General features: G+C 38.2%; 17 protein-coding genes and 1 long non-coding RNA gene across 24 annotated transcripts; 9 read left to right on the top strand and 9 right to left on the bottom strand.

Moving 5' to 3' along the window:
* Positions 1-27,824: 27,824 nt before the first annotated feature.
* LOC112199306 lies at positions 27,825-28,828 on the bottom strand. The gene is made up of 2 exons (XM_040518753.1): positions 27,988-28,828; positions 27,825-27,856 (listed from the first exon to the last, which is right to left on the bottom strand). The coding sequence occupies exons 1-2, from the start codon at positions 28,826-28,828 to the stop codon at positions 27,825-27,827; spliced, it is 873 nt and encodes a 290-aa protein (XP_040374687.1).
* A 5,597-nt stretch (positions 28,829-34,425) lies between these two features.
* On the bottom strand, positions 34,426-39,319 carry LOC112197847 (uncharacterized N-acetyltransferase p20-like). Its single transcript, XM_040519358.1, has 2 exons — positions 38,997-39,319; positions 34,426-34,610 (listed from the first exon to the last, which is right to left on the bottom strand). The coding sequence occupies exons 1-2, from the start codon at positions 39,271-39,273 to the stop codon at positions 34,426-34,428; spliced, it is 462 nt and encodes a 153-aa protein (XP_040375292.1). The 5' UTR covers positions 39,274-39,319.
* LOC112197848 lies at positions 35,157-36,784 on the bottom strand. Of its 2 annotated transcripts, none has more exons than XR_005810548.1 (2): positions 36,474-36,784; positions 35,157-35,530 (listed from the first exon to the last, which is right to left on the bottom strand). It is a non-coding gene; the product is annotated as an uncharacterized LOC112197848 (long non-coding RNA). The 2 variants fall into 2 exon arrangements; XR_002935771.2 differs by lacking the exon at positions 36,474-36,784 and adding an exon at positions 35,926-36,467.
* A 559-nt stretch (positions 39,320-39,878) lies between the features above and the next one.
* On the bottom strand, positions 39,879-40,409 carry LOC112199305 (uncharacterized N-acetyltransferase p20). Its single transcript, XM_024340340.1, has one exon. It carries the CDS (start codon positions 40,407-40,409, stop codon positions 39,879-39,881), a length of 531 nt encoding a protein of 176 aa, XP_024196108.1.
* Positions 40,410-41,146: 737 nt separating this feature from the next.
* On the top strand, positions 41,147-41,871 carry LOC112197844 (uncharacterized N-acetyltransferase p20). The gene has a single exon (XM_024338741.2). The coding sequence runs from the start codon at positions 41,245-41,247 to the stop codon at positions 41,782-41,784; it is 540 nt and encodes a 179-aa protein (XP_024194509.1). The 5' UTR covers positions 41,147-41,244; the 3' UTR covers positions 41,785-41,871.
* Positions 41,872-54,049: 12,178 nt separating this feature from the next.
* On the bottom strand, positions 54,050-55,492 carry LOC112197846 (uncharacterized N-acetyltransferase p20). Its single transcript, XM_024338744.2, has 2 exons — positions 55,363-55,492; positions 54,050-54,856 (listed from the first exon to the last, which is right to left on the bottom strand). The coding sequence occupies exon 2, from the start codon at positions 54,714-54,716 to the stop codon at positions 54,201-54,203; it is 516 nt and encodes a 171-aa protein (XP_024194512.1). The 5' UTR covers positions 54,717-54,856; positions 55,363-55,492; the 3' UTR covers positions 54,050-54,200.
* LOC112197845 (uncharacterized N-acetyltransferase p20) lies at positions 54,811-55,930 on the bottom strand. The gene is made up of 2 exons (XM_024338742.2): positions 55,415-55,930; positions 54,811-54,851 (listed from the first exon to the last, which is right to left on the bottom strand). Exons 1-2 carry the CDS (start codon positions 55,857-55,859, stop codon positions 54,826-54,828), a joined length of 471 nt encoding a protein of 156 aa, XP_024194510.2. The 5' UTR covers positions 55,860-55,930; the 3' UTR covers positions 54,811-54,825.
* Positions 55,931-56,652: 722 nt separating this feature from the next.
* Positions 56,653-57,401, top strand: LOC112198364 (uncharacterized N-acetyltransferase p20). The gene has a single exon (XM_024339473.2). It carries the CDS (start codon positions 56,752-56,754, stop codon positions 57,289-57,291), a length of 540 nt encoding a protein of 179 aa, XP_024195241.1. The 5' UTR covers positions 56,653-56,751; the 3' UTR covers positions 57,292-57,401.
* A 1,077-nt stretch (positions 57,402-58,478) lies between these two features.
* LOC112197989 (uncharacterized N-acetyltransferase p20) lies at positions 58,479-59,278 on the top strand. The gene has a single exon (XM_024338971.2). The coding sequence runs from the start codon at positions 58,646-58,648 to the stop codon at positions 59,201-59,203; it is 558 nt and encodes a 185-aa protein (XP_024194739.1). The 5' UTR covers positions 58,479-58,645; the 3' UTR covers positions 59,204-59,278.
* Positions 59,279-63,519: 4,241 nt separating this feature from the next.
* On the top strand, positions 63,520-64,274 carry LOC112199304 (zinc finger BED domain-containing protein DAYSLEEPER-like). Its single transcript, XM_024340339.1, has 2 exons — positions 63,520-64,072; positions 64,183-64,274. Exons 1-2 carry the CDS (start codon positions 63,520-63,522, stop codon positions 64,272-64,274), a joined length of 645 nt encoding a protein of 214 aa, XP_024196107.1.
* A 3,517-nt stretch (positions 64,275-67,791) lies between these two features.
* On the top strand, positions 67,792-71,759 carry LOC112196790 (protein CDC73 homolog). Of its 4 annotated transcripts, XR_005809790.1 has the most exons (6): positions 67,792-68,943; positions 69,067-69,149; positions 69,268-69,759; positions 70,093-70,249; positions 70,553-70,742; positions 70,894-71,759. XR_005809790.1 is itself a non-coding variant. In XM_024337230.2 (3 exons), exons 1-3 carry the CDS (start codon positions 67,887-67,889, stop codon positions 69,358-69,360), a joined length of 1,233 nt encoding a protein of 410 aa, XP_024192998.1. In that variant the 5' UTR covers positions 67,792-67,886; the 3' UTR covers positions 69,361-69,811. The 4 variants fall into 4 exon arrangements, 1 of the variants encoding a protein (XP_024192998.1); XR_005809791.1 differs by lacking the exon at positions 70,553-70,742 and having other exon boundaries at positions 69,268-69,635; XR_005809789.1 differs by lacking the exon at positions 70,553-70,742.
* LOC112196793 (non-specific lipid transfer protein GPI-anchored 5-like) lies at positions 70,601-71,359 on the bottom strand. Its single transcript, XM_024337233.2, has 3 exons — positions 71,006-71,359; positions 70,852-70,914; positions 70,601-70,763 (listed from the first exon to the last, which is right to left on the bottom strand). Exons 1-3 carry the CDS (start codon positions 71,319-71,321, stop codon positions 70,639-70,641), a joined length of 504 nt encoding a protein of 167 aa, XP_024193001.1. The 5' UTR covers positions 71,322-71,359; the 3' UTR covers positions 70,601-70,638.
* On the top strand, positions 71,431-73,734 carry LOC112196792 (non-specific lipid transfer protein GPI-anchored 20). 2 transcript variants are annotated; one of them, XM_024337231.2, is made up of 4 exons: positions 71,431-72,865; positions 72,960-72,986; positions 73,184-73,243; positions 73,346-73,734. In XM_024337231.2, the coding sequence occupies exons 1-4, from the start codon at positions 72,523-72,525 to the stop codon at positions 73,546-73,548; spliced, it is 633 nt and encodes a 210-aa protein (XP_024192999.1). In that variant the 5' UTR covers positions 71,431-72,522; the 3' UTR covers positions 73,549-73,734. The 2 variants fall into 2 exon arrangements, with proteins under 2 accessions (XP_024192999.1, XP_024193000.1); XM_024337232.2 differs by lacking the exon at positions 72,960-72,986.
* A 15,360-nt stretch (positions 73,735-89,094) lies between these two features.
* LOC112199303 (BAHD acyltransferase At5g47980) lies at positions 89,095-90,639 on the top strand. Its single transcript, XM_024340338.2, has one exon. It carries the CDS (start codon positions 89,096-89,098, stop codon positions 90,428-90,430), a length of 1,335 nt encoding a protein of 444 aa, XP_024196106.2. The 5' UTR covers position 89,095; the 3' UTR covers positions 90,431-90,639.
* Positions 90,640-101,596: 10,957 nt separating this feature from the next.
* LOC112199301 (BAHD acyltransferase At5g47980) lies at positions 101,597-102,934 on the top strand. Its single transcript, XM_024340337.2, has one exon. The coding sequence runs from the start codon at positions 101,597-101,599 to the stop codon at positions 102,932-102,934; it is 1,338 nt and encodes a 445-aa protein (XP_024196105.2).
* A 672-nt stretch (positions 102,935-103,606) lies between these two features.
* Positions 103,607-104,517, top strand: LOC112197704 (non-specific lipid transfer protein GPI-anchored 25). The gene is made up of 3 exons (XM_024338494.2): positions 103,607-103,997; positions 104,107-104,172; positions 104,264-104,517. Exons 1-3 carry the CDS (start codon positions 103,607-103,609, stop codon positions 104,458-104,460), a joined length of 654 nt encoding a protein of 217 aa, XP_024194262.1. The 3' UTR covers positions 104,461-104,517.
* Positions 104,518-104,641: 124 nt separating this feature from the next.
* Positions 104,642-109,247, bottom strand: LOC112197703 (probable RNA helicase SDE3). 2 transcript variants are annotated; one of them, XM_040518175.1, is made up of 6 exons: positions 109,095-109,247; positions 108,757-108,886; positions 107,458-108,281; positions 107,196-107,369; positions 105,294-106,751; positions 104,642-105,180 (listed from the first exon to the last, which is right to left on the bottom strand). In XM_040518175.1, the coding sequence occupies exons 3-6, from the start codon at positions 108,253-108,255 to the stop codon at positions 104,887-104,889; spliced, it is 2,724 nt and encodes a 907-aa protein (XP_040374109.1). In that variant the 5' UTR covers positions 108,256-108,281; positions 108,757-108,886; positions 109,095-109,247; the 3' UTR covers positions 104,642-104,886. The 2 variants fall into 2 exon arrangements, with proteins under 2 accessions (XP_040374109.1, XP_024194260.1); XM_024338492.2 differs by having other exon boundaries at positions 107,458-108,264.
* An 11,566-nt stretch (positions 109,248-120,813) lies between these two features.
* LOC112200813 (proteasome subunit beta type-2-A) lies at positions 120,814-124,001 on the bottom strand. The gene is made up of 3 exons (XM_024341822.2): positions 123,731-124,001; positions 123,494-123,617; positions 120,814-121,307 (listed from the first exon to the last, which is right to left on the bottom strand). The coding sequence occupies exons 1-3, from the start codon at positions 123,886-123,888 to the stop codon at positions 120,975-120,977; spliced, it is 615 nt and encodes a 204-aa protein (XP_024197590.1). The 5' UTR covers positions 123,889-124,001; the 3' UTR covers positions 120,814-120,974.
* Positions 124,002-141,880: the final 17,879 nt, after the last annotated feature.

The raw sequence follows: 141,880 nt of genomic DNA, 5'->3' as shown, positions 1-141,880 counted from the left end.
GATGTATTCATATATCCAAGATATATTTGACGGTTTTATAACTTCTTTCAATATGTTTCAACCAATTTGGTTTTATACGTATGATCTTAAAGAGACATCGATTGTATTATGAAGACGAGGAGAAAATTTAACCTGTAAGAAAATCTTTAATTAATATTTTGATATATAAAACATTTAATTCTTATTTTATTTTTGTGGACTCTTCTTTATTTTTGTTTTTATTTATTTATTAATGAGGGGTATAGATGGACGTTTGATGATAAAAAAAATATAGGGGGTGTGCATTAGATAATTGGGGATGTGTATATATAACTTTTTGCTCATCATTATAGAATAAAAGCTTATATATGTATCTGCTACAAAAAAAATTAGCTAATCAAATAAAAAATTCGTTTAATCATTCAACTCTATTTTTGAATGGAATAATTATCTTTATTGAAAGAAGCCTTAAGTCGGCTGATTACAATCTGATTGTAAAACGTCCAGAATGCATTCTGGAACCTTATCAATCCAAATTGATGTATAGTTTTCATCAAAAGCTATGCTAGCTAGCCTATGAGCTACTGCATTACAAGTTCTAGGAGCAAAACAAATCTGCACTCCTGGGAAGGACGCCATAGTCATCCTTATATCATCAATAATTGCAGAACAATCAATCAGATCGTACCTTTAGTTTCCTATGTCCAAAGTAGCTTCCAGGCAATCAGACTCTATCACCACAGATTGCACCTTCAAAGATTGTAATAGTTGCAAACCTTCTTTGATTGCTAGGAGCTCTACTTGTTTGGCATTATCCACATGTTGTACTGGTTGTGTAAATGTAGCTTTGATAAAAAAAAAAATTCATTCAACTCTATTAAATAAATAATCTTTTTTTTAATGATTTGATTATGATAATCAACCTTTTATTTATTTGACCTAGTTTATGTTTTCATATTTTTTTTGCCAACATTTTCATCAAAAAATAGTTTAACTATGAATGATTTCAATCATAATACAACATTACAACATTACAAAATGAGGAAAATAGCAGAAAAAATTCTAAAGAGAATATGGGAGAGAAAAATCACTATCGTTCTTTCTTGTGACTCCAACAAGTTGCAACAACTTTGATTTCACAAAGGCTTTAATTTCAAATAAATTAATAAAAGGTAATCATATATCTTAGTTAAAATACAGGTTGGACGCGTTTTCCAATTACATCATTTTGTTGGAGATGCTCGGGCTCCGGCTCGTATATGTGAACATATTCTCGTATAGTGCAAGTACTTGCAGTTGATGAGTATGGGCCATATTTGAACCTGAAAAAAAAATAAAATGCATGCAATTGTACCTTTGGTCAAATTGTGATATTGTATGATCCAATGATGGAGTTGGTTCCTGCATTAGCTTATTTGCGTGCATAAATATGGCTAACCCTAGAGTCTAATAGAAAAAGACAGATACCTTTCACCTAAAAACCCAGAAATCAATTCAGTAAACGTACTTGGTGGGCACAACTTGAATGCCACATGGAAATGGAAAAGGACCAAATTGGGCGGGGGGGCCTTTCGGGATGTCCCTTTACTTTTCATGGGGGAATTAATAAGCGGTGGAGGTCCCGCCTTCTCCACTAACTACAGTGCATGTCCTTTCCGAATGTCCCACTTCACTGAGGTTTTGATGAGTTTTCCAGCAATTATTGTCCATGGATGATTGAAGATTGAAAAGTATAATCTCTTCTGTACAAATAGTCGAGTTGAAAGGAATGATGGGAGAGAGCGAAAGCTTTTCTTCCTTTTTGAAATCCGAAACCCTAACGCCACTGCTGATAGGTGTCTTTTTTGGAGGTCTCTTCTAGTGTCCGCACAATCGTACGAGCTTTACTCACTATGGCTGCAAGTCGCTCATAATTCGACAAAACAATCTTCCGACGACGGGGAGTGATATAATAGGCTCGGTGTTCTTTACGCTATGGCTTTGGGTCTGGGGCTTTCTGATGTTGTGGGATCTCGATGGTATTTTGATCGATGCGCTGGATGCTCTGGGTGATGCTAAAGTCGACAAGCGGTCAACAAGCGAGATGCTTTGGAAGATGCTAAAGTCGATATTAATTGGTACCGGCACGATGTGGATTCAGCATTCACTTAGATCTAGTTCAAGCAACGACATCGATATCAAGCTAGGCTGGATTCTGGTTTCTTTAACGGTGGCAGTTGAGCTTTCATTTGGTGGCTGTTCTTGTTTCGATCATTGTCTGGATTGGAGGAGAGGCCGGAGATGTCGGGTCTGCTAGCGCGAGATCTGATGGTGCGACTTTTGTTCCAGTGGTGGGGATGGTTGCAAACGATGACGGGGGGGGGGGGGGGGCACTTTAGTGCCCTGCATTGGGTGCCCAACTGCCCACAGTAATCTAGGTTACCCAGATGGGCTGGTGTTGGGCCTACACCACACATATGTTGGCCCAAACTTTTCCATAGGTCTGGATTTGGGATCCGGCTGACATTTTGCCCGACTCTATATTACTTTGGACTATCCCTCTTGGTGTGCCGCGTTTATTTTCAAGTGGATTGAGCCTTTCTAGAGTCTATAAAAAGTCTCGATATAGTCACGCTGCGAGTACTGCAATTGCGTGCATTGGCGAGTAGTGTCCCTTATGCGGGGTCGAGTTTAGTTTTGATTGGTCTGTTGATCTTCTGCATACCCGGTTCGCAAATTCTAGTTGTTAGGTCTACCATTCTCTGGTCATGACCATGGTTCCATTGTTGGTAATTATCTTGAGGATGATGAGACTTTACCTTTAGAATTTGCTAGTTCTTCTAGAAAAGCTTGATAGCAAAGTTTTATTGTACAAGAACAACTGGTTGATGTAGTATATCTTCTAGCATGCTCTACTTTAGCTCTAAGACCTAAGCGTTTGCTCCCCATTGGAATGCCCTCTTGAGCGATTTCAATTGCTAATTCAATGAAGCTTTCATTTAAAAATAAATAAATAAATAAAAGTGATAAATTATTTCCAACAAGATTCATTTATTAGGTCTACCAGTGCCATCAAACTAAAAATGTCATCAATCATATTCTTAGTACTAAATATCTTGCAATATTTTTGGTTTGTTTTGAAATTTGAATCATTTTCCAATGGTATTTTGCCTGTCTAAAATAAAATACATTTCAATAGTTTAGTTCCAACTACTAATTTTTTTTTATAGAAATTGTTTTTTTTTTTTGGTTAAATACTGTTTACTCCCTGAACTTTTACCTAAAGAACACTTCAGTCCATGTCCTTCTAATTTCACACGTTTACTCCTTGTACTCTCAATTTTGGACCAATAGGTCTATTCCGTTACCTCCATCCAAAATTTCCGTTAAGTCACAGCAAAATGTCTGTTCTGCCCTCACTTCCTTTTATTTTTGTTTTTGTTTTTTTGTTTTTTCTTCATATCTTCTTCTTCTTCCAACTCTCTCTTATTCTTCACCTCCTCAATCTTCTTCACTTCTTCTTCCGACGAACCCCTCTCCTCACACCAATTTGGCAATGTTAATTGAAAATACCATAAACTACACCACAAGAACAACAATTTCTGAAAACCAATCAGCAACTGAGATTAGCAATCTCATATATGAGCTGCAATTCAGTTAATCAAACACTAAAGCTATTATACCACACAAATCAAAAGCTAATTCATTTCCAGAATCAAATTGAGCCAAATCACTACACAAATTTGGTCATGCAATCATGGTGATGACTGGGTGGATACTTGAGCAAGAATTGAGAAGATGAAGCAGCTTTTCCATTTGAACTAGACAATTGCAAAAACCCAAGTAATTTGAGTATTCAACTTTCTCAACAAAATCAAAAAGCACTGAACTTTTGCAGGTTCTTAATACACAGGGATGAGAGAAAGGGGTAAAGAATTGAACTTGGACCTAGACGATGACGTTTGAGCCAAACGTAAAAGAAGAATCAGAAAGTCCGTGGATGAAGACAAGTTTGTCGGAGAACTCCTACTCAATCCGCCGCTGGAGGTAGTCGAAGCACATTCTGAGCTTCTTCTTCAGTTCTTCAATTTCAAGATTTCAATTTTTTGGGTTTCTTGATTTTCTTCTTTTCCTTGCTGGCAAACCCACTACACTCCTTGCTCAATTCATCGAAAGCCAATAGAAATAAAAAAACCCTAAGTTTGAATCACCACAAACTCAGGTTCAGAGTCCTCCTAAATTGAATTGCACAGCCGAGCCAATGCAAACCCAGAATTGCACCGCCGCACCTCCCTCATGCTTTGGGACTCGCGACCTCCACCTAAACCTGACTTGCTTCGCCTTCGTCCCAGATCTCAATCTCTCTCTCCGCCTCGGAACCCAGATCATCCAATCGTCGATGATTGAGTCGACTCGGTATCGACCTGCTTCGCCTCCGTTCCCGACCTGGATCTCTCCATCCGCCTTGAAACCTAGATCGTCCCATTTAAGAGAAGAAGAAGTGAGAGTTACCTGAAGAAGAAGCTATTAGAGATGAAGAAGATCCGAAGCCGTAAGGCGGGTCTGGTTTGTCCTTGGAGGTGTCGGTGTCAGTCTCATGGATATTGCAGCAGAGAGCGAGAGGAGTTCGTTCTCGTCGAGCAAAGGAAAAAAAGAGATGAACAGAAGGAAAGAAAGAGAAAAAAAGAAAAAAAAGAAAAAAAGAGAGAGGGTAAAAAAGATATTTTGATGCAGAAGAATTGCCACGTCATCGACTTAACAGAAATTTTGGACGGAGTGTAACGGAATGGACCGATTGGTCCAAAATTGAGAGTACAAGGAGTAAACATGTGAAATTAGAAGGACAGAGACTGAAGTGTTTTTTGAGTAAAAGTTCAGGGAGTAAACAGTATTTAACCTTTTTTTTTTACCGCAAATTTATTGATGTTGGGAATATACTTTCATCGAAAATGACTACATTTATCAGTACCTACAAGATAATTATACACAATTTAAGAATAAATTTATGAATCAAACTCTTCATATAATAGTGAAACCTTATTGCTTTTTCATGAGCATGGCAATTGCCCCTTAGCAGGAAGGCTGGTGGCGAAACCGGTTGATAGGATGACCTTGGAGAACATAATGGAGCTACCTAGTTCATTTACCGGGTTTTCCAATGGCAGCTTTACAGGAGGAGCTTTAGGTTTCAAGGGATCCAAACACCAATTCTGCCTCCCATTGCATGAAATTTGTTTGGTTCCAGAAACTCACCTAAATTGAGGAAACCATGGTCACTCGCAATACTGACTTGAAAACGAACAATGAAGTGGATGGAAAATTAGCTTTGGTTCTAGTAAAAAAATGCATAGGAAATAGTGAAGCGAGGTCATCTTGGGTCTCCTTTCTCTTCTCCAAAGAAGCTCATAATGGATGGGAAGCTAGGGTTACCTCTCCACCAAAGAAGGTCAAAGTGCTTAAAGCACAAGTCAAATTTTCAGCAAAGTCTTTGGGTTTGATTGAAACGCCAGGAGGTCTCATTGTTCCGGATGAAGGCATGCTGCCTAGAGGGAATGCCCAAGCTGAACCTACTACAAAGAAAAAGAGAGGCAGATCATTAGGGTCGAAAAACAAAAACTCTCCCAAATCTAGCAAAGTATCTGCTGAGAAAGTGTTGACCTTTCTGCACTCGAGGAAGCCTACTAGCCCTAGCTTGAAGGCAAGAAACTATTTAGGTTTTGTTTTAATTTGCCTATTACTATGCTCTTTTTCATAGTTGAATAGGCTCGTTTTCAATAAGTGAGCATGACATTTCAAATGAATGGTCTTATCCGATGTATCGCTGTGATGCTTTCTTCATCACAACTTCTTGTCTATATGTAGTGAAAGGATATTTAATGGTCATTCTGGCCTTACCTCTATATTATTGAAAATTCCTATGGTCGTCTTTATTAAAAAAAATACAGTATGTAAGAAGCTCGACTAACATCATTACCTGTAGTTTGGAGCCCACCACAGTTGGGGAACTTGAAGATGAATTTCGATGGTGCATTGGATCCAATCAATGGTATCTATGGTTTGGGGATGGTGTTTAGGGACCATTTTGGAGTCTTAAAAGGGGCCATGGCAGTCCCCTAGATTGGTTATTTATCTCCAAGACCAGTTGAGGCTCTTGCATTGCTTCATGGACTTCGTTTCGCTGCTCATGTGGGATTTGGAAGACTGAAAATTGAAGGTGATACTCTGTCTATTATTAATTCTTTACAAGTTGAGTGTGATGATTTAAGTCTGGAAGGACATCTTCTAGATGAAGTTAAAATTTTAGTCAATTCTTTTGAGTTTTGTAGTAGCCATTTTGTCAAGCGAGAAGGCAACCATATCTCTCACCGTTTAGCAAAAGAGGCTTTGAAAGTTAGTCAACCGTTTCTTTGTTTAGAGTCTGGGCCTCCTTGGCTCATCCATTGTGTCAGTATAGACTTTGTGTTTGAAGTCTAAGTGAGCAAAATTCAATCATCCTTGTAGGATCTTGTACCCTATCTCATTGTACTGAAGTTCATTATGAATGAAGTTCTTTTTCGATAAAAAAAAAAAAACATCATTACTGAATGATGCAATGTATGTACATATGTATGAACATTCCCCCCCCTCTCTAATTTGTGAGCGGATGACAAAGTAATAAGTGAACACTTACTCTTTTCAGTGATAGTACAGAAAGAAAAACCATGTGAATAATTTGGAACCAAAAATAAAGCAAGAACTTAGGACCCTTATTCAACTGTAACGTACGATTGCTTTGAAGTAAAAACTGAAATCAGAAACCTCACAAATTCTCTATCTTCCTTCTCAAACCTCAGTTGACCAAGCTCCTGTTTCCTGTTTCCCTTTTTTTTATTTAGTTCAAATTTTTTTTTTTTTAAAATCATCATTGAGCCAAAAAAAATGACATCTAGCTTGAAAACAGTAAGAGAAATTTTAATTTTAGGATTAATCTAATGGCAAATTTATTTACCTGGAATGAAAAAAATCATGAATTGGAGACAATTAGAATGAGAGAAGGAATGAATCAATATAGGAATATTTCATTTCCATTAAAAGGTTTACTTACCATATGGAATCGGAATAGGAATACAACTTATTACAATTGATGTTGTTTACTAATGTTCATGAATTGGAATTAAAACTTATTTGATTACTAAAATATCCCCCACAAAAATAAATTTTCTTAAGAGATGTTTATATATTTCTAAGGTTATGGTAAACTGGGGTTATTGAAAATACGTAAAAAAAAAGCATTTCTGAGGCTTTGATTCCTAAACCCATACCCCCCCTTTGGATATGAAACTCCTAGTTATTCAGGAATCAATTTCTGACAATGAGGTGGGACCCACACTCATTCCAATACCTATATAAGTTAGTACATAAGAAAATTCATACATTAGAATTGTTCTTTTCATTTTCATTTTCATTCTAAGTAAATAAAAGTGTCAAGTGCGAAAAAAACCCTAGTCTGGAGAACGCGCCTACACACGCCTAAAAACCTTAACTTCTTCCTTCTTCCGTCCAGTGGCGCGTACCTTGGATGTTGTTGTCGGATGTTGTTGTCGTCAGTTTGTTACTCTCTTAGTCTGGTGTGGTGTTCGAGATTTGATTGATAGGTTCATGGATCTAAACTGGATGTTGTGGGTTTCATGGGTGGCATGGCATAGCTGTATCGATCCGCAGTTAACTCACCACAATGGTGGTTGTGGGCATGCTTTGGTGGTTGCATCAGATCAGTTCGAGGTGGGGGGGAGGGAGTCTAGGATCAGACCAGGTGTTCCGATGGTTGCGAGGTGTAGACCGCGTTGCACTCGCGTTACTTTTGCTTAGGCCGCTGGAATTGGATCTGGTCTCCGACTTGATCTGGTATAGAGATTGTAATGCTATGGCTAAAGTTCTGGTTTCTGATTCACCAGTGGCTATGGTTGGAGTGGGACGCTGCATATCTGATTGGGTGGGCAGTGCTGTTGGTGGTACACCAGAGGTGGTTCTCCAACAACGGTGTGGGTGTTTTGTGGTGGTGATGGCAGCAAGGTGGGCTAGGCCAACAGGCTGTTCCCTCCTCACTCTTTTGGTTAGGAGGGAGTCTGGCATCAGACCGGGTGTTCCGATGGTTGCGAGGTGTAGGCATGAAGGAGATAGGGCAGCGCGACCGCGTTGCACTCGCGTTAGTTTTGCTTAGGCCGCTGGAATTGGATCTAGTCTCCGACTTGATCTGGTATAGAGATTGTAATGCTATGGCTACGATTCTGGTTTCTGATTCGCCAGTGGCTATGGTTCGAGTGGGGAGCTACATATCTGATTGGGTGGGCAGTGCTGTTGGTGGTACACCGAAGGTGGTTGTCCAACAATGGTGTGGGTGTTTTGCGGTGGTGATGGCAGCAAGGTGGGCTAGGCCAACGGGCTGTTCCCTCCTCACTCTTTTGGTTAGATTGTGGACCTGGAGTCAGATTTTGGGCCCAAATTAGGTTGCTGGTTGTTTACTGTTTTTGATGTATTTTGGTTTTTACTTTTAGTAGAATGTGGTTTTAAGCCGGCAATAAGTCCCTACCCTATTGTGGTAGGGCGATGCGGGCTTTGTCCCAGACTACGCACCTTGTGTGTCTTGTCTGCTTTAGTTAGGCGGCGAGTTCTTTGCATTGTCATCAAATGGTCGCAACCTCCCAGTGGCAGGATGAAACTAACTGCTACCGGAATTTTTTTTCCCGGTGGCAACATAGTGGGAAAGCTAATAGTATTAGTAAATTATGGCTCTGCGTGAACATTATCTTTCCGATATGTGGCCACAATTGTAAAGCGAATAGAGTAGCCAGTAGTGCACTCTTCACTAATTGGCGCTTGATAGAATACATATGTTTAGTTGAGACTCCTGTTATTATCTCAGTATGTTCTCTTGATGCTTATTGTATTTTAGAGTTTAGGCACAATGTCCCCCTCAACCCCCCCCCAATGTATTCTGCAGTTTCATTAATGATCAAGACTTAAGGGTAGTCATATTGGCCCTATTTTTTTTTTAAAAAAAGTGAAAGTGTCATAAATGTAGGCATATGGGTCGGTTAAAGATTTGCAATTCTCAAGTCCGTATGTGATCCACATTAAAGATATCCCTTCTTACAAAAGAAATTTACAATTCATTAATGTATTAATACCATAGGATCATACATAAATGTGAGCTCTTTATGGTTAACTAAGTTCATATAATGTTACAGCAGTAGTAGATTGATCATTGATCCACCACTACCTAAAGTTAGTCTATTACTGTTGCATTATTATCTTGATTTAAAAGTTAGTTATTAGATTTTTGAATGTAACATGACACTAGTTTGGATAGTCATATTTAGTGCTCAACTAATTTCTTATTCAATTATGCTCAGCTACCATTAAAATTAAATTCAATGGCGGAGAATATTGAAGCAGACAAACTTGATCTAATGGTTATTTTCCACAATTTGAATTTACTTTAAGCTGCTTGTCCTGATTGAGAATTATAGGAGTCCTTTTAATATTTTTTTGTTTTCAAAATTGTCTAGAACAACTGAACAAGTAACCATGTGTCCTTGTGTTTAGCAAAGACCTTATGTTGGCATTGAGTATGATACTGAAGAAAAGGACATTATCATGGCCCTTGTGTCGTCAAACCCATCAAAGAAATAAAGAAAAGTAAGATCAAGGCTAACCGTTGATGATCCACGAAGCCATTAAACAGCTAGAACCAAGTTTTAATGAATGAATAATGGAGTTTGGGTTTATGCCCTCAACGCTTCCAACTTCTTCAATCTTGGATTTGTGCCTTGAAGGATTCCAACTTCTTTTAACGATGTTTGTGATGGCTATGTAAAGCTTGATATATAGAGGAAAATTAATCTAGATAAAAAAGCAGAAGGGGGATGGGAAGATGCTCCTACTTATGAAAAAGAGATGTTGGAAAAGATTAAGAGAAAAACAAAAAGGAAAAAGAAATTTTTAGACAAAGTTTTGATAGGGACTTAAAAGATGACTTTGAACAATATATGGGCATCTTCGAATGCCATGTGACCATGTCCGTGGAGATGTAGATGATGTTAGGTCTTAAAACATGGTATGGAGTTGAGCACTCATACAATGGATTCAAAATGACTTACCATAAAATGTGAAATATAATATATTATCGTTTGTTTGTCTATATGAATCATTAATGAATATCATATATTTTTTTGTTGAAGTTTTATTTAACAAAAACACATTTCATTTATTGGCTATATTTATAAAACATTGATGTCATTGTGTCATATGACCAACGAATGAACTTAATGAAAGATAAAGTTTGTAACATGATTAATCGATCAAATAAATATGATACATATAACATTACTCCGAATTCAATAACAATAACACATTACATTCACATGCGAAATTGGGACATCCTTTATGTGCCAACATCATATCAAAAACTATCTATTATGGCCTTCCCCAATGGGGCAATCAGTCTCTTGGCTTAAGTTGCGGGCAACTATCACCATCAGGATTCAAGACTAATATCACAAATGAAGGGAAGCCAAAAATTGATGGTCCAAAGCCCAAGGCTTTTAATATCAGTATCTTCATATGTATCGGTATTTTGAAAAAAGGAGATATCGGAAATATCGGGGATACAGGGTAACAAAATGTCATTTTTGAAAAAAGTCAATTTATTAGAAATTTAGAACTACATATAAGTACATATGAATGTCAACTTCATTTACATCCAAAAAGAGAATCTAGGCGGTTGAAAAGCCGCTCGCTGGTCTACGAAAATGCAATAATCAGACTAAGACATATGACCCATATAGTGCGAATTGTAGTGATGAACATAATAGTTATAGATCTTTTTAGAGCTGCCGACTGTTTCCCCTATAAGGGGATAATAAGGATGAACCCAACTGGATAACTGATCATATACTTTTCCATATTGATTATATCCATAAGCATCATAACCAAATTGATTGTTGCCTTCATGAGATTCATTTGAGATCCCACTGCGCTCTGTGCCTAAACTGATAGAGTCAAAACTTAAGACAATTGAAGAAACATCAGATGGGGTACTTTGATCATCAGTTGCACCTCTAGTCCTCCTCCCATATCGGGTCTTCTCTTGAGCACCATGACCAGCTGTTCTCATTCTGTGGTCTTCATCTTGGGTGGTATGATCAAAATTACCTTCATAGGTAAATTGGAATCCTCCATCCACAGAAGATTGTCCATATTCATATCTTTCACCTCCATCACCTGTTCCGCTTCCCACCCTCTCCACAATCATCAGAACTATCTGGAGTTGCTGTACCACCCCACACATCATCACTATCTGAATTATCTTTTGGGTTTTTAACAACTTCTTTAGATAAGACTCTCTCTACATTGATTCCAGCATTGGTTGCAGTTTCTACAACTTGTGAAAGAGGTCTTCCAGCTTCATCATCGAGGTGTGTAGGCATAATCCAATCATGAAGTGGATCAATGCCATTATCAAGCGGCTCGCTTGCAACATGAAGTAGATCTATATAGTTGTTTTCATTGACCACATTATTCTTTGCCTGTTTATCTCACAGCCGCAGCTTCATGTTGTAGTAGCAGTATACAAGCTTTTCCAACTTCTGATATGCCAAACAGTTCCTTTGCTTGGTATGAATAATAGCAAATGTACTCAAATTTCTCTCACACGCAGAAGAAGAAGCTGTTTGTGCCAAAATAAGCATTGCAATTTTCTACATGTTTGGTGTAGAATACCCACATTGTGCCCACCAATTAGCTGTAAAGCTACTACAATGAGTTACTGTTATAGTAGATCAACATTTTCTATTAAAGAAATTATATGTGTGTGTGTGTGTGTTTTAATGTATACATTTACCACAAACCAGTTTTTTTTTTTTACCTCAAATTTTACAGATATTTCTTCACTTTATCGGGGATATATCGCAAATATCTAATATATCGGGGATATTTGACGATGTCGGAATAATTTCGTAGAAATGGTAAAAGATAAGATATTTAACCCCCTAGAAATATCGGTAGGTCGAAAAAAAGAGATATCAGAAATATCGCAGTATTTAAAACCTTGAGTGGTACTGCCACGCATTTGTAGGATACTCATATATACCTAATTTAGTTCAATCAGTTGAGCTAGACTTCATTTTACCATCCCATCGATGTTGTTATTATTCTCACAGTTCATACCGTATGTTATTGGGCTTGAAAATAATTGATATGGTATCAAATACTAGTTTAAGTAGGAGTTTACATTTATTTTCCCAACTCTAGGTTTAAGTGAGATTGCTCTTTTTCTTATCTTTAAACAACGAGTCATTATGTATACTTTCGCTCATATTGTTAATTTATTTTGACATTTTTTATTCAACAAAAAAAAAAAATTCATGTTAACGGAAACATGAGGCTAAAAAATTAGCTCAATTTGTCTTGTGTCTTCTATAAACCATTTTTGATTATTTGACATAAGGTGCACTAGGAAAACGATGATCTCTTTTATTGCTTCTATGAAGAGGGGGGGAATGGGAGTTGTGATTCATGACCATGGTGGCACGTTCAAGGCAGCTGCAATGAAGCAACGTGATCAATGGTTTCTTCTTTTCATACTGAACTTATAGCACTTTATGAAGGTATAAAATTGGTTCAAACGCAGCTTGATAATTAGGTAAAATTCGAAATAGATTGTCTATTACTTGTGCATGCATTGAAACAAGAAGATACATACAAATTTCTCTAATTTGGGCTTCATGTTTGAAGAAGTGAAAGAGTTGATGAGAGGACATGTTAATTACATGATCAGCTATGCTCCTAGAGATGCTAATATGGTAGCACATAGAATAGCTAGCCATTCTTTGTGTAATAGTGATAGCCAGACATGGTTTGTAACTGCTTATGAGTTTATAAGAGATGTCAGGCAATTTCAACATGACCCGATAACATGACTGAAACAAAACGGGTTGAACCCGCATGATTAAAAAGAGGGTCGGTTGTGGTTCAACCCGCCATGACCCAGTTAATAAATGGGTCGGCGGCCCAATACGAAGTGAACCTATATAATCCATTAACTATGGACTATGCTATATATCTTCTTGAAATTTTGGAAGTTTGGAGTATTTGATCTTAGAATTGGGCAACTTGAAATATTTTTCTTATTCATTATTAGATTTAATTAGTCATGAATTATGTATAATTATTTATATTATTTGTCTTGTGAAGTTTTTAGTGAATTTAATCAATTTATGCATTTTTTAATTTAAATGGACTGCAATGTTAATTTTTAAATGAGTCATTTTGTCCAACATGGCACAACCTATTTATTAAATGGGTTAAGTAGGTTGGAAACGGGTAACCTGTTTAATAAATAGGTTGAGTTTGAATTTAAATTTTCGATACGATTTAATAGTTTGGATTTGTCTCCTGTGACTAGAGAAATACTATGACTCAACGCAAACCTGACACAACATGACCCATTGATAACCCTAATTCTAAGCGAGTATATTGGTTATGTTTCAATGAAAGTCCTATTTGAAAAAGAAAAAAAAAATGATGATCTAAAAGATTCTTGCCTATTTTAATTTTCATTTTACAATTTTTGTCCATTTGTTATATCATCAAGAAAGACGCAAGAGATTGTGTAGTCACCAACAAGGAGATGGGTGTGCTAGGGTTTCTCCCTGGCTATCAACTTCTCTATACCTACCTCCATCTCAAATGGAGATCTACTCTGACACTTTTGATGTCGCACAACTTGAGTACGGGTGTCTCCTCCTCCTCTATTTCTTTGATATGCTCCAAGTAGTCATGGCTGCCGCATCTTATTGCAACAATCCTTAGACGCTTTCATTTTAGTCTTCTCAAGCTCGTGGCCCCTCAATCTTGGTTGGCTCCGGTTAAGGATTCACTATTGATCTCAACATGACAAATCTGATATGAGGTGCCTATATCACAACTTGGATATGGGATCCAGGCCGCTTGAATTTTGCTTTAGTTGGTACTGGCCTCGATAGCGGGTTGGTGGTGGAGAACGATGAAACTAGGCAAGGATATGCAGGTGGTCTTGCTACTCTATATTGGATGCCTCGAGCTGGTAGGCTGTACCGAACCATTCCGGCCCTTTAGAAAAGAATGTTTAGAAGCTCTAATTTCAACTCAAGTTTTTTCTTCTTTTATTGATATTGAAGTTTAAAATTTCTTTAAAAGTAATCCTATTGTTACACGTATTATGAATTTGATTTTTCTATTATCGGGTTTTCATAATGCGATCTGGGATCTCTCACATGATTGTGTTAAAAGAGTTTGAATAAATAGATATATTTGGGTGATCTCTTACTTAGGCATGTTTGTGGCCTTGTGACATGGGTGTTGGATGACCCCTTCGGAGCAATAACTCATATTTATGGTGTCCATAATTGAGAAGTTGTTGTAGGTATAGGAATGAACTACAAGGTACCTCCTAAAATTGTAGTTTAAAAGGTGAAATTGATTAACTGTAAAATGGAGTTAGCGGTAGCTGGTGTGCCATAGGCTTTAATTTACTATAGTGTTGTAAAACTTATTACCCTGATGCTAGTAGCATGGCAGCGTGAATGGAAAGATGGTTTTGTTCTAGAAAAGGAATTCATAATCTCATGGCTGGAATGCCCTTATGTAAGCTAAAATTCTTATGATTTTGGTGTTATATGTTTCATGTTTGTGTAGCTGAAGAAATGGGACAACTCTCTTGTTGTTGGTCATAGAAAGGAAGATTGATAATGGTAGGAAATGAATGAAAATTTTGAAAGCACTAATGGATTCCCATTCTCTTCACATTGGGCTTTGGGTTTGTGTTGTATTTTCTCTTCAATTATGCATGTCAAAGTTTAGACCATTGGGCTTGAATTTTGGCCCCCACCCCAAATAACGAGTAGCGTAAATTTAATTATGATCTTATGCATATTTGTTAGTTGTTAACTTTTACACCACATTCATTCTTCTAAACCCCAAAAACATGAATTTTTGACCAAAAGAGAGAGAGAGAGAGAGAGAGAGAGAGAGAGAGAGAGAGAGAGAGAGAGAGGAGAGTATAACTTTAGCTTAGGTCCACAAGTACGACATAACAACTTAGTGTGACAATAGTTTGTTTTCAAATATCCTGACACACATACAGTTTGAAACAAATGTTTGTAGGGTCATCTAATGATTTATTTATTTATTTCAACACTAATTGTTTTGATTCACTTTACTAAAATAATACAGCGGACACGACTTGTAGGCAAATGAAAATTTATACTGCTCATTTTATAATTCATACTCTATGTTTCATTTTTTAGTATCTTACATCACATATTTTACAATCCACACTACAAAAAAACAAAACTGGATAATAAAAAAGAAACATGGAGTATGGATTGTAAAATGACTTTTGTATTATCATGTTTGATTTACCTCATTAGAACTAGAAAATGCCAACACACCTGAGGAGTGTGAGAGTTATGGGTGGTTGTATTATAGAGCAAGTAGTTTTAAGCAACTTTTAGACTACATCTTATTTAGTTAATTATTTTATTTTGTTTTTGACAATTTTATCTATATTGATTAAAATGTTATCCATAGTTTTTTGTTTTATTATTCTTTGAGGATTATAATGGTAAAAAGAATCGGTTATGTAGTTGTCAACAACAGTTCTCTTACATATTGCATAGATGATAGAGTGGACGTGACCATCTTATATTACCACTACTATTGTTGTTGTATTTTCATGTTTGTGAGGGTGGTGGTTTTCAGTATTTTTTTACTGAAGTTTTTATTTGGTTAATTTTTTTTAAGATTAATTTCAGTTTACCTACTCCAACTTTAGGGCAATCTTCATGTTAGTCTATATTCTTTTAATTTCATCAAGATTACCCCTGCACTCTCAATTTTAATCAGCCGTCACTACTACAAAAAGTTAATCACACAACACTAATCACACAACGGAACAGAAATCATCTGTTGTGTGTTTAAGTAAGCTTTATTGCACAACGGTACTTGTTATATTCTGTTGTGTGAATGCCAATAAAGTGAAAACTTTTTTATCAGAACTACATTGCACAATGGAAACGAAGTAATTCTGTCGTCTGAGTCTTAAAAAATTTAGCGGCAGATTTCCCTCCACTTTGGAGTCTTGGTTGGCTCTTGAAACACTGAAATTTGGGCTACTAGGACAACGGGTTTTACTATTTCCGTTGTGTGATTGAAAAACTAAGCATCAAAGTTTGAGGAAGCTTGCTTGAATGTCTTCCCCTAGATAGGCCTAGTGCAAGCTGTTGTAATTGTACAACAGATTTAAGATTTTCTGTTGTGTGAAGATGGAACTGGGCGGCAACATTTTGAGCCAAAATGCTGAAGGCGCCATGTTTCCCTCCATGATTTCACATTTTGATTTTTAGTGATGCACTCAGAAGACAGTTAGTGAGATTTCTGTTGTGTGAATAACTTGGAGAATTTTTAGCTAGGTTTAATTGCACATCGTGTCCAAAAGAAAGAATGAAAAAGGAAAAAACACAGCCCTTCTCTCGACACTCGAACCCATCTCTGCTCTCTCTCAACCTTATACCTAGAAACCTATCTCCGCTCTCTCTCGACCTTGAACCTAGAAACCCATCTAGATCTCAGGCAGTACTACCTTTCGAACCCTTTTCCGGTGAATGGCTTCGATTTCATATGAGCCTCTTCCTTCCCCTTCCTCACCTTCACCCTCTTCTCCCTCGCTGTGACCGTCCTCAACAGCTTCCTCCAGGTTTTGGTTTTTCTCCGCTTCCCTTCCGCCTCCCGCTCTATCTCTCTCTGTCTCTCTCTGTCTCTCTCTCTCTCTCTCGCGGCTCGCTTCCGTAAGCCTTTCTCGCATTCCGGCTAATGGATTCTGATTCTGCTGTGAAGTTAATTTCTTCATTTTGGGTTAGATAGGCTGAGCTTACTTTAGTTGGAAACGGTGAGAATCTAATTCAGATTGTTGTGGGTTTGATTGTTTTGGTTACCTTATTTCTCAGATTGGAAGAGAAGCAACAAATAAAAGGGTTTTGCCCGTCGTTTTTTCAGCTCATCTGCTAATTTCTTCCTCCTATAATCTATGATCTTTCAATTTCTTTCTAATTTCTGGAATTTCAGGCAACTTCGTGTACGAATCGGAGCACAGTTCAAGAAGCAACGAAGTTAGTGAACTGGAAAATCACAATCTGCCGATCTAGATTTTGATAATATGAGAGCTTTGGACACTAGCAACAAATTCAAAGCTTTGGCACTGAATCTTGGTTGTGATTCAGGTACGATTCCATTTCTTTGGCATATTTATGAATGTATTATCACTATTTCCTTGTTTTTGCATGATTTATGAATGTCTTAGCATCTCCTTGTCTTCGCTAGACATCATCATTGTTTCTCCTTTATTGTTTTAGGGTAGGGCATTGTAGGGAACAAAGATGGGAATTTTTAATTGAGAAGAAGTGTGTTAATACTTCTTTGTGGGGACTGGTACATGTAATCTTCAGTTTTGTTGAAAGCACAAAAATAATGTTGCAGTCAATGTTTCAAATAGAAAATTTTCAGTACACTTGGTATGAAGACTTCGTGTGAGCTCATAAGTTTGGTTGATTTGTTTCTTAGGCATAATGCATAGCTGAAAGCTAACATATTTTGGCTGCAATGTGTGAAACCTATGTGTTTCAAGAACCCTAGTGGAATGAAAATCAGAGTGGATAGATACATGCTACCACTAATGGATCATGTCCCGTAAAAAAAAACTAACAAAATTGGTTTTCTGCCCTTGGTGAAGAATTTTCAGTACATTTTGTTTGTCCTTTTATTTCTGACAGACTCAAGCATTACTTTTGGTTTGCATTGCTTTGTGCTTGAACTAATTGTTTTCTTTTCAGGCAAGTTCTCTTTTTCTAGAACTTAATTAGTATCAGAAATTTGGCCATATTCTGTGAATTTCATGGATACCTCTTTAATCTTTTGATTGCATGGTGTTTGATGTACACTGCATGCCATTAATGGATGTAGTAAAACTTCCCTGACATCATTTTAGAAAAGTACTCTTGCTTATTGTCAATTGAAGTCTCATTTGCATTTTCATATTGTCTTCAACTTAATTTCTGTTGTCTTCCTATATTTGTGGAAAATTTTTCCGTCATGAAGTTTAATTCAATGGGCATGGATATTTATTCGTTTATTTGGGTATGGATTCCTAATTGACTCATTGTTTTGCTCTTTGTCATGTATTCTTTTAAAAAAGTGATTACTGAATAAGTAATCCACTATGCTAATTTTGTATATACTTTGCACAGTAAGTAATGTTTATGGCCTCTTTTTATGCTTTTAGGAAGACCTAAAATTTTCTTCTTTCATGTAATTATTAGGTATGGCCACCTAATGGCTTTGGATTAGTGGATGATCGACTAAGCGTAAAGAAGCTTATATTGTTAAAGGTATATCTCTAATTGAATTATCTTTCCATTGAATTTTGTTCGTATCCCTGCAATGCTTTTGTTCGTGTCATTGAATTATCTTCCAAGAATGTCACAAAATAGCTTCTCAATTCATACCGTAAATCCTTCGATTTAGTTCTTCTTGTTAATATATTTTCCATTAGTACTTTGCTGAAAGAACTAGTGAACTTCACTATAAAGGTTTAGAGGGGTGACCGTCATCTTGTGCATTATTCATGACCATTGAACTTCTCGTTGTCTATTCTGTCTCGTATTCCAGAGAAGCAATCATGTCATATGTGTTTACCTTATGATATATGCAGGGAGCACTTAGAGTTTCCATGACAAGTCCAGGATTTATCTACGAGCCTTATGCACCTCGTGAAAAAGTTCAATTTTTCTGGAGGTTAGTAATTTCTTTTGTTACTCTTCGAAATTGTTGTAATTAGAACAAGCCTTCATATTAATGGAACTCTACTGTGAGTTAGTTGCAATTTTATATATGCATTTTCAGTTTTCACTAGGTCGGAGATAGAATCTCTTTTATTTAGTAACCATCAAAATTTAGTTATACTACCAGAACTTGTTGTATGCTATCTTCCTCCTGTGCTTATTTAGGTAATGGAAACCAGTTTTGGTTATCTTAAGATGGCTTATTTCTTTATGCTGTATGTATACTCATGCGCGCGCACACACTTTTGTTGTCCAATTTGCTTTATGTTCTTTTGATTTACTGTTAAGCTTTCTGTTTGAAATTTTATTATACTATCTGCTGTTTCACTGCTTTCTTGATGTAAAATTTCTGAGACATTATCTATATCTTTCCATTTTCAGGAACTAAAGAATGAAATAAAACAGAGATAATCCATATGGAGCGAGGTTTATTGGGAAAAGGTTGAGCCAATTGTAAAAATACGCACCTTGCGAGCACGATGGCAAGTTTCTGTCAAACTTATTATATTTTTGATTCTATCGAAGCACTTAAAGTTTAATAAAACAAAAAGGAAGATTCAAAATGCTTGGATGGCTTACTTATCTACATGTGTATTGTTAGCATCTAGATATACTCTATAAATCTTCCAAAATGAATGAATTCTTAATGCTGACTTCTAGAGTATGAACTTGAGTTATGTTCCTTATGGTTGCAGTTTTGTTGGCCTTCTCTGCATTCCCAGCTAACTTCTTTGCCTTATCCCTTCTCTCCTCATTACAGATTGGTGTTGATCCAAAAGATCTCGAAAAGGTATTTATACAACTTACACTTGAGTTTCTGTCAGAGCAGGTAAACGAATGAGGTGCGCTATATTCCTAGAAACTTAGTTTTGGATTCATTTTTGGTAGGCAGTAGCTTCCCCTGTTTCATCTCATTGGTTTTGCTATCTAGTATGCTAATGCTTACAAGTACTTCTGAACTTTATAATTGTCCAGGAGAAATTTAATGTTTGATTATTTGTGAGGTCATTGAACATTGAGGTCATTGTCATCTGTGAGGGTACCCTTGGCCTGCAGTTATTTGGTTGCTAGTGCATTTGAATTATTAATCAATGACTCAGTTTATGTTTTACTACCTTGAATTTGTGATATGAGTTCATGCCTAGCCTGGTTTGATTTGTTTAGTCTGTATTGCTCTAGCCCTGTATACATTTGTCTAGGACTTATTTCGGGTGTTATAGAGTTGGTTTGTCTTGCAGGCATTGCTCTTTGCCATCGTTAAATGATAGAGTAAAAACGTACTGCATTGATAGATTCATTTATCGTTTCTTAACTACACTATTGTCCTTTCTTTGTCTTATCGTCTCTGCACTTAAATGACAGCATCTTAAATACTAATGAGCTATTCAAATGGCATAAATGACAGCAACCAAAATGATTATGCATCACCACTTAACTCTCTTTCATTCTGCATTAGTTATTGCTGCATATATTGTCATGTAACATTTCATTTAATTTTTTGGTCCTTTTTCATGGTCATTTATGTTGCTTATGTCTTTGTTAACGTTTTTTTGGTTTTCAACAGTCTTCAATTATAACAGTGAGGACTGGGAAGGAAGACATTAGAGCCATAACAAGGATGCCCACAATGTGGTAATGATCTAAAGCTCGAGAAGCAACGTAAATGAGTTTTGGAGTGGGATCTTAGAGCTTGAGAAGCAAGTGATATGGATTACCTCCTTTCAGCATATGAGCTACCAAGTTTGATTCATGGGTCTAGCTAGCAACTAGGAATAATGCTTTTGATTCATGTGTAGGAAGTAGCTAGGAAGGCTTTCTTGTTTGATACATTATCTAAAAACTTGAATGTTTGGAAGTTTGAAAATTTATATGATATGGATTAATGTGGTTTTATGTGGTAATATGGAGCATTATTTATAAAAAGATATTCCAGGTACGGAATACGTAATGAACGAACAACAGCTCAAAACAATGTTGTGAGAAGCAAGCTCAGACAACAAACCTAATGTTACTCACACAATGGTTGATAAAAAGAATTTGTTGTGTGAACTAACAACCAACAATAAAAGAAAACAAAATTATGTTGTGTGAGATTCATAACACACAACGGAAATAAAATCATCTATGTTGTCTGAGTAATCAACAGACAAGGGTGATCATTTCACTTCGGTTCTGTGTTACTTATCTCAGACAACAAAGAACGAGTTATATCTGTTGTCTGTTATTAATCTCAGACAACAAAGAATAAGTTATAACTGTTATGTGTTATGAATCTCAGACAACGGCAAATTCCTTCTTCTGTTGTCTGAATGTGTCGACACATTCCTGCGCATGCCATGCCAGGCACATGCCTGCGCAGAATTCACACAACAGAAACATGTATTATGTTGAGCAAAGTATTGTCACACAACGTGAAATCACCGTTGTGTGATTTTTCAATCACACAACACTCCTTTAGACCACAGTGAGGCTGGTCATCAGACAACTCCAAATATCTGTCGTCTGATTAACTTATTGTAGTAGTGCATGTCAATTCTCGAAGCTCCATCCAAATCTTCCGTCAAGTGATGACATGGTAAGAGACAAAATTGCTAAATTCCTATAATGCTCTTTGTCAAACCAAAATGAAAAAAAAAACTAATCTTTTTCTTCAATTTTCTCACTTCTTCACCATTTCTTCAATTCTTCAGTTCTCTATGACTTTTTAGCTCTCTTAGCTTGGAAAAGTACTGGGTTTTCGACTTGGTCTCTCAGAATCAATCCCAATCTGTTTACATGACTGGGTTTTCCTCCTTTCCATTTCTGCTGTTGAAAATGAAATTGAGAAATCAGCGAGCTTCCACCTAGTGAAATTGGTTGCTTCACCTTCTTCAAAACGCCGTAAATCTTCAACGCCTAGGATTTCGTCTTCATGAACCCGTTTTCTTGCATCGGCTTTTTATGGGTTTCTGGTTGAGTCAATAAGACACTGGTCCGGATGGGTTTGGGCCTCGCGGGTTGTAGCACGAAGACGACGACCTCGATCTCGACCTGTACATGAAGTATGACTCCGAAGAAGAGCTAGAGCTCGAATTCAAGAAATCTCCTGGGTTTTGTCCATTTTCAATTGTGTTTGTTTTGTTATCAAGTTTCATGCTTTGTGAGTTTGAATATGAGATTTTGGAAATTGGGTTTTGTCTCTATTAAATCTATCTAGGTTCAAGGAAGTTTTGGATATTTGATAATTTAGAGTTAGTTGGTTAGATTCATTATAGGGTTTGCTGTGGAAGCTGTGACCAATTATGTCTTCTTTTGCATTTGGTTCACTAGATCTATCACTACTGTTAACAACAGAAAAGAAGCAAGCCCAGCTCACAGCTTTGCTTTCATTTTTCAGTCTCATTCCTTCAACGCAGCTACCTATTGGCTTAAAGCAGCTTGTTTTGTGAACTGGGTTTCTTTCATATACTCTTAGGCTTTAGATTTTCTCTCTGCACTACACTTTCAGGTGAGCTTTTAGTTTTGGAGGTCCTAGTCGTGAAAAGCTATCATCTTTTACTTTGTTCTTTGTTGGTTTGGTTTGTAGGAATAATGACCTTATTATGAAATTTGAATTGAGTTTGTGTTTATTCTTTGCTAACGATAATATTTAAAGCAAGCAATAAACTTAATGTGAGGATTGATATCAGATTCTTTTCTTTTTGTTCCTTGTCTTGGGTTTTTGATTTTAGAGTTGCTAATTTGCTTTAGAGAAGAGGCTCTTATTAATCATACTTGACTTGATTCTAGTGATGGAATACATTATCTGATTCTTGTTTACTTCTTCACAAATATGTAGATGATGATCAATACTTTCCTTTCTAGGAACGACACATCACAATACCTATTTTATAGATGGAAATTACAATCATGCTATGAACTGCTCTGCTTTCTCTGTTTTCTTTTCTTTTTGCTAGTCTCTGTATACTAAGCAAGGTTTGAAAAATCACTAGGCGCTAGTCGGGCGATGGCCAGATGACAAGCGCCCACGCAGTTTTATATTTTTTAGACTTTATTTTATTTTTATAACATTTAATTATATAACTAAGGATATATAAAACATATTCAAGCATATTGCATTATTATTTTACTTCTTTATAAAACTCCATTACCCAACTTATCTAACTCTAGCTTAAACCGAGGTTATTATATATAATGGTTGATTATATATTGGATTAATTGATGACTGTTGGACTAGCTTAAGTTGAATAATAATGACAGTTTCATAAAATTAACCATTCAATGGATAACTCTAGCTTAAGTCATTTCCAACCACCAACCATTTTTATTTTACTCTTTGTTAATACCAAATGCGAGCTAGCTTTCAATGCTTCTCCAAAAAAAAAAAAAAAAAATGAGAAGCAACAAATGCCAGCTAGCTGTCACTGACCACTTCGACGAAAAAGAAGAAGAAGCAAACGACTTTCCAAGATCAAGTCTTTCAAGCAGGAGTTCAAGTTTATGAGCGTCATGAACAATCAAAGAACATCATTGGAAAACCCAGATCGAGTTTCAGTTATCATAGAACTTTCTATGGAAAATACTTGGATCGAGTTCCAAGCTAGTTATCATTGAACAACATTGAATTATACCCAGATCGAGTTGCCAAAATCCACTACCCAAATTGAGTCTTGATCAATTTCAGATCACAAATCCTCTCTAGCTCTCTCTTTCCCTATCAATCTTACAATTGATTTAGTCTCATCGATCTCTTTTCTCAATCTATCAATCTCTATCTGATTTCCAGATCACCTCGATCTCTTCCTCCCGCTAATATGAGAGAGAGGCAGAAACTCGCCTAGATAGGCCTCCTAGGCCTCTTAGCGGGCCGCCCAACCTGCCGATTTGGCATTACTCGAGTCGGAGAGCTGCCGCCCAGAGCCTAGGCGGCAGAGTTTTAGAACACTGATACTAAGATGTTTAATACTTATACTTGCAAAATGGCCTATGCAAGATTAGGCCAGTGGTTAAGTCTGAATAGATCAATGGATAGCTAGCATCAGAGGAGGGCTGTTATCATCTGGGCTCAGGGTGAGAGATTGCATGTCTAAGATGTTGGAGGTTGTATGCTGATTCAAAATTGCTGAAATTTTTTATCTTTCAAGCCTGTGTTATTGATATTGGGCAGAGAACAAGTGAAGAGAGTATAAATATATTCATTTATGTATTATATTTTTTTTTGGTTAAAAAAAGGGGGCCGTGACCACTTACCCAATTTCAGCTTAAAAATTACCCACTTGCTCCACTAAGAGTTTTCTAACCCCATTTACCCAATTCAACATCTACTGACAGTTTTGCCCCTATTAATCAAATTGAAACTCACAGATATCTCTCCTCTCAGACTCTCTCTCCTCCCGGACTCTCTCTCTCTCTCTCTCTCTAGCCGGCAGTGGCGACCACGCCTTAAAAAACTTCTTCGTCGACATCGAGCCCGGCGCCAGCTAGCACATCCCAAGCCCCCATCTTCGTCGACCTCAAGCCCACCGTCAATCGTCGAACACCGTTCTGGTGCCAATCACCGATCTGAAGCTCCCATCCCGCTGCGGTGCCGGAACCTTACCAAATTGAGACCGGTCGGAGATGGGCTGCAGGTGAGCGACTGGAGAAGACGAAGGCGGTCCAGTCGGAATCGTGCCGGAACAGGGCTGGAGAAGCATGCGTGTCCACAAGGGAAGCGTGGGTGGCCGGATAAAAATTATGATGGTTTTTTTTTTTTTTTTTTTTTTTTTTTCTGATTTCAATGGTTTTTTTTTTTTTTTTTTTTCCGGCAATTTTCCTCAGTGGCTTCTCGTTCGCCATTGCAAACTTTCTCTCTCTTCTTCTTCTTCTATGAAATTCTCTCAAGTTCTTTTTTTTTTTTTTTGGTAAATTTGGGAGAAGGATTATAAAGAAAGAAGAAACAAGAATGAAAAAAAAAAGTTTTATTGAGTAGTTATTGACAAGACCCGCCCCGAATTCCACCCTGGAATCCGAAGTGGCCCTGCGGGACCCACCTTTAAAGGAGATTTACCAAAAATTTCGGCATAACCTCCCTTAAAAATGGATAACCCATAATCCTGCGGAAAACCAATAATTCACTTCTAATAATCCAACCATAACTCCTGGAGCCACCCTGCTCCCAAATTCATCCAAACCCATCTCAAAGTTAAAAACATTAAACATAATCTCCAAAGGGTATAAGTCACTACAATCACCAAAGTTAGGTCATAGACCCCAAATATAATACATATAAGTTGGGTCACATATCCCTTAGTAATCAGAGCATTCTAGGAATATAAATAGACAAGGAATACAGTAGGTTAAACAGGTAACCTACAGAAGGTGATGGCGGAAGCAGGTGCGGTCACTATGGCTCACACTCGTACACCGAGCAACAGTACTGCAATCTGGGCATTTGAAACCGAAGGGCCCAGGGAAAAGTATATAAAAACGTTAGCGTGAGTGGACAAAAATAAATAATTGAAAGAAAAAGGGTTTTATACTTTTCCACAATTATCCCAATAAAACTCCCGATGCATGCAATGATTAACAAAATAAAAATAAGAGGAGTTTCGCTCTTGAAGGCCGACTAGCCCCGCTAGTCACATACGAAAAACAAAAAAAGTGGAAACTCCGATACTCAAAGAAATAGAACCAGCCCCGCTGGCTAAAACAAATCGGACTAGCCCCGCTAGTCGAAAATAGTATAATGAGTAGGGGAAGACGATAGCCATACGAGTGAGCCTCCCAGGCTCGGGTGATAGCCTCCCAGGCTAAAGTACTCTCATTACTCCCGTAATATACCCTTACGCCACTATGTGTAGCGATAGGGTACTGGGCTTCAGAATTACTGTCACAAAGACAGTAACCAGCGCCACAAAGGCGGAGGGCTTCGGTGATCCCATCACCTCGCCACAAAGGCGGAAGATCAAAGCTAGCAATGATAAGTCGCCCAAAGTATGGCAAAACAAAATCCGAAAACCACAGTAAAATCACAAATACATAAGGCTTCCCCATATCTCGTAAAAGAATTTCCCATGACGTGACCCACACGCCAAGATAATCTCATCATCAAAAAATAAATAGGATATAAATGAGTATAAGGATTAACTTCATCGAATCTCAAATTGTCGAATATAAGTATAATATAAATAGTATAAATCCGGGAATCACACCGGAAATAAATAAATAAAAGAAGATAAGCGTAATCCAATGACGTGACCCCGCACGCCATAAAATCTCCAAGTAAATCAATTAACCAAAACCGTCTCCGAAAATAACCGTTTGCTCAAGGAAGTAAATTGATAAATAATTCAACTTCGGAACTGTTTAAATAAATGCATGCATCATTCTTTAAAAAAATAAAAGTCCACTCACGATATACGGCTAACGTGGTATCCAAGCGTAAGGATCCTCGTCGAGCGATAGGTCGGTATCACGTCCTGTACACAATTATAATCCGTAAACAACAAATTGCTAAATATTTACGATAATCAATAATTAAATCTCAAAACCCAAAACCTCAACTTCTCCAATCCTCTTCCACACCCAATCAAACTTCACCATTAATATCCATCCGTCGATTGATGTATTCCATATCGGAACAAGGGAAATCCGAAGGTCGGATTCCCACAATTCAACAACCGAAACTCCCAAACTTCGGAAATTCACAAACAATTCCAAACTCCTCCAAAATTCACCAAACTTCACATACAAGCTCTATGATAATTATAGAATTTAACTAGCCAGAAATTGAAATTAAAAAGCTACCCTAGCCGCCGTTACAGCAGCCCACAGTGGCGGCGCCGCCGCCACTGTCACCAACTCCAATGGACACCAAAATTTGACAGTAGCACCTTCTCAACACACTGATTCAACTTCTCAACTACAACATTCCCAAATAACAATTAAAAACGGCTGAAATCGATCAATGAACAAAAACCCAGAAATCCTCAAGAACCCTAGAATTTCAATTCGTCAATTCGGCATCTACACAACAAATCGTGATACAAGGCCATAGGGGAAATAATCAGTGATGAAAACCGAACCTTCGACGGCGAGATGGGGACCGGAGGTGGCCGGAATCGCCGGATATCGGCAAAAACTTCAAACTGCAGCCGGGGGGAATTTGGCTTCGATCCGAGCTTTTCCAGTCAAATCGTCGAAAACCAAGGTTACTAGGGTGATGGGAGGGAGGAGGCGCTCCTCTGATGACCGGTTGCACGCCGGTTGGTGGCCGGAAAGCGGTAAATCGAAGGGAGAAAGAAAAAGGGCCGAACGGAGAAGAGAGAGGTCGGGGGAGAGGAGAGAGAAAGAGGAAGGGGTGGGTTTCCGGAAATGGAAACCTACCTCGGTAATTTTCTATTTTTATCAAAATTTTACCATGAACAGTAACTTCCTTATTTCGCTCATAACTTTCGCATACGAACTCCGATTTTTACGCACTACATATGCACGCGCTCGGTTTAACGTCCCCAACAACTTTCATGAAGGAAATTTTCTCAAATTTTGGCCCGAACAAAAAGTCGACTTTTAGGGCCACTAAACGTACTGAAACGATAGTAAAAGTGAAAATAAAAGTCGTTTACCGTCCAAATGACTAGTAAACGGGTAATTGAGATACGGGACGTTACAATCTCCCCTCCTTATAAAAATTTCGTCCTCGAAATTTACACGAACGACTAAAGGCTTAACTAAACCAACTCTATTGAATACCATCCCCCGGTGAAACAATATAAGAGAAATAAATAACTCAAGATTAGGAATGTCGTACCGTCGGTAGTACCTAGAGGAACGTGATCCTCTCGCTGAACCATGGCATGAAGTCTTGTTTGTGTCGCTGGACGTCCACGACGACCACTACTCCGTTGAGTGCCGCCCCCGGCAGAACTGGTGGAAGTGTCGCCCTTGGTTGAATTAGTGTGAGTGCCGCTAGATAACCCTCCTGATGCATGACTAGAACCTTGACCGACGTTTGGAGTAGCGTCCTGAGTCAATGTAGGGCAATCCCTTCTATAATGACCCTGCTGTCCGCACTGATAGCACGTCACATCTCTCGTTTGATGCTGGGAACGATCCCTCCAAGTATGGAATCCCTCTGAGGTACCACCGTACTGACCTGTGCTGTCACTGAACTGCCACTCAGACTGTCCACCTCCCACATTAAGTCCTCCAAAATCCGGTAAGGTGGTCGAGTCTGAACTGACAAATCTACTACCTCCAGAAGATCCTGAACCAGAAGTGGAAGCAGCCCTCTTAGATGGACCCTGGCTAGGGCCGCCAGAATCCCTAGGGTGAAATCCAGCAGGTGAGTCTGACTCAATGTCCATGGCATAAGATACTGCCTCAGCAAAGCTACGGTACGGTGTGCCTAACATCTTATCCTTAAACTTTCCTCCAAGTCCCAAGACAAATCTACGAATCTTACTTTGCTCAGTATGAACCAAATCCGGCACATGATGGGCCAAAGAGAGAAACTCCTGCTCAAAATCCAACACTGACTGCTCATCCCTCTTCACCAAGCTCAAGAACTGGTCTTGCATCCGATTAAGGTGGGCATCACTAAAGTACCGTCCACAGAAATGGGCCTTGAACATATCCCACGTCATCGGGCCAGCATTTGCAGGGTCATTGACAACACCAGTCCACCAATGCCAGGCGGTATCCTCCAGGAACTGCACCGCCAAATTAACCTTCCTGTCCTCTGGGAGCTCCATCTGGGAGAACACTCTCTCCATCCTATCAAGCCACCGCTGAGCCTCTACAGGAGATGTGGCGGAAGCAAAAGTCTGAGCCCCGTTTCTCCTAGCACGCTCCACAGTATAGTCAGTGCGTGAACCGGGGAGTACGGCAGCAAACTGCTGAAAGAACTGTCCAAACGCATCTGCAAGATTCTGCGGTGTATCTCCCCCATCATCAACATGAGGGGTTTCCTCACGTCTTCGGCGTCTAGGAGGCATAGCACCTGATGAAGAGAAGGAAAACAAGGCTCAAGGATTAGGATATTAACCTATCTACTTTACATGCATAATGAGCACACTAGCACCGAAGAGTATACGATGGGGATCCGCCGCGGTCGGGCCATCACTCGGGAGGTACTAGGCGCCACTAAGCATATAAGGTAGTAGGAAATAAGGAAGTCTACAGAACCTAACAACCTAATGCTCTGATACCAACTGACAAGACCCGCCCCGAATTCCACCCTGGAATCCGAAGTGGCCCTGCGGGACCCACCTTTAAAGGAGATTTACCAAAAATTTCGGCATAACCTCCCTTAAAAATGGATAACCCATAATCCTGCGGAAAACCAATAATTCACTTCTAATAATCCAACCATAACTCCTGGAGCCACCCTGCTCCCAAATTCATCCAAACCCATCTCAAAGTTAAAAACATTAAACATAATCTCCAAAGGGTATAAGTCACTACAATCACCAAAGTTAGGTCATAGACCCCAAATATAATACATATAAGTTGGGTCACATATCCCTTAGTAATCAGAGCATTCTAGGAATATAAATAGACAAGGAATACAGTAGGTTAAACAGGTAACCTACAGAAGGTGATGGCGGAAGCAGGTGCGGTCACTATGGCTCACACTCGTACACCGAGCAACAGTACTGCAATCTGGGCATTTGAAACCGAAGGGCCCAGGGAAAAGTATATAAAAACGTTAGCGTGAGTGGACAAAAATAAATAATTGAAAGAAAAAGGGTTTTATACTTTTCCACAATTATCCCAATAAAACTCCCGATGCATGCAATGATTAACAAAATAAAAATAAGAGGAGTTTCGCTCTTGAAGGCCGACTAGCCCCGCTAGTCACATACGAAAAACAAAAAAAGTGGAAACTCCGATACTCAAAGAAATAGAACCAGCCCCGCTGGCTAAAACAAATCGGACTAGCCCCGCTAGTCGAAAATAGTATAATGAGTAGGGGAAGACGATAGCCATACGAGTGAGCCTCCCAGGCTCGGGTGATAGCCTCCCAGGCTAAAGTACTCCCATTACTCCCGTAATATACCCTTACGCCACTATGTGTAGCGATAGGATACTGGGCTTCAGAATTACTGTCACAAAGACAGTAACCAGCGCCACAAAGGCGGAGGGCTTCGGTGATCCCATCACCTCGCCACAAAGGCGGAAGATCAAAGCTAGCAATGATAAGTCACCCAAAGTATGGCAAAACAAAATCCGAAAACCACAGTAAAATCACAAATACATAAGGCTTCCCCATATCTCGTAAAAGAATTTCCCATGACGTGACCCACACGCCAAGATAATCTCATCATCAAAAAATAAATAGGATATAAATGAGTATAAGGATTAACTTCATCGAATCTCAAATTGTCGAATATAAGTATAATATAAATAGTATAAATCCGGGAATCACACCGGAAATAAATAAATAAAAGAAGATAAGCGTAATCCAATGACGTGACCCCGCACGCCATAAAATCTCCAAGTAAATCAATTAACCAAAACCGTCTCCGAAAATAACCGTTTGCTCAAGGAAGTAAATTGATAAATAATTCAACTTCGGAACTGTTTAAATAAATGCATGCATCATTCTTTAAAAAAATAAAAGTCCACTCACGATATACGGCTAACGTGGTATCCAAGCGTAAGGATCCTCGTCGAGCGATAGGTCGGTATCACGTCCTGTACACAATTATAATCCGTAAACAACAAATTGCTAAATATTTACGATAATCAATAATTAAATCTCAAAACCCAAAACCTCAACTTCTCCAATCCTCTTCCACACCCAATCAAACTTCACCATTAATATCCATCCGTCGATTGATGTATTCCATATCGGAACAAGGGAAATCCGAAGGTCGGATTCCCACAATTCAACAACCGAAACTCCCAAACTTCGGAAATTCACAAACAATTCCAAACTCCTCCAAAATTCACCAAACTTCACATACAAGCTCTATGATAATTATAGAATTTAACTAGCCAGAAATTGAAATTAAAAAGCTACCCTAGCCGCCGTTACAGCAGCCCACAGTGGCGGCGCCGCCGCCACTGTCACCAACTCCAATGGACACCAAAATTTGACAGTAGCACCTTCTCAACACACTGATTCAACTTCTCAACTACAACATTCCCAAATAACAATTAAAAACGGCCGAAATCGATCAATGAACAAAAACCCAGAAATCCTCAAGAACCCTAGAATTTCAATTCGTCAATTCGGCATCTACACAACAAATCGTGATACAAGGCCATAGGGGAAATGATCAGTGATGAAAACCGAACCTTCGACGGCGAGATGGGGACCGGAGGTGGCCGGAATCGCCGGATATCGGCAAAAACTTCAAACTGCAGCCGGGGGGAATTTGGCTTCGATCCGAGCTTTTCCAGTCAAATCGTCGAAAACCAAGGTTACTAGGGTGATGGGAGGGAGGAGGCGCTCCTCTGATGACCGGTTGCACGCCGGTTGGTGGCCGGAAAGCGGTAAATCGAAGGGAGAAAGAAAAAGGGCCGAACGGAGAAGAGAGAGGTCGGGGGAGAGGAGAGAGAAAGAGGAAGGGGTGGGTTTCCGGAAATGGAAACCTACCTCGGTAATTTTCTATTTTTATCAAAATTTTACCATGAACAGTAACTTCCTTATTTCGCTCATAACTTTCGCATACGAACTCCGATTTTTACACACTACATATGCACGCGCTCGGTTTAACGTCCCCAACAACTTTCATGAAGGAAATTTTCTCAAATTTTGGCCCGAACAAAAAGTCGACTTTTAGGGCCACTAAACGTACTGAAACGATAGTAAAAGTGAAAATAAAAGTCGTTTACCGTCCAAATGACTAGTAAACGGGTAATTGAGATACGGGACGTTACAGTTATACATGTCTATTGCGGGGCAATAATATGATTATTGGGAGGCAATAATACGAGTATTGGGGGGCAATAATATGCATATAAATTGATCAATTGTGCCTGTAGTGTATTCATTTTGGTTTTGGGAGTTTATACAATTCACTGGACGACAATAATATGATTTTGGGAGGCAATAATATGAGTATTGGGGGGCAATAATTTGCATATAAATTGATCAATTGTGCCTGTAGTGTATTCATTTTAGTTTTGGGAGTTTATACAATTCACTGGACGGCAATAATATGATTTTGGAGGGCAATAATATGATTATTGGGAGGCAATAATATGAGTATTGGGGGGCAATAATATGATTATTGGGGGTAATAATCTGGTTACTGGGTATTAATAAATTTAGACGCCGGAATCCGGTCACCAGTCCAATAGTCGGATTCCGGATTCCTGTCATCGGTCGCAGGAGTCCGGTCACCGGTCGCCGGAGTCGGCGCCCGGCCACTGGTCACCAGAGCACAGCAAGGTGAAGGATGACTTCTCTCTCTAAGTGAGAAAGAAGGAGAGGGCAAAAAAGTCTCAAAAATAAATAAAAAGAATAAAAAAAAAATTAATTGGGTATTAGGGAAATAATCCCTTAGAGTGTTTTGGGTAAATGGGGTTAAAAAACTGTTAGTGGAGCAAGTGGGCAATTTTTAAGCTAAAATTGGGTAAATGATCATTTCCCCTAAAAAAAAAATGGAAAAACATTCACAAGGGTAGTATTGGAATTAATCCATTCTGTCTCCTGCCATGTCATCACTTGACAGAAATTTTGGATGGAATTTGAAGAATTAGACACGGCTGATTAAAATTGGGAGTTCAGGGGTAATCTTGATGAAATCGAAACTTTAGGGACTAACATGAAGAATGACAAAAAGTTCAAGTAGGTAAACAGGAATCTTGACATTTTTTCCGTTATGATTAAAATAATAACAAATTACATATAAGTTATTGACAAAAGAAATAATTCATTAATCTTTAAGAGTGCTTCTATTCATATCTCCTATATTAGCATCTGGACCTCATCTTATTTTTGAATATTTACAAATCTTATTTTGCCCCTCTTCAGATAAAAAAAAAAAGATTAAAATCTTATTTTGCGTCTCTCATATCCAGTTTCATTCATCCATGCGTCTGGTCTAGTTTCTCTACATCCCCAGATCGTCTCTACCCTCCTCTCTCTCTATCTAACCTCTCTTTCTTTTGATTCACTAACATCAAAAGCAAAACAGAAGAAGGAAAAAAAACACATATACACAAACAAACAATATATTCAATCAAATACTAGACATTACATTGCAATAAGCCTTTATGCACAACACCCAATTTCTAAAGGGCCACCCAAACAACTTTAGGAGGCTCCACCGCTCCAGCAATCATATGAAAAAGATCAATTGAGCAAGCCATTTTAAGCAACTTAGTCTTCAATATTATCCCATTCGTCTCAACTAGTGTTATCCTTTGTTGCAAAATCTTGGTTGCAAAATCCTTAACGACCCCATATTTATCTTTGTCAAGTTGATGTCTTTCTGCAACTATTTGAAATTGGGCATCATCTTCTTTGTTTGCTACTAAATCATTTTCACAAATGAGAGGAGGTGTAGAGAGAAAGATAGAGGGGCAAAATTGGATGTTTGATGGTAAAAAGTATCCAAAGAGGTTCAAATACTATTATGGGAGGAATGAATAGAACCACCCAATCTTTAAGGGTTATATGATTAAAAAAAAAAAAATCAATTATAATTGACAATATCACTTCTCATAAATATAACTAGACTCCAAACACACCCTATGGGTGTGGATAATTAATGTGGAGAAAATTGCGGCATATATTTTGTTTTTGATTTTTTTTTATTAAATTTCTTTTGTTTTTATTTTATTTGTGAATTGACTATTTTGTCTTTCTCAAATATTTCAATTCAAATGTTTTTTAATATTTGAGAGATATTTTGGTAAAATTTTTCTGTTTTGGCTGACAAACTCTTTTCTCTTAATAATAATATAGATATATAAATAATAGAGTCAACACGAGCTTCTTGTACCATCACTAGTATTGTTGTCGATCATGATGCTCGTCCTAGCCTAGCGATCAAGCTCATATTCAAGGTTGACAACATATTTTCATCCTCATGTGTGTCAAGATGTTTGACAACATTTGTTATGGTAAATGTATTCTTGGAGTCTAGAGGTAGCCATCAAAACTACATCACTAACCCTCTTTGACTTATTCTCCCAAACCCTGGTGTTCCTTTCTTTCCACACACCCCATAATAAGAACATCAACAGATCAAAATGAAAAGGAGCTAACTTGCTGGAGCAAAACTGAATCCATTCCAACACTCCCATATCGTTTGACTCACTGGTAGAGCACACTTGAGCTAAAGCAATACATGAACTAAGGACTGCCCTAGTGAAAGGGCAATTGCAACACAGATGTGTAGTAGATTCGATCCTCCCAATGCATATTTTATTATATTGTTAGATTATTGTTTTTCAATGTCACATTTCCTCATAAACATAATTGCTAAAAATCATGTAAAAAGGAGAAAGAGAATCATATGTGTTGAAATATGACACTAGTTAAAGTTCAAATGCATCGACCAAAACACCAAGAACCATAAGTCACATAATCCTATCTGTGGATAAGAAACTATACATAATCATATCTCTAATCTCACCTTTGCAATGCCCATACTTCCTTCAACCCTTCTTTCACAAACCCAACCTTCTCTAAAACCCTTTGAGATCCCTTATTCTCAACCTCAACCAAAGCCTCAATCCTCACCAGAAATAGGAACTCTTTGAAGACCCTAGAGATGGCCATCTTCAATGCCAATGTGACAATCCCTTTCCCCCAAACACTATGCCAAAAAGTTAATCAGATGACAGATAATATATGTCGTCTGATTGCATGATTTTCTGTCGTCTGAGGCGCTGCCGTCTCTTGTGCAATCAGACGATGTAGAAACTCTGTCATCTGATTGCACTCAGATGACAGACATGTTTTTGGTCTTCTGTTGTCTGATTGATTCCTCACATGTACATGTGTGTGTTACGAAGATTTCAGACGACAGAAATGTGTTGGCAAACGTGAAGACTAACAACAGAGTTCTTTAACTTTTGTGGTTTAATTCCCATTTCAATCACAGTACTAAGAATTATGTGTTGTTTGTATTGGTTCTCAACTACAGTTTATTGTTGTTGTAAACAAATTTCAATTACAATCATCTGTCATTTTAACTCATAACATAAGACAGTTATTTATGGTTAAACTTGCGTTTAAGATACAATTTTATGTTGTCTGAATGTATATAGAACAATAGATTTGTTTTTTTATTCTATTGTTTTTCTGTTGCTCAAACAACATATTGTTTTTCAAGTTAGTTGTTGCCTTGTATTTCAGATGACACATATAAGTTTGTTCCTGCCATTCATTGATGTTCTCATTCATTCTGAAAACCTCAAAAGTCATTTCACTCATTAAAAATACATATATTCTGTTATTACAGCCACCAAAATACATTTACAATAGTCATTAATTGTTCCATGAAATCTAACTATTGAAGCTGGATAGCAAATAATTTCAATGTACTCTAGGGCACTTGGACATTTGTTTTTCCTCCTGTGGCTTGGCCTTCTTAGTCTGCTAGAATGCTAAACTTTTGCTGCTTACCTGTTCTCTCTCTTTATGTATATTTCTGCCTTTTGCCCAATATAGAACATAACACTTCTGCTGCATTACCGGTTCTCTTATATTCAGCAGGTCTCAAGTGAGGAATCTGCAGATAGCAGAAAGAATAAGACAAAAGGCAGGTATGCCAAATCATAGGGAATACAACTTTGTGTAGTGTTTCTTATGACATGATATTGCTAGACCAAGACATAAATGGTACAACAGCCACAAAATGAGATCTTATAATTAGTAAGTGCTGCATATAATCTTAAATAAGCACAAAGCGAAGCAAATGGAACACAAACTTACAATGCAGGATTAAAATGCAACTACAAGAACGAACACATTGTAACCGAAAAGAAAACTACTTTCTACAAAGTGAGTGCATTTCAATCTAATGCACTCAAGCAGTTAACTGCAACCAATTAACGACATTTGTCCTATTTATAGTAGCAAGTAGAATAAATTGGTAGAGAAGAGTTTGAAAGGATGGGTTCGTACCAATTTCAGACTCAACACCAATTGCCCGCTCGAGAGTTTGAAGAATCAGCATATATTAAAAACAATTAAATGAAATCAACAAAGATAAAGCTAGAGCCTCCTTGCACAATTTTATCATTTAAAACCACAACACATGAGACATAAAGGAACAACATAAGGATGTTTACCGCAATCTGAACTGAGAGACAACTCAGCAATAGAGAAGAGACTTTCTGAACCACTGACTATACTGAGATAAAATAATTCAATGTAGAACTATGCTAGTAATTACAGCTGAATGCAGGGGTGGAGAAGAATATAAGATATTATAGCATAAATTGTTATGGTGAATTACTTCCTGTTCATTTTGACTCTTATTATACTTAGAAGTTACAACTCCATTGTTTTACCAAGGGATAAAACAATCCAATGTTTGAGGATCAAGAGTTACAACACAAACATATATGAACATAGTTAGCAATCCCTGCACGTGATTATGTTACCAATTTGATAACGGAGTCATGAAAAATGCAATATTTCTAACTCATGTGAATGCATAGAATACATACAGCTGTGACGATTTCATCAGGAACCAACTTGCCATTATGCATGAACCCTTTGGCTTTGTTTCCAATTTCAGTCCCAGATGACACTTCAGCTCTTAGAAGGTCCGTTGTTGATATGTGCACCAATCCAAACTAAATGATGCATATATCAATCCTAGCAAAGAAAATGTAAACTACTCAGTTCCTTAGTCTCCAATTTCAATCCCTATGAAAATGGTTACCTTCTTGACAATCAATTCACACTGAGTTCCTTTCCCAGAAGTCGGTGCACCGGAAATCATAACCTTCAAAGGCGGTTCCTTTAAAGAACAACTCAACTTTAGTCCCTGCCATGATCAAAATAGAAAATACACACTTACTAATTAAATAACCAAATAACAATAAAACACAAAGATGAATATCTGTTTTCTTCTTTTTCACAAACATTGGATTTGTGGGCGATCCTCAAACGGTCATTGCTATATACAGGGATTTGTGGCGTGCACCTAGACTCTTATTATACTTATCATTTTCTCCGATAATGACAAACTTAGACTATGTTAAACAAAGACGTCTTAGAGAAGCATATATTTATGATTCATTCATTTTATAAGTATGTAGTTATAGCGTAAGCGGACAGAATAACTAGATTATCTTGGAATGTGTCAACATTTTGTTAGGGATGATAGCCAGCAATGTGTCAAGCTAGCATTTGAACTTTCACCTTCTTTAAGCATGTATATATATATAATACTGCTGAAGAGAACTTACCTATGATCTTAGCAACTCTTGTGAGACCTGTATGAAAACAGAGTCAAGGAAGAAGTGATTTAGGTTCAAGAATGGTAATCAATAGCTACAACATAACACTCATGTTTGGGTGAATCAAAAGTAATTCAGAAAAACAGAACGGAGTACTAAAAGTGGTGCCAGTAAAACTTACTACGTTTCAAGTACTCACGGAAACCTGCAAAATGCATTAGTCTAGTGTTAATAAGAGATTCAGAACAACAGAAATCACCACTCTCAAAACGAATAGAGAATTGACAGAACCCAATATCAACGTACCCATATCGATTAACCCATCCCTCGTGTGTATATACTTCACTGAACTAACCCTACCGTGGAATCGTAATAGCACAGATTTCTCAAAGCCTGACATACATTATGAACCAGAAACTAACAGAAATTCAGAATTGAAGCCATGAGATGAAGCAGAAACGAATTCTAGATATTGAAATCGAAACCCTAAAAAAGGATGCACACTAGTCGCGAGCATCTATAAGAAGAATCCATCATACCTCGCAAAGCAAAATAAAATCACAATCCGAAATCAAAAACCCGGCACAGTTAACCTAGGATGAGCAAGAAGAAAGGTACTGACCACTTGAAATCGACGCCATGGAGGTCAAGCTATACACGAATCGCTGCGAGTGAGATACAAGATTCGACGATGCTCAATTGAGGAAGAAAATGCTTGAATCGGACGCCAATCATTCACAGACGGAGAGAGGTTTCGGAGAGAACAGAGGTCGCCGGAAAAAGAGAGAGGCGGTGAGGGAGTGAACGGTGAACCACACTGAGTCAGCGAGTCGGAGTCTATGGAGTCTAAGATGAAATCAATTATAGATCTCGTAAGAATTTCATAGTCAGCATCTTCCTTTTCTTTTTTGCTTAATATACTTCGATCCCAAAACAGGAAAGAGGAAGAGTGGATCTGAACAGAGGGTTGAATGGGAAGAGGAAGAGGCACTGTATAGATGAGGTCGTCGAGATCTTTGCCGGGGTGGTCGGAGGTTTTGTAGAGGGAGGAGAGCTCAATGTCGGGATTGACTGCGAGAATTTTGAGAGAGAGAGAGATTGAGAAACTCTTAATGGAGTCGGGCTTAGACAAATGAAAGGTAGAAGGCAATTTTGCCTTGGACAAAAAAACCCAAAAATTAAATGAGTTGACTCCCACATGTAATCAGACAACACAATTATGTCAAATTAGTTGTCTGATGCTTACCACTCTTTGACTCAACTAGGGTTTTGACCAATTTTTAGAGGGAAATACCTTAATCGATTGGGAGGGAAATTTCTAAAATTTAAGTCCAACTCATTCAGACGACAGAATTTTCTTATCACTGTTGTTTGAATAAGTCGAGTTTTGAGGCTTCAGAGGAATGAAATTCTCTACCTTTCAGTCCAACTCATTCAGACGACAGAATACTGTTGTTTGAATAAGTCAAGCTTTGAGGCTTCAGAGGAATGAAATTCTCTACCTGGAGCCAACAACATAAAAATGTTGTTTCAATAAGAGCCTTCAGAGGAATGAAATTATAGGTACATCTCTATCTGCAAGTAACAACATTAAAATGTTGTCTGAATGTCACCCATTTACTCAAAATGAAAAAACTGTGTTTCAGTGGGTATTCAAACAACAGAGTTAGGTTTGTCTGTTGTCTGAAAATTTCAGACAACAGAAAATTAGCTTTCTGTTGTCTGACGTCTGTTGTATGATTGAGTTATTGGCATAGTGATGATTGAGTTATTGGCATAGTGAAAAGTCTGTAGACAAAGCATAGCTAACATGTGCCCTGCACGAATCATAGCCCCGTTCGGGCTTGACAGAAACATATCCTATGCAATGGTCATCCAAACATATGGACTGACGCCTTGGGTGAGGAATACAAACCTTCTCAATATATGTCAAGGCTTCTTCTCCAGAAGTTATGGTGTTCCATCTCAGATAGCGTGTTACTCTGTCATCACTTGCCCATTTCAGGAAGTCATCAGCATCGGAGAGTTTGAAAGGACGAAGTGAAATTCTGGATGAATCCATGGATGAAGGAAATTTGAGATGGTTCCAGGCTCAAATGGAATAAGTATCGGCACTTTGTAATGCAATGAATTTTAAGAATTAAGTTGACTAACATGGAGGACCAGTCATATTATGATGGTGGTTGCCAGAACTTTCCTATAGTACTAGAAGACAATGGGTCATTACCATCACAAGCTGTGACATTTACCCACTAGTGATGGGGCGTGTAACTTGCTCGGCAATGTGAGAGCCACACCATCATACTGTTAATCTAAAACTATAGCAGCGGAGCTACGAACATTTGATAAAGCAGGAAGAATAGAAGTCACAATTTTATTTGAAGAGGTTTAAATTCTTTGTCTTAAAAGATGCTAGCTAAAAGGAAATCATCCAACATATTAATTTTGACTCCCACTTAGAAGTAGTCTCTGCCACTTCTAAGAAGACAATCCGAGTGAGATTGATTGACAGTCTAGCAAGTTGACATAACACATGTAGAAAACTTTTAAGAACATTCAGGGGATAGCTTGACAAAATGACATGGTTATCATGTAAGAGAACATTTCAAACGTTCTGCTACTATCAATCGTTTCAAATTCAAACTTAACATTAAGCACTTTGTCATTTCAAGGCATGGGATCAGTGGACAGAAGACTATACATGAAAATATCACTAGCTGTGCCTTTATGAATCGTATACTTCCTCAACAGACCTTCTTTGTGAAACCCAAGTTTTTCCAACGCTCGCTGGGAACCCTTGTTCTCTACCAAAACCATAGCTTGAAGTCTAACCAAATCGGTGAATTCTTTGAACACATCAATGATGGCCATCTTCACAGCTCTGGTTGCTATGCCTTGTCCCCAATACTCGGCAGCTAACGCATACCCAACCTCTGCTCTGCACTTTTCATTATCTACGTGTGGCTTGATGAAGACAAATCTAATCGAACGGTCATTGATGCAGATGGATTTGCAGTAAGAATGAGCAATGCAGAAGTCCTTAATGTAGGTGAGTGCTTGTTCTTTAGAAGTGAATGTGTTCCAACGAGTGAATTGTGTCACCCTTTCATCACCAGCATACATCAAGAAATCCTCAGCATCTGAGAGTCTGTAAGGACGGAGTGTGATCGCCAATGAATTGTTATCGGTGTTATCCATTTCCTCTGTGATTGGTATGGTTCTGATTGTGAATTGAGGTTTACACTAGTTACTAGTTAGTTTAGAATCAAGTTACACATAAGATGATAAAAGATACAAAAAGGACAATTGCATTATTTTCAAAAAAAAAAAAAAATATATATATATATATAAAGGCTAGGAGAATTGCATTTTTCGTGGTGGTTTGAGTGAGTCCGTGTTTTTGAAATCTTGCAATTTTGATTTTGCATGTAATAATGTCAGCAATTTACACTTGTTGACATTACAGAAAATAAGACTTGATTCTCACACAATTGTCTATTTTGTATATTATTTCAATTCATGTGTCTCAAATAAAACATATGAACCAAATTGAAGATTTTGTTAATAAAATTATCCACACACCGTGTGTATAAGAAAAGAAAATTTGTTTTTTTAAATTTTGTAGTAAATTAATAATAGGCTTTGGTATTAGATGGTGACTGAAAAACTATAAAATAAGTACCGATTGTGGTTAGCACCATAAAATTTGGTAGGTTTTTATTTCATTATTTGTAAATGCATGTCTCTTTCAAAAGAGAACCAATGACCATGAGGAACCTGCCTAGTGTTGCACCGGTAAAACAAGGCGGCCATAATTTTTTCTTGCTTACTAGCCCAAGTAATTGACCAAGTCAATGACACCAAGCTGACTCGACTCCATCACTTTCAAACACCTTATTTTTTGGCAGTTTCTTATGGTCTCCCTCTTTTTTATCTGCATACATAAACACAAATTCGATCTCTTGCAGCTTTCTCAAATTGTTTACCAGTCAGAAAGGCTTAGCATTCTAACTAATCATTCTGATAATCACACATGGAGGGAAGTTCTAGCAGTGATGAGTTGTCCAAGATCAGCCTGAGGCCATTGGCTCTTTCGGACATCGATGATTTCATGGTCTGGGCCACTGATGAAAAAGTGACTCGCTTCTGCACTTGGGAGCCTTACACCAGCAAAGAAGATGGCATTAAATTCATCAAGGAACAGGTTCTCCCACACCCCTGGTTCAGGGCAATCTGCCTAGACAACAAGCCAATTGGTGCCATTTCGGTGTCCTCAAAATCGGGGAATGATCGTTGTAGAGGTGAACTCGGCTATGTTTTGGGGTCCAAGTACTGGGGGAAAGGGATTGCAACACAAGCTGTGAAAATGGTGGCTGATACTATATTTAAAGAATGGACTCATTTGGAGAGACTTGAAGCTCTTGTTGATGTGAACAATGTGCGATCACAGAGGGTTCTGGAGAAGGCCGGGTTCCTGAAGGAAGGTGTTCTCAGAAAATATGAAGTTTTGAAGGGAAGAACTTGGGATATAGTGATGTATAGTCTTCTTTCTACAGATCGATATCGAACTTGATGTATTTGCTGTAAACTTATGTGTTTTGAAGATCATGCATGTGGATACTAGGGTATTCCAATAACATTATTTTGTTGCCATACATAATTGAAAATGAATCTGATACAGTACTAGGGAAGAGAAATGAAAATGAAATAAAGGAAAACATAAACATTGAACTAGAGCAGCGTTAACCAAATTATAGATCCTCAAACATTAATAGTTTTTCACTCATTTATTTTATCAAGGATATACATTAATTCAGGCCTCCGAGCATCTCGGAGTGACCTTGTGACTTGATACACATTTACACAAGCGTACGTATCATTGTCAAGATAGGGAAATATTTTGCTCAAAGTTATCGTACCACAGGGATTAGTAGCTAACCTACAATCCTTAGATAATAGGAAATAAAGACAGTTAGCAAACAAAAGAAAATAAATAAAAATACTACTCTAAGGCACCAAGTCTTAGCAATGCTCGGTTTTGGTTCGCACCGAAGCCTAATCAAAGCTATTAGCCTTGTGATGACTATTTACAATGAAGTAGAAAGTGTCACCAAAAATGTAATTTGTATTTCTAATAACTAAAGTGCAATAATTTAAATGAAAACTTTAACTAACTACTAAATTAAATAAAGGAAAGAAAAGTAAGAAATTTATATATATAGGGGATTGGTAGTTAGGGATGAATCCCAACCTAATTCAATGCTCTAGATGCTAATTTAATTAACGTGCAATTTATTAAAGATGGTAGAAGCAGTACCCAAGGCTTTTCAAGGCTCAAGGGCCGAAATTTCCTTTTATGGTATTCCTACTCTGGTTCAAGGGCCGTAGGAACTCACTTGGCATGAATTAGAGATCGTTCAAGGGTCACTAATTCACATCAAGAGGCTTAGAGATTAAGGAATTAAGCAACCAAGCTTACCATAATTGCGATCAAGCTAATCATGTAATGAACCATGCTTGTACTACCCACGAATATTAAATTGGGGTTCTAGCTCTAAAATCTAAGGATGTTATCCCTAAATTTTAATCTGGACTTATTAAAACACATACCTAAGAGTTGACAATTCCCAAGCATGCATTCTAATCAATTATCACAAAACACAAGCATCCAATAATTAACAAATTCCATATATAAATTAAATTAAGCATCCATTACATCAAATTTGGGATAGGGCACACAACTCTAACCCCGAACAAGGAAATTACTCATAACCCATAATTATGAACATCAAAAATATAAAATTTAAAGAGAAAATAGTATAGAAGTGTAGGAGAAAACAAAGATAATCATAATTAGCTAGGAAGCTAGCATGACTACCCTTGAATTACAACTTCTACAAATACCGAAATCTTGAATGTAGTAGAGGTTGAAGTCTTTAATGAATCTTTGAAGTTTTGGGTGAGTAAATCCTTTAAATCTCCAAAAGAAAATATAAAGGGAAGAGGAAAATTGGTGGGGAAGGAGAGGAAAGAGAGCAACCCAAAGGGCTGCCTCTGTTTTTTTGGTGGTGCGGCTGTGTCTGAGTTTCCTTTCGGTGTAAGAGGGGAGAGTATATATATAGAGAGAATCTTGCGTAGGACACCCGCACGGACACGTGGTGGGGAGGGCCAATCACTGCCCAACAGGGGAGGTGTTTTGGGTATTGCACTTCAGGAAGCAAGGGCAATTTTGAAAAAGATGGAAAATTTCCTCTCTTCTGATTGGGGTGCCGTAAAGACACGTGGTGGGGAAACCCCCACCTAAAAATTTCTCATATATATATGGGTATGGAATTCATGGATGATCGTGGGTTGTGCGGAAGTTAAAAGAGAAAAGAGATAGGCTGCCATGTGGCAGCACAAGAGAGGGTGAGAGGAAAGAAAAGAAAAAAATAAGAAAGAGAGAAAATAAAAAGGAAGGAAGGAAGACTTGCACATGGGAGGGAGGAAAAAAAAGTCAAAAACATTATGATGCATGACGTCAGCAAAGTTTTCATCTTCTTCTTTTTATTTTATTTTTTCCTTTTGTTTTTTTTTTTTCTTTCTTCTTCTTCTTCTTCTCTTCTCAATGCGCTTCCGCATATACTGTCGAAGATAATTGGATTCCACTCCCTTGATAGCGTTGACCACGGTTGACCATCATCGAATATTTCGTCCTTTTGTCGGAAAACCAATTTTTCTCCAATTTCGCACATTTTTATCTTATTTTTGCAACTCCACTTATTTCCTACACAAAAAATAAAAATGGATTAATTACATAATAATTGACTTGATGATTAACTTATTTCTAGTGTTTTAGATACGATTTCATGCATAAAAATACGTGAAATCACTTTGGAAGTAGGTTTCGTGTTCGTGGCAGAGGTGAACCCTTATTCCCCTAACCATGCATGGACAAGCTCCAGGTGAGGGCGGTGTGAGAAGGTAGGCACGGCGGTGACGCGGATCGGTGGGTTTGCGTTTGGTTGTAGGGGTTCTGTACGGCAGCGACGATCTGGTTCCTGGCAGTTGTTCGATTCGGGTTTTCATCTGAGTGGTGCAGCTCTGGTGCTCAGGCATCGATTGGACTTCTCAAGGGTGGTGGTTTGCTCTAAGTCGGTGGCTCTGAAGAAGGCAGTCTGACCGTTGTTTGCTCTCCAGGTCAAGGTCCAAGGAGTTTCTTCCTCTGATCTTGGAGATGGTGGAGAATAGGGGACTGCCGCCGGATTGGTGACCGGTGAAGGCTCCCTTGATGGCCGGCGCTGCATCTCATTCTGAGGGAATGTGGGTGGATCCTGGGCTATGGGCCAATGGGTCGCTGCTTGCCTAGGTTGCAGCAATGCAGCCTAGCCGGGCTAGCTCACTATCTCTCTCTTCCTTTTGGATCAGGCTTGGCATAGGCCTTTGGGGAGGGATGTAGGTCTATGTTATTTTTGATTGAAGCTGATCTTGTTTTGGTTGCTGCGATGTACACCATTGAGGTCTTTAAGGGTCAAAGTTCCAAGGCAGTGCTTTGATTGAAAATTGTGTAGGCGTAGGTTGTTTTTTTCTTTTTTGAATAAGTGAGCTCCGCTCTATTAGTCTTAGGGAGTTTCTTTTTCCTTGCAGTTCCTTTAGGCTTTTAGTCTTTTTTGTTAGGAGTGTTTTGGCTGCTCTGACAGTCGATATTATGCTTGTACTTGTATTATGAGTGGTTTCTTTGAAACCTTCTAGCTTGACGCAGTGACATCGTTATTTTAATGGAACCTGATTATGTTCCCTTAAAAATAAAATTATATATCCTGTGAAACAGAAAATCTAAACTTCAAGGTTCTACAGGATACAGGCAGAAAACAAGTAAACAATATAAACATAACTCATTCTGAACTTGAAAAATTTTGACGAAGTGTATGAGCAATTTAGAGTTATTTATTTAAACATAATTACAAGCTGAGAACTCAGAGCAACATTCTTAGGTAAATAGCTAAAAACTTGTTTAGCTATCTATGAGGATGATTATAGATACTTACTTGAAATGAAAGCACACTACTCCACACTAGAAGGAAAGAACACACTGCTACTATGACTTTCTTACTTCTTGAGAGAAGACTCTTCTGCTCAATTTTCTTATGCCTTACAAATGAACCTAAAGTTCCTTATATAGGGAGCAGTACTCAAACTGGAATTCAAAAACACTAAAATGTATAGAACAACTCCATTATTTTCTGCTCTCTTGAGTGCTCCGGGTGATTGAGGTCGATTGACGAAAAGCAGATTCCTTTAGGTGAAATATTTTTCACCTTTTTTTTTTTTTTTTGAAAAGTAAAAGCCTCTTTTAGGAAAAGGCCAAAGTTGCTTGTGGTGTTTTCTACACCTGCTGTTTCACATGTTTTTGTTTGTTTCTGAATTATTGCTTAGGACAAAAGAGTTGTTATTCATCCTTGCTTTTGCCGTTTTCTTCTACGTCTGTATCTTCATACATCTTGTAGTGATTGTCATTTTCAGTCCACTGAAAGCAGGCTAATTTCTTCTGAGAGAAAGAAAAAGGTCACTGCTAATAACTTCAGGATGGTCATATGCAATAACAATAATTTTTTCTCCTGCTGCCAAGAATGTATTTTCTGTATCTTCTTCGATGATCTTTTTGATATATTCTAGAGACATGGCCTTCATCCAGGGAATACTAGAACTTGGTTGGCCATTGTATCCAACACATGCAGGGTGAAAATATTTTCCTTGAATGATTCTCACATAATGGTATGGAGAAATATAGTCAACCTCGCCATTTTTCTTCTGAATCCACTCTAGTGGAGTAGATCTGAATTTTAATATGAGGATGCAGTCTTTTTTTCTAACATTCTTAACTGTGTTGACTATGATGGGCGATAGTCCCTTGAGATCATCATTGGTTTTAGTCCAGATGTTATGGACAAAACCATTTACAACAAGGCAAAGCTTGCGTTCTTGAGGATGTTCACTCTGAACATTGACTACGTATCTTCCAACATAAGGTCCAGGGACAATGACGAGAGTTGGAGGAAGACATGAGTCAGAATTATGACTTCCAATAAGGTTATGGAAGTCGAACCAATCTGATTCTTTTAGTGCTAAAATAGGAACTTTAGCACTTTCAGGATCTTCAAGATACTGAATTTTTTCATTCTGGACAGCACTCTGCTATGTATTTTCATAACCTTCTTCAAACTGTGGTCTGGCATTTTCATGGAGTTCTTCTGCTAGGGCAAACAAAGCTGGGAACATGAGACCACTGTTTCTTTTCTGAAAAGCATATAAAAGGTCATCTAAAATAGCTTTCTGATGATATGCTAATCTTCTACCAGTTCGTGACACAGGTTCATCGAAAGTTTTTAATTCATAATTGAAAACATAGCAACAGCCTTAAACGGTCTTGATGAGCCTTTACAGTCTACTGTTTGAAACGGGGTAGCCAATCCTTTACCCTGAGATTGATAAGTTGTGGCTAATCCTTTTGGATTTAGCAAATATCTTTTGAGCATTTTTTTCTTTGGTTTCGTCAACATTTTCCGGCTCTTTTCCTGTTCTTCTGTTTCTGGGATTGCAACCTTCATCGCCTTCTCTTTGGATGAACATCGCCATTTCTCTGGATAGGGTGTCTAGAAGATAATTCTTATTTCCTGCAATTAATTCAACATTATAATCATATTGGTTAAGAAATAATTGCCAATTTGCTAATCTTCCTCTATCAGTAAAATTTTTAAAATTCTTTACTCTAGCACTATCGGTGCGTACAGTAAAGGGTTTTCCTAGAAAAACTAGAGAATTTAAAATTATTTTCTTGACAACCAATATTTCTTTCTCCTGTATGATAATTTTGTTCTGTAGGGTTGAACTTGCCACTACAAAATTTACAAATCTTTTCAATGTTAGTTCCGGGTGTTTTTGCTAGAATAACATCGGACCAGTAATTATCACTAGCATCAGTTTGGAGTATGATTTCATCATTCTCTTCTAGTTGTTGTAAAGGAGGGAGATTCTTGCAGAGGGCTTTTATCTGCTTCGCGATTTTTTCATCATCTTCTGTGAAGCTCCATTTTCTTTTAGAACTTGTTTTAGGAGATAACATTGCTGTTAGTCCTGAGATTTTGGGAATGAAATCCCTTCCATAGTTGATGACTCCTAAGAATCTTTCTAGACTCTTAGTATTAGGAATTTTATCTGGGAATTTCCAAATTTTCTCAAGGATATGGGGTTGGAGTTTTATCACTTCATTCTTGATATTTATACCAAGAAAATCAACTTCATCTAGGATAAAAAAGACTTTCTTTTCTCCTAGGATGATCCCATGCTGAATTATCATCTTAACAACCTCGTAAAGGTGTTTCATGTGTTCTTCTCTGGTTTTGGAGAAGACAAGAATGTCATCGATATAGACAACACATAATTCAGCAACATGTTTGAAGATGTCATCCATCTTTCTTTGGAAGATTGAAGGGGCTTGTTTTAGGCCAAAGGGCATTACTAACCATTCGTAATGACCTTGTGGTGTTCCAAATGCAGTGAGAGGAACACTATCTGGATACATCTAAACTTGCAAAAAACCCGACTTTGCATAGAATTTTGAAAGGACTTTAGCTCCTTTGAGCTGATTGATCAAGACTCTCGCTTGAGCTATTTGATAACCGTCTTTAATGGTCTTCTTATTGACATCTCTGTAGTCAATCACCATTCTAGCTTCCTCTAACATTTTCTGCATGGTTTCTCACGTAGAAACCTGAAGCATGATGAGGGCTAGTAGATGGTCGAATTAATCTCTTGTTCAGGAGATCTTCTATGTCTTTTCTGAATTCTTTTTTATCTTCCTCTTTATACTGAGGAATAGCTTTGACATGACATATGACATTCATATCATGTAATCTTAATTCACAGACCACTGGGTCTTTTTTCCAAAATTTCTGAAGGTCGACATCTATATTCTGTTCGAGCATTTTCTTGATTTTATCAAGAGTAGGGATTTTCTGAGATTCAAGCTTGTTTTGGAAATGCTTGAGGTTATGCTCATGGATGAAACTAGCTTCTTCATCTTCGCTAGTTCCTTATTCTTCTTCTTCAGAAGAATCTTGGATAAGCAATTCTTTTTGTTGCTTACTTTGAACCACAGGTTCAAATCTGGGCGTATAGGGCTTATGATCACCACTATTTCATTGCGATCTCTGATATTGAGTAGTAAAGTTTGGACCTACTACACTTTTTGCTTGGGTCAGTCTCTCAGCCCAAAACATTCTGTCTCCTTTTCTGAAGCCCATAGCTTCTTCATCTTGAACAAATCTCTGTTGGAGAAGGAAATCATTTCCCAACAAAAAATCTGATCCTTGGCCTTCTGATTGCCAAAGAGTGTTGATGAAAAATGTTCCTCTACCAATGATGATGTGAACATCTTTAGCTACCTTTTTCATGGTTAGGTGGCTTCCATCAAATTGCACGCTAGTAGTTTTTTTTTTTTTTATTGTCTTCTTTCCAGAGTTCTTCTAGAATTGCAAATCTTTTTGCAATTGTGAATTCTGATTCATTATCTACAAATGCATGTAGATGATATTTTCTATGATCAGTGAATTTTAATCCAATCTCTATGTAGTTGCTATATCTACTAGTAGAGATGACTTTCGATTGTTGAAGCTCGTCTTGATCTTGTTCTTGCGGTACAAATGGTTTACATTCTTCTGGAATGTTTTCTGGTTCAACCAGTTCTATATTTTCATCGATCTTTTCTTCCTTTATTTCTTAGGAAGATTCAGTAATTTCTTGGAACAAAGTTTCTATTTTTTCTCTTTTCATTCACTGAGTTATTCCTCATATTCTTGTTCCACCAGTTGGCTGATAAGACCATACTTGGTTTTTCTTCTTGCTTCAGCTATGAAGCATTCTTTGTGATAAGTCTATTTTGATTCTTCACAGAACATGGGAAGTCCATTCTTTTCATGACATAGGCAATAGTCACAAATAAATGTACCAGGGTTAACCTGATATGAAGACATTATTGCTTCTATCTTACTTTCTTCCCAGTTTTTTACTTTAAGAACATTCATCTGTCTAGATTCTATTTCAAAATCTAATTCAGAATCAGATTAGGATTCTTCTTTAGACCAGGCAGAATATATTGTCTTGTCATCGTCTTCATCATCGGAATAAGCTATTTCATAGCCTTTCATGTCCAGTATTCCATAACAGATGTTTTTCACTCCTTTGAGCTGTTTCTTAGCCATTTTGGCTCTAAGATTTGCTTTACATTATTCTTTTAGTAATTGCCTAATTCTGTCAGCAATTCCTCCAACTAAAAATCTTTCAATTGGTTTTTCAGCTATGCTTTCTCTCACAGCTGTTCTCTATGGTTCGGGAAGTTTCCTGTGTACTAGATCAGTGTTCTCTAGTTCACCTATTATATAGTAGTATTCCTGGAATTCATTTAGATATTCTTCAAAATATCTCATGTCACAAATTTTGAGAGCTTAAATATTTGATTTGGCTGCTTCTTTAGCATTTTCACTCAAATTTGAGAGATTTCCACAAATTTGATCATACAGGGATACTGCAAAATCATATGGAGATTTTGAATTTTTTATTTCTTCTAGCCGGTCTTTCTCTGACAGTCTCTTTGAAAGATAAATAGTATAGTTTGGCTACTCCAGTGAAAGTAGTTTCATAGTATACCTGAAGATCTGGTGCTTCAAACTTTCCAAGGGTAATAGCAGAAGCCATCACGAGGCTATCTACCCATTGGTCAATAGCTTTTCTTTTATCTAGAGCTTTGTCTAGATTTAGCCATGTACCATAATTTGTGATTGGCATGCTAGACATATTGTCCTCTGGGACAAATCTTTGAGAATTTATTTCTTCTTTTTTGCCTGTAGGGAAATTCTGTATAGGGAGTTTCAGTTTTTCCTTTTCTCTAATGATGAAAGTTTTGGAATTGGAGCTTTCTCCGTCTTCCATTTCTATATCTTGATAAGGAAGGACTTTTCTTACCTTTCTTATTTTGAAAATTTTCATTTCTTCGATTAGTTGTTCTAATCGTTCAATATTTTCACAGAATTCTGCTTCATCATAAAGTTCATAGAGCTTTTTTGCTCTAAGCATATTTACTGATCTATTTAGATCAGTTTCTAGTTCTTCTTCAGTAATAGGATCTGTTGGTTCTTCTACAACAAATTTAGTGCCACTAGTACTTGCCTTTCTAATACTGTTGCATCTTCTGAAATTTCTGTTTATCTTGATATTCTCAGGACCAACATCACTTTTTCTATGATCATCAAATTTTAGACTGATATCTCTAGTCTTTCTACTTTCATAGATTGCTGCTTTCGCACTTTCTGGTGGTTTCTTTGGACAAGATAATTTCCATTCAATGGGGAAAGTTACTTCATTCCAAGTAACCTTGTGAATTCTTTGTGAATGGTTTCTCTGACTGGTGAGAAATCCAGTAGTAAGACTTGGGATATTGATATCCTTGTCTTTGGTTCTACTGTGGTACTCATTAGTTTATAGTATAAATATACAAGTTCTTGCATATTTTCTTTCATTGATATGCCATCTGTCTTGACTCTCAATCTCAGACAGTGAGCAACATCCTTCAAGCTTGTTGAGAAGTTTGGGAAACAGTTGAAATATGCTACTTGATTGCATAAAGATGCTTCAAGTGTTTTCAATAGACTAGCTTGAAAATTTGTTAGTTTATTGTCTTGAAAGATGTTGCTCACTGTCTGAGATTGAGAGTTTCAAGCTTGTTGAGAAGTTTGGGAAACAGTTGAAATATGCTACTTGATTGCATAAAGATGCTTCAAGTGTTCCCAATAGACTAGCTTGAAAATCTGTTAGTCTATTGTCTTGTAAGAGTCATAGAACTGAACAGTTTATGCCTTCTCAGGCATGAAGTTTTATGCCTACTTGGACTGCTCCAACGTGCATAAATTGATAATTCTTTGCCTTTGCTCTGGCAACTTCTTGAGGAGTGATCATTAACAGATCTGTTTTTCCTGTTGTAGAAGGAGTTGTGAATTCCAATAATTTGAAATGATGGTTGTCCATCAATTCAAACTTTTCTCTTTTATAGATTTGTTTGAAATCTAATTTTGGAATTGCGGAGTTGTTTACCTCCTGTCCTATTTCATTGTATTCGAATTCTTCTGCATTTAGGAGTTGTACTCTTTTCTTTTTTCCAAAGATGATCATCATTTTGACATATTTGATACTAGTCAGAAGAGTAGAAGGTTCTAGAAAAATCATGTTTAGAACAGAATTCTTCTCGGGTTTTTCTAACGGTGTGAATCCATTAGCTTTCTATGATTTTACTAGAGGTTTTTTCTTATCCTTCAATATATTTTTCATAGAATCCAGCATTTCTCGATGTTCATTAATTTTTCTACTAACATTTGTTAGCTGTTCTTCTTCTCGGTTAGGAAGTTCTTTGGTATAATCTATTTTATTTTCTAATTTTTCTAATTGGTAGATTATATCTGGTAGTTTTTCTAGATGATCTTGACATCTAGATACTTCTTGTATCAAATTCTGATGTTTTTCATCAGAAGATTTTAGTAGAGAATTTAACTTCTCTAATATCAATTCAGACATTGTCCCCATTGGGGATTCCCCTTGAGCTTTTTCAGCAGGCTCTGATACCAGTGAATTACGGATCTAACCAATGCTCGAATAATCAAGAGGTTTTTGTTCCTCTTGGGGAGTATATTCGAGATCTCCGATAGTTTTCTCAACTTTGTAAATTCTTTTTTGAACTATGAAGATAATATCTCAATAATTGGGAGTTTCTCTTTGAAGCATTGACCTGTAATCTTTTAACTCTCTCAACTTTTTTTTCTTCTTCAGCTAACTCTTTACTGGTTATTTTTGCTAATAGCAATTAATTCATCGAAATTATGAATAGTGAAAATTAGCTGTTTACCTTCGAATATAGAGGATGAATTCTAACTATGATTATTATTTTCAAGACGGGCTCACCACGTTTCATCAAAAGGAAAGAAAAAAAATCTGTTCATAGTAATCGTAAAACTGCAAAGGTCGGAGAAAGAAAGGGAAAAGGGGTACTAATGGCATAAAAGTAGGTAAGATGGGTAGGTGAGAAAAAAAAAAGGAAAAATTTTGTGTGAAAGGGAATAAAAATAAGTTGGTAGGGTGTATGGGAAGTATATTGGTGGATTAGGAGTGTATGGACATTTTCTCTTTCTAAGATGTTGGAGGCTGTATGCTGATTCAAAATTGCCGAAATTTTTGCTCTTTCAAGCCAGTGTTATTAGTATTGAGCAGAGAACAAGTGAAGAGAGTACAAATATATTCATTTATGTATTATATTTTTTTGGTTAAAAAAAAATGGAAAAACGTTCACAAGGGTAGTATTGGAATTTATCCTTTCTGTCTCCTACCACGTCATCACTTGACATAAATTTTGGATGGAATTTGAAGAATTGGACTCGGCTGATTAAAATTGGGAGTTTAGGGATAATCTGTATGAAATTGGAACTTTAAGGACTAATATGAAAAATATGACCAAAAGTTCAAGTAGGTAAACATAAATTAATCCTTTTTTTTTTTAACATTTTTTCCGTTTTGATTAAAATAATTCTTTAATTTTTAAGAGTGCTTCTATTTATACCTTCTATATTAGCATCTAGACCTCATCTATTTTTGAACATTTACAAATCCTATTTTGCCCCTCTTAAGATAAAAAAAAAAAAAATTAAAATCTTATTTTGCATCTCTAAAATCCAATTTCTTTCATCCATGCGTCTGGTCTAGTTTCTCTTCATCACCAGATCGTCTCTACCCTCCTCTCTCTCTCTATCTTACCTCTCTTTCTTTTTATTCACTAAAATTAGAAGTATAACAAGAGAAAAAAAAACACATATACACAAATAATATATTTAATCAAATACTAAACATTACCTTGCAATAAGCCTTTGTGCACAACACCCAATTTCTAAAAGGGCCACCCAAACAACTTTATGAGGCTCCACTGCTCCAGCAATCATATATAAAAGATCAAATAAGCAAGCCGTTTTAATCAACTCAATCTTCAATATTATCCCATTCGTCTGAACTAGCCTTATCCTTTGTTGCAAAATCTTGGTTGCAAAATCCTTAATGACCCCGTATTTATTTTTGTCAAGTTGATGTCTTTCTGCAACTATTTGAAGTTGGGTATCATCTTCTTTGTTTGCTACCGAATCATTTTCACAAATGAGAGGAGGTGTAGAGAGAAAAGATAGAGGGACAAAATTGGACGTTTGATGGTAATAAGTATCCAAAGAGGTCCAAATACTATTATGAGAGGTATGTCCAAATACTATTATGAGAGGTATGAATAGAACCACCCAATCTTTAAGGGATATATGGTTAAAAAAAAAATCAATTATAATTGACAATCATAAATAATAGAGTCAACACGAGCTTCTTATCCCATCACTAGTATTGTTATCGATCATGATGCTTGTCCTAACCTAGCGATCCAGGCCATATTCAAGGTTGACACATATTTTCATCCTCGTGTGTGTCAGGATGTTTGACGACATTTGTCATGGTAAATGTTTTCTTGGAGTCTAGAGGTAGCCAACTAGCCATCAAAACTACATCACTAACCCTCTTTGACTTATTTTCCCAAACCCTGGTGTTCCTTTCTTTCCACACACCCCATAATAAGAACATTAACAGATCAAAATGAGAAGGAGCTAACCTGCTGGAGCAAAACTGAATCCATTCTAGCACTCCCGTATCGTTTGACTCACTGGTAAAGCATGAACCAAGGACCGCCCTAGTGAAAGGGCAATTGCAACATAGATGTAGAGTAGATTCGATCCTCCCATATTTTATTACATTGTTAGATTACTGTTTTTCAATATTACATTTCCTCATAAACATAATTGCTGAAAATTATGTAAAAAGGAGAAAGAGAATCATATCTGTTGAAATATGACACTATGCATCGACCAAAACACCAAGAACCACAAGTCACATAATCTCATCTGTGGATAAGAAACTATACATAATCATATCTCTAATCTCACCTTTGCAATACCCATACTTCCTTAACAACCCTTCTTTCACAAACCCAACCTTCTCTAAAACCCTTTGAGATCCCTTATTCTCAACCTCAACCAAAGCCTCAATCCTCACCAGAAATAGGAACTCTTTGAAGACCCTAGAGATGGCCATCTTCAATGCCAATGTGACAATCCCTTGCCCCCAGAAGTCTGCAGACAAAGCATAGCTAACATGTGCCCTGCACGAATCATCACCCCGTTCGGGTTTGACAGAAACATATCCTATGCAATGGTCATCCAAACATATGGACTGACGCCATGGGTGAGAAATACAAACCTCCTCAATATATGTCAAGGCTTCTTCTCCAGAGGTTATGGTGTTCCATCTCAGATAGCGTGTTACTCTGTCATCACTTGCCCATTTCAGGAAGTCATCAGCATCGGAGAGTTTGAAAGGACGAAGTGAAATTCTGGAGGAATCCATGGATGAAGGAAATTTGAGATGGTTCCAGGCTCAAATGGAATAAGTATCGGCACTTTGTAATGCAATGAATTTTATGAGTTAAGTAGACTAACATGGAGGACCAGTCAAATTATGATGGTGGTTGCCAGAACTTTCCTGTACTAGAAGACAAATGGGTCATTACCATCACAAGCTGTGACATTAACCCACTAGTGATGGGGTGTTGGGGTGTGTAACTTGATCAGCAATGTGAGAGCCACGCTATCATACTGTTAATCTAAAACAATAGCAACGGAGCTACGAACATTTGATAAAGCAGGAAGAATAGAAGTCACAATTTTATTTGAAGAGGTTTAAATTCTATGTCTTAAAAGATGCTAGCTAAAAGGAAAATCTTCCAACATATCAATTTTGAATCCCACTTAGAAGTAGTTTCTGCCACTTCTAAGAACACAATCCGAGTGAGATCGATTGACAGTCTAACAAATTGACATAACACATGTAGAAAACTTTTAAGAACATTCAGAGGATAACTTGACAAAATGACATGGTTATCATGTAAGAGAACATTTAAAACGTTCTGCTACTATCAAACGTTTCAAATTCAAACTTAACATTAAGCAATTTGTCATTTCAAGGCATGGGATCAGTGGACAGAAGACTATACATGAAAATATCACTAGCTGTGCCTTTATGAATCGTATACTTCCTCAACAGACCTTCTTTGTGAAACCCAAGTTTTTCCAACACTCGCTGGGAACCCTTGTTCTCTACCAAAACCATAGCTTGAAGTCTAACCAAATCGGTGAATTCTTTGAACACATCAATGATGGCCATCTTCACAGCTCTGGTTGCTATGCCTTGTCCCCAATACTCGGCAGCTAACGCGTACCCAATCTCTGCTCTGCACTTGTCATTATCTCCGTGTGGCTTGATGAAGACAAATCCAATCGAACGGTCATTGATGCAGATGGATTTGCAGTAAGAGTGAGGAATGCAGAAGTCCTTAATGTAGGTGAGTGCTTGTTCTTCAGAAGTGAATGTGTTCCAACGAGTGAATTGTGTCACCCTTTCATCACCAGCATACATCAAGAAATCCTCAGCATCTGAGAGTCTGTACGGACGGAGTGTGATCGCCAATGAATTGTTATCGGTGTCATCCATTTCCTCTGTGATTGGTATGGTTCTGATTGTGAATTGAGGTTTACACTAGTTAGTTTAGAATCAAGTTACACATAAGATGATAAGAGATACAAAAAGGACCATTGCATTATTTTCAAAAAATATATATATAAAAAAAAGGGTAGCACAGTTTCATTAATCAAGGCTTGAGGGCAGTCGCACCAACCCTTTATTCAAAAAAAAAAAAAAAAAAGGCTAGGACAATTGCATTTTTCGTGGTGGTTTGAGTGAGTCCGTGTTTTTGAAATCTTGCAATTTTGGTTTTGCATGTAATAATGTTAGCAATTTACGCTTGTTGACATTACAGAAAACAAGACTTAATTCTCACACAATTGTCTATTTTGTCGATTCTTTCAATTCATGTGTCTCAAATAAAACATATGAACCAAATTGAAGATTTTGTCAATAAAATTATCCACACACCGTGTGTATAAGAAAAGAAAATTTGCTTTTTTGAATTTTGTTGTAAATTAATATTAGGCTTTGGTATTAGATGGTGACTGAAAAACTATAAAATAAGTACCGATTGTGGTTAGCACCATAAAATTTGGTAGGTTTTTATTTCATTATTTGTAAATGCATGTCTCTTTCGAAAGAGAACCAAAGACCATGAGGAACCTGCCTAGTGTTGCACCGGTAAAACAAGGCGGCCATAATTTTTTCTTGCTCACTAGCCCAAGTAATTGACCAAGTCAATGACACCAAGCTGACTCGACTCCATCACTTTCATACACCTTATTTCTTGGCATTTTCTTATGGTCTCTCTCTTTTTTAGCTGCATACATAAACACAAATTCGATCTCTTGCAGCTTTCTCAAATTGTTTACCAGTCAGAAAGGCTTAGCATTCTAACTAATCATTCTGATAATCACACATGGAGGGAAGTTCTAGCAGTGATGAGTTGTCCAAGATCAGCCTGAGGCCATTGGCTCTTTCGGACATCGATGATTTCATGGTCTGGGCCACTGATGAAAAAGTGACTCGCTTCTGCACTTGGGAGCCTTACACCAGCAAAGAAGATGGCATTAAATTCATCAAGGAACAGGTTCTCCCACACCCCTGGTTCAGGGCAATCTGCCTAGACAACAAGCCAATTGGCGCCATTTCGGTGTCCTCAAAATCGGGGAATGATCGTTGTAGAGGTGAACTCGGCTATGTTTTGGGGTCCAAGTACTGGGGGGAAGGGATTGCAACACAAGCTGTGAAAATGGTGGCTGATACTATATTTAAAGAATGGACTCATTTGGAGAGACTTGAAGCTCTTGTTGATGTGAACAATGTGCGATCACAGAGGGTTCTGGAGAAGGCAGGGTTCCTGAAGGAAGGTGTTCTCAGAAAATATAAAGTTTTGAAGGGAAGAACTTGGGATAGAGTGATGTATAGTCTTCTTTCTACAGATCGATGTCAAACTTGATGTATTTGCTGTAAACTTATGTGTTTTGAAGATCATGCATGTGGATACAAGGGTATTCCAATAAAATTATTTGGTTGCCATATACAATTGAAAATGAATCTGATACTGTACTAGGGAAGAGAAATGAAAATGAAATAAAGGAAAACATAAACATTGAACTAGAACAGCGTTAACCAAATTATATATCCTCAGACAACATCCCATTCTTCAAACTGCAAAATTATAGGAAGCTTTCTATTACGCTTTGATAGAACATATCATTAAGATTAAAAAAATAAATAAATTATGCAACAACTGAAAAATATACACACATATTGTTCTGTTTTTCTTATGATTTTGGTGCAACATGCATGTGGATATGATGTATGGTTTTTGTTGTAGTCCTTCATTTAGTATTGTATCGTATCCTTTCAAAACCACTACAAAAAGTTCACATTACTTCGCTGCAAAAGATGTCCCATCTATCTGACAGAATATTTAATGCACCAGTGTACACTTACACCAATAAAAATAGACGGTTGAATAATATTAAATATATTTTTTTGTTATTAAAAAAATTACCTATAAATATTAAATATTGAGATTCGCTGAATCTGTTAGTTCACTTACACCATCAGTGCATAGAAGAATTTTCTTATCTTTCTCACAAACACCAGTTTTAAGAGTCTTGCTTTTGTCACCAAAAGATTTTTTTGCAAGTGTATTAACCTTTTTATAAGGACACCTCTAGTGAAATTGGAAGGATGACAAATTTTATACTTTCAAACAAATTAGACATTTTCCTTTTTTCTTTTCCAATGACTCAAATTTGACCGTTGGGGGTTTGAGAGAAAGTTTGGGAAACTCCATTTATCCAACTTCCAACTAGAAATTAAAAAAAAAAAAGGCTCGGAAATTATCATATTTAGGTGATCTTTAGAGGGTTGGTTCTCCAAATTAATTAAGAGGATCATAGATGTTTTTAAAATCATGCCGACACGCCTCACAACATTGCACTAATTTTAAGTCTTTGTCAACACAGAAACAACACTGAAAGGAAAGATGATGTCCACTTTCCATGATTTGGTTTATTCTCAAAGGAAATTAATTGGCTAGCAGCCAAGGTAAACTGGTCCACCCTGGCGGCCACTAGTACATTTGACATCTCCCTTATCTGTACTCGTTCCTTTCTTGGTCACCACTCTTTAACTCTCAAGTCATTGATGACCCTTCATACCCACCTTGTCTCCCACAACTTTTTTGCTTATTTCTTCGATGGCACTAGTGCACTACATAAACCCAAAATCTCTTTCAATTTTCTTATCCTTTCCTGCTAGAAACATTATTTGAGCTCTAAGTTGTCGTTGGTGTAGGAATGGAGGGAAATTCTGGGATATCAAATGGAAGAGAAGGCGGTGATGAGGTCTTTACCATAACCCTCAGGCCTTTGGGTCTTTCTGACATTGATGATTTCATGGTTTGGGGCACAGATGAGAAAGTGTCTCGTTTCTGCACTTGGGAGCCTTATGCTAGCAAAGAAGAGGGGCTCAACTACATCAAGGATAAGATCCTTCCACACCCCTGGTATAGGGCAATATGTCTGGACGGCAGGCCGGTTGGTGCCATTCTAGTGACCCCGAATTCGGGAAATGATCGGTGTAGAGCTGAAATCGGCTATGTCTTGGGGTCCAAGTACTGGGGCAAAGGGATAGCTACAAGGGCAGTGAAGATGGTGGTTGATACTATTTTCAAGGAGTGGACACATTTGGAGAGACTGGAAGCTTTCGTTGATGTGGAGAATGTGGGATCACAGAGGGTGATGGAGAAGGCTGGGTTTCAAAGGGAAGGCGTTTTGAGAAAGAATTATATTGTGAAAGGTAGAACTATAGACGAGGTGGTTTTTAGTATTCTTTCCACTGAATGTGAAAGCTGATTTATGTAACTGTTGGAACTCTGTTCTGGTACGCATTTAGATGAATGAAGCTGAATTGAATCATTGTCTTTGTGAGTTGTCTTGTAGACCATGGCGGAGTTAGAAATTTAAATTTACTGGGCACAAAAGAAAATAATAATATCAAAACATAAATTTTTTTTTTAAAATAACTCCAATGAGGTATTTATGCCTGACAGATTTTGGTTTTCTTTTCCGGTATTTAAATATCTCTGTAAAAAGAAGAAAGATTTTGTAATTGATTAAGAATTGGTTGAGAATCGTTACTTGACTAGTAGATATTAAAATATACAAATATATACCAAAAATATATATATGTCACCGTTACTTAAAAGTTTGTAAGTAAGAAAAAAATATATAAATTATTAACTATAATTAATTGTTATATGATTGATGTCATGAAAGATCAAGTTACAATTGGTGATGATGAAGCTCAAAGAATCTAAGTGCAGTAGCATTGAAAGGATAGGACCATATGCAAGTCCCCTGTGTTTGATTTGGGTAGAAGACGAGAGGGAGATGATGCAAGAGAACAAAACTTCTCTGTTACTAAAGGGTAAAATAGGAAAATAAAAGTTTGGCTGAATGATACTTAAATAATAACAAAATCACTACATAATAGGTATCTACTGCATATTTAAAAAATCTAAACTGAGGCACGGTCCCGTGCCCCTTCGTCCCTCCTCCCCTACTTGTAGACTTGCTGTCATTTTCTTCCTTCATAACTCTCTACATTGAATATTCAGAACTCATGTTATCAAATCCTAACCATATTTCTTTACATTAATCATAACCACTACCTAATGACGAAGTGGTGTTAGCTTAGTGGTTAGAGCACCCACTACCTAATGACGAAGTCATGGGTTCGAGTCACCATGGGGGTATGAGTGAAATCCTTTGATCATCTTTTAAAAAAAGGAGAAAAAAAAAATATATCCTAATCATATTTCTTTACATTAATCATAACCTTCATGCTAGATCAGAGATTCGATTTCCAAATTGTGAGGAGTGTATTAGAATTAGGTGCTAGATTATGGGTTCGCTTCCCCGTCAATACCAAATACACAACCATATTTTTTACTTTAATATCAAGAATCAAGATTAAAATATTGAATTTTAAGTGTTTTAAATCTCAACTCTTAACTCTTGAACTTAAATTTAAGGGTGAGTGATCACAAAATTCTTAATTATTAAATTAAAATGACGTAAACGGTATAGAGTTGGAGAAGGTGGAGAAGGCCGCAGTCGGTATAGAGTTGAACCAAACTTTGGGATTAGGGAGAATAACCCGCTGAAGTGATGGTGTCTGCAACGAAGTTAGCTGCTCGAATCACGACTGAAAGAAATGGCTTCAATTTTGAGGCGAGATAGTTGATGTCATGAATCAAGGATCTGAGTCTCCAGGGGGGTACAGACTTTGATGATGCAGTTGATAACAAGTAGGGAGTGTCCTTCTACTTAGATTCTTGAGATGTTATGATGGAGAGCATGAACTAGGCCATATTTGAGGGCACTTCCTTCAGCAATAGGGACCAAGGATATGCCAAGACTGTGGGCACCAGCAAGAATTGGGGTGCGAATAGCATCTCAAATGATGAAACCAGCAACAGCTTTCTTGTGAGCTTTAATCGAACTTCTCTATTGCCTAAATTGTTTATGAATTATGAACCTTTTATCATGTTTTATTTCAGTTTGTAATCTCTCTCTCTCACACACACACACATATGAGTTATATATAAATAATTAATACATTATTTATTTCATTGTATCCTTTTCGAATCTGTATCTTATAAATTTTTAAGATTTCTATTTCCTTGTATCGAACTGAATCCAGGCCCCGCCCTGGCCCAAGGCAGGCAGGACGATAGCCCAGGGCCCAAATCTCTCTTAGTCTCTTTGTGCTGGGAATAAAATTAAGAGAAAAAGCAGGAATTCAAAAAGCTGTTGCAACTAGACAAAAGGGAATGTCCATTCTTGGGAATTCACGTGTGGCAACATATAAGGGGAACATATAGAGGCCCTGCAACTAGACAAAAGAGCAGTTCACAACTTCACATGGGAGCTACTGCCACTTGACAAAAATGAAGGAATACAACATTTGGCCAATAAAAGAGAATAAGGGAGATTAGCCCGGTTACTCTTTAACACTTTTTATTCTGCAGATTCTTCATCTTCTAAATCTTCTCTTCTTCCTCTCAATTCACAACTCCCAAGTCTCATTAATCATGGAGCAAATCAAGTAGTTTTATATAGGGGCCGTGACCACTTACCCAATTTCAGCTTAAAAATTGCCCACTTACTCCACTAAGAGTTTTTTAACCTCATTTACCCAATCTAACATCTACTGACAGTTTTGCCCCTATTAATTAACTCTCTCCTCTCAGACTCTCTCTCCCCCTCCCCCTCCCTCTTCGATCTATTTTCTCTCTCCTCCCCCCTCACCGATCTCTCGATCTCTCTCTCTCTCTCTCTCTCTCTCTCTCTCTCTCTCTCTCTCTCTCTCTCTCTCTCCATGTCTGCAGATCGGAAAACGGGTTCGGGTTTGAAATTGGGTTCGGTTTGTCAGAAATGAGGGAGAGCCAACCAGGTCAGCAGCGAGCGTTTTTCCGATGCTTGTTGCTTTTCTTGCTCGGTCTGGTTCAGTACGGCCACATCGACGACACCGACGCCGAGATTCAGAGCCACGACTTCAAATTCAAAATCAAGCAGCCACACATCAATGTCCAGTTCGACGACGGTGGAGGAGATCAAGTCGGGTTGCCGACGACGGAGGGTCTGCTGGCGCGAGATCTAATAGAGGTATTCCTAGGCGGCGACGGAGGAATCTTACGCTGGTGGCGGGGATGGCTGCAAACAACGTGTGGTGGTGGCCGGGTTGGTTGATTTAGTGCCCTGTTTTGGGTGCCCAGAGTAATATGGGTTACCCGGATGGCTTGGTGTTGGGCTGATGTCATGAAGATAGTTTTCTGGGCTGTTTTTGGGTCTAGAACTTTCATAGTTGCCTAGTTGGTTATGTCTATGTTAGTGAGAGGTATGTGGAAGTGAGTTGACTGGGTAACTCGAAAATGATTGGTAACTCGATTTTAAAGTTTTTTTTTTTTTTTGGTAAATTAGGCAGAAGGCTTATAAGGAAAGAAGAAAGAAGAATGAAAAAAAAAAGTTTTATTGAGTAGTTATACATGTCTATTGCGGGGTAATAATATAATTATTGGAGGCAATAATATGATTATTGGGAGGCAATAATATGAGTATTGGGGGCAATAATATGCATATAAATTGATCAATTGTACCTGTAGTATATTCCTTTTGGTTTTAGGAGTTTATGCAATTCACTGGAGGGCAATAATATGAGTATTGGGGGGCAATAATATGATTACTGGGGGGAAATAATATGGTTACTGAGTATTATTAGGGGGCAATAAATTCAGACGCTGGAATCCGGTCACCAGTCCGGTAGCTGGATTCCGATGACCTATCGCCGGAGTCCCCACCGGAGTCAAGCAAGGTCTCCAATGACTTCTTTCTCTAAGTGACAAAGAAGGAGAGGGCAAAATTGTCCCAAAAATAAATAAAAATGAATTAAAAAAATACTGAATTGGATATTAGGGAAATAATCTCTTAGAATGTTTGGATAAGTGGGCAATCTCTTAGAGTGTTTAGGTAAGTGGGCAATTTTTAAGCTAAAATTGGGTAAATGATCATTTCCCCTTCTATATAAAGAACCCAATTTTTGATTTTTTTTTTTAATAGAAAGGCCCAATTTTATTCTTTGCCCCGGGCCTTGAATTTCTCAGGGCCAGGCCTGACTGTATCCCCATATCCATACCATATATAACGACAAACTTATTTGTCTTCTCCGGTCAATAACTAGATTATGTTCTACGTTTAACACTGGCTTAACCTTTTTGCATTGCTTTGATTCCATTATGCGCATACATAGACACAAAATCTCTTATAGATATCTCTAGTTTCCTGTGAGAATCATTGTGACAATTATACATATATGGAGGTAATCTATATATAGTATTGACGAGTTGTCCAAGAGCTAGCAACCTTAGGCCAAGTCTTTCTGATGATTAAGAATGAGCAAACGGGGGTGGGGGCAGGGTACCCGCGGGTTTTCCTCGTATTTGTTTTCTGGGACTAAATATCCAATTGCAAATCTCTATTTCCCGAATGTGTGCCATATCCAAATTGGGATCAATGATTGGTTGAAGTCCGAACACATTCAAGTGAGGTTGATGGCGGAGAAAATGTCATTGAAGTTTGACTAGTATTGGAATTCCATTCATGGCATGATGGCTATTGCAACCATATTGGATCCAAGGTACAAGATGGAGTTGATTGAGTACTTCTTTCCTCTGATTTATCAAGAGCGGCACTCATCGGAAGTTGAGAGAATCACAGAGTTGACAAATAGCCTGACAAAGCATTATCAGTTAAGCCTACAAGCCGGTCAAGTATCATCTCAGTCTTCTGCTTCTCCATCTTCATTACCTTTTGATTTGGATGACGACTCTTTGGCATCTTTCGATTTATATGTTTCTAGTAAGAAAAAGAAGGATAGCCTGAAGTCTGAATTAGAGGATTACTTGGGAGAGAAGCTGATACCAAGAACTAGAACTTCCCTTGAGTTTGATATTTTCGAATGGTGGAAGGTTAATGGAATACGGTATCCCACCTTGCAAGCCATGGCGAGAGACATCTTGGCTATACCAGTATCCACTGTTGCTTCGGATTTGGCATTCAGCACTAGTGGGAGAGTTGTGAGCTCCCATCGGAGCCATCTACATGCAGACACCTTGGAGGCTCTTATGTGCGCCCGAGACTGGATGTGGAATGAAATGAAAGGTATACAATAATAATATTTTTTTTCTCTCTTCATTTTATTGTATATGCATATTCATACTCTTTTTACATAATAATCATTTTTACACAAATTTTTTTTTTTCTTTTATCAGCTGCAGGAATTACTTCAAAGGGCGATTGCACATTTGATGATGATTTTGACTTAGCCGAGACCATGAAGGATAACGTCACTCTTTATGATTGACATTGGAAGAAGAGGGAATTATTGATGAATGTAGGATTTTGGGGATTAGAATGATTAATGTACGATTATTGAGTAGAATTTCAATAGATCACCAACTTTTGTATTCAGTCGGATTATTAATTGTCTATTAATATGATTAAGTAGTTTCTTATAATATTTATTCAGTCGGATTTTGATGAATTTACCTTTTTAATGTATTACTTCCTAAACCAACAATTTCTTTCTTAAACACTGTTTCAAGAATTTGAAATACTCATTCGACGAAAACAAGGATGAAAATAAAAAGAATAAACAAATTTATTTTTTGTCAAAAAAGGAAAGAAAAAATCTGAAAAGATAGAAAATAGAAAAAAAAATAAAAAAAAAACCTCATATAGAGAAATTGACCAATGCGGGGGCGGGGGCAGGGGAATCCCCCGTTTGCTCATTCTTACTGATGATGTAATAGTTTGGATCACGGATGAGAAAGTGCAACAATTCAGCACGCAGTTGGAAGCCTAACACCAGCAAAATAGACTTTATCAAGACTGAAGACCATGGTTATCCCATACCCCTGGTTCAAGGCAATTTGCCTTGACAAAAAGTCAATTGGTGCCATTTCAGTAAACCCGAATTTGGGTAATAATCGGTGTAGAGCTTAACTCGGCTATATCTTGGGTTCAAGTACGGGGGAAAAGGGCTTGCAACAAGGGCAGTGAAATTGGTGGTAGAGGAGTGGACACATTTGGAGAGAAGACTCGAAGCTCTTGTTGATGCGGACAATGTGAGATCACACAAGTGCTATATAAAACTGGATTTTCAGAAGGAAGGTGTTATGAGAAAGTATTATATTTACAAGGGTAGAACTAGGGACATGGTCATGTTCAGTCTTCTTTATGTCATGTTTAGTCTTCTTTCTACTGAATGTCAGATTGTCTACGATGTTAGAGTCCTCTTAATGATCTCCAACTCAGATCAATGTGATGAGTAATATCAAACGTAGAATTCAACCGTTCTGAATTGTGATAATTTAAGGGTTTTAGTGACAGTTGTCAGCACTGATATGCCGGTTGGATGCTAGCAAAAACTCATACATTCTTTAACAAATTACATATAGGTTATTGACAAAAGATGTCTTAACAAATACATCTTTTTAAAGATTGAATTATAGATTGTTTGGGGGGGGGGGGGGGGGGGGGGGGGGGGCGGGCGAAAGCTTTTAGGAGAGCAAGACAACATTGATTTTTTTTCCCTTGTCTATCTTGATTAAACTTCCTTGCTGTGGATGATTCAACCTCCTGTGTTAAATGAAGTTTAATTTCTAGATAATAACAAATTTTGAGCAAATATTCTTCAATACACCGACAGTGCAGATGACTTAGCACCATAATCTCAATTCTTGATATTTATAGTCAACATTTTTTTAGTAACAAGTTAACTTAATATTATCTAGCCGTCCACCTCTTATTACAGTTTTGAGTTTGATTATAGTTTTTTTACTGTGTCAACACCAGGCTAATATGATATAAAAAAGGAAATAAAATCCATACTCCTATCATTTTTTGGTTAAAAATTCTCATAACAAGATAAAATTTAAGCTATTAGATAAAAAATTTAAGTTACCAAAAAAGAAAATGTGGAGTATGAATTTCACTCCCCTATAAAAGGTCTCCCTTCAGTTTAACCTAAAAGAAAAGATGGAGTATGGATTATAAGTTATAGCAAATTACCACTAACTACACTTTTTATCCAATATTTATCATTAACAGGCCTTTTTTTTATATTTCCCTTGCGGTACTGTTCATGACCCATGCGCAAGGTCCATATCCAGTGCGGCCATTTTCCTACCAATTTTTTGAATTGTTCTGTTAATGAGAAATTACAAAAATAACCTCAACTGATTTCTAATGGTAGCACTGACCCTCAGTAGTGTACTGATCCTCAGTAGCACTCAACAATAAATATATTTCAGAGATCGCATTATGAAAAAAGAATATCTCTACATTCCATCTTTATTTTTCTTAGAAACAACTCATTTATTTAATAATTCCAAAAACTATTTGTACATATTACAATATGAAACTTAGACACTATCATTTATCTCTGACTTTGCTGCTTCCGCATACAAGCAGTAGTGTACTGAGGATTAGCAGTATGTCACCCCCAGCAGTATACTAGCCCCAGTAGTACACTGACCCCCAGTAGTGTACTGACCCTCAGTAGTGTATTGATCCGCATTAGTGTACTGATCCGCAGTAGTGTACTGGCCCCCAATAGTATACTAGCCTGGCCTTCTCGCGTTTGCTCACTTCATCATTGCTTTCATTAGCTCCATCCTAATCCAATAAGAAAGTACCATAAACACAAAACTAAAGCAATACACAACACCACCAATCCAATAAGAAAGTACCATAAACACAAAATCATAATTTCCCAGCAATAACAAACAAACAAACAAAAGCATGAAATGATCCACATTAGACATTACTCCACCCAATACATGTGATCTGCCTCATATCACCCTAAACCTCAAGCATCAAATTCAGTTACACAAACCAAATACCTGGCACACAGGCTGGCCCAGTCGCTCGGGGTACTCCACCGCCCCAGCTCTCAGAGATCCGGTAACCTGAGAAACGTAAATTCGACTAGTAAAATAGAAAACAAAACAACAAATAGGACCAGATCTGAAAATTTTCAACTGGAAAGTACTGCAAGCTACTTTAACAAATAAGGAAAATAAAGGAAAGATTCGGCTAATTACCTCATCCTTGCCCTCACCGTCGTCGTCATCTCCCTCGCCGCCGTCGTCGTCGTCATCGCCTCCTTTAGCTTCTTCCTCGTCTTCTTTGTCGCCCTCGTCGTCTATTGACTGAACCGGAGGGCCACCGGAGGACTGTACGACCTCCTAGACATCGTCGTCGTCATCTTCATCCTCATCGTGCTAATCGTCGTCATCATCCGCGTCGTTCGTCTTCGTCATCCTCGTCTTCGTCGCCGTCCTCTTCCTCGTCTTCGAGGCGGTCGTCGGAGTCAGAGTTGGAGGACTCTGAAATGGACTCGTACTGCTCCAATTCCTCGATAGTCAAAGGCTTCACTTCTCCGCCTGGGTCTCGCGCTTCCTCGCCGGATTCGCAGCCTCCCTTCGCCGGTTGCTTCGCCGCCTCGATCCGCCAGCTGTTTCGTCCCCTACCTTCGTCGAAGCCCTAGATCGATTTAGGGAGGATTTGGATTTTGGGATGGTTTCAATTTTGGAACCGTTCTGATTTTGGGAGAAATGGGTTATGTGAGTCTGTGGCATGTTTCGTAATTTTCTTAATATTTGAGTGTATTTTCTAAAACTGGGCTGACAGCCTGTTTCAATTATTGACTGCATGGGCTATTGGTTTTGGAGTCTGCTATTGGTAAATAATATTGTTATTTTGTAGTTATTGGTAAAAAGCTCTACAATTTATAGAGTGTGAATTTCACTCTCCCATAAAAGGTCTCCCTTCAGTTTAACCGGGCCACTAGGCCCGTAGTGGTTTGCATGAATTTAAATATATGCAAAGCCCAAACCCAGCTCCCCCTTTTCCCTCATAACAGCGACGACCGACGCCACCGTATCGAACTCCACAAGCAGCAGCAGCAACAATGGACCCTCTCTCCGCCCTCCGCGACTTCACAATCCGCGGCGAGCTCGACAAGATCGTCCGTGTCAACGACGAGTTCCGGTTCGGGTCCGACTACACCTTCCCCTGCTTCGCCGAGACCGCCTACCGCTCCAAGCAAGGCAATCTCTACACCCTCGAAACCCTCCTCCACTACGTCAACAACCACCACGTCAAGCACACCGAGTACATCCAGAACGCCCGCACCCAGGGGATCCCCACCGTCACTTTCCCCGATCGCAAGCCCCTCCTCGATTACCTCACCGGCAAGATCTCCACCACCGACTCCATCGAATTCGTCCTCCCTCAAAACCCTAAATTCCCCGACTTGCCCCTCAACGATTTCCCCTTCTCCGACCACCAGAACGACGTCGCTCACCACACCCCTGACCACAGCTTCGCCGATTCCAAGGATTTGAACCAGATTGAGGCCCCCGTGGACTACATGTCGTTGATTTACTCCAGCGAGAGGCCGTTGAAGGACCGCGAGGAGCTGCTGGAGTGTAAAGGGAGGAACTTTTACGGCGTGTTGACGGCGGCGACGAAGAGGGAGGAGGAACGACAGCGTATTGAGTCGCAGCAGAGGAAGGATGGGCTGGTGGCCAAAAGTAGGTTAATGGGCTCCGACGATAGGGGCATGGCGGGCTACGGTGACGAACTGGGCTACGACCCGACGCCCAAGCCCAAGATGCATTTGAAGGGAGGGAAGATTGGGGAAGGTGTGCCTATAATTCTGGTGCCCAGTGCGTTCCAGACGCTGATTACGATTTATAATGTGAAGGAGTTTTTGGAAGATGGGGTTTATATACCTACGGATGTGAAGGTGAAGCAGATGAAGGGAGCTAAGCCGGACTGTGTTACCGTGCAGAAGAAGTTCAGCAGGGATAGGGATAGAGTTGTGACGGCTTATGAGGTTAGGGATAAGCCGTCGGCGTTGAAGACTGAGGATTGGGATAGGGTGGTGGCGGTTTTCGTGTTGGGGAAGGAGTGGCAGTTCAAGGACTGGCCTTTCAAGGACCATGTGGAGATTTTTAATAAGAGTAAGCGGAAGTTTTGGTCTTGGCTTAAGTGGATTGGTTTAGTTTGGTCATTGAGGTAGTTTATTGTGACTACATTATAGTGAGTTAATTTGTGTTATCTGTCTGTGTTGGATTGCATTGCAGTTATGGGATTTTTCATGCGGTTTGAAGATGATAGTGTGGAGTCAGCAAAGATTGTGAAGCAGTGGAATGTGAAGATCATCTCGGTGAGCAATTTCCCCCCTCTTGAGCTGCTTTTCTGTTTTGATTGTAGCTACATTAGCTGGGATTATCGCTGCATTTTCCACTTGTATCATTGTTCTTATCAATACTATGAATGTGCAGATTAGCAAGAATAAGCGACACCAAGATAGAGCTGCGGCATTGGAGGTGTGGGATCGGCTAGAAGAGTTTGTGCGGTCACGGTCACATTCTTGATGTGTGCATCAAGTTTTGGGGAGAAAGATGTGTTCTGATTTTGGTTGTGACCATTTGGCCCTTTGTACTCGTGGGATTGGAAATGTTTTTATTATTTATTGGATATTGTATCATTATATCTTCTGGAGGAGTGATAAAGTTATGTCATTCAAGAGCACACGGAGAGATGCTTGGTTGGAAGTTTTGTTACATCTATCTTGAGTTTCAGCAACCCTTCATCAAGAGCCCAGGAGAATACTTCACATGGTTTACATAGTTGCAAACCTTGAAAAAAGGTATGCAGGGCCAAAGAGCAAACCTTGTCATACAGCAAATATGTTGAACGGAACCACATGCTATCTTGCAAACCCAGAGAATGGAGACTGAAAAGACTTTGTATTATCAACCTATACATTTAAGGTTGTAGTACTATCAATGAACAGCTTTAAGTACTTCCCCAATTTCATGTTTATTTTCTCATTAGCAGTTACTTCTTTAAATTCCAATGCAACCATTTTAAGGCCCAAAAAGAGTATCAATCTTGATACGTACTGTCATAAATTTTTATCCATTTGATAGTACAAAACCAATGAAACACTTTTACTCTTTGAAATCCTGTACCTTGATAAGTTTTACTGTCATTGAAAAGTGCATTTGTTTTTTTGGCCTATCCCCTCTTCGACACTGATAATTGATTAAAGTTTTGGGCCCAATTTGATCACAACAATGACAATGTTCTAATCTTTGGAACAGGTTTGGACACAATTTGATGATAGTAAAGACTTTTCTGTTATGCTGATGGACTTTACTTGGGGTGAAGATTGCTGCGTGATTCACCTGTGGAGTAAAATGTATGTCGCAGCTGCGAATCTTTGGAACATTGTGTGGGGGTATATCCTAGCATCACAAGGTTAGCTTTCTTTCATGACGATCTTTCTCTTTATATTGCTAGTTTGCTACTAGTGTGCAAATGCATAATATAAAATACATCTAATGTTTCCAAAATTCCAACCGAGTTTCAAAGAAACCTCAAACTTTTTTGACCTTATGCCCTCTTTAATTACTTTATACGCTCAGAACCAGAAACTTTATTATAAAAAAGGAAGAGATCATGAATCATGATGTCTCTTCATAGTACATAAATCAACCTCTCTGAGGTCAGAATAAATAGAAAATAACATGCATTCTAACAACTGAATTCAAAATAATAAAGGAATACATCAACAATCGTCAGAACTCAAGATCCAAGAATATTCAGGAATATGTGTAGCCTGAGAGGTGGGCTAACAGAAAAGAAAATCAGTGCATTGAGAAAGTAGCAAATGCTGCAGCAAAGAGCACAATGAGCTGAGTCATAGACAACTTGATGGAGTTTCCATCTGATGAGCCATCGTCAGTTGATGGTACGGTGTTAGATCCACTTCCTGCACAATATCAACACCATCATGAAAACTTATAACTAGGCCTTCAATTTCATTCATGCATAATCAAAAGAATCATACTATTTTGTACCTGAAGGAACTGTGTTTGATGAATCATCGGGTGTTCCTGCAGGAGAGTCAGCTGGAGAAGCAGCTGCATAAATATAGTAGTACAAGCAGTTAGCAGAAGGTTAAAACCTACAATGAGGCAAAAATCAAAGACTTTAACATCTGCGTCTTCTTACCGTTACACTGGCTGAGGGGTGGAGTCTGAACATTGCAAGCACCGGGTAGAGCGCGAGCCTGAGTTTGATTAACATTGACCCCCAGTGATGATCCACCGCCATTAATGACCTGGCACAAACACTGTGGGGATGATTGGACAACGGTAGCGAGCTGCGAGCAGCATCCTGAAGATGGGGTCGAGGAGTTCCCAGTAATGTAATTCAGGCACGGGGACATGCTTATTATCACATTTGTGCAACTTGACTGTGCTGCTGCTCTTGCCAAGAAAATGGTCACCAGAACGAGGAAGAGACTCTTTTCAATTCTTTGTGCCATTGTAGGTTCTTGAGTTGGCGTAATTTCAAAATGCCTGAGATCACTGAAAGCTGTACTGGTACTAGAGGCTTTGTTTAATCTGGTGAAATGGGTTGAGTGATATGTGCCTTTTGTAGGGGGGATTGAATCGAGAAACAGACAGATGTGGCTTAGGTGGGTAACCAACCCCTCCTAATATAGTTTCATAGAGTTATCTTTGAAAGGCTAACCTTGCGTTGGAGTAGTTTAGAGGTCGGTTATTGGAGGTGACCAACTTCTATTATTTTTGTTAACGTACCAATTCTTAGGTGTTCGAAGCTGGAGACTTTAGGAAACCACCTGATCCAGATAGCAAGTTCTTAACTTTCCTGGAATACTAATTAAGAAGGATATAAGAGGTGTAATATTGCCTCCTTTACTTTTAGGCACATTGGTGAACTACTCCAAACTCTTACTTTTTGTTTTTTGTCCCCTTCTTTCTGTATTTGCATTGACAACATGTGTTGCACACGAGAAATGTTGGAATTTGGAAATAATAGCTATGATCAACAAAAGGTCGATCTGCCCATAATTATTTGGTCTAGACTCTAGCGTAATAAATCTTCCTCTGATAAGTTGGAGTTTCTGAGTACGACTCTCGTAGTCGTATATAGAAGTTCCAGTTGTTGTAGAGTCTATCCAGTAATTCCTCAGATGGGTTGTAACTACAGGAGTTTCGGTTCTCAAATGAGTATTGAAGTTATAAAAGAAGTGGCTCTGTAACCCTCTGTAAAATTAAATTCTTTACTTGGACCCTTTATCAAGAGTGTTTTTCTTATATGAGATTAACATTCCTTCATTCCTTTATCTTGAAAACTTTCGAACAGATTTTCAGCTATTAACCAACCAAGAAGCCCCAAAACATCAGAGTTGACGTATGGGATTAGAGATGGGCTCCAAACACAGATGTCAAATAATGCTAATCTCACCTACTTAAACCCGCTCTGCTTATACAGATCAAGTTCGTTAAGGTAGTTCAGCTCCAAAACCAAACTCAAATCCAACTTTTATTTTTAGTCCTCATCGGTTCCACTGGTTCTTAATCTCCTTCATCTATAAATACTCCCATAGTTAACAGAAGCAAGTCATTAAACCCACTGTTTCTACTTGGCTAAAACACAAGCTTGTGCAAACATTCAACTCCAACAAAAGCACTAATTTGATTCCCACCTATATACTAGCAATGGCGATTTCAGTGCCTTCTCCCTGTCTGGTACTCATGGTCTTGGCAATGGCTGCTGTCTCGGTTATGCCAGTTGTCTATGGCCAAGTTGGCACCCCTTGCTCTGCTGCTACAATTGCGAGCTTCAGCCCCTGCATGAACTTTCTTACTAACAGTACCGCTAACGGTACTGCACCAACCGCAGACTGTTGCAATTCGCTTAAGAATCTCACAGGTACCAGCAGGGACTGTATGTGCCTCATTGTAACTGGAAGTGTTCCCGTTCAACTACCGATCAACCGTACTCTCGCCATCTCTCTTCCTCGTGCTTGCAACACCCCTGGCGTCCCACTCCAATGCAAAGGTAAGAAGTTCTTTTGTTAATATTGTTGGATGTTGATATTATTCTGTGTATCTGTTCAAATAAGTGCTAACATGATCATGTTACTAATGTTCAGCCACTGGTACACCTCTTCCTGCTCCAGGTACCATCAATAGTTCAAAACTTTAAACCAGTTGAATATATTGAGTGGTGTTCTCTTGTCAAATGGTCTGACATGTTATGTAACCATCTAACATGTTCTGATTCAGATTCATCTGATTGATGGACTAGAGAACGTTACTGATAATCTATAGTTGCTAGGTTTTGTGAATTATATATTGACTAAATTGTGTTTTGCAGGTCCTAACTCTCAAGTACCAACTTCTTCTCCTGGAGCTTCACCATCTGCCAGTCCAACAGGTAAAATCCCTTCAATCACTAAATTTTGCTTGAATATCTGTGCCTCATTTTTCTATTGTTTTAATTACTGATGTTTGACCAATACATGTTTCTGTTGAGCAGCTTCTACTGTCCCTGAACCCACCTCATCTGCTGAATCACCAGAATCAGACAGACCACCATCATCAACTGGGGGCTCTGGAGCTCCAACAGCTACTACTGGGAGCCGCCCAGCTCTGACTCCATCGGCTGCCAAGCCTTCTTACTCTCTGTCACCTTCTCTTCTGCTATTTGCTTCAGCAGTTCTGGTGTTGAAGTTTTACTAGGTTGATCTTGTGCATCCTTACTTCTTTATGCATCTATTGATAATTTGATACACAGTATGAGAAATATTCTTTTGTGAGTGTGTGTGACTATTGTTTTTGGCTACTTCAGATCATTGTAAGCCATGTTGGCTAATTATTTACAAAAACATGATTTTTTGTATTATATATCTTGAATCAGTACAAGTATTTGCTCATTTATATGGATTTTTCAGATGATTTATTAGTAAACACTCCACCTATCCTGTTATCCAGTAGCTTCTCGATGCTATTTCCTATTCTGATATGGAAATTTTCCCTTTCTGGATTAAGCAATACTATTTCTTATCATGCTCTGCGAAGATTCCTCGTCTTTTGGAAAGGAAAACTAGCCCTATATAGAGGCCGTATGCCTCCACAATAGGCACATTCATCCATAGCTGGGCTGCAATGGGACTTCGTTCTGATGAACGTAGTCACTTCAAACCTGCGAAATTTGGTGTTGCAGCTTCTGTTCACCCAACACAAAATTTCTTCACCAACTCATCACAACATGCCATAAAATATGCTGATGAAACTTTTGAAAAACGGAGATTTGTGTTTGATGCATGCCTCAAAGATTGCACTTCTCAGGTCTAAAGCTACCAATGCCACCGTCCCAAATCTCACACGCGTTGAAGTCCTGTCTGCCCTCATCTGGAAATGCGCAATGGAATAATCAAGTTCAACACATTTTATCTTCTTATAATTATGGATAAATAAATATGTGCTCAAAAAAATGAAAAATAAATAATAGGTAATCCCCTCCCGCTTAGATGAAGCTTTGTTGAGTTTCTAATAATCTCTCACTGTAATTCTAAGTTGGAGACCAGCAGGAAAACGTGTGATTGAAATCAGATGTTGTCTTCCATTGTTTAGAAATTATGAGGTACACGGATGAAGAAGAAAGTTAAGCACAACTGCACAATATCCAAATCAACATGCAGCCAAATGTCTATGGTTACACTTCCTAACTCGAGCAAGCTCAATTTATTTAATATCGCCATCACCTCCATTTTGAAGGACGAGGAATATTAAAATCAGAAGCAAAAAACACCCATGAAAGAACTGGGACCAAAAAAAAAAAAAAAAAAAAAAAAAATCTTTAGCACAACGAGACAATCAGTGCAATGAGCTTATGCATTTTATGGAAGAAATTTCACTTGGGAAATAATGCTCCACAAGATAAAAACATTCACTTCCGGAATATACTTGCATCCAAATCGATATGTATGTGAGCATCCAAACCCTCTCTTATTTTACATACACTCAGCAATCTAAATCCATAATTTAACCATTCAAAAGTTAAATCAACATTTAAAGATTATCTCTGCAAAAATTCATTGTAAACAAAAATCGTTTACTCATTTCAATGCATCAAACTAATTGACGATTGTCATGAGACTGTTAATTTTCACCGTAGTTGTTCATTTGTTTGATGCAATCGATTGAATAAATGATTTTTGTTTAGGTGTAAAAATTTTGCAGAAGAAATCTCACAAATAAATCGATAGAATTACTCTTAAAGTGGACTGCCTAAGAACTGAGGAAAATAACTTTTACACACTAGAGAATCACTAACCATACATTCAAACCCAGACAAGCCTACATGCTCTCCTCAAATGATTTACGCCACAACAAAATGCAATGGTTCGCCGACCCTTAAATATCCAATATCAAGTTATATTACAAAGATACATTGGTAATCTGAGCAGTTCTTGGCAACTAACAGAAAAATAATATAAAAGTAGGTTACAAAGATAACTTATTGGCAAATTGAAAGCGGTGGATACTATGCCTCTACACTCTTATACACACCTGACATGCAACTAATTTGTAGGCTGAGAAAGGTCCTAGGAAAAAACATTTAGAAAACCGTTAGAGTGAGTGGACGAAAATATTTTTTTTTTAAGGAAATATAAATATAATTGTAATGCTTTTCCAAAACTATTTTTTCCTTAAAACCCATGCATGCAATACGATTTCAAAGAAAATACTTCCAACTTCTGAAATACTGATATAAACCCAATGGTCAACTTACATGAGCAATAGGTGGTACTCTACTGGTAGCTCTTACTAGGCGACCACTAGGTTCATCTCACATGTAGTACTCACAAGGTGGCCACTAAGAATTAGACAGTGGAAAGGAAGGGTCATGGTATACAGTTACTCACCCCAGCTCGAATATCTAAACTCATATTGTTCAAAAAGCCCACGGATCAAGCATCGGCCCTCCGGGCTTGGCTCGGCCCATCAAAAAGCCCGCAATAGGCTCGGCCCTGTGGGTAGAGGGTCGGGCTTGATTAAGTTGAAACCCGGCCCGGCCTATAAAAGCCCGTAAACTATTATGTGTGTGTGTGTGTGTTTATAAATATATAAACTTATAAACACACACACACACACACACATATATAGATATATATATATATATATATATATATATATATAAGAATTTTCTCAGGTGCGGATGTCCGTACTTAATTTTCAGTACGGATTTCCTGTTTTCGACCACTTTCCGGCCACATTTTTACATCTTAAAAATTCGGTACGGATTTCCTGTTTTTGACCACTTTCCGGCCACATTTTTACATCTTAACCGTTCAGTTTTTAGGTCCTAGTGTATAGATCATCTCTACAAAATTTCAGCCAATTTGGTGATCGTTAAGGCATCAAAAACTGCATTTTACACGAACGGACCGAATCTGTCAAACTGGAACCGTTCGTATTTATAATGGTAAATTGCAGTTTTGGATGCCTTAACGATCACCAAATTGGCTGAAATTTTGCAGAGGTGATCTATACACTAGGACCTAAAAACTGAACGGTTAAGATGTAAAAATGTGGCCGGAAAGTGGTTGAAAACAGGATATCCGTACCGTCCGCTCGGTACAGACGTCCGCACCTGAGACGGACTGTATATATATATATATATATATATATATATATATATGTGTGTGTGTGTGTGTGTGTGTGTGTGTGTGATCATCCCAGGAACATAGCACATCGTATCAGAATGTTCAGAGTAATAAACTGGAATAGCACACAACTGTAAATTGTTTGAAATGGGTGGTAGTGACAAACTCACAGTAAAAGATAATCGAGGTCTTTTGTTTTTTGCCTCAAATTTGAGACTCCCAACAAGGGTTTCAGCTGAAAATATATAGATATGAGAGTGTGTGTGTGTGTGTGTGTTTATAAATACACACACACACACACACACACACACACACACACACACACATATATATATATATATGTGGAAATTCTCATACTTCTATATAGAATATGTGCTAATGTGCATATATATTCTACATAACATGACTACGGTTGACCAATTCGATCAGATTAAAAAATATGGTGAAATTAACTAAATTTTTTACCACACTCATAATTTATTGTAATAATCTCATTCAACAGTCGGTTTTTATATTTTCTTTTAATTGATAGTGGTTGCCCTTTAGATTGTATGATATATAAATATAGATTTATAAGAGTAACTAAGTTTGACCTAGTTGATCGAATTCAAAACAACAACCAAATTGGCTAGATTTTTTACAACCACCATAAAACATTACAATCTCTCCATCGAGCGGTTGGTTTCTCCAAATTCATTTTTCACTTCATGGTTGCTTTAAAATGAATTCAACAATTTAAATGAAATGTATAAGTCAATACAACTTTAGGAGGCAAATTGGTATAGACTAACATCTTTTGTAATTAAAATTAAATTTTTTTATCTTATGTCCACGCATATCCATCGATTGAATATTTACAGACGTGATGTAAAAAAAAAAGCAATTTTCGCGGTTGTCACTCCATCAGTCAACCAAGAAGACATACAAGTGACAACGGTTGACCAATTCAATCGGATTCGAAAATATGGTAAAATTAGTTAAATTTGTTACCACATTCATAATTTATTGTAATAATCACATCCAACGGTTAGTTTTCTCATTTTCTTTGAATTGATAGAGGTTGCTCTTTGGAGTGTATGATATATAAATATAGGTTTATAATTATATCTTTAAAGATTTATTTGTAAATACAGCCCGCAAGGCCCAGCCCAAAAAAGCCTTCAAGGCCCGCTTTATATGGACGGACTTGGATCCTTCAATTTACAATAAAGCCTAGCCCGGCCCGGCCCGGCCCGTTATTATTCAAATATGTAGTAAGGCCTGACCCGACTCGTTGATGAGGCCTAATCATACGAATAGGCGATGAATAGAGGAAATTGTCAACTAGTCATCTCATGCCATCTAGAGAGTAATGGCAACCATGCATATGACGCATAGGAGGGTACTGCCAACCGGAATACTAGGAGAATATGATTAAAGGGTACTATCGATTACCCAACTCATGCCATTTGCAGGGTGTTGCCGACTAGATGATGCATCAGAGTGTACTGCTGATGGAATGTTACATAGAGGGTATTGCTGACCAGGTATAACACATGCATGCACTGATAGTATAATGGATTAAATTCTGCTTACTACCTTATACTTTCAAGGGTTCATCAGTTTAGTCCCTGCACTTCTAATTTAATCAGAAAAGTCCTTGCACTCTCCAATTTCATTAATCGTTCCAATATGTCACTATTCCGTCAATTTTTGCTGTTAAAATGCTGACGTAAGACCTTCTAACAGGGAAAATTCCCAAACTACCCATCACTAGGCAGCCCGCCGACGCGTTAATGTTGTGAATGCAGATGGGTAGTTTGGAAAATTTCCCCAAAAATTGACGGAGTGGTGACGGATTGGATTGATTTGATGAAATTGGAGAGTGCAAGGACTTTTCTGATTAAATTAGAAGTGCAGGGACTGAACTGATGAACCCTTGAAAGTATAGGGTAGTAAGCAGAATTTAGTCCTAATATAATTAACCTCCTAATAACCACACCGAAACCAGAAATCGATTAACTTGCTAAAATAAAAATTTAAGTCTCAAAAGGGGAAAATATCTTAAGAACTTGCATGACGCATTTTAAGGTTCTCAATTCTAACTGAACCAAGAAGGTAAACCATATCTCACAACCAATTGCCGAGAATTATCATCATATAAACGAGAATATAATTTCATGAAATTTCGACAAATCATAAGTAGCTTTTGTATTTGAAATCATTATTCAGTTATTGCCAATTTAAATCGATACGCTAAATTAATATTTTTGAAAGGTAGTATTGCATGCATCAATAACATAACAGTAGTCCACTCACAGAAATACAGTTATGCCAGCTATCAATCGAATTCCTTCTCAAACGAAGGTTCTACTCGTCGTCTTGTACAATATGATAATTTGGAACCATTAATTGAAGAACCAAGGATTAACTTCGAATAAATAATGAAACTCGGAACCCTATAACGATAACCGGTCAAAAGCCCGAAATTCGAATTCACATCGGTACAAGCTTAAATTTCAAGGGTTATGTCGACTCAATAGTTCTACCAACCTGGTGACGGAGATCTGATGATCAGATTTTTACGAGTCGAAACCATAAGAATTTCAGATTAATCACTAAATGTCTAGAATGTGCTATAAGAGTTATGCCTACATACTCACAACACTCAGCTCTACCTAATGAGTTAAAATAGCTAACCAGAAGATGTAGCATGCACCCCCAAGCTGCCTAGGCCCCATGCGCCACCACCTCAATCCCAATCCAAAGCCAAAGGCTAAGACCTATACCAAAATGTTCACAACAAAAAGTGGACCAACTTCTATAACTGCACCTAAGCTCGATTATGAGTAGGAAAGTTGGAATTCACCTAAAAAGTCTCGACAACCAAAACTTTGGTGCTTCGACTCTCCTTCCTCAAGTTGAATTGACGAGTGAGGCTTGTACTGTTGGAATGAGGATGATAGAGGCTTCAAAACTTCATGTGGTGGCATAGCCTGAAATGGTCGGAGCACGGCGAACAATTTAGATTGAGCTGACGTACTCGTTGCAAACAAAAGCCTTTGATTCTCTTTCTTATATGCCAATTGAGATGACTGGAGGGCAATAGTCGAGGAGTCATGGATCGTTGGTCCCATCGCGAATGGTGAAGCGTCAAATGAGGGTGGGGGTCGGAGATTGGTTCAGGTCAAGTGCTTGGGTCTGTGGGTTGATTTAGGTAGAGGCTCTGAATTTATTTGGGAAACTCCTTAGCTCTAAAAGAAAATTTTCCCTTTTGGACGCTTTATATCGGGAAATTTTCCAACATAGTAACTTAGTTTCCTTAGATCATAAATTATCCATACGAAATTCAATTTTGATGTTTTTTGTGTCGGTGGACTCAGTTTAACATATTATGCAACTTTTAAGAAGAAAAATTTCTCAAATTCTGAATCGAAGAAAAATGTCATTTTTTAAAGTCCGCAATTGTTATAAACGAGAGTGAAATGTAGAAATCTTATTGTTTACCTTCCAAATAACTAATAAACGGTAAATGCAAATGCAGGTGTAAAAATTAGGTTTGAATGCCAAATACCCATCTTCCTTATTAATCTTGCCACCGTTGAATTTCTCAATGCTACTACTGTTACTGGCAACCTTGTTAATCATAGTTACGATCCAATTCTTCAAGCTCAAGTTCTTTTCTTTCACATTCCAATTCCCAATGGCCAAAAACTATCGACGTTTCCCTTTCTGTCCTTACGTTTGAAGGTTTCATTGAACTCACTGTCGCGGAGCTCAAATTTACTAAAGGCCTAGTCTTTGACCACTTATTCAACTCCTTGTGATGGTGGTTGTCCATCAGAAGAAGCCTCAACTACTTAGTCGTCCATCATGGGTTCAAATAGTACGGGCCGTATGGCTGGTGTGAATCCTGCGAAAATTTAAGGAGTTAATGACACTCAGAAATTTTTCTGAAGTTTTCTTGCAGTGAAGCCTTAATTCAACTTGAGAACTTGATATAGAAGTATATATCAAGACAATTCAGTGGGAATCTTGGACACTCGAGCTATTTATTATGGATTTTGAAACTTTGTGGTTTAAGAAAATTTATTTTTAAATTGAAGATATTAGGAGGGTGCGATCTAGATTGTTGATCACAATCATCGTCTACTATGAGCCATTCATCTATTTGCATGGGGTACTGGATCAAAGGGGGGTACTAAGCAGCTCATCCAATCGAGTCCTCACTGCCCTCATCTCTACCTGACCAAACATGAAGGTCGGTTTCTGCCATGCAAACAGCGCCTTGCCCGTATTCGATCTTTACTTTTGCAGAAGCTTGACTAACAGGGTCACCATTAATCCTAACTTCAAAATTTATTTGAACCACTCCTTCACATTCAGGATATGACACCCAAAATTGCTCAAACCGGAACAGCTTCCTCCTCCACCTATTTGGTGAAGAAGCAACACAAATCTCGACCAGCAACGGACTATGATCGGGTGAACTAGGGTGAAGATGTGTAGTAGATGACCTTGAAAGGAAGTTCCTTAATTATGCATTCCAAATACTTCTATGCAGACGTTCCTTAGTTTGGTGATCGGACCATGTATAAGGACTTCCATAATAACACATGTTGAGTATAGAACAATCCACCATTGCCACCTGAATTGCCTGCATATAGCCAGCCTCCTCTCTTCTCCTCTAGATTTCTCCGATCTATTGAAGATGTCATTAAAGTCACTACTAATAGCTATGACAGAGCTATCTCTGCTGTTAACTGGCGCATCAACCCCTATGTCCTGCTCCGATCACCGGTCTGGGCGTACCCATACATACAGGTCAGCCTCTATCGGTCTATCCTTCAGCGGAACCTCGAGTACTTACTGTGGAGACACAATTTACACCAGCTCTAGAAGAAGTGATTGACTGCTGAGAAAAGACTGAATTGCCCACACAGGGAAATTACTAAATAACCAAAACGCCCCCTAGTTCACCCGATCATAGTCCGTTGCTGGTCCAGTCCACTGTCGACATGGATTCATAGTCCAATAATCGGCTCTACACATTGGCCCAAGGACCAATGCGTAACCCATGGTTCCATCAGGGTCTGTCCAATCCGGACAAAAGGCTCTTTCACTAACCCATATGGTGGCCTATCGGCTAGGTCTGCTCAGCCACGTAGGACGGCTATCTAGCCCAACTACATGGTAAAACTCCAAAAGGGTTTCGGGAAACTCTCACTTGGACCTCAAGGCAAGCCAATTTGGACAACATGTCTCCGGTTTTTATCAACATTGTTAGTATTAATACACATCATTTTTAGTCACTTTGAGGCAATCAATTGATCAAGTATCACTCATACACTCGACTAACCCACTGTTAATTGAAAACAAATACTGACTTGACCGTCGGAGCCCATTTGGCAAGTACTACACTGGTGTTCATCTAACCAAAGAGTTTCGATAGTCTTTTCTTATTATGCTGGTGATCTAGTCAACAAGCTTGATGAAATTGTGCTGCAACACCTACTGTTACATCCACGTGCCTTACTGAGTAGTGCCGGATGTGCACAGGCACATATCATTCATCCACAGAAAGACTACATGTGGAGATTTATCTCCCCAAGCCTTCCCTAAGCATGCCTTTGTCAAAACCAACTTATACTCTTAAAGTTTCCAATTGCTTTCCATCACATAGGGTTTCAGAAAGAAACAAAACCCTAGGTTTTTCCTATTTGATGAGGTCGACCCCTAAGCATGCCTTTGTCAAAACCAACTTATACTCAGGGCCGGTCCTGACATTTTGATGGCCTGAGGCAAACAATTTAAATGTGGCCCTCACATAAAAAATTTATATAATCGAACAAATTTTTATATATATATATAAGTTAAACCCCTACATTAATGTTAATGCAAGGAAAAAAAAAAAAAAAAAAGGTGTTCAATTCCAAAATAATTTTTCACTTCGAAGTTGAAAAAATAAAAAAGAACAAAAAATAGGCTACTGTGTTTCGAACCTTGATGCTGCAATATATTACCACTGCGCTAGCGTGGCCGCATTGTAGTAGATACGCGAAAAAAAATTATATAATCATAAACAAATATATGTAAAATTAAAAATTAAAAAATTAAAAAAACTTGGCGGAGGCCCGTCGGAGAGTGGTGGCCTGAGGCGACTGCCTCAGGCAGCAACCCTTATACTCTTAAAGTTTCCAATTGCTTTCCATCACATAGGGTTTCAGAAAGAAACAAAACCCTAGGTTTTTCCTATTTGATGAGGTCGACCAAAGCCCTCCATTGACATCGACCAACAATCCCCCCCCCCCTGCAATTCCATTCTAAGATTCTATAGCTCATTATGAAGGATCGCTAAAAAGCATTGTCGTGCATGGTAGTCTCCGCAAAGGCTAAGAGTGAGTTTGCTTTGCTAGGGGTTTTCTGGGCGAGGAGCAATCATTTTGGATTTTTGATTTGGGTGTATGATTCAAACTAATAACTTTTTACTTATAAAATAATTAAAAATGCCACTAGACCAATGAAATTGGGCAACGATTACTTGCTTTCAATTGCTGTTTTTTTTTTTTTTTTTTTCACACATTACAGTTAATATTATTACAAAGGCATTGCCTGACGACAAGTTCCTCGGTTCCAGTTGCCCAATGAACTTTCAAGAAGGGTTAAGCAACATTCCATTAACCAGGAATGTTAGAGTTAATACATTGCCTAACTAATCTTATCCTAGTTAATCTTGGAGTCAATACTGTGCCTAACAGATCGATCAAATAATCCTAGTTAATGTTAAGAGTTACTATGCCTAACATATCGATTATCAAATTCTAATTAATGTTATATATAGCTTGGAGTCAATACTGTGCCTAACAGATCGATTATCAAATCCTAGTTAATGTTAAGAGTTAATATGCCTAACATATCGATAATCAAATTCTAATTAATGCTATATATAGCTAATATTCTGCCTAACTCCATTGAGTTAATGGGTCTTCTGTGATACGAACTATAATATAGCTTCCACCTAATGAGATTCAGGTTTCATTATCTTCACCTTATCAAGACTTCAACACAAACTATAATACAATATGTCAAAGAAGGAAAAAAAAAAAAAAAAAAAAGAGACTAAATAGTATCATACGTACACAGCCCTTTTTTATTTTATTAAAGAAAAATATTATTTTTTAGGTAAATTTTATTTACACATGCTCATTTATACACATGAAAGCTCCTCTTTTTCCCGTACTCATGAAAAAATAAGAAACCACATGCAGAGTCTCTCCCTATCCCTTCCGTTGTTTATCTTTATATTGTAGATATCAATCTCTTTCATGAAATCATGTATCTTCTGTTTATAACAAGAACCAACTATGCCGATTCAAATTTCAATCATACATGTATTTCTAATTAGTTGTGTGATATGATTATAGCACAATTAGCTACAAGGACGTAGGATTAGTGGGTTGCCAGGGCTATAGGCCCGGTGGTTTGTCATTTATATTAATACAAAAACTTAATAAGCCTAGCTCACTTATATATATATATATATATATATATATATATATATATATATATATATAGACACACACACAGGGCCCTTCTAGTGAGGGATCCTTTTTTTGGTCTTTTATAAGGATATGGCATTAGACCAACTTTTCGATCATATTTTCACATCTTAACCATTCAGTTTTTAGGTCCTAATGTATAGATCACTTCTGCAAATTTTCAGCTAATTTGATGATCGTTAAGGCATCCAAAACTGCAATTTACCATTATAAACACGAACGGTTCTGGTTCGACAGATTCGGTACGCTCGTGTAAATTGCAGTTTTGGATGTCTTAATGATCACCAATTTGACTAAAAATTTTCAGAAGTGATCTATATTATGACCTAAAAACTGAATGGTTAAGACGTGAAAATATGATCGAAAAGTTGGTGTAATGCCTATTCCTAGATCCCTTAGTGGAAGCCCTCTATATATATCTATATATAGATATATATATATATAGATATATATATATATATATATCTATATCTATATATATTTTATCCAAAGTGGAGTTTCGCTTTGAAATTAAAGTGTGAACTTCGAGTTTTTGGTCGCTTTTCGGTTGCATATCCACATTTTGACTGTTCAGTTTTTAGGTACTAGTGTATAGATCATCTATGCAAATTTTCAGCCAAATTGATTATCGTTAACGTATCTAACTCGCTTAAACCAATCGACAGACTGAATCTGTCAACCTGGACCGTATTAGCTTTAAGGAAGTAATAAATGCCTTAAAGATCATCAATTTGGATGAAAATTTGCAGAGATGATCTATACACTAGCACCTAAAAACTGAACGGTTGAGATGTGGATATGCGACCGAAAAGCGACCAAAAACTAGAAGTTCACACTTTAATTTCAAAGCGGACCTCCGCTCTGGATAGGATTTGATATATATATATATATATATATATATATATATATATATATGTATATGTATCCAGTGACGGACGCAAGAATATATATCTCTGGGGGCAAGGTGGAATAGACTCATTTATTAAAATATTTGCACCAAATGGGAAGCAGAGGAGTGCAATCAAAGAAACAGAATTTAATAGATTATGATGCTCAGCCCTTCAACTTGGAAAAATAATGTTCAACAGTACAAAAGGTTTAACAAAAAAGAGAGCTTGCAGGAGGAAGATTAGCCAAATCAATTTCTACGCGAATCCGTTTTGATTTTTCACTCTCTATGAGGGGTGATGATAACTCGTCTGATGCTTGTTTAAAGAATCTCTCTATCTTTAATCTTTCACAGCTGCAATTTTAATGGAACAGAGTAATTTAATTTAATCAACAAAGTCATTGATTTGGAAAGTAAACTAGAAGATGAAGAACTTACCTTCAAGATCATCAATCCAAGACTGAGTTGTAGAAGGGCAGAGATTGCATGAAGACACAAAGAGTTGAAGTCGGACTCAATTGAAGAAAATCTGGAAGTATTGAGTTTGTTGTTTGGGGCAATGTTTTAAATATCGGTATCTTCATATCAATTGGTAATTTGAAAAAAAGAGATATCAGAAATATCGGGGATAGAGGAGAAAATATATCGTTTTTGAAAAATGTCAATTTATTAGAAATTTAGAATTACATATAAATACATATAAATGTCAATTTCATCTACATCCAAAAAGAGACTCTAGGCGGTTGAAAAGCAGCTCACTGGTCTATAATCAGACAAAGACATGTGACCCATATAGTGCGAATTGTAGTGATTAACATGATAGTTATAGATCTCTTTAGAGTTGCCGATTATTTCCCCTATAAGGGGATAATAAGGATGAACCCAACTGGATGACTGATCATATACTTCTCCATATTGATTATATCCATAAGCATCATAACCAAATTGATTGTTGACTTCATGAGATTCATTTGAGATCCCACTGCGCTCTGTGCCTAAACTGATAGAGTCAAAACTTAAGGCAATTGAACAAACATCAGATGGGGTACTTTAATCATCAGTTGCACCTCTAGTCCTCCTCCCATATCGGGTCTTCTCTTGAGCACCATGACCAGATGTTCTCACTCTGTGGTCTTCATCTTGGGTGGTATGATCAAAATTACCTTCACAGGTAAATTGGTTTAATGCTCCATCCACAGAAGATTGTCCATATTCATATCTTTCACCTCCACCACCTGTTCCGCTTCCACCGTCTCCACCATCATCAGAACTATTTGGAGTTGCTGTACCACCCCACGCATCATCACTATCTGAATTATCTTCTGGGTTTTTAACAACTTCTTCATATAAGACTCTCTCTACGTTGATTCCAGCATTAGTTGCAGTTTCTACTACTTGTGGAAGAGGTCTTCCAGTTTCTACAGTAACTTCATTATTCCTCACTTTTTCAAGATGCATAGTCAAAATTTAATACTCCATACTCTACACTCTCTTCTCATCATGTCATCCATATATAGTTCCTTGACTTCCTTCTGCACTGTCATTTGGCCTCATTTGAATAATTGAACCTTTATCTTCTTTCTATTATTCAACTACAGAGTTACAAACTACATACAGAGTTATAGACATAGTCACAGACTAGATAGTACCAAATCTCTCCTCACACAGATTTGCATTTAGAGAATTGCTTCTCACCCAAAATCACCTTGAGGATATTTCTCCTCACCTAGATTTGCCTTGAGAGGATTTTTTTCCTCACCTAGATTCGCCTTAAGGGGATTTTCTACTCACCTAGATTCACCTTGAGGGGATTTCTCCTCACTCAGATTTACCTTGAGAAGATCTCTTCACAAAGATTTTCATTTAGAGAATTACTGAGTTTTTTTATTATTTTTATATCAAATTTTACAGATATTTCTTCACTTTATAGGGAATATATCGTAAATATCTAATATATAGGGGATATTTGACGATGTCGGAGAAATTTCATAGAAACTGTAGAAGATAAGATATTTACCCCTCAAGATATATCAGTCAATCGAAAAAATGAGATATCAGGGGATATATTAGAAATATCACTTTTAAAATCCTGGTTTGGGAAATGGAGATTCTTAGTGGAGCAAAAAGAATGGGAAATGGGGTCGTATGGGTCTTTGGGAAAGGCAAGCTGCACGCCTTCAGCCTTTACATATATTTAATTACATATGATAGTGCTTTGGTGAAACAGAACAGCACCATACATCCATACATATCAACAATTAACTATCTATTATATATTATATAAACATAGCTGACATAAAATATAAAAAAAGGATTTCAGTTGCCAAATGTCAAAAGCTGACTGGGGGTAGCCCCCACTCATCCCTATGTGCGTCCGCCACTGTATGTATCATGGCCGACCTAGTTTTTAAAGTCAAAGTGATCTAATGAATTAAATTGTTCAATCAATAAATCCAGTATATCATTGGAAAATTGAAAGTTCAATCAAAGAATAAAAATAATGTTCTATTCAAAAGGAGGAAAAAAAAAGGGAGTTTTTATCATCAATGGTGTCTAAACTTTTTTACACCAGACAGAATGATACTCAACTTTCAAAAGTGATCAAAATGATATCTAAAATTTTAAAAATAAATCAACTTAATACCTCAGCTTATTTTCCATCACTTCTCTATTAAAATTGATCATGTGAGGTGCATGTAAGATGTTTTGTGGGGTTATAATAGTATTTTCACACAAAAACTATTTTTTACTTTGTTGATTCTCTTCTTCTTCTATTGTCTACCCCTTTCTCTCTCCCCCCGCCCCGCGTTTTCTTTTTTTTTTAGAAGGTGGGAAACCTTATTTGTTTCTAGGATGGTGGAATTGAAATTGAATGGAAGATTTTAATTATATAGAAAAAGAAGATTGGGTTATAGATGGTTGATGGCCCCTCTAACCACAAATCACTTAAATTTATGGGTTTGATTTTGCATATACGCATCTCTATATTCAGTTTCGAATTCGAATTCTACAAAATTTTCGAATTCGAATTAGAATTTTGTGGTGCCATCGGCGATGCGGCGAAGGAAGCCCATCGGCAGTGGCAGCGGAGGAAGAGGTGGGAGGCGAGAACATTGTATTTTCACGTGGTTCCATTGCTTAATATCCATTGATCCAACTGCTTTTACATAAACAAAAAAAAAGCTTGGGTTATAGATGCCATATGCTAAAGGAAGATGATTGAGCTAAAGTCAAGCAATCACAAGTAAAGAAGAATTAAACTTGGATAGTTAGGTTGTAGATGACTAGATGCAATATGGTGATTGCAACAGAACGAGAACAGAAAAAGAAAAAGAGAAAAAATTAGAGGATAATACTATCATTTCCAACTAAAAATTGAATGACATTGTGTATATACCCTTAATTTTAATAGAGATGTGATGGAAAATGGACGGGGGTATGAAGTTGATCAATTTTTATAAGTCTAGATACCTCTTTAATCACTTTTGAAAGTTGGATATCATTATGTCTGGTGGAAGAAAATTTTGACCCCAGTGGTGATAAATACCCTAAAATAATTCAAATAAGCAAGCCAAATCCCAAAAGAAGTAAAAAATTTCTTCCAATCTCATACAACAATTGCATTCTTAGGCGGGTGATTGTTGTGTCTCTTATGAGTTGCGTAGGTGTCTAGGTCATGTAGTTTAAATTTATATTTGTTCTTTAATTTTAATGATAAAGTGTGCATGGAAATTTTTTAATGAGTGTTATTTGCTAGGAATTTTCTTCCCGGTTAGGCCAAAAAGGCAAAGAGTGTTTCTTTCGCTTTGGGGAGCTTAGACTATGGTGTATGTAATATTCTTGCAGTAACTCTGTGAAGTCATGAGAACATATGAATATCTATTCGCTTAAAAAAAAAAATTAGTGTCTTCCCATAACCAAAAAAAAAAAAGTTATTTTATTCTCTACTCTTTGCGTTTTACGAAATCTTGTCTTTCTCGAACTAGTTTATTTGGGTTAATTTAGCATTCATCAAGAGTGTTTTTTCTTTCTCTTTTCTCAAGTTCTTTCATCTAAATTTAAATTTTAGTTCCAAAAGTTTTAATGGTCAGAAAATGCATACAGAAGATGAGAGAAATTGACATCTTGCACCATCATATGCCTTTATATAGATGAACTTTTCATTATGAAACTCATGTGTGTGGAGCAGCATGTGTTCAGAAATGAGGGTTGAAGTGATCGATAAGGAAATAGTTACGCCGTCATCTCCTACTCCTCACCACCTTACAACTTCCAACCTCTCTGTTTTTGATCAGTTTTTGCCAGACTTGTATGTCCCCCTACTTCTCTTCTATCCCAACAATAGTACTATTAATCATAAGGGCAATATGGTTGACCACCACTACTCTTTGATTACTGAAAGATCCAAGCTTCTGAAAACTTCATTATCTGAAACCCTCAGCCGCTTCTATCCTTTCGCAGGAAGAATATTTAGCCACAACAATATTCTTTCAATTTGTTGCAATGACCAGGGTGTGGCATTTATCCAAACCCATGTCAACTGTCCCATATCAAAGGTTTTGGAAAAGCCCCATGCTGGGATGCTAAATCAATTACTTCCAAATGACATAGAATCAACATTTGAAAGCACGGGCTATCTCCTACTAGTCCAAGCCAACTTCTTCGAATGTGGCGGAATTGCAATTGGGGTTAGCATTTCACATAAGATCGCAGACGGCTTCACACTCGGAACATTTATCCGTAGCTGGGCAGCAATGGGCCTTGTCACTGATGTAGTAGCTCTTCCAACTGCAGAATTTGGTGTTGCAGCATCTCTTTGGCCACCACAAGATTTATCCATCAAGTCATTGCAAACTTCTAGGGAATATGTTTATGAAGATTGTCTAAAAAGAAGATTTTTTTTTGATGCCTCAAATATTCTACGTCTCAAGTCTAAAGCCGCTAGTGCCATCGTTCCAAATCCAACTCGTGTTGAAGTAGTGTCAGCGCTTATTTGGAAATGTGCAATGGACGTATCAAGATCAAACTTTGGTGTTATAAGGCCAGCAATGCTGTTTCTAGCAGCAAACATGCGGAAAGTATTGGGGCATCCCACTTTAATGGGAAATCTTTTAGGATATGTCCCAACAAAGACACAAGAAAGTGAGGCAACTCTTCAGAGCTTGGTTGCTATATTACGGGAAGGCATTGAGAAATTTAAAGTGAATTATGGTAATGGAGTTAGCGGAGATGATATCTGCCAACATTTCAAAGAGCATGAAGATTTAATGGGTAAGAATGATATAAATAACTATACATGTAGCAGTTGGTGCAGGTTTGGCTTCTATGAAGCCAATTTTGGATGGGGAAAGCCATCGTGGGTCACTATGCCAGGTATGCCAATCAAGAATGTAATTATATTGATTGATGCAAAAGATGGTGAAGGCGTAGAAGCGTTATTGAGTTTTAAAGAAGACGACATGGCTATAATTGAAACCAATAAGGAGCTGCTTGCATATGCATCTCTCAATCCTATTGCTATTTAATATGTAACCCCTGAAAAAAAATAATGCCTCCTCTTGTGTGTGGATGAAAGCATAGTGGAGTTTCTTATGCCAGGAAATATGTTATATAAAGAAGCATATGCTTATTACTAGTAACATTGTTTAGTTTCTATGTACTTTTCATATCAGCTTCCATGTTTAATTTGCAGTTGATTCATTCATCTAAGTTGTTAGTTTTGTTTAGATTTAAAGTTTGCTAATCTGGTTATGTAAATGTTTTGTTCATTTCGTAAACTCTAAATTGTTCTAAATCAAATGAATATAATGGAGTACTTTTTTATAGCATTTTTAGCTTACATAGTTTTTTTTTTTTTAAAAGATCATATTTCTAAGCTATATAATAGCTTATCGTGCATGTTGCGCAGTTGATGTGTTAGTCGATAATAAGTAGATCTAAAATGAACGGTTTCCAAAGAATGTGGTTAGCTAATTATTTAAAATGTGATGTATGGAAATGTGCAATGGAAGCATCAAGACCAAACTTGGGTTCTACAAGGCCAACCATCTAGATTCAAGCCAAAAAGATGAGGAAACGATTGGACTATCAAAAGACTTATTGGTTAGAAGAGGACCAGTATGGTATCGGCCAAAAGGTCTTCAACGGTCAAGTCAGTGTTTTATGTTTGATGTAGGATTTGTATGTATCTTAGTTTATGTCGGATCAACTTACTAAAGACTTATGTTAACTTAGATGAGTGATGGAAAATGATGAATATATATAGGAGACCCTATTTGGGAAACCCTAGAAGGTGTGTCGCCCTAGTGGGATTGCCTTGAGGTCCAATGGAGAGCTTCCCAAAACCTTTTGGAGTTTCATCATGTAGTTGGGTCGGATTGCCATCCTACGTGGACGTCGCTGAGCATACTTAGCTGGTAAGTCACGACATACTCAGACTTGTGTTAGGGCCTTTAGTCTGGATTGGACGAACCCGAATGGGAACCATGGGTTGTGCATTGGTCTTTGGGCCAGTGCACAAGGTAGTTGGGCTTAAGTTCCTTCCTCTATAGGGAGGTGTTCGATTATTAGACTTGGTCCACATCCGTTGCAGATTGGTTGTGGGCTGAAGCCCATGTCTCGTAGAGATGTTCTGGTGATTATTTTCATGATATCCAGGCCAAGATTGCTTTCGGGTTTATAGGCGTGGCCCATTCCCTGTGAGGGTAATTTTATCTTTTCGAAGTATTGAGTTGTTCGACCCAGAGCTAGTGTATTTTGTGGCTCAACATAGGGAAACCCAATTAAATGGGAAATGCTGTAGGATTGTTGGCTGCAGCAAAGACAGAAGAAAATGAAGCCAATCTTTAAAGCTTGGTTGTTATACTTATAAAAGGCAGTGAAGAATGTAAAGAAGAAAATGGTAATGGAGTTAGAGGGGAATAAATATGCCAACTTTTCAAAGAGTGAGGAGATTTAATGGGAAAGAATGATATAGGTAACTACAACTGCACCAATTGCAAGTTTGGCTTCTACAGAGCCAATTTGGATGGGGAAAGCCATCCTAGGTCACTATCAGAGATACACTAATCAAGAATACCACATCAAAAATTTTGAAAAAGCACGATTATGTGGTTTTATATCAACTTTTCCCGGCTAATATAGTACCCACACAAGAAATCGTAGGCTACCTTTTAGTAGTCCAACTTCTTTGAAAGAGGTGCAATGCCAATCAGAGTCCATTTTACATAAGGTCATAGATGCTTTTACGTTGTTAATGCTCAAGATTCAAGGGGTTGCATGATCCCTTTAATGCAGACACGGGTCTGGAGCCTCACCTGATTTGGTGAGGGGAAGCATCAGCGTCACCTGTCAAGTAAAATACACTAGTGTCAAGAGCGAGACCGCGGTTGGCAGTCTTCACTCCTCCGATGCCTAACTCAGTCAATGTATTAATGTTGATAAGGTAACGTTAGGTAAGCAATAAATATGTAATCAATGAAGAGAGAAAGAGAGACCTTTTATAGGTGAAGTGAGGAATGATCTTCGCTTTGTTTCCGATGTGGGACTGATATGATTCACTTCTATGCTTTCGAACCTCTCTAAGAGGTCATATTCACGCTGCACATGGCGGCACGTCAAGACACCTTCCGGCCTGAGGCTTAGCTCATGGGCAAGCTTGTCGTACAATAGGTAGTAGTAGTAGCAGTAGTAGTAGTAGTAATAATAATAATAATAATACTAGTAGTAGTAGTAGTAGTACTAATAATAATAATAATAATTTTTTTCAAAGGAAGAAAAATGATTTACAAACAAAAACCTACCCAAATCATTTGATCTAGTGGCATAAGCGTCTCCTTTACAAGTGGGAGGTTATGAGTTGAACTCACAATAGATTAGTTGTTGCATATGAATTGTTTATTTGATAAAAAAAAAAAGACCTATACTACAACCAACTTCTAAAAAGTAAAAATCGAAAATAATACAAACAGATATAAGTGATGAACATTCCCACCAATAAGAGCATTCTAAATAATGTCTCAAAAAAGCCAACGCAGCTGTCACAAAATTCACTTTAATATGAAAATCAGACTTAAGCGATCCACAAGAAGCATTAGTATGAAAAAGGTATCTCCTAATTGCTAATCACGTGGGACAAACCAAAATTCAAAAGCACCCTAAAACAATTTTCGTAATTTCTACAAGATTTAGTTTTTTCGTTAACAAAAGATCAATACTAAGCACCACCTTCTTCTTCAGACTAGGCCTGGGAATTGCTTACCGAAATACCGAAACCGAATCCGACCGATCCGACCCAATACCGATCGGGTCGGTCTGAAACTTCAATTCCACATAATACTGATCCGACCCGAACCGAATAGCATGAAAACGGGTCAGCCTCGGTATGGGTCAAATACATACCGTTTTGACCGACCCAACCCGATGTTCTAATATTGCGCACGACTTGTCGTTGATTTCAGCCCTAAACACCGCGTTCTGCCGTTCGAGCCTCTCTTCTCCAGTTCTCCTCCATCGAACACTCCCAATTCGCAAACCCTAAATCGAGCCTCTCTCCTCCTCCATCGAAGACTCCCAGAGTCCCAGGCCCCAGCCTCTCAACCTCGCACTCGTCTCTGCTCTCCTCCATCGAAGACTCTCAACCTCTCACTCCTCCATCGAAAACTCCCAGAGTCCTAGGCCCCAGCCTCTCAACCTCGCACTCGTCTCTGCTCTCCTCCATCGAAGACTCTCAGCCTCTCACTCTCACAGTCTCAGCCTCATCGAAGAACCGAGACCGAAACAACAGCTCAACCTACTCGATCCAAGTCTCCTCCATCGAAGACTCGAAGGCTCTCGCTCTTCTGTCACTCCTCTACTCCATCGAAGATCAGAAGCTGTCGCTCTTCGCTCACTCCTCTCTGCCCTCCTCGAAGATTCGAAGGCTCTCGATGGGAAAACTGGGAGTAAGTCTCTCACTTTCTCAGATTTTTCTGTTTTCATGATTGTGTAGCAGCATGATTGTGTAGGTTGATTTGAATTTGGGATTGTGTAGCAGCATTTGAATTTGGGATTGTGTAGCTTGATTTGAATTTGGTCTTCTGCCCAGCATGATTGTGTAGGTTGATTTGAATTTGGGGTTGATTTGAAATTGGGATTCTGTAGATTTGAAATTGGGATTCTGTTGATTTGAAATTGACAATGATAAGATGGTCTTAGTTATTGATTATGCCTCATTTGTGGTTGTCTGCGGGTCACAAGGTCACAAATGGTTTGAGGCTCTGTACTTTCTATTTTCGTGTTCATAACTTCATAAGCTGCATTGCATATGAATAACCTGACTGTTGTGTAATCGAGTAACCTGACTGTTGTGTAATTTACTTGTTTCAGTTTAAAAGCGGTAAGAAGAAAGCTCAAGTACAGAAAGGAGGAGATTCTAGTCTAGTTGTTTCTTCAACTGGTACCTCTCCCTCAATCCCTGACAGAGCTGAAGAAGATGTCACGGATGGAGGAGCTCCAGCTTCCTCATCTGACAAGGTTAGTAACAATCCTCGAGCTGATAGAAAACGTAGTTGGGTGTGGGAGCACTTTAAGGAATATAAGGATGTAAAAGTCACTAAAGTAAAGGGTCAAGTAGATATTGTAGAAGAATTTAGGAGGGCTAAGTGTATATATTGTCCTAAGGGTCCTCTAGGAGACTATGCTTGTGATCCCTACAAAAATGGGACTCAAGGGTTGATTAGGCACATAAACAAATCATGTAAGTATTATCCCGGAAGGAGAGCGATAGATTAAAAATCAGAAAGTGCTTGCTGGTGATAAAAGTAAGGGTAATTCTATGAAAATGGTAGCATTTAATCCTCTTGAAGTTATGAAAGCATGTGTTGAAATGGTTGTAGTTGATGAGCTTCCTTTTAGCTTCGTTGAAAAGCAAGGGTTTAGGCATTTTTGTCATGTTGCAGTGCCAATGTTTAAGGTCCCTTGTAGGAAAACTTTGGTTAAAAATTTTCTTACATTGTATGATAAGACAAAGAAGAAGTTGAAAACTGATTTAGCACACTATAGGGTCTGCCTAACCACTGACACTTGGACAAGTGTTCAAAATTTCAACTACATGGTGCTAACTGCACACTTTATTGATGATAAGTGGGAAATGCATAAGAGGATAATAAATTTTTGCACTATTTGTAATCATAGTGGGAATTCCATAGGTCTTTTGATTGAGTCATGTTTGCTTCAGTGGGGGATTAGCAAGGTTTTAACCATCACAGTAGATAATGCAGCAGCCAATAAGTGTGCTATTGAGTTTGTTAGGTCCAAACTTAACAAAAGAGAAAAACCAGAATCAATCTTAGAGGGTAAGTTCATGCATGTTAGGTGTACTGCCCATATTTGTAATTTGATTGTTGGTAGTGGGTTGAAGAGACTAAATAGATCAGTGTTGGCCATTAGAAATGCGGTGAAGTTTGTTAGGTCTTCACCAGCAAGGTTAGATAGTTTTAAGGCATGTGTAGAACTGGAACAGATCCCTTGCAGAGGATTGGTTGTTATGGATGTTCCCACGAGGTGGAATTCAACATTCTTAATGTTGGAAGCTGCCTTGAAGTTCAAAGCAGCCTTTGCAAGGATGGAGGAGCAACCGGACAGCGGCTTTTCAGCCTATTTCAAAGAGCCTGACGAAGAGTATGATGAGGATGGGAATTTGGTTCCAAGTAAAAGCAAGAGGCCTAGAGTGGGGCCTCCATCCGAGGATGAATGGGATAAGGCGGAAGTGTTTGTGCAGTTTCTTAGGGTATTTTATGAAGTAACTCTAAGAGTCAGTGCAAGTAATAGGCCCACAATCCATACCACTTTTCATGATGTGTTGTCAATCGAATCGGAGATAAGCAAGCTCTTCATAGAACCTGAAATTGCAACTGGTTTGGACACCCAGAAGGTTTTGAGTGATATGGCAGAAAATATGAGGTGCAAATTCATAAAGTATTATGGTGGCTTTCAGGATTTGAATCCCTTGGTGTTTATGGGGCTGATCCTTGATCCTAGATTCAAGTTAAGGCATGTAACTCATCTTTTGACAAATGAAGGGTTTGAATTGGAAGATGTGCGGACTAAAACAACGGAGTTACGTGATGTGTTGATGTCCTTGTATGAAGAGTATGCACCAAAGGAGGCCCCTGCACAAAAGAGAGGTCAAACAGAGGTTGAAAGCTCATCTTCACAAAGCACTGTAACAAGCACCGGCAGTAAAGGAAGACAATCTTACATCAATGATTGGAGGAAAGTAGTTTCTGAGCTTGATGTGGCTGTGGTTTCACATGAAGTAGACAAATACTTGTTGGACCCTCTTGAATTCACAAATGAGAAGGAAGGGTTCAAGTTCCCGATTCTGTTATGGTGGAAGATCAATGGAGCCAAGTACCCTATACTTCAAGCAATAGCCAAAGATGTGTTGGCTGTTCAAGTTTCGACAGTTGCATCGGAGTCCGCTTTTAGCACCGGAGGGAGAGTAATCGACAATTTTAGGAGTTCATTGACTCCTAAATCTGTCGAAGCATTGATTTGTCTACAAAGTTGGTTAAGGGGGAATGATATTAGCTGCATAGAAGATGAACCATGCATCAAAGATTATGAGTTCTATGAAAAGTGTGAGAAAGGTGCAGATTTTTAACTTTGTGTGTTTGTTTTTTTAGTTTTCAGTTTTCGCTTTTTAGTTTTTACATTTCAGTTTCTGCATTTATTTTTTACATTCTGACTATAGTTTCTTGTGTTTTGTACTTTGGTATGTAGATCATGTAACCTCAGCCTCTTCAACCTCTTGTCCTCCTCCAAAAGCTAAGGGAAAGAATGGTATTAGAACTAATGATGAAGTTGTTCAACTCAGTGAAGATGACTCTGAGGATGAAATGGTGTCTGATGATTCAGAAAACAGTTGATGCCTTGATGTGATCAGTTTCTGACTTTTTGGTTTATGCTGCAAGGATGGACTCTTTCATATTTTCATGAACTTATTTCAATTGCTAGTTTGCTACTTGGTTAACTGGTTTCTGAACATTTCCATGTAATATTAAGCTGATAGGCTTAGAACATGTAATATTAAGTTCTATATTAAGCAGAACTTGCTACTGTGGTTTAACTTGTAGCTCCAAGTTCTGCTTTGATTTGCATTTTGGACAGAAATGTGCATGAAGTTCATTGGAGAACTAATTAGAGATGTTTACAAATTTACAATGCAGCATTTTATCAGGTTTCTGAAAATTTTGCTATGCAAAGCAGGTGGTACCGATTGGATTCGGGCCTAATCGGTATGGCAGCTGATTTTCCGGTGTCCCAAACCGAACCAAGCCGACTCTAAAATCGGTATCGGTATCGGTATAGGCATGTTACCGAGCCGAGCCAAACCGATCCCAGGCCTACTTCAGACCAACAAAAGGGGGGGGGGGGGGGTCTCCCCTAACTGCTTGTATAGGAACGTAAATCATAGAAACCAAAAGGGCATTTCAGAGACATCAAAACTTCCTTTCCCGCCATCTCTCTCTCTCTCTCTGTCTATCTCTCTACTCCTTCCACTCCTTCCGATCATGAGCACCAGTACACCACCGCCACCGCCACCTATCTGCACTCGCCGTCTCTCACGACCGTCCTCCTCCTCGCCTCCTTGTTCGTCACTCTCGACGCCGCAAAGTCAGCAAAAGAATCACCGCCGTCCGCTTGCGCCGATGAGCTCGTCCGGTTCTCGCCGTGCCTGCCGTAAGTGGCGTAGCCGCCGAACAACCACTCCGACTCTCCGGCGTCCAGGTGCTGCCACGTGTTCTCGTCGGCGGAGGAGTCCGGCCACGCCGTTTGCCTCTGCTACCTGGTCCAGGATCCTCTGATGCTACGCTTTCCGGTGACCGTCGCTCGCGTCCTCCCTCTCTCTTCCATTTGCCGTCGCCGGAACTCCACCGCTGCTTCTACTTCTCTTCAGTCTCTCTGCTCAGGTTCTTGATTTTCTTCATCATTTTCTTTTCCCCAATCTTTAATTTCTCTAATCAAATCTATAATTATGAAAATTGATTATGATTTCTTGGATCCAATTTGTTATACAGAGTCGACGGAACTCCCTCCTCTCCGCAACACCAAGGTTTCGGTGATTTCAGGTCCTCCTCCTTCTAGTACTAGTCTCACTCACTTCATCAGTATCTTGATTATTTTACCTTAATCGCAGATTAGGGAAGCCTTTAATTTGAGTTTGGGATGTTAATTAATTTTCAGGTTATGAAACGGCCAAAACCAACAAACAAGTCAAGCACAAAACCACTTCTCAACCCCACCGAGCTCAGCAGTAGAACCAGCAAGAATGTCGTCGTCGTCAGAGGCCATGAAACTAATTTTCAAGAACAACACTTCTTGGTTTCTACCTGCCATATCGGTTTTCATACTCATCTGATCATAGAACTTCAAGCGGGTTCGGTTTTTCTCACTCATGGTGGTATATTGAGATAGTAAACAAGCATGCTTGTGTTTACTCTGCTAGATTGGCACTCATGAGTTTCATTTGTATATTGATTTTGAGATGAATCTGTGATAATTGTATTGATTGAGCAATGAAGTCTTTTTAGTTTTTTTCTGAAAAGATGTATCAATCCTAATTCAATATAGCATATCATCAAGGCCACGTTTGGTTAGCGGAAAGCAAGCATCAGGAAAAGAAACTTGTTCATTTCCTGCGTTTGGGATGCAAAAGGAAAGGAAATCATTTCCTGAAGGAAGGGAAAATAAGGGAAAAAGTGGTTCGTTCCAAACCCCAACGAAATCACTTTTCCTCCTTCTTTCCTTGCATTTATTACTCGTAATATATTATTTTATTACATTATTTACAATCTTTTTTATAACTTTCCTGATAACTTTCCTTACGTTACCAAACATTGGAATGGAAAGTTATTGGAAAATTTCATTTCCCTTCCCATAGGAAAGACAAATTAATTACTTTCATTTCCGTGAACCAAACGAGACCCAAGTGAAATTCACATTCATTTCTGTATAGTAATTAGGGATGGCAATGAGGCGGGTTGGGGATGGGGATCACAATACCATCCCCATCCCCGGGATCATTCTCTACCCCCATCCCCGCCCCAATCCCCAATAAAATTATATTGGGGATTCCCCATCCCCATCCCCACTGGGGACTAAATCTCCAAACCCGCCCCAAATCCCCAATAAGAATTTAATAAATAAAATATTTTTTTCTCATATTGCCTTTTTAAAATCAAAATCTACAACAAATAAATTTAAAACATGATTAAATTCATAAATCATAATTCATTGAGTGCAAAAGTTAAAACACTATTAAAATAAAAGTGTAGCCATTAAAGTAAAGTAGTAAATGTATATATTTATGATTTATATTATAAAAAATAAATTAAAATATATATAGTTAAATATATGTATATATTATTGGGGCGGGTTTGGGGATGGGGATCACAATACCATCCCCGCCCCATCCCCAATCTTAGATAGCGGGGATTGGGGATCCCCATCCCCATTCCCCATTTGTCCCCAAATTCTCCCCCCATCAGGGGCTGGTATCCAATGGAGCTCCGCCCCGCTGGGGATTTTTGCCATCCCTAATAGTAATAGGAGAACAATCTTTATGACAAACCACATATAACTTCATCAGCAATACATTAGCAAATCAACTGTCATGAAGTCCTTCGTCTACATCGACCAACAATCCCCTCTACAACTTCCATTCCAAGATTCCATAACTTATCATGAAGGATGGCTAAAAAGCGCCGTCGTGCATGGTGGTGATACTACCGCGCTATTAAAGCTAAGAGCGAGTCTGCTCTGCTAGGGTTTTTCTAGGAGAGGAGTCATCTTTTTGGATTTTTGGTTTGGGTTTATAATTCAAACTAATAACTTTTTACTTATGAGATAAATAATAATGCCACTAGACCAATGAAACTGGGTAACAATTGCTTGCTTTTAATTGTTGATTTTTTTTTCTTCACATATTATAGTTGATATTATTACAAAGGCATGGGGACAAGTTCCTTTGTTCTAGTTGCCCAATGAACTTTCAAGAAGAGTTTAGCAACATTGCATCAACCAGGAATGTTCGAGTTAATACACTGCCTAACTAATCTTATTCTAGTTTATGTTAGAGTTAACACTGTGCCTAACATATCGATAATCAAATCCTAGTTAATATTAGAGATAATATTTTGCCTAACTCCATTGAGTTTATGGGTCTTCTATGATATGAATCATATTATATTTTACATCTAATGAGATTCAGGTTTCGTTATCTCCACCTTATCAAGACTTCAAAACACAGACAGTGCCAAGGAAGGTCAAAAAAAAGAAAAAAAAAGTCCACGCTCTGAATATTATCGTACGTACACCTCTCTTTTTTATGTTATTAAAGAAAAAAAATTTAGGTAAATTATATCTACACATGCTTATTTTCTAAATACACACCCCCATAAAAAATTTTGTTCATTTTTTTAGTGAAAGTTCCTTTTTTTCCCCTACTCATGAAAAAAACTAAACCACATGCAGAGTCTCTCCTCATTCCTTCCATTATTTATTTTTATTTTGCGGATATCAATCTCTTTCATGAAATCATGTATCTTCTATTTAGAACAAGAACCAAATATGCCTATTCAAATTTCAATCATGTATGTATTTCCAATTAGTTGAGTGATATAGCTCAGTTAGCTACAAGGACGTAGGATCGGTATGGGTTGCCTGGGCTACAGGCCCAGTGGTTTGTTATTTTTTTTAATACAAAAACTTAATAAGCCTAAGCTCACCTACATATATATGTATCATAGCCCACCTAGTTACAAGGATGTAGGATCAGTATGGGTTGCCTGGGCCATAGGCCCGGTGGTTTGTTATTTTTATTAATACAAAAACTTAATAAGCCTGAGCTCACCTACATGTATATGTATCATAGCCCACCTAGTTTTTAATATCAAAGTCTAATGAATTAATTTGTCCAATCAATAAGTCCAGCATATCGTTGGAAAATAGAAAAGAATTTGATCGGGCTCAATGAAATAAAAAGAATGTTCTATTTAAAAGGAAATATAAATAATTCAAGTGAGTAGGCCAAAAGAAGTAAAAAAATTCTTCCAGTTTCGTACAATAATTACTGTGTCTCTTGTGAGTTGCGGGTGATTATCGTGTCTCATGTGAGTTGCGTTCTTAGGCATAGTTTGACTTTACCTTTGTTTTTTAGTTTAGGAATAAAGTGCGCATGGAATTTCTTTAATGAGCGTTATTAGTTAGGAATTTTCTTCCCAGTTAGGCCGAAAAGGCAAAGAGTATTTCTTTCAAATCGCGAGGCTTTGGCGTATGTAATATCCCGCTGGTGACTCTTTGAAGTCGTTAGAATATATGAATATTCATTTCCCTAAAAAGAAATTCTTAATGTCTTCCCATAACAAAAGAAAAAAAGAGTTATTTAATTCTCTACTCTTTGCTTTTTACTATATCTTGTTTTTCTCAAGCTAGTTTATTTGGGTTCATTTAGTATTCATCAAGAGCATTTTTTTTTCTTTTCCTTTTTTTTTTCTCTAGTTCTTTCATCTAAATTTAAATTTTAGTTCCAAAAGTTTTAATTGTCAAAAATTGCATACAGGAGATGAGAGAAGTTGACTTCCATTGCACCATCATATGTCTTTATATAGATAAATGTTTCATTATGAAACTCATATGTGTGGAGAAAAATGTGTTCAGAAATGATGGTTGAAGTGATCGACAAGGAAACAATTACACCATCATCTCCTACTCCTCACCATCTTACAACTTCCAACCTCTCTGTTTTTGATCAGTTTGTACCAGACTTATATGTCCCCATACTTCTCTTCTATCCCAACAATAGTACTACTAATCACAAGGGAAACACGGTTGATCACCACTATTCATTGATTACCGAAAGATCCAAGCTTCTGAAAACTTCATTAGCTGAAGCCCTTAGCCGCTTCTATCCCTTTGCAGGAAAAATATTTTGCCACAACAACATTCTTTCAATCTGTTGTAATGACCATGGTGCGGCATTTATCCAAACCCATGTCAACTGTCCCATATCAAAGGTTTTGGAAAAGCCCCATGATGGGATGCTAAATCAATTACTTCCAAATGGCATAGAATCAACATTTGAAAGCACAGGCTATCTCCTACTAGTCCAAGCCAACTTCTTTGAATGTGGTGGACTTGCAATTGGGGTTAGCATTTCACATAAGATCGCGGACGCCTTCACACTCGGAACATTCATCTGTAGCTGGGCAACAATGAGCCTTGGCACTGATGTAGTGGCTTTTCCAATTATAGAATTTGGTGTTGCAGCATCTGTTTACCCACCACAAGATTTATTCATCAAGTCATTGCAAACTTCTGGGGAATATGTTTATGGAGATTGTGCAAAAAGGAGATTTGTTTTTGATGCCTCAAATATTCTACGTCTCAAGTCAAAAGCCGTCAGTGTCATCGTTCCAAATCCAACTCGTGTTGAAGTAGTGTCAGCGTTTATTTGGAAATGTGCAATGGATGCATCAAGATCAAACTTGGGTTTTACAATGCCAGCCATGCTATTTCTAGCAGCAAATATGCGGAAAGTATTGGGGTATCCCACTTTAATGGGAAATCTTTTAGGATATGTCTCTGCAGCAAAGGCACAAGAAAGTGATGCAACTCTTCAAAGCTTGGTTGCTATACTACGGGAAGGCATTGAGAAATTTAAAGTGAAATATGATAATGGAGTTAGTGAAGATGATATCTACCAACATTTCAAAGAGCATGAAGATTTAATGGGTAAGAATGATATAGATAACTATACTTGTACCAGTTGGTGCAGGTTTGGCTTCTATGAAGCCAATTTTGGATGGGGAAAGCCATCGTGGGTCACTATTCCAGGTGTCCCAATCAAGAATCTAATTTTATTGATTGATACAAAAGATGGTGAAGGCATAGAAGCATTCTTGAGTTTAAAAGAAGATGACATGGCTGTAATTGAAACCAATAAGGAGTTCCTTGCGTATGCATCTCTCAATCCTATTGTTATTTGATATGTAACCCCCCAACCCTAAGAAAAAACAAATAAAACCTCCTCTTGTGTGTTGATGAAAGCATAGTGTTTCTTGTGCCAGGAAACATGTTATATAAGGAAGTAGATGCTTATTACTAGTAACATTGTTTAGTTGTTGTATACTTTCCTCATCAACTTCCATGATTAATTTGCATTTTGATTCATTCATGTGAGTTGTTACTTTTGTTTAGATTTAAAGTTTGCTGATCTGGTTACGTGAATGTCTTGTTCATTTAATAACCTTTAAATTTTTCGAAATCAAATAAATGTAACTGACTACTTTTTTATCGCATTTTCAGCTTACACAGTTTTCTAAAGCGATCATATTTATGGCCTATATAATACCTTATCATGTTTAAACGATCCACACGAAGCATTAATTCTAGCAATTTATTTTACAAAATTACGAATCACAGGGGACAAACAAAATTCAAAACTCAAAAGTGATAAGCCCTAAAACCATTTTGCTAATTTCTATTATTCTATAATATTTAACTAGCCAAACGGTGAGCACCGCCTTCTTCCACTCCCCTAACTAATTGTATAAGAACGTAAATCATAGAAACCAGAAGGGCATTTCAGAGACAACAAAACTTCGTTTCCCGCCATTTCTCTCTCTCTCTCTCTCTCTCTCTCTCTTCGCCTTCCGATCATGAGCACCACCGCCACCGCCACCTCTTTGCGCTCCTCGTCTCTCATGGCCGTCCTCCTCCTCGCCTCCTTGTTCGTTACTCTCGGCGCCGCAAAGTCAGCAAAAGAATCGCCGCCGTCTGCTTGCGCCGACGAGCTCGTCCGGTTCTCGCCGTGCCTGTCTTACGTGGCGTCGCCGCCAAACAACCTCTCCGACTTGCCGGCCTCCAAGTGCTGCGACGCGTTCTCGTCTTCGGGGGAGTCCGGCCGCGCCGTTTGCCTGTGCTACCTGGTCCAGGATCCTCCGATGCTCGGCTTTCCGGTGACCGTCGCTCGCGTCCTCTCTCTCTCTTCCTTTTGCCGTCGCCGGAACTCCACTGCTGCTTCTACTTCTCTTCAGTCTCTCTGCTCAGGTTCTTGATTTTCTTCATCACTTTCTTTTCCCCCAATCTTTGATTTCTCAAATCAAATCTGTAATTATGAAAATTGATTATGATTTCTTGGATCCAATTTGTTATACAGAGTCGCCGGAACTCCCTCCTCTCCGCAACACCACGATTTCGGTGATTTCAGGTCCTCCTCCTTCTGGTACTAGTCTCACTCACTTCATCATTATCTTGATTATTTTACCTTAATCGCAGATTAGGGAAGCCTTTAATTTGAGTTTGGGTTAATTAAGTTTCAGGTTATGAAACTGCTTCATCTCCTTCGCCAAAACCAACTAACAAGTCAAGCACAAAACCAAGCTTCTCAACTCCACCGAGCTCAGCAGTAGAACCAGCAAGAGTGTCGTCGTCGGCAGCGGCCATGAAACGAATTTTCAAGAACAATACTTCCTGGTTTCTACCTGCCATATCGATTTTCATACTCATCTGATCATAGAACTTCAACTGGGTTAGGTTTTTCTCTCTTGGTGGTAGATTGAGATGGTAATCAAGCATGCTTGTGTTTACTATGTTAGATTGGCATTCATGAGTTTCATTTGTATATTGATTTTGAGATGAATCTGTGATAATTGTACTCTGTTAGAAGTCTTTTTGTTTTCTGAGAAGACGTATCAATCCCAACTCAATATAGCATATCATCAAGTGAAATCCACACTCATTTCTCTGTAGTAATAGGAGAACAATCTTTATGGCAAACATATGTAACTTCATCAGCAATACATTAGCAAATCAACTGTCATGAAGTCCTTGGGATTATCTATACGAATCCCACTTAGACACTCGGCTACATCTATAGCCATAAGTTGATGCTTCACCCGAAAAGAAGAAAATACAGTTCCAGCTAGAAACTCAGCGTTTACTTCCAGCCATCAGACCATTCAGATTCATCAACGACAGGCTGAGGAACTTCTGTTTCCAGCCACTGTTCAGCTCCATCTCCGTTCTGGATAGGTTGCGGAGCTTCTGCATCCCACGATCCTTGAACCCATGAATCAGTTCTAGAGAACTGAGCGTTTTCTTCACTGTTGTCCCAGTTATCTTCCTGTGTTGGGTTCTCATAAGAAAATTCCTCCTGCCTGACAGGGAGATTACAACCCTGATAGGAATTGTTGTCTACACAGCGCCACAGAAGCTTATTCCAGTTGGGATCCTTCCAAAACCAAACAACGCATGTTAAGTAAATAGGATTGCACAGATTTATAAAGTAAACCTTATTTGATCAAAGATAGTGTTGCGTGCAACCAGTAAGGAAAAAGGCAATACCTTGCTGATAATATGTGGGTTCCCAATTATAATCAGCAAAGATTTGGCACGAGTAATAGCCACATTAAACCGTTTTGGATTGCTCAGAAATCCCAAACAGTATGTTCTGTCAAATTCATTGTGCTTGATTGTTGATCGCACAGTTGATATTATGATAACTTCCCTCTCCTGTCCCTGAAACTGCTCGACACTTCCAACCTTGATGTCAGGCATGTCCAAATCTTCAAAAGCTTTCTTCACTTTGAGCACTTGCTGTCGGTAAGGAGTTATAACCCCAATATCTTCTTCACTCAGGTTCTTTCCTGCAGTCAATCTCTTAGTGACCTCCACTACCTTACTAGCTTCAGTCCGGTTAAACCATGATGGATTGTTTCCCTCCCTCTCATCACAACCTTGAATGCCAAAGAAAACCACGGGGAAGTCCTTATTCGGAAGAAAGTCCAGCCTTGTAATGATGGAAACTGAGTCATCTTTACAAGCAATCAACTCTCCTCCATAGAATAACTCATTGGGGAGATGCAAAATGTCTGGGTGACATCTGTAATTTCTAACCAACTTTGTCACGTAACTGTAATCTTCATTTCTATAAAATTCACAGTCGAACATCCTCTCCAAGTATGATATCCCCAAATAGTAATCTTCTGCTTTCTTGGAGTTTATGATCGGCCCTAATTGCATAGGGTCTCCAGCAAGAACAACAACTGTATTCCTCTCATGCAGACTAGCTACTGGGATCATGGTTTCTGGTTCTGAAGCTTGTCCTGCCTCATCCAAGAAAATATGAGAGAAGTGGCCTTTTTCGATACCTTCTGCATAAAGAAGAGCGGCACTCATATAGGTTGATATGATGATCCTATAGCGCCTGAGGGCTTTGGGTGGAGGACAGTTGAAGATATTGTCCTCGAAGGAGCAAAATTTAATATAATCAGGCTTGATATCTTCATAAGGACGGGTAGGTGCATTAAGCCTGAATATTTCATGTTCTTTAACTACTACGTCAGCCTTTTCATTGAGGAGTTTCTCGAGGATGTGGTCTGCTGCACTATTTGAAGGTGCACAAACAAGAACTCGAGCTTTTGCTTGACTTTTGTAGAGTTGGAGGATTGCTTCCACTATTGTCATTGTCTTGCCTGTGCCAGGAGGTCCATGAATCACATAAGGTGGTCCTCCTTTGCAGCCAAGGATCATCTCAACTGCACGCATCTGCTCTTCATTAAGTCTACAAGAAGGTATAGGGTACAGTTTTGGGGCATTAATCCATCTTTGAGGGGACTCAGATGGAAATAGGAACCCTCTGTCTAACTCTGCAGCAGCATCAGTCGCTTGATATAACCTTCTCATGGAAACTCGATTATATGTGAATTGCACATTATAAAGATTACCGTCTCTGTGGTCACTGTGAAAATCTTGCGCAAACTTCAAGTAAACTTCATCAGCCTCTACATGGTGAATGAAACCCTGAGAAAAACAAAAAAAAAAATTCTGTAAAACATAAGCTACAGAACTCTAGATATAATAATAACACAAAGATAACAAAGAAAGGTATCGATGAGAAAAGAAAAAGCCAATATACATGAATTGGCCAACAGCTTGTGAGATGCAATGCATATAAATGGATGAACTTGCCAAACCATATATGAACTATTTTGGAATGGCCACAATAGAAAATGACTTCTAGGTGTAACCAGATAAAGGAGAAAATGCTTTCAGAGGTTGAGCTAAGCATCCCTATTGGACCAAAAGTTTAAACCTATTTAGGTTGAGCTAAGAAATTACAAAAAGATAGTTAAATAAATAAATAATTCCTATATTCAGGGGATTCATAATACTACTTAGCACAGCAATGACTAAATGCATAAGATGCTTAGTTATGATGATGACTTTTTGTATAAGAAGAACAACCTGATATGGATTAAGTGTTGTGTCATCTGCATACTCAGAAAGCTTGGCGAAAACATGATCCCCTTGGACAAGTGAAGGCCTTCTCTCAGCAAGCCCTGGGACTTCAAGGGACAAATAATGATATCCCCTCCTCCTCAAACTAACATATTCCATATCATAACTTCTCATGCTTTCCTGAAGCAATCGCCGAATTGCGCATAAATCAGAAAGAAAAGAAATACAAGAATCTCCACAAAGTGTTGTTACAAGGTGAAAAATTTACCTCTAACTGTATTTCCTCCATCATCAGTAAAGTCTTGAAGTGATCAGCATAGTTCCGCCTCTTAAGACCTTCTGTAACACATTCAGGATCGTGCCCGCTCAAGAGGTAATCCCTAAGTTCCTTTGGAATGTCATATCGCGGAAGCCTATTTTTGTAGGGTAGGCGTTTTGTTTTTCTACTAGGGCTTACAGCCACATGATAGGAATCCACAACAATTGGTTTCTTTTTAGTGCGTCTTTCGAATGGTCTTGTTGAGGCCAGAGATTGGGAGATTTTGTCATCAGCCAAGAGAAAAACAGCACGTTCAATCTGATTATCCTCGAAATCAAACTGCACAACGCTGGTGTGCATACCAATTTCATTGGGCTTGCAAGACAGCCACACAGTCAAAGTGTCTCCTGGTTGCAGCACTCTGTCCTCGAGGGAAGCAGACTCGAGGAAGGATCTAATGGCCTCTACACCAGAGTCTTTCTTTGGAGGCTCCATCAGAGAAAGTGTGAAAGAGTCCTCTGGAGTTGAGGCATAAATTTTAACACCCCATAGCTCCACTGGCTTACGGGTGGTGTTCTCAATTGTTATTTGATCCGAAACTGTTTCTCCTACAACTACTGATCGAGGCTTTTGACCTTGCTTTCCTCCCACAAGAGGGAATGGGACTGAAATAACAATCGGACCCTCTTCAGCTGGGTTGTAACTACAAACCGATTTGTCATCTTTGAAATCGATGAACCCGATATCCCCTTTGTCTCCAATGACAGAGCACTCATCATCATCCCACTTACCCCCAATTGTACTCATCACAAAAGACTGAAATCAACAAGAAACTGTGAGAATGTGAGCTTCAACTCGACAAAAGAGATCAGAAAATAAGAACCAGGTTTTAACAGAAGATCAAGTGCCAGTTTTGTGATTTACAAGAAGCATTGCCAAAATTACAGTCAGATTACTACAGATTATCAACAATTTCAGATAATCAACAATCTCATCAAAGCTCTGCAACAAAACCAGTAGAACTACAATCAGAAACACCACAGATTAACAAATTCCAAAAAAAAGAAACCTAAATCTGTGAAGCATATCAATAAGATCAACACAAACTTACTTCAATACCTCTGATCCAAAAACAAAAAAGTTGCTTCAATACCCAAAACCCATGTGAGAGTCAAAGTCCAAAATCATACAGAACACAAAAAAGCTGTGAAATTTGGGCAATAAACACATTGACAAATGCATACAGATACAGAAAGATTAGAACTTGAAACAAAGCCTAAAAGAAAGAGATTAGGTTGAGATACAAACCAGTTATTACAAATGACTGAATGAGATGACCAAAACCCACCGATGATCAAGTATAAATATGAAAGCGGCCCAAAACGGTTCACTGCATTTCAGCATTCATCACATGAAAAATGACAACCCAGACCAAGCTCTGGGAAGTGCGAGAGAAACAAACAAATTAGACAACCCAGGAGAACCAGAATACTGAATCACGAGAAGAAGCAAAACATAAATAAATTGGAGTTGGTGATTTAGTGAGGTGTTCCTTCCACTTTTGGTTTGTCTTTTTTTTTTTTTCCCAGAAATAAAGAATGATTCTTTGAAAATTTTCTAAACAATAATGAATTTGAAAAATGAACCTTTTATTTTCGATTATGACTGGAAGCCGAAACGCCCTAGGCCTTAAATTCTGGATGCAGAGACCAGAGATGGCTCAGGTCGCAGAGGGATGCTAAAAAACCGTATTGTGCGTGGCAGAGTCCGATTGGAGTAGACCAGTCCCAGTAAATACTGACTCTGCTTCACTGAACTGGAGATGAAATTTAGTAAATCACACTTTGGACCTTCTAGTTTGATCAATTCTTACTCTTGCCACTGTAGTTTTTAAATTTCGCAATTTTGGTCCCTGAGATTCGGTAACTATCTAATTTTGGCTCACAATCATTTTTTTTTTTTTAATTAAAAGTTATCAATAGCTATAAAAGAAAGTTTGGGCTCACAATCATTAAAACCTTTAATAGAATAAAATCAGCAAATCCAACGCTATTAACGTGGCGAGGATTATATGTTCGTTTTAGCTGGATATTTGTCATTTTTTACTTAAAATGTCTGTGATTTAACTGATATACAAAGTTAGCGAATTGCGAAAGAAATCTAGCGAATTTGACAGTTTATATTCGGTAGTTTGCGAACTTTGGAGTGTATCTAAACCTCTAAACTGTTTTAAGAAATATGATCAAAATTCAACATAACAGTACTGAGGCGAAAATATTTGAATCCATGTTGGATCTTACAACTTTAATGGTTGACGGTTTAATCAAAATTTATTTATATTAGATGCGGTAAGCACTTAGTAGTTTCCCACTCGTAACAAGCTACACATGCCAGCCCGGCTAGTATTATTTAGTTTAATACTTTTATTGCCAAATTCAATACTCAATTCTAATTGACTTGAGCGTCGGATGTTCATTGGCCTCTAAAACCGAGCCCTCCTGGCTCCTAGCTATGTGTTCCGTCTTTGATAGCTGACCCAGCACTAGCATATGGTATCCTATCTACTTTAGGTCTGTAGTTACAAATCAGCCACCTGATTCAGGCTTTGTTTATTGTTTGAGCTAGACAATAATCAGTATAAACAACAATGTGCGATTATTGCCAAACGAGATAGTTTAGGCCTCTTAGTTTAGATAAGATTGACCGTAGTCTTTGCAATTTTCATTATTGTTAACCTTGTTGATTAAGAAGAATGACCATAATTTGACTTGCCTCTGACATGGAGAGAGAAATAGTTTATTCTGCATTGGATGTTCATTTCTTTCTACACTAAAGAGGCAATCTACTAGGTAAATCTACACAGATTGCAAACTGCAAGAGAAATCTAGTGCTTTTGCCAGTTTCCATCTCGGAACATGGTTAGATTTGTGTTCAATATCAGTAGCCTTATAAAACTCCTATATAGCTCAAATATGGCAAAGAAAATATTTTAAACCACCTCATTTGGTCAAAGATAGGATCGGATTAGACGACCCAAATGATAAGCAAATTACAAGAACTACATATAAACCACCTCTAATTCTCTAAATCTTTGTTTTCTTTCTAGTGAGCTTGACGTTTGGTCGGTTGGTCCCAATTCACGAAGTTAGCAAACTGCATAAATAAACTCACCAACTTTTTCACTTTTCATCTTTCAAAAAAAAGACTTTTTCACTTTTCATCTTTTCATAATATACAACAATAATCTATTATTTGTAAGTATTTACGTATACACAATATTATCTTTTTCTAAGATCTCGTTAATGCTAAGGAATCGCTACTGAAAATTTCAAATAAGTTAGCAGGCTGGAAAAAAAGACACCCTCTCAAGAGCTGGCAGGATGACTCTCATCAAAACTAACATTGCAGGTATGTCTAATCACGTCATGTCTTATTTCAAATGTCCACAGAAACTTACTAATGATATAGACAAGCAAGCCAAGAATTTGTTTTGGGGATCAAATACAAAATGTCCTTTAGTTGCCTGGGATAAAGTTTTACCCTCAAAAGTATGGGGGAACTTGGTATTAGGCCTAGCGCCTTCTTTAATAATGCAGCCATTGCAAAATTGGCCTTAAAAGTAATCATAGACCTAGGGGTCGTCAACGGGCCGGGCCGGGCCGGGCCGGGCCTTGCCATATTTTTAAATAATTGCGGGCCGGGCCGGGCCGGGCTTTATTAAAAATCAAAGGATCCAAGCCCGTCCATATAAAGCGGGCCTTGCGGGCTTTTTCGGGCCGGGCCGGGCTTGGCCTTGCGGGCTTTTTTGGGCCGGGCCTTGCAGGCTTTATTTATAAATAAATATTTAAAGACACAAGTTTTTTTTTTAATCAAGCTTTGGAAATTCAATGGATAATGATCAAATACAACCAAAGATAATAGATCTATATAACTATATTGTACCAAAAAAAATCTATATTTATATATAGATACTAATTTATTGATAAATAAATTTTTAAAGACACTAATTTTTTATAAACCTATATTTATATATCATACACTCCAAAGAGCAACCCCTATCAATTCAAAGAAAATGGAAAAACCGACCGTTGGATGAGTTTATTACAATAAATTATGAGTATGGTAAAAAATTTAGCCAATTTCACCATATTTTAGAATCCGATCGGATTGGTCAACCGTAGTCACTTATATGTTTTATTGTTTGACCGATGGCGTGGCAACCGCGAAACGTGCTTATTTTTTCACATCACGTTTGTATATATTCCATCGATGGATGTGCGTGGACATAAGATAAAAAAAATTAATTTTAATTACAAACACATTGGTGTATACCAATTTTATTCCTTTAGTTGTATGACTTATACATTGCATTTAAATTGTTTAGGTTCATTCTAAAGCAACCATGAAGTAGAAAATGAATTCGGAGAAATCAACCGCTCGATGGAGAGATTGTAATGTTTTATGGTGATTGTAGAAAATCTAGCCAATTTCGTTATTGTTTCGAATTCGATCAACTAGGTCAAACGTAGTTACTCTTATAAACCTATATTTATATATCATACACTCCAAAGAGCAACCCCTATCAATTCAAAGAAAATGAAAAAACCGACCGTTGGATGAGTTTATTACAATAAATTATGAGTGTGGTAAAAAATTTAGCCAATTTCACCATATTTTCGAATCCGATCGGATTGGTCAACCGTAGTCACTTATATGTTTTATTGTTTGACCGATGGCGTGGCAACCGCGAACGTGCTTATTTTTTCACATCACGTTTGTATATATTCCATCGATGGATGTGCGTGGACATAAGATAAAAAAAAAAAAAAAAAAAAAAATTTAATTACAAACACATTGGTGTATACCAATTTTATTCCTTTAGTTGTATGACTTATACATTGCATTTAAATTGTTTAGGTTCATTCTAAAGCAACCATGAAGTAGAAAATGAATTCGGAGAAATCAACCGCTCGATGGAGAGATTGTAATGTTTTATGGTGATTGTAGAAAATCTAGCCAATTTCGTTATTGTTTCGAATTCGATCAACTAGGTCAAACGTAGTTACTCTTATAAACCTATATTTATATATCATACACTCCAAAGAGCAACCCCTATCAATTCAAAGAAAATGAAAAAACCGACCGTTGGATGAGTTTATTACAATAAATTATGAGTGTGGTAAAAAATTTAGCCAATTTCACCATATTTTCGAATCCGATCGGATTGGTCAACCGTAGTCACTTATATGTTTTATTGGTTGACCGATGGCGTGGCAACCGCGAAACGTGCTTATTTTTTCACATCACGTTTGTATATATTCCATCGATGGATGTGCGTGGACATAAGATAAAAAAAATTAATTTTAATTACAAACACATTGGTGTATACCAATTTTATTCCTTTAGTTGTATGACTTATACATTGCATTTAAATTGTTTAGGTTCATTCTAAAGCAACCATGAAGTAGAAAATGAATTCGGAGAAACCAACCGCTCGATGGAGAGATTGTAATGTTTTATGGTGATTGTAGAAAATCTAGCCAATTTCGTTATTGTTTCGAATTCGATCAACTAGGTCAAACGTAGTTACTCTTATAAACCTATGTTTATATATCATACACTCCAAAGAGCAACCCCTATCAATTCAAAGAAAATGAAAAAACCGACCGTTGGATGAGTTTATTACAATAAATTATGAGTGTGGTAAAAAATTTAGCCAATTTCACCATATTTTCGAATCCGATCGGATTGGTCAACCGTAGTCACTTATATGTTTTATTGGTTGACCGATGGCGTGGCAACCGCGAACGTGCTTATTTTTTCACATCACGTTTGTATATATTCCATCGATGGATGTGCGTGGACATAAGATAAAAAAAAAAAAAAAATTTAATTACAAACACATTGGTGTATACCAATTTTATTCCTTTAGTTGTATGACTTATACATTGCATTTAAATTGTTTAGGTTCATTCTAAAGCAACCATGAAGTAGAAAATGAATTCGGAGAAACCAACCGCTCGATGGAGAGATTGTAATGTTTTATGGTGATTGTAGAAAATCTAGCCAGTTTCGTTATTGTTTCGAATTCGATCAACTAGGTCAAACTTAGTTACTCTTATAAACCTATATTTATATATCATACACTCTAAAGAGCAACCCCTATCAATTCAAAGAAAATGGAAAAACCGACCGTTGGATGAGTTTATTACAATAAATTATGCGTGTGGTTAAAAATTTAGTCAATTTCACCATAGTTTTGAACCCAATCTAATTGGTCAACCGATTACCGATATGTAGAATATATATATATATATATATGCACATATTCTATATAGAATAATAGAAATATAAGAACTTCCACACACACACACACACACATATATATATATATATCTCTATATATATTATTATATTATATATATAAACACACACATATATAAATATATATACATATATATAAACACACACACACACATATATATATCTCTATATATATATTATATATATAAACAAACACACACACACACATATATATATATATATATATCTCTATATATATATCCTCTATATAAACACACACACACACACATATATATATATCTCTATATATATATTATATATATAAACACTCACACATATATAAATATATATATACATATATATAAACACACACACATATATAAATATATATACATATATATAAACACACACACACACACATATATATATATATCTCTATATATATATTATATATATAAACACACACACATATATAAATATATATATACATATATATAAACACACACACATATATATATATATATATATATATATATATATAAACACACACAAATATATATATATCTATGTGTGTGTGTGTATATATATTTATAAACACACACACACACATAACTACAAATATATATATATATATATAATATTTTACGGGCTTTTACGGGCCGGGCCTAGCGGGCCTTTGGCGGGCCGGGCCTACGGGCCGGGCCGGGTTTTTGCGGGCTTTAGGCGGGCCGGCCCTCGGCCCACCAAGGCGGGCTTTTGCGGGTTTTTTGACGGGCCGGGCAGGGCTAAAAGCCCTCCGGGCCGGCGGGCCTCCAACGGCCCACTTGATCCGCGGGCTTTTTGATGAGGCCTACATAGACCATGATAATTGTTGGTCACAGATTAAAAGAGAAATATCTTACAAATGTACGTCTCATTTCAGGCCAAGAAAAAGTAGTCAAAATCACTTGTTTGGAAAGGAATCTTGGATGCATGACAACTCATTTTTAAAGGTATGAGATGAATTATTGGTAATGGCCAGTCCATACACTTTTGGATATTTAACTGGGTCTTTGATTATCCTATGTTTGATATCATTCCTAATAGAGTTAAATATAGAATTGACATTAATGAAACAGTAGCTGATTCTGTTGTGAATGGTGCTTGGAATAGAGAAAAACTCTTATATTACTTGGATTTGAATGTTGTTAACCATATTACTGAAATCTCTATTCCCTTCACAGATCAAGAAGATGAGTTCATTTGGAGAACTTCTTCCAATGGTCAATTCACTATTAAGTGTGCAACATGGCTGCAGCTTAATAGTATGGAAAAACATAACAACATTGAGCTTCTAAATAACCTCTGGAAGCTTAATATCCCCCTGAAAATTAAAAATTTTGGTTGTCTTCTGCTAAGAGGAAGACTGAAAATAGAGATCGACTTTCTAGGTTTGGTCCATTGATGATAACTCTTGTCCTCTTTGTGATAATGATAATGAAACTACTGATCATTTATTTGGCTATTGTGAGATTACTAATGCAGTGTGGAGACTAGCCCAAGTTCAGACCGCAATTGACTGGAGTGAAGGATACTTGAAGGTATTTTAGGAAATGTTTGTTAACCAACCTTATGATAGTGGCAAATTTGCAAAGATGCTAATAACCTGCTGGCAAATTTGGAAAGCCATAAATGAAACTATCTTTAAAGAAACTATTAGCTTTCCTAATGCATTGTGGTAGCCTCGGTTGTTAGTCAAACAGAACAAAGAGATTGGGCATATTCTGATGTATTGATCTTCTCCAAAGATGGAGTACATATACAAAGTATACACAATCATAATAGGAAACTAATTATACCGTGACATTCTCCCATTTAACTACATAATATTCTCCTTAACTATACAATCTTAATTATATTACAATTCCTACAATTATGGAGAGTGACTCACGCCAACACTCCCCCTCAAATTCGAGTATACAGATCACGGATGCCCAACTTGCCAAGTGAGTCATAAAACGCCTTGCTAGAGACTGCATTTGTAAGAATGTCTTCCAGCTGCTCCTCAATAGGTACGAAGGGAAAAGAGATGATGTGTTGATCTAGCTTCTCTTTGATGAAATGTCTATCAACCTCCACATATTTTGTGCAAGCATGTTAGACAGGATTATGAGCAATTACAACTGCAGCTTTGTTATCATAAAACAAGGGCATGGCTTTTTTCTGCTTGAACCTCAAATCCCTCAACAAGTGCCTTAACCACAACATCACACAAACTCCACGAGTCATTCCTCCATATTCTGCTTCAGCACTAGAACAGGCCACCACCTTCTGCTTCTTACTCTTCCAAGTAACTAAATTTCCACCTACAAAGGTAAAGTATCCGGAAGTGGACTATCGATTAGTTAGACAACCTGCCCAGTCTGCATCTGTATACCCCAAAACATCCAAATGCTTATGCCTAGAAAACACCAACCCATTTCCAGGAGCAGACTTCAAGTATCTCAAGATCCAAACTACAGCTTCCATATGAACCTCACTAGGATTATGCATGAACTGACTCACAACACTAACTCCATAAGCTAAGTCTGGTCTAGTGTATGACAAATAAATTAATCTTCCAACTAACCTCTGATATCTTGCCTTATTTGTGGGTACTTGATCTAGATACTCAGCTAACCGATGGTTCTGCTCAATGGATGTGTCAGCTAGTTTGCAATCGAGCAGACCCGTCTCTGCTAATAAGTCAAGGACATACTTTATTTGGCTCAACATAATACAATCTTTTCTTCTAGCGACTTTAATTCCCAAGAAATATTTCAAACTCCCCAAGTCTTTCATTTCAAACTCACATAAATAATTAAAGCTGTAACTTGACCCTTCTCTGCATGTACTCAATCCTCCTCATGATGCTTAAGGAATTGGGTATGATCTGACTTGCTCTGCATGTACCCAATCCTCCTCATGAATGTCGTGAATCGACCAAACTTGGAGACTATTTGAGACTATATAGGGACTTCCTTAAACGACTCACCACCTTGACTCCAGTGGAAGTACCATATCCCGGAGGCAAGTCCATGTAGACTTCTTCATTCAAATCACCATGCAAGAAGGCATTTTTAACATCAAATTGTTGCATATGCGAATCAAGATTACCTACTAGAGATAGAAGTACCCGGATTGTATTGATCTTTGCTACTGGTGCAAAAGTTTCATCATAGTCCATGCCATACTTCTGGGTATAATCTTTTGCTACCAGCCTTGTCTTATATCTTTCCACCGAACCATCTGAATTGTGCTTCACTGTATACACTCATTGGCACCCTACTGTTTTCCTTTCTAGGAGGTAGTGATACTAACTCCCACGTTTGATTTTTCTCAAGTGCATCCATCTCCACAGCCATTATTTTTTTCCCACTTGTCGTCCTTCATTGCATCCTTCACTTTACTAGGAAGTGACACAGAAGATAATTGATTCACAAAGGCTACATATGGTTTAGATAGCCTATGAGTAGACACATAATTAGCTACAGGATATTTGGTCTTAGCACACAAACTTGGTTCATATTTCTTGGGAGGCTAACCACGATTGGACCGTTCTAGTAAGACTCGTGTTTGAACATGTGTAGAATCAGTTAAAAGAGTAATACTATTAGACAAAGGTGGGTTATGGGACAAAGGCAAACTACTACATACCTCAGATGATGATTGAACAGGGGAGACTACTGATGGAGAGAGAGAGAGAGAGAGACTGAACAATTAGGAGCTTCTTCTTGAAGGGTAGACGATTCGGCAATTGTCTTTTCTGTTTCGGAATTCATAATGCTTTGTTCGGCAATTGCATGGTGAAGGGTAGACGATTCGACAATTGTCTTTTCTGTTTCAGAACTCATAATGCTCTGTTAGGCAATTGCATTTTTTCCAAGATCTAAGGCTGGAAAGGGAAGAGCGGCTGTGGTGGGAAGACTGGGCTGATTGTCACTGAGTGCTTAGGGGGTTGCAGGAGTGTCGACGGTTTCCAGGTTTGGAGGCTGACACGTGTTGGAGCAACCGATCATCAGGCAACTGGACATTTCCTCTTCACTGAACGATCGATCGTTTGGGATAAAGTGATCGATCGTTAGCCCTGTTTGGTATTGTCTTTCATAACCTTGCTCCCCCTTGACCATGTGTCGTAGAAGGTGGAAAATAGCATGTATCTTCACTGAATGTCACATCCATGGTGACATAAAATCGTTGAGAGCGGGGATGATAACACTTGTATCCTTTCTAATAAGTCTCATGCCCGACAAAGACACACTTGAGAGCCTTTGCATCTAACTTAGAACGTTAGTTCTTATAAAGATGGACAAGGCTACACAACCAAAGACACGATCAGGAAAGGTATTAAGAGATGGGATAGAGATATAACTAGACAATACCTCAAATAGAATACGACCTTGAAGAAAGAAAGATGGGAGACTATTAATGAGATGGGAGGCACACTACACTGTCTCTCCCCAAAAGTATTTAGGCATATTGGCACTTAGAAGAAGGGCGCGACCCATGTCTAACAAATGACGATTCTTCCGTTTAGAGACCTCATTCTGTTCTGGTGTTTATGGGCAAGTGATTTGGTGAACAATTCCATGAGATTGGAAGTAATGAATGATTAACAAACTCCCCCCCCCCCCCCCCCCAATTATCAGACCGAAATACCTTAATATGAGCATCATATTGGGTACGAACAAGATTATGGAATGCTGTAAAAGCAGAGAAAACTGCATCTTTTGATTTAAGCAAAACAACCCAAGTTAATCTTGTGAAATCATTAATGTTTGGAAGGTCCCCATAAATCCGAATGAATTAATTCAAAAGTCATTGTACTAGATTGAAAGCTAGAAGGATAACTAGACCTATGACTCTTGGCTAGAGTACAGGTTTCACAATGTAGACTAGAATCACTTATTCCCAAAAAAAGAGAAGGCATGGACTTCTTCATGACACTAAAGGATGGGTGGCCCAAACAGCGATGCCAACACCACAATTCATTCAGCCGATCAGAACTCAATGTCAGGGCAACAAGACTTTGTGGACTTGACAGTGCTTGTGTCGGTCTTCCATACATGCAATCCAAGTGAAACAGTCTCTCTCTCATATCTCTCTTGCCAATTATCACCCGAATGCACAGATCCTGAAAGATAACATACATAGGATAAAAGGTTATAGAGCATTTATTTTGTGTGTTTAACTGAGACACAGATAAGAGATGATGAGCCAAAGAGAGTACATAGAGAACATTATAAAGAGTAATGGACGGTGTAACCTGAACTAACCCAATTCCTAAGACCGGAAAGGACTCACCATTGGTGTTAGAGACGTATTATGGATGGGGAGGACAACGTGACGAGGAAAGTCTTATCATAGTTCATATGATCAGACGCACCTGAATCAATTATCCATGTATTACTACCAGTAAAGCCAGAAACATTTAAAGCAACACAAATTTTACCTCGATTTTTCTGAGTTAGGGAAACGTTACCCTTAGTTTGATCTTGGCCCTCAAAACCATAGAAATCAGGTTCTTGCTCCTGCACCAGTTGGATTGTCGCCTTACCTTTCTGACCATTTTTACTCCCTTTCCAACCAGAGTTATCGGTGTTGAACAACGAACTAAGGGACAATTCTGTCATTCTTCTTCTTCAAACAACAACACAAACCACAAAATTTGACACGGAGAGGCTGACGGCAAGGTGTTGCAAACTTTAGGATTTTAGGGAAAAAAGAAACGAGGACGAAGACAAAAGACAAACTCTTAAAGAGTATAAAGACAAATTTGCAGCGGAAACAAACGAACAAAGTCCAGACGGATCTCTGCTCTGATACCAAGTCAAACAGAACAAAGAGATTGAGAATTTTCTGATGTATTGATCTTCTCCAAAGATGGAGTACATATACAAAGTATACATAATCCTAATAGGAAACTAATTACACCATGACATTCTCCTCTTTAACTACATAATATTCTTCTTAACTATATAATCTTGATTACACTACAATTCCTACAATTATGGAGAGTGACTCGCGTCAACACTGTTCTTAATGAGGAATGATACATTCTAATGGGGGGATTGCTAAGTTAAACCATCAACCACTATTGTGTGGCACCCTCCCCCTACAGAATATGTCAAGATTAATTTTGATGGTTCTGGGAAGCAACATTCTGCAATAGGAGGATTTATTATCAGAGATTAAACTGGCAAACATTTTCTTTGCAGTTGCAAAAGGATTTGGGAGCACTACAGTATCAATAGTAGAAGCAACGACACTAAAAAACAGCCTTGTTAGTGCAAACAACAAGGCTTTACACATATCCAAGTTGAAGGCGATTGGAAACTAGTGATTGATGCAGTAAAGAGCATTATCCAACCACCATGGAGGATAGCGAAAATTATCCCAGGCATTTAGAAGATTGCCACTATGTTCTCCTCCATCTATTTTAACCATGTGTATGGGGAAGCAAATTTTGTTACATGCAATTACAAATATATGCCATAGATCCTTTGATGGTTTCTCTTGGATCAATACAGTCCTGCAAATGTATCAAATGCTTTTTCATTTGATGTTGTAAACTCTGGTTACCCTAAAGGTTTCTAATTTTAATTAAAATAACTTTTCACTTTTTATCGTTTGAATTTTTTTTTTCATCATTTACTAACTTCGGTCAGAAATTTCAGAAGACAATTTCATCATTTACTGACTTCGGAGTTTTGTTCAAAGCTGTTCAACCTGAAACTATTTTGACAGTCGGATCTCCGTGACCCATTTTGAACCCAAAAATTGTTAGCAAATTGCAGTAGCTTGCTGACTAGAAATTTTCTTCAACGCTGAAATTGTCAGAACTAGTTTTGTACTAGCTCTGTGCTCTGCAAAATTTACTCATATCTTGACTAAATAATAAACACTCATCATGAAAGATGTATGAGAATTTCAAAATGAAAGCTCACTTCCTGGGAATCGTTAGCCCTGCATCATGAATAAGCATGACCCAAAGAAAATGAATGACAAAATAACCATCAACGAAAAAAAAAAAAAAAAAAAAAAAAGAGGAATTTTGGAGCAGAAGGGTCGTTCCAAATGAAACTATCCAATTTTTGAAAATTACAACAACTATTCAGTAGTTCAAACAAGAACAGATCTACTATGAAATAGGTTCTACCAAGAACATTAATTTTCCCAACGTTTGTGATAATAAAAGTAAAGCCTCAAGCACCAGCCACACCAGCATCCTTGATGGACTCACGCCACGCATACTCCCTAGCTCCATCCTTGTCCACTATCTTGATGACAAAGTTAGGTGGAGCAACGACGAGCCTCGATCGGATCTCAATAATGATCTTGTCAACTAAGGCAATGGCTTCTTCAACAGACATACCTTTGTGATAGAGTCGATCCATAAGGGAGAGAGCAAAATAGGACCCGTAACCAAAGGCGCCCTTTTCAACCTTGTGGAGGGAAGCAATGTAATCAATGTAGTACAGTTCTGCCCCCTTCTCTTTATCATATCCAGCCATGAGAATGTTCACATGGTATGGGTTCTGCAATATCATATGTTGTTAAAACCAGAGAAGAAAGAAAAAGAAATGTCATACATCAGAGTATACTAACACTTCAATTAAATAAGATTAGTAGCTTAGCAAAGGGGGCACATTTGGCATTAAAAAGGACCTGTAAGTGCAAACCTACTGACAGATTGTCCTCATGTATGCCAGGAACACAACTGAATATAGTTTGCACACGCATGCGTCAAAGCTTCTGAAACTTGTTTTACCCATCAGTACATCATCTGGATTAAAGTATAAAGGTAAAGAATAAAAGCCCCAAGATAAACTGAGACATGTCCTAGTCACCAAAGCGGGCAGTTGTGGACAAAGTTAGAAGCCACTTGGAAAAGTCAGGTTTTAACTATGGCAGGTAGATTGACCTTGATTCAAGCTGACGCATCTGCAGTATTTATCTACACTGCAGGCTGCTAAGCTTCCTATGGGAAGCTGTGAAGACATTGACAAAATCAACAGAAAGGATGCACACAATCTAAACCTGATTTAGATAGATTCAACAAAGTTTGTAAACCTAAGCAGTTTGGGCTCTTGGGATTCTATAAGTCTCAAACAATTAAGAAGGTGCTGGCAAATAGTTTTCATTTTCCATCTGTTGGAAAACCCTTCTCACTCTGATTATCTCTCGCTAGGGGTAGCTTAGTGAATCTATAGGAACTGGATGATCCTGTTAGGTCAAATAGCCACATGAACAGCAGATGGTTATTTGTCTTGGTACACAAGATGACCCTCATGTGAGAATTCACTCTCCCTGCACAAACTTTTTAGGAGGCTGGTTCACACCTGTGAGAAGTGTTCTAGCGTCTAAATCGCCTTGTGAAGCTAATCAGTTGAACCCAAGTTGACCTTGCTGCTTTTCAGGAATATTGTTTGCATATACTCAGGATTTCCTAGACACTCTTAATTCCTACGAACAGCCCAAAAACTGAGAATCATACATAATAATCTTGACTAGCCACTTTGATTTCCCCTCAGCATTCTAAGGTGAGAACAATCACCAGATGAGGTTCTAAAATGTTGGTGCAATATGAAATTCAAAAGTGGTAATAAGTTTGACGCAGACTAGGGGGACAACGGAATTGACGGAAAGAAGTCAGTAGAATTTAAAAAATTGAGTTCTGGAATTTGGTGCAGCAGCTACTTTTATAAGTTTGGGTTCCGTGGTGATTAAGGCTAGGGCTTTCCAGAGAACCTGGGAAGTGAACTTAAGGCTCTGCATACTTTTGACTGAATGATTCTGGTTTCCTTGTAGAAGCAATTCTGAATGTGTCTAAGGGGTTCCCATACAAGGGGAAAAGGCCATAATGCTCTCAAAAGAGCTCAAAGGTGGCTGGAAATCACTAATCCAATACAAAACATACCATACATTATACAGGAACAGGACTTTGCATGTTGGGCATAAAGTTATTCAGGAACAGGACTTTGCAAATGCATAATAAATGCACCTAACTTCAATAGCTACCTATCAGAAAAATACTTTGAAGTAAGTTTCTAGGAACGTCCCCAGTAATATCATTCATGGATCTTTTGAGTCATATATCACTCCGGAAGTTTAAACTCTTTTAAATATGCTGACACATCCATACAAAAATTTAGGTCAAAATGCAGCAGTAAGACTAAGTAGGACTATGACTCCTGTCAAATGCATCCTCAGCAACATATACCTAAGACCTATGGCACCCACGGCTGACCCTATAGCATTATTGTATACACAACCTGAAACTCTCTGTCTCTAATTACTGGACTTGCAATATAACTTACTGGCAATAAGAGAATCCCATAAGAAAGGTGTTTGGATCATCACACTTAATAATATTCTCATCCAAAACCACCTAATGAAACCACTCAGAAAGTAACTCAACTAGTCGAGTTGGCCGGAAATAAAATTCACACAATCAAAGCACTTGCGCACTGCACATCATTCTTTAGGTTTCTCTTTTCAAGACCAACACTTCATATCAATCTCGTTCTATTTGGACAAAACCCAATACACCCCAGACACTTAAAAACACCATAGATTTTCAAAAAGGGGGGAAAACTCAAAACAAGTTCTTTAAAGATTAATAAGTCCAGTACTGTAAGATCATTCTTTACCCTATAGATCCCCAATCAAAGGCAACAATCTAAAAACCCAAAACAATATCCAGTAAAGGTAAAAACTTTACCTTACGCAAGGCGGTGGCGAGCTCACCGCGGGTGAAATTAGCAGCGGCGGCGGTGGTCAGAGGAATCCCATTGCGAAACTGATAGAGCGACACGTTCTTCTGGATGTACTCCGTGAACTGAACCCTGTAATTTCCCCCCAATTGTTTCCAAAATTGAAATCAAATCACAAGCCCTAATCAAATCAAATCAAATCAACAATCAAAAAAAAAAAGGACAAAGGGCTCAAGATTTGGGACCTGTCTCCGGGCTCACCGCTGGCGGCGATTAGCTTGTGCGAGTCAAGCACCATGATCTTGTCCTCGTTGGACTTGTGCACCAGTATGCTGTGCACCGCCGACGTGTCCGCCGCCACTATGGCGAAATCGTTACCAACCAAGCCAAAGATAGACTCCATCTCCTCCTTCTTGTTCTTCTGGCGATTTGCTAGGTTTCGATCTCTGTGTGATTGAGCTTGAGGAACACTGGAGTCTGTAAAAAGGGCAAAGGGGACTTGAGCAACAAGTCGTTTGGGGGGTCTGTTTATTTAATTTGCGAAATTGTGAAAAAGCTATAATACAATTTTCGTCCCCTATAGTTTTGATTGTTTTGCGTTTTAGCCTCCTGTAGGTTCAACTTTAACAACTGGACCCTGTGGTTTTCATTATTTAGTTAGGAGATAGATTCCCTTTAGAACTAGATAGGACATGACCATTTTGTGGCTATGTTTATGATAGTCCTATTTGTTGGACAAGCAAACTTTAGTGCAAACTAGTTGCGAAGCGGGGCAAAATTGTCCAATCACTATTTATTGAATAGTAATGAATCTTTGGGGTGCATGTTTTAGTATGGAGTAGAATATTATTGAATATCTTCTTGGGTTCAAGCAATTTTTTTTCTTTTTCAAAAAAAAGAGAAAAAGCAAACCGGTTACAAATGTGTTTATATTTTTAAGAAATTGTTCCACTATCTTATATAATCATAGTAGTGTTTTAGTATGTGTATCGTAAGATGAGGAAATTGGGGTTGGGGGCTAGTGGTCTCCTCATTTTAATTGAGACAGTCTTATATAGGGCAGCCGTGTCAGTGTGTCACGTGTTTAGTACGTTTACTTAATCAAAATCTAAATTTTTTTATCAAAGTGATATATCCAAAACATCTTAAAATCTCTCATACATGTGCATTGATTGGTTAGCCGTATCAAACACATAACATGGCTGCCCTATGACAGATCTTCTCTTTAATTGATTTTCAAGTAAACAAAATCATTTGTTACAAAAAATTGAAAGCCAATATTCACCTCGGGAATTTCGAAAATGATTGAACAAGAAATTAAATCAAGACATCATTAAGATAACACGAAGTGTATTATTTCGTGTTATTATATTATGTCAGAATAAGACTGACTTTATTAATGACTGAAGTACTCCTCAATGAAAACTTAAATCAAGAACTTACAAAAAGAATGACTCATCATAAAAGAATAAAAGGAAAAATCATGCCTAGGCTTACCTAGACTTTTCTTTGCAAAAAGGACCGCAACAAATCCTGCATTCAAAATGTGTTTGTTTGGACAAGTGACTAAGAACCACAGGAGTAGGCAATTAAGTTGACTCATGACAAAGATATACAACATGGTTTTCAATTATGCATCACAATAGAAACCATATTTATGTTTGTGTGAGTTTGGGTTTAGAAAACATCTTAATAGAAAGAAAAGAGAGAATTAATTGAAGTGGTGAAATGTCTCTCTAAGATGAAAGATTCAAAATTCAATTAGGGCCCGTTTGGATAGGGTTATTTGGACTTGAGGATTTGGATTTCGGAGGCCCAAATACAAATAAGTCCATTTGGCACAAATTTTTCATTAGAGATTTGGATTTGATGAAATTAGCCCAGTGATTTGATTAACAAAATATGCTGATTCTAAATAACTAGGGTACGTACCCTAGTTATTTCAAATCCCATCCTCTCTCGCTTCCGAGACACCAGAGCTCGATTTCAAAGCACGCGGAGCTCGCTCTCTCTCCACTTGTGTTCTCTACAAATCGCAAAGGTTGGGCTAGAGTTGGTTTGAGATTTGGTGAAGGTGGTCTCTCTTTCTTCTCTTAATTTGATCGCTCATCTCCTAATTTGATTGTTCATAGTGATAGTGAAGGTTGGGCTAAATGATGTGCAGCTTGACTTCGTAGTATATGTAAAATTTAACTAAGGAATGTTTGAGTTTGATTTGTAATTTGCTTGATTGAGTTTGATTGGTAATCGAAGTTGTTTGCTCAAATATCTATAGTCTAGTAACTTTCAGCAGCTTGATTTGGTGTTTACTTGTACATATTTGTGATATCTGATTCATAATCCATGATATATATATATATATATATATATATTAATTAGCTTTCTACATATTGAAGGTTGGCTAGAACCAAATGTGGGTACACCACTAATCATAACAGCACAGCTACGTTTGGTAAATAGAAAAGGTATGTTCCAATGCTTTGAATGTTGTATTGAGTAGTGTATGGTTTTCTTAATATAACTTGATCAGCTTGGTGATTGATGAAAGAGGATTCATGGAATTGGTAGTAGAGTCCAGGCATTATGGTGTAGATTACTGGCTATGTAAATCATGACTTGTAGATCTCACTTTTCAAAGGTTAAATAATCTAGTACTCAAAGATGACTGCAGTTTATCATTTCCTCTAGAGACTATCTGTTCTTTGCTTGATTCCAGATGCTAATGCAAGGTAAATGTTAGGATGGTAAAGCCTGTTTAAAAAAACTGGCCATTTTCAGTGAACGAAGTGCTTGAATTTGTCTCCAATTGCAGCTTGTATGGATTTCACCTTCCTTTTACATTCACTTCCTTGCATTATGATTGATAGGTTGGTCCAACTCTTGGGTGCTTTTTTTTTTTTTTTTTTGGGAACAAAAAGCAATCTATTCATGTCTCCTTTAACTAAGCCCCTGTTGTCCTAAGGATGAGCACTACTCCTTTTGGTTGAGACCAGCTATGTGGGTTTATTAATTCATTTATGTGTATTGGGAAGAATTGGTGGCATTATTAGTGCTGGGAAGATTCATCCATGAGTTGATGAGCTACGTTTTCGTTTTCCACATCAATTATATTGACTGTTGGTGTTTATTTATTTATTTTTTCTTTTGATCGGACATGTAGTGTTTGTTTCCTCTACCGACCCATCAATTTCTGCTTTGAACTGTGGGGAGTGGTAGCATAGAATAGATTGGAAGCATAATGGTTCTTGTTAGTTCAGGTTACGGGACATCATGGTTGTTCTCAGAGTCTAGAAACATGATATTTAGAGTGAGAGTAGGATGATTAGATTTGTATCTACACAATGTATGGTTTATTTGAATATCACATGGTAATTGAAATTAGATTATGAGAAATGTGAAGTTTATTCTAAATGTTAAATGCATAAATTCTAAGATGTCTACTACTCTGCTATCACCTTCTTTGACCTCTTTTGCATATAAATGTGGGTGAATCTTGATGGTTCTATCCGTGTTTATAGAAAAAGACTTGTTACATAGACGGTTTTTTTTTCAATGAACTTATTAATAGAATATATTTTTAGTTCTATGTTCTTTTTTTTGTTGCCATGAGTACATTTTCAATCACTATGCCAAAAATTGCATCACACGACAGTACTCACACAACGAAAAAGAAATTCTCTGTTGTCTGTTGATGAAAATTGAATCATACAACACATTTAGTGAATCTTCGTTGTATAAAGATGCTCAAATTCTAAAATTTCTAAGTAGAAGGTTATGGCATGACAGAAAGAAGGATTATGTGTTGTCTGAATGAAAAAAAAAACCCGGCATATTTCCCTTCTACCATTGAGTCAAATTTGGCTCCAAATTGTATCGTAGATGCCACTAAATTGTACAACAGTTTAGTTACTTGTGTTGTAGGAGTATACTTGCAAATCATCATACAATGGTTTTTAATGTTCCGTTGTGCAAGTGAGTGGCAAAATTTGGAAAAGTCTCCAAAACGGCATTCATTCCCCCCCCCCCCAAATGAGCAAATTTGGCTTCAATGTTTTGTTATGCTTGCAAGTTCCTACAACATAATGAACTATGTCTGTTGTGTGAATGAGAAATGCCTAGCCTAAGCGCCAAAATTGGTATTTTGATTGCACAAGCGGGAAATTTTCATCTTTTGTTCCCTCAGCTATGTAGCAATTCAGACAACGTAAATGTATCTATACGTTGTCTGACTAACTTAAAAAAAAAAAAAAAAAAAAAAAAAAAAACAAAACCAGTGTTATTGCTTAATGCCTTAGACAACTGAGGGCACACTTAAAACAAAGTTAGTGCCTTAGTTGCTTTTCATGTCTGAGAGAAAACCCCAATCTTTTCTTCACTTCGAGCAAAACCTGGAGCTCTGCTCACCATCTTCTCAAAACATTTAGCCATCACAAATCACAATCTTCTCACCATCTTTTAAGTCTGGATTATGGTTATACTCGATTAGAGTTCGAGTTGGGTTCGATTTGGGGGGTTTTCATTGAATGGGGATTGGGTTCTAACAAATCGAGTTGGGTTCGACTCGATTAGGGTTCGAGTTAGATTCGATTTGGGGATTCTTCGTTCTACTGAAAAGGGATTGAGTTATCAACAATCGAGTTGGGTTTGAGTTAAAGGAGGAGGAAATAGGGTTTTCACGGGTTTAGGGATTGGTGCTCAAATCCATTTGATTGGTGAGCTAAATTTAAGATTTCATTGCTCTTGTTCATTGTCTTTGTTCTTTTGGTGCTCAAATCCACTTCGGGTTTTAAATTTTGTGGAGAAGTTCATTGTCTTTCTTCTTTTGGTGCTCAAGAGAATTTGATTGGCTCAAGTTTATAACCACTTGCTTGTTGTTGTTGTTGGTGCTCAGGTTTTACTCCATCTGAGTTAGAAGAACATTCGTTCTACTGAAAGTTAGGGTTAGTAGATTTGGGGGTTTGACGAGTGGTAAACTGAAGGCAGAGGAGGCACCCAAGAATATTGATCACCAAATCGAAGGGACCCAGAATGACATGCTCCGTTATGGTCTTAACAGTGTCAAAAGCAACCTCATTGGCTTTCACCCAGTCGAATCTGCTCACCAATTGGTTCTAGTTTCCTCTTCTCTTTATCTATGTGTTTGGGTTTGTTTAAATTGAAGATACGTGGTTGATTCTCTAGGGTTTTAAGCTTGTTTATTTGCTGGGTTTCAGGCGAAGAAGATGCAAGAGGAGATGGAGAGGAGAATCTTGGCTTGCGGTATGAGTCTTTTTTTTTTTTTTTAACAAATTTTGACTGGTCTTTATGGATTGTTGTGGGGATTTTGCTTTATTTTTTGTATTCAATAGGGTATTTTTTGTTAAGCCTGGTTTGTGTATTAAACCTAGTTGTGTGATTAATTGTTGATGGCATATGGATTAAATGGGCTGGATCAATTTATTGTGATTTACTAGTCCCAAAAAATCACTTCTTTACTGTGAGGTTGCTTTGTTTTACGCAGGGAAACCACAAACTGCATATCAGTTGAGATGCTTTGTTTTATATGAGAAAGAGCTTTCATGTATTCAGTGTGCTTAACTATTAGTTTTATTATGTATCTGGTCTTTAGTTGGACAGTTGGAAAACATTTCATTGAGTTTTTGTACAATATAGAAAGTGTTTGGGTGTAGTTCTATGCCCAGATATTATAATACTTGCATCTTTTCGTTACAAAAGTTGAGTATAGGAGCAGGATGTCCGTTTGGTGTGCTTGTGGTGGTCTAATTAATGTATGTTGTTTTGAGCTGTTGGAGGGGGTTTTCTTTTATTCAGTTTTTTCTATAAATAACCTGTTTATGTTTTATGTGTTTTCTATTCTGCTGTAACAATCAGGATTCTATTGATTTTGGTATTCTATAGATTTATTGTCTTTGTTCTACTTTGACATTGAAGGAGAAGTTGATTTCCTCATGTCTGTTACTTCTAAGTGAATGGTTGCGGTTGCTTTGTTTTATAAACTTGGAAATCTTGTAACTCTGTTTTCAGTATTATTCAATTATATTTTGAAGAGTAGTATGGTTGTTACAATTGGCTAATTATTGCAGTGTCTTTATTTTCTTTGTCAACGGAGTTGGGTGAGTATCTTTGTGTCCTGATACTAACTTGAATTAGTGGTTTATTAGTTTTATGTTAAAGCATAATTTTGTCATCTTGTAGGTGAGCATATGCTAGGTTTTATCTCTTATCTTACTTGTAGCTAGTTTACAACTTGGTGTTCATTTTTTGTGATTAAGATATGCTTGTAGAGCTTTTAGAAAATCATGAAGCATTCATGTTTTCTGTTAGGAAGTGAAAAGTTGTCTTAGACTTTAGAAGGATGGGCAATTTTTAATCAAAGTTGACTTCATTCATTTTACTCTTTGATTTCTATTTTTCATGTTAGTCTTATTATTTGTTAATAGACGTACAACTTCCTAAGTTCAATATTTCTCAAGTTATAGCGGATTTTGGAGAACTGTACGACTTTAGGTTCTTGCTAGTTCCCTTTCTTCGAATAGATGAAGAAGAATATTTGACTTGCCTCATATTTTGATGTGTTCTTTTTATATTCAGAACTTTCAAATATGGCTCTGAGGTAGTAACGTGCCTCATCCCTTTCTACTTAAAGTCTCAACCTTTTGCTTTGGTTCTTTAATTGTTCGTCTAATTAGAAAATCAGTTGTGTACTCTTCAACATAGATTTGTTTGCCTTCAGATTTTCCATAGCAGGGCTTATTGTGGTCTTTAAAAATTGGATCTATTAGTTCTTTCAATGTGTGTGTGGTGAGAAGATTTCTCTTTTTGATTTCCCAATTTGTGCGGTGTGTTGTAGAGAATTGGAAAAAATATATTGTATTCATCTCACCATGAGGTTTATATAGGGTTATATCATGTATACAAAAGGCAATACATAATAGCTATACTAATCAATCGCACATTACAAGTATGTCAATCACATACATTACGAGTCTGTCAATTGCATACATTAAGCAATACCTATTGCATGAATAGTCATTATCATTCACAACACTCCCCCTTGGATATTCCATGTTAATAGTGTTATCTCTGCTATACGCTTCTAAGTTGCCTCGTCAAAAACCTTGCCAAGTAATAAAAACCCTATGGGAAAAAACAACCTTGGTCGAAGGAGAAAAAGAGCACAACGCGAGTGAATGTGGAGTAGTCGACATCCTTCCACACTCCCCTTGTGCCACTTAAACTCGGTGATGACGCTTTGATCGTTGCCTCACTAAAAACCTTGCTAGGTAACAAAAACCCTGTGGGACAAAAATAACTCTGGTCGAAGGGCAAAAAGAGCACAACACGTCCTTCACTCTTCAAGATCAAACATGTAGACATCATACCTCCCCTGATGTCAAGGTCTCCCCCTGATTTCTACAATTATGGGAGTTTAGATAACTTTCTTAATCCGATGCTCTTCACATGTTTCTTGAAGGTGAATTTAGGTAACGACTTGGTAAACAAGTCCGCTACATTATCCTCTGAACGGATTTGATTCACTTTAATATTTAGAAGTGTTTGTTGTTGCTGATTGTAAAAGAACTTAGGCGATATATGCTTGGTGTTGTCACCCTTGATGAAACCTAACTTCATTTGCTCAATACAAGCTGCATTATCTTCATAAATGCATGTAGGTTCATCTGTGGTAGACTTCAAACCATAAGTTCCTCGAATGTGTCTAACTACAGACCTTAGCCATATGCATTCTCGCACGGCTTCATGTAGAGCGATAATCTCTGCATGATTTGAGTAAGTAGCAACAAGGGTCTGCTTTGTAGACCTCCAAGATATCGCAGTGCTTCCCATGGTAAAGACATAACCCATTTGGGAGCAACCTTTGTGAGGGTCAGAGAGATACCCTACATCAGCAAAACCCATCAAGACATCGTTGTCATTTTAATGGAGGGGAGGAGGAGCATGGAAGGTGGCGTTTTGCCTTGTGGAGTCTGATCCCACACTTCCGTTATTTCTTTTCTCTCTGTAGGGATAGAACAAGCCCATATCAATCGTACCTCTCAAGTATCGAAAGATTGTCTTTATGCCAATCCAATAGCGGCGTGTTAGTGCAGACCTGTGTCGAGCTAACAAGTTCACTGCGAATGAGATGTCTGGTCTTGTGCATTGAGCTAAGTACAATAATGCGCCTATTGCACTTAGATAGGGCATTTCAGCCTCTAATAAGTCTTCGTCCTCATCCCTTGGACGAAACGGATCTTTTTAAGGCTCAAGACTACGACCGATCATGGGAGTACTCACAGGCTTTGCTTTATCTTCATTAAAGCGCCTTCATAATTTTTTAGTATATGCTGACTGATGGATCATAATCCCATCACTACGGTGCTCGAGTTCTAGTCCGAGGCAAAACCGTGTTTTCCCAAGATCTTTCATCTCAAATTCGAATTTCAAGTACTTAGCAGTTTCCTTTAACTCATCTAGAGTTCCTATTAGGTTCATGTCATCGACATAAACTGCTACAATTGCAAATCCGGAACTTGTCCTCTTTATAAACATGCATGGGCATATTTCATTGTTGACATATCCCTTCCCAATTAAGTAGTCATTTAGACAGTTATACCACATCCGTCCGGATTGTTTCAATCCATATAGTGAGCATCTCAATCTTATTGAAAAAGCGCTCCGTGGTTTAGAGCCACTTGACTTGGGTAATTGAAGTTCATCTAGAACCTTCATATATATCTCTGAATCTAGATCCCCATAGAGATATGTTGTAACCACATCCATAAGTTGCATGTCAAGTTTTTCGGAAACTACCAAACTGACAAGGTAGCGGAACGTTATAACTTCCATTACAGGAGAATATGTCTCCTCGTAGTCGATTCCTGGGCGTTGTGAGAAACCTTGCGCCACAAGGCGGGCTTTGTATCTAACAACCTCATTTTTCTCACTTTCTAACAAAGACCCATTTATGGCCAACAAGCTTTATACTTGGGGGTGTCAGCGTTATAGGCCCAAATACCTGTCTCTTTGGTAGTGAATCCAATTCAACCTAGATCGCATTTTTTCTTTTAGGCCAGTCTGCTCTTTGTTGACATTCTTCAATGGAGCGAGGTTCGATATCATCATGTTCTATAATTCTTTGAGCAATAGAATATGCAAACGCATCATCAAGGATAATAGAATCTCGATTCAACGTCTCATGTACACTATTGTAATTCATGGAGATCTCCCTATTCCTTGGAATTGGTTCTAACATTGGAGCGTCCCCCAATGATGTTTCTTGGACACAACCATAATCCGGAATATCTTCATGAGACGGGTTATTTATGTCGATGATAATGGATCTTTCTGTGCCAAACTCGCTTTCTTTCTCGGGCGAGAATCCATCGAACCTTCGGGCCTCCCACGTTTCCTTGCTCGAAGCCCGGCCTGAGCCACATTGCCATCACTATTAGTGGTGGCGACGCCATGCCCAATACCCCTAGGGGTGGCGCCATGTCCATGATTTTTAGGGACATCAATCCTTGCAGGCACGTTTGCAGCAGGTATATGTGATCTTGTCACTTTAGCGATATCAGAAAACGCATCAGGCATAGAGTCTGCTACGTTCTGAAGATCGAGAATTCTCCGCACTTCAATTTCGAACTGTGCGGTTCGGGGATCAAGATGAGACAAAGTGGGGACAGACCACGACAATTCCTGTCGTTCCTGTTGAACATTATTATTCCTATCTCCCCCTAACGACGGGAAGACTGTCTCATCAAAGTGACAATCCGTAAATCTAGCGGTAAATAGATCGTCTGTCAAGGGTTCTAAGTAGCGAATAATGGTTGGAGAGTCATATCCAACATAAATGCCTAATCGTCTTTGAGGACCCATTTTGGTGCGTTGTGGCGGCGCAATTGGCACATAAACTGTACACCCAAATATGTGTAAGTGTGAGACATTAAGCTCATACCCAGTCACCATCTGGGACGCAGAAAATGGTTGGGTGGCAGTAGGCCTCAGACAAATAAGCACAGCTGCATGCAATATTGCATAGCTCCAAGAAGAAATAGGGAGATTGGTGCGCATTACCAATGCTCTAGCGACCATTTGTAGTCGTTTAATGACAGCTTCTGCGAGACCATTTTGGGTGTGAACATGAGGAACAAGATGTTCAATTTCAATCCCAATGGACATGCAATATTCATCAAAAGTTTTTGATGTAAACTCCCCAGCATTGTCTAGTCTTATAGACTTAATAGGATGATCAGGATGGTGAGCCCTTAACTTAATAATTTGGGCTAGGAGTTTAGCAAATGCAGTTGTCCTTGTGGACAATAGCATGACATGTGACCATCGTGTCGATGCATCAACCAACACCATAAAATATCTAAATGATCCGCAAGTTGGTTGAATAGGTCCACAAATATCACCTTGGATTCTTTGCAAGAATTGTATGTTTTCTTTAGTGTCCTTTGCATAGGATGGTTTACATCCTAACTTTGCTAAAGAGCAGGCTTTGGAAAATGAATGATGAGCTTTGGAAGCAACCAAGGAAGAATTTGGTTATACCACGAAGTCACAATTGACTTTAGAAGTAGAGAAAGGAACCAAGGAGACATTAGTGGTGTCAATACCACTTTTGGGCCGTAGGAGGTAGGCGGCGCCAGCCCTACCTTGGATCGAATTTTGGTTCTGACTTCTTTTCGTTTTGAAAAATGGATGTCTGTGAAGTCTTTAATATACGGATCATCATATCACGACCTGGGTGTCCCAAACGGTCATGCCAAAGCCTATATGTGTTAGAATCCCATAAGTCATCTCTCATGACATGGTTGGATTCAATAATTCGAATAGTGGTTGCATACAACCCACTTGATCGACACATAAGTTTCTCTAATACTCGTTTATGTCCGTAGTCATTAGAGGTGATGCAAAGGAACTGTACGACATTAGGTTCAATATTTCTCAAGTTATAGTGGATTTTGGAGAACTGTACAACATTAGGTTCTTACTAGTTCCCTTTCCTCGTATAGATGCAGAAGAATATTTGACTTGCCTCATATTTTGATGTGTTCTTTTTATATTCAGAACTTTCAAATATGGCTCTGAGGTAGTAACGTGCCTCATCCCTTTCTACTTAAAGTCCCAATCCTTTTGCTTTGGTTCTTTAATTGTTCGTCTAATTAGAAAATCAGTTGTGTACTCTTCAACATAGATTTGTTTGCCTTCAGATTTTCCATAGCAGGGCTTATTGTGGTCTTTAAAAATTGGATCTATTAGTTCTTTCAATGTGTGTGTGGTGAGAAGATTTCTCTTTTTGATTTCCCAATTTGTGTGGTGGGAATTTTTTTATATTTTATTTTCTTGTCTGCACCTAATTTAGATTTGTTGTGGACATAGGGACAACACTCATGGCTCTTTGCTACAACACCAAATCATATTACTTGGATTGTTCCTTGATCAATATTGCCCTTTATAGATTTGATTGCAATTTCTGAATGATAAAGATTTCTGGGATATTGAAAAATAATGTTGAAATGGATATTGCATCTTGTTTCAATTTTCAGTTATATGACATGTTTGTCGGTTGAAGCCTTGAAACTTGGTGTTTAGTATTGGAGCTTTTGAAGTCATTCTCTCTCAGTTTAGTGCTATACTTTTATTTACTAAATCAAGTAGGGTTGTGTGATTCAATGTGTTTTTGTGTGTGCGCGCAAAATCTGTGTAGGGCGGTTGCATACTTGCATTTGACTTGTTCTTTCTAACTGTTAACTTTTATTAATATGTATGGTACACTGTGACAGTCAATCATTTTATTAATTGAAGCAGAAATACCTTGATAGGCTTGAGCAAGCCCAAAAATTTATAAGTTCAATTACACTTGAAGTTCTTTAGGATTTAGTTTGGCTTTCAGTCGATCGGTACTCTGTTTTGGCTTTGCTTATGTGTTTGGATTGCTGGTGCAGTACATCAAACATCCTACATAGGAGCGGCTAGCAGATTGCAAATTTTATTCATGGAAGTTCAGATATCCCAATAAGGCCTCACCCTTGTAGTTGGTAATTTATTTGCTTCAGATATCCCAATAAAGCCTCTTACTGCAGTTGGTAATTTTTGTTTATCTGAAAGGTTCAACAATTGCTAACTAATGTTTGGTTTACCAGCTAGATAAGTACCTAATACTTTCTCTACAGCTTCTTGCATGTGTCATTTTGTCATGTTGAAGCAGAAGAAAAAAAGAGGAGCAGCAGGAGCAAGCATTAATTGTGGCCGAAGTGGGATAGTCCGATAATCATTGATTCATTTCTAGCACACTAATGTTTTCTTTCCCTGATGTAATGTTAAACAATAAATTGTCACCGATTCATGATTTTGTGGAACAATGACCAATACGAATTGTATCTAGGTGGATCCAATGTTTCAAAATATTTGTTGGAGTACTATTAGTTCATTTGATTGTTTGCACCAAATTTTATTTCCATTTGATCACTACTGTTCATTAGGTAAAATGGATGTTTAAATGATCATACAACAGATTTCTCATATATCAGACAATGGTTTTTTCAAAAAGTAAGTCCTCTAATTTACTCTCACACAACAGAAAACACTAAAACTTCGTTGTCTGAAAAGCCTAACAAACAACGGATTTAAACAAGTTCTGTTGTCTGAAGGCAGCGCCGCAACTGCAACGCAGCTGCGCATGGCATCTGCCGAGCTATCAAACAACACTTTTAACACATACCCGTCGTCTATGTGTTTCTCAGACAAGGGTTCACTACAAAAAAAAAAATTGCAATGGCTACCACAGTTAGCGTCAGCGCAAAAATGCCGTCGCCATTGGTCATAGATTTGCTACGGTAAATAAGGCATCACAAATTTAAAATTGGTTTGCGACGGCAAATTAACGCCGTGACATAAAAACTTATACAATTGCGACGACATCTTTAATGTCGTAGTTAAATTTGTCCTGATTCTTGCTACGCTATAGTTGCCGTAGTATTGTATAGATTTATTTTATTTTTTATTTTATACTATTTGGGTCTTAAAATTAGAATCAAAGTTGACCTAGCTTCAGAAGGGGAGGGGAAACGAAAAATAGCCGTGCGCCATAGTGAACCCAAAAAACTCAATCTTCCCTAAGAATGAAACCTCATACTCCATCTTCCCCTCCCCTCAACCTAAAAACTGTTCTCTGAAGACTCATATAAATCTCAAAAACCTCATACGCAGTACTCACCTTCATCTCTCTAGCTCAGTACTCACCTTCGTCTCTCTCGCTCTCTGGGTATGTATCTTCTCTCTCCCATCAGTGGGTTCAATTCGGTTAGTTCAAATTATCAAATGAAAGAGATGAGATTTTTGTTGTCTGGGAGGAACCAAGTATAGAAAATTTGTTTGTGTATCTGAAATCACTTTCAATTTTACTTATTTGTGGAAGAACCGTTATGTTTGTTGGTTTTGGTGTTTGGTTATGTCAATTGAGTGTTTGGGTATGTCGATTTGGTACTGAATATCTCAATATGAATGGAGCTGACTTCAATTTGCTCTGTGGAGAATTCAAAGCACTGGTCTTTCTCTATTCCTTCACATGGTAGATAGCGATATCTTGGTTGTTTAATCTTTTCGTTTAGATGGTTTCAAGCCCTAAATCTTTTAATTTGAATTTGGCCCTGAATGGTTTTCAAGCCCTGAGTAATTAATAGCTCTGGTTTTGTTTATCACTATATGGGTTAATTCAGTTGCTGAAGCTTTCAGCTAAATGGTATATGCATGTGTTTGATTATGTTTTAGTTTTCTATGGTCCTATTCAGTGGTTGGTTTTGATACTTGGATATTTATATGTATTATGAGTAGTGGCCTTTTATAGCTTGTAGGGGTTCTCTGAATGAAAACAGATATATACTTGGTTTAGTTGGCTGGTGTTTTGATTAGCTAATAATGTGCTATTTCTTTATAAGAGATAGAACTAATGTAATGTGGAACTCAAATATATGTGTTATTTCTTTATCAACTTGTCTTCAATTTTTAATTGTCATATTATGTAGAATAGCATCTCCTCTTGGCTTCCTTTGTTAATTGGCCATTCTTTGGTACTCTTACTTTCTCTTTTACCAACGTGCTTGCTAAGATTTGCAATTACCTTGCATGCATAATTGTATATCTGTTTTGCATCTTCTTTCAAAAGCAAAGAAAACTTTTAGTTGGCATTGGACTTTGTTTTGGATTGATAGCATCTATATTATTTTTAATTGTGGGCTCATCTCTTGTTTCAGCTACTGATGGGTGAAGGGAAAGCAAAAGGAAGATTGCCTAACTATTAAGAACACGTAAGTTCTTCCAAGGTAACTTTTTCAGAATTTCTTATGTTTGTTTTGTTACGGATGTTGTGTGCTCTACATGATTGCCTAGATGGGTGCATATATTAGGTTTGTAGCTCTAATCACTATGGCATGTTAGATTTATCCTTATAATATTATCTTGTGGACTTTGTGTGTAATGGTTTTCAGGTCCTAAATGTTTTCAATTGAATTTTAAAGTCTCGCAGCAAATTTGCTTTGTCGTTTTTGGTTTTCAAATCGTATTCCCCAGGATTCGAACTACTAATTTTATGTGTACTGGCATTAACGTTCCTTCCTAGGATGATGATTGAGGCAATAGTTATTGAGACTAGTTCTTTCTGTGAACGCAACCTTGCTAGTATTACATACAATAAGCTGGATATTGTATAGATTTGTTCTCACTTAGTTGCTGTTTCTGGTGGCTTTCTCCGGGTACCTCACACAGAATGCTATACTGTCTGGGGCACCGATCCAACTCCTAAATCCTGTATCAAGAACACAACGTTAGAGGGATAAACCGTGCCGGCAGTTTATACCTCTCCGATGTCTGAGTGAGAAACTAATAGATGTATGGAGATCAAATTGTGTATAAAGGAGTTATTACCTGTAAAAGGTGGTTGTGCTAATGTCTTTATACTCAAGCATGGGAAAGGAGTCGCCCCTATCCTCGATGTGGGACACAGGTTGTTCTTCTGATGCCATATCAGCCCTCTTGTTGTGTAAATAGATGGGCTGTGCTGGCCTTACCCCGGGCCCTGGGTGCCCCGGGTGGCATCCCATGTGAGGCCCGCCATGGTGGGTCGTGAACCCGGCCCATGGCGTAGTAACTGGGAGTACCGATGAGGCTCAGAGGCTAGTGCTAAACTTAGTTGAGACTCCCCAGTATGTACAAGTCCCCAAGTTCCCGTTCAAGATGTTTCTTGGGTGGGGACTTATTATTATCTAGTCTCAAGGTTTGGCACTAGTGTGCCTATAGGTAGTCCCCCAAGTTCCCTCAGAAGAGAAATCTTGAGCGGGCTACGCTGTAGGTAAGCCACCTCCTGGGACAAGATGAGGTCGAGTCCCTGGTACTAGATGGGGTGGAGAATTTGAGCCTCCGGTACCCGATGGGGTAGAAAATTTTGAGCCTCCGGTACCCAATGGGGTAGAGAGAGGACTTGGCTCTGATACCCGATGGGGTAGAAAATTTGAGCCTCCGGTACCCGATGGGGTAGAGAAAGGACTTGGCTCTGGTACCTGATGGGGTAGAAAATTTTGAGCCTCTGGTACCCAATGGGGTAGAGAGAGGACTTGGTTCTGATAACCGATGGGGTAGAAAATTTGAGCCTCCGGTACCCGATGGGGTAGAGAGAGGACTTGGCTCTGATACCCGATGGGGTAGAAAATTTTGAGCCTCCGGTACCCGATGGGGTAGAGAGAGGACTTGGCTCTGATACCCGATGGGGTAGAAAATTTGAGCCTCCGGTACCCGATGGGGTAGAGAAAGGACTTGGCTCTGGTACCCGATGGGGTAGAAAATTTTGAGCCTCTTGTACCCAATGGGGTAGAGAGAGGACTTGGTTCTGATACCCGATGGGGTAGAAAATTTGAGCCTCCGGTACCCGATGGGGTAGAGAGAGGACTTGGCTCTGATACCCGATGGGGTAGAAAATTTTGAGCCTCTGGTACCCAATGGGGTAGAGAGAGGACTTGACTCTGATACCCGATGGGGTAGAAAATTTGAGCTTCCGGTACCCAATGGGGTAGAGAGAGGACTTGGCTCTGATACCCGATGGGGTAGAAAATTAGAGCCTCCAGTACCCGATGGGGTAGAAAATTTTGAGCCTCTGGTACCCAATGGGGTAGAGAGAGGACTTGGCTCTGATACCCGATGGGGTAGAAAATTTGAGCCTCCGGTACCCGATGGGGTAGGCGGTGCATGTCGGCCACGTGGAGCAGACTGGGTTGTGCAATAAATGCCCGTCCCTTCGCCTGCCAAAGCTCGAGAAATGGGGAGAGGCGTGGGACACGTGTAGCGATCCTATGGTTGAGGGCTTTTCGGTTTCGACGGCCTTGATGCATTGGAGATTGAATTTAAGGGGGGAAACCGATTGTTTTCCCTCACTTTCGTGAAAAAGAAGCTCAGAAGACTTGGAAGATTTGCAGCGAGGAGAAAGGGAGAGCCAAGGGAGAAGTGTGCGTGCCTGTGGAGTGATAGATCGATCGTCTGCCGAAGAAGAGGTTGGATCTCTCGCTCTGCTTGTACGATTTATTTATTTATTTGCTAGGTCTTTTGTTTCTGTTTCTGCCATGGCCGTTTTCTGTTTGTGTTTGTGTTCCTCTTGTTTGCATAAAGACAGAAAACGAACAATGCTAGTGTCGTTGTCTTTTTGTTTTAGATTTTTGGGTTTTTCTGGGTTTTCTTTGAAGTGGGGAGTAATCCGTGCTTCGAAATGGTTTTGGTTTTGTATGAACTTCTGGGTATTTATGGGTTTTGGCTTGAATTTCTGAGTTTTTCTGGGTTTTGGCTTGAATTTCTGGGTTTTGGTTAGGCTAACCCTTGTGCTTCTGGTTCCAGATATAGCAAGATTTGAGGTCCCCGATACCGTAGTTAGGATGGAATCAGAAGCCATGGGTGGGGATACGGGATCGTCGTACCAGTCTTCTGCCAGGCAAGCTGAAGTGGATATCGACCGGTACTTAGGCCGAGTAGATCAATTAGCAGAGAACACGGGGTCCTCGACTGGGGTGTTCTCGGAGAGTAGTGAGGAGTCCATCGAGGGTGAGAGCGAAGGTGGATCCGCGGAGGCCCCGGTAGTCACAGTGGCCATTCCCGAGGGCATTCCGAAGCCGAGGTATACACTTGCGGATGGGACCGTATGCGATGAACCCGGGAGAAGTATGACGATGAAGGAGATCATCGACATGCGGCTGAAGTGGGGGATACCGGACGAGGTGGAGCTTAGGCCGCTTAGGGATGGAGAGATGGCCGCGAATCCTGCCCCGGGGTGGGTGGCGTTGCACGAGAATCAGCTCCACCAAGGGTTATCGCTACCGCTGCCCCGGTGCCTACAGTATCTGCTGCGGATGCTGAACCTGTCACCGGGGCAGCTGACCCCGAATGCCATTCGCCAAATATACAGTATGATGGCTATGTGGGACTTGTGCGAACAAGGGTGGCCTTCCATAAACGAATTCCGCGCGGTACATCGGGTACTGTACTCAAGGAAGCAGTCTTGTGCGGGTACGGTTACCTTTGCCGCTAGGGATTACGAGCCACTAGTTACCGACATGCCTACCTCGATGAGCAAAAGGTGGAGGAACAAAGTGTTCCTAGCTGGGGGGCGGTGGCAAATTAAAAATAAGAAGTGGCAGCTGACCGGTACCTTCCAAGCTATCAGGGACCAGTCCTATACTCTATCCGAAGTAGAAAGGAAGAGGATAGCCCGGGTATATGCCGTTTGGTCGAAGAAAGAGAGGAGCTCTTATAGATTCATCCGGCACTCTATACTTTATAGGCTAGGGCTAGGGTGGCTCCCCGGTAAGGGATTAAAATATTATACAAATATAGTATAAATTTTTTTTTTTTTTTTTTCACTCGTCCTTTTTGCTTTCGACTAATCTTTGAACTGATTGCAGTGAAAGCGCCGAAGAGGAAACCCCGGAAAGGAAAGGAGGAGGACAGAATGGATGATGCCCAATTGATGGATATGCTGATGGGCCAGGGAGAAGACGCCCTTCACATCGATGTCGACTTAGGGTCGAAAGGTACGAGTCGGTCAATTGAAGAAACCCTTTTGGAGATCACCGATGAGGGATATGGTGAGCCTGACCCCGACGCTCCCGTGACACACGTCGCGCAGCCCTCCATGGCCGATGTTATCACGATAGATGACACCGGGATGGGAAAAGTACCGGCCCTGGTGCCAATTTCCTCTCGTTCCACTGGGAGCGATGAGGCACTACTACCTGGTGAGAAGAAGAGATCCCATAGGCACCGGCATCGTACTGATAAGGAGGTGACGTACACTGGCTGGGATGTTCAAGGTATTGGTGCGAAGAGGCAGAAGAAAGATCACCCGGGACCAGAGT

The sequence above is a fragment of the Rosa chinensis genome, chromosome 4 (assembly GCF_002994745.2).
Source record: "Rosa chinensis cultivar Old Blush chromosome 4, RchiOBHm-V2, whole genome shotgun sequence".
NCBI lineage: Eukaryota > Viridiplantae > Streptophyta > Magnoliopsida > Rosales > Rosaceae > Rosa > Rosa chinensis.
Note: the sequence above shows the minus strand (reverse complement) of the source record. Positions and strands in the feature narration are given on the sequence as shown.

Coding starts and splice junctions, on each gene's coding strand:
- LOC112199305 (XM_024340340.1), bottom strand. CDS start 40,409: ATGGATAACACCGATAACAATTCATTGGCGATCACACTCCGTCCTTAC.
- LOC112197847 (XM_040519358.1), bottom strand. CDS start 39,273: ATGGATTCATCCAGAATTTCACTTCGTCCTTTCAAACTCTCCGATGCT. Junction 34,611..38,996: donor CTATGCTTTGTCTACAGACT/TTTCACTATGCC, acceptor TTTGGCATAGTG/TTTGGGGGAAAGGGATTGTC.
- LOC112196793 (XM_024337233.2), bottom strand. CDS start 71,321: ATGGCACAAAGAATTGAAAAGAGTCTCTTCCTCGTTCTGGTGACCATT. Junction 70,915..71,005: donor ACCCCTCAGCCAGTGTAACG/GTAAGAAGACGC, acceptor ATATTTATGCAG/CTGCTTCTCCAGCTGACTCT. Junction 70,764..70,851: donor ATCAAACACAGTTCCTTCAG/GTACAAAATAGT, acceptor GATATTGTGCAG/GAAGTGGATCTAACACCGTA.
- LOC112196790 (XM_024337230.2), top strand. CDS start 67,887: ATGGACCCTCTCTCCGCCCTCCGCGACTTCACAATCCGCGGCGAGCTC. Junction 68,944..69,066: donor TGTGGAGATTTTTAATAAGA/GTAAGCGGAAGT, acceptor ATTGCATTGCAG/TTATGGGATTTTTCATGCGG. Junction 69,150..69,267: donor GGAATGTGAAGATCATCTCG/GTGAGCAATTTC, acceptor ATGAATGTGCAG/ATTAGCAAGAATAAGCGACA.
- LOC112197846 (XM_024338744.2), bottom strand. CDS start 54,716: ATGGATTCCTCCAGAATTTCACTTCGTCCTTTCAAACTCTCCGATGCT.
- LOC112198364 (XM_024339473.2), top strand. CDS start 56,752: ATGGAGGGAAGTTCTAGCAGTGATGAGTTGTCCAAGATCAGCCTGAGG.
- LOC112199303 (XM_024340338.2), top strand. CDS start 89,096: ATGTGTTCAGAAATGAGGGTTGAAGTGATCGATAAGGAAATAGTTACG.
- LOC112200813 (XM_024341822.2), bottom strand. CDS start 123,888: ATGGAGTCTATCTTTGGCTTGGTTGGTAACGATTTCGCCATAGTGGCG. Junction 123,618..123,730: donor AGCGGTGAGCCCGGAGACAG/GTCCCAAATCTT, acceptor GGGAAATTACAG/GGTTCAGTTCACGGAGTACA. Junction 121,308..123,493: donor TCGCCACCGCCTTGCGTAAG/GTAAAGTTTTTA, acceptor ATGATATTGCAG/AACCCATACCATGTGAACAT.
- LOC112199301 (XM_024340337.2), top strand. CDS start 101,597: ATGTGTTCAGAAATGATGGTTGAAGTGATCGACAAGGAAACAATTACA.
- LOC112196792 (XM_024337231.2), top strand. CDS start 72,523: ATGGCGATTTCAGTGCCTTCTCCCTGTCTGGTACTCATGGTCTTGGCA. Junction 72,866..72,959: donor CGTCCCACTCCAATGCAAAG/GTAAGAAGTTCT, acceptor ACTAATGTTCAG/CCACTGGTACACCTCTTCCT. Junction 73,244..73,345: donor ACCATCTGCCAGTCCAACAG/GTAAAATCCCTT, acceptor TCTGTTGAGCAG/CTTCTACTGTCCCTGAACCC.
- LOC112197845 (XM_024338742.2), bottom strand. CDS start 55,859: ATGGATGACACCGATAACAATTCATTGGCGATCACACTCCGTCCGTAC. Junction 54,852..55,414: donor ACTTGGGTTTCACAAAGAAG/GTCTGTTGAGGA, acceptor CTTCTAGTACAG/GAAAGTTCTGGCAACCACCA.
- LOC112199304 (XM_024340339.1), top strand. CDS start 63,520: ATGGCTATTGCAACCATATTGGATCCAAGGTACAAGATGGAGTTGATT. Junction 64,073..64,182: donor GATGTGGAATGAAATGAAAG/GTATACAATAAT, acceptor TTCTTTTATCAG/CTGCAGGAATTACTTCAAAG.
- LOC112199306 (XM_040518753.1), bottom strand. CDS start 28,828: ATGCCTCCTAGACGCCGAAGACGTGAGGAAACCCCTCATGTTGATGAT. Junction 27,857..27,987: donor GCAGTTCAGTGACAGCACAG/GTCAGTACGGTG, acceptor ACATTGACTCAG/GACGCTACTCCAAACGTCGG.
- LOC112197989 (XM_024338971.2), top strand. CDS start 58,646: ATGGAGGGAAATTCTGGGATATCAAATGGAAGAGAAGGCGGTGATGAG.
- LOC112197703 (XM_040518175.1), bottom strand. CDS start 108,255: ATGAGTACAATTGGGGGTAAGTGGGATGATGATGAGTGCTCTGTCATT. Junction 107,370..107,457: donor TGGAGGAAATACAGTTAGAG/GTAAATTTTTCA, acceptor CGATTGCTTCAG/GAAAGCATGAGAAGTTATGA. Junction 105,181..105,293: donor ACCCACATATTATCAGCAAG/GTATTGCCTTTT, acceptor TGGTTTTGGAAG/GATCCCAACTGGAATAAGCT.
- LOC112197844 (XM_024338741.2), top strand. CDS start 41,245: ATGGAGGGAAGTTCTAGCAGTGATGAGTTGTCCAAGATCAGCCTGAGG.
- LOC112197704 (XM_024338494.2), top strand. CDS start 103,607: ATGAGCACCACCGCCACCGCCACCTCTTTGCGCTCCTCGTCTCTCATG. Junction 103,998..104,106: donor TCTTCAGTCTCTCTGCTCAG/GTTCTTGATTTT, acceptor TTTGTTATACAG/AGTCGCCGGAACTCCCTCCT. Junction 104,173..104,263: donor TTCAGGTCCTCCTCCTTCTG/GTACTAGTCTCA, acceptor GGGTTAATTAAG/TTTCAGGTTATGAAACTGCT.